Below are 144,179 nucleotides of genomic sequence, written 5' to 3'. Positions count from 1 at the left end.
AGTGCAGTGGCGTGATCTCTGCTCACTGCAACCTCTGCCTCCCAGGTTCAAGCAATTCTCCTGCCTTAGCCTCCCAAGTAGCTGGGACTACAGGCACCCGCCACCACCCTCAGCTAATTTTTGTATTTTTAGTAGAGACGAGGTTTCACCATGTTGGCCAGGATTGTCTCGATCTCTTGACCTCGTGATCTACCCGCCTCAGCCTCCCAAAGTGCTGGGATTACAGGCGTGAGCCACCGCGCCCAGCCAGGTTTTTCTATAAGACTTCATTTTCCTCTCTCACTCCTTTTTCTTTTTCTGTCCAAGAAGCAGATGCACATACTGTTTTTTCAAGAGCTAAGCTACATTGAGGCTTCCCTTCGAGAACCCACTTTTTACCCACACATCACGGAAAAATCAGGACCAGCTTTCAGGTGAGACCTGTAAAACCAAGATTTTGCCACAGTGCGCACAGATCAGATTCTCAAGCCACAGGGTCAGCACTGAAGTGGTAATGTGGGGAGAAGACAGTTTTGTTCTCCTCACTCTCTTGAGAATACAGTGGAGTGAGGAGGCTGAGGGAAGTCTCAAGGCAGGTCACTTCATTTCTGAAATCCGCAAGGCCCTCATGATGACCCTGGTAGCCTTCCAGAGCACAGCCGTTTCTAACATGCAGCCTGGTGTCTCACACACCCTCCAGGAGGGAACCTGTGGAGTGGAACAACTATAAAATAAACAGTACCAGAGAGACTCAATATGCTTGGTTCATTTATTTATTACAAAACAGAGTAGGACAGAGAGAGTAGCGTTTATACTCTTTTCTCCTCTGGTTATCATTTTCTTTGTTGTCATTTGCAAGCAAACCGACAGTGCTCAACAAAAAGCATCTTCTAACAAATGTTCTTTCCCTGAAATCAGTTTTGGGTGCATGCTGCTAACACTGTTCAATTTAGTGGCCTGAATGAGTCCAGTAGTTCAGGCTTGACATTTGCTTAGATCGAGGTTAGATTTGCATGACACCTACCTCATCTAGTTTTAAAACATTCATTCCCATAGAACTGGATACTCGGGGAGAAAGTAAGAGAGTTGCTGAGGAAATAACTATTGTCTTTTTTTGGCCACTATTGCTAGTGAACTCAGATTTAACATGCTAGCCTGCAGAGACAGTAGAACTGCGATGCTTCATGGATAGGCCCTCAACCACAGTGAGAGGCTGCCAGACACAGAGAAGTAAGGTATGGATGGATCAGTGCATACGCACCTCCCTGCTCTCCATCCCCCACCCAATTCATGCACATCGCCAGTACAGTAAAGACACTTACATGGCTTGTCCTAGTCAAAGCTGGGATGTGAAAGCAGATTCCACAATCCTCTCTCACATTTCTTACAGACATAACATAACGGACAAACTATTCACCCCTTCTAGTCAGAAGAGGATGTGGGTGAGGAGAGCTGTCTTCCTATATGAAAGTCAGTGCTTCCTCATGACTCCAGCAGACCACGACGGAGTCAGAGGGATGAGGGATGACTTTATGCTGCAGGCCAGATCCTGACCAAAAGCACATTCCTCTCTGAGAGCCCTCATGCCTCTTTCCTTATCCTTGCAGCTTGAAAGCAAACCCAAACCCCAACAGCCCCTTAAGGACTAACTTGCTAGTGGGATATGGACAACTTCTTACCCCCCACATTTCAGCTATATGTAGTCATTAAAATAACCATTATTTGCTTGATTTTCCCATAATAGAATTAATCTGTGTTCAATTTAGTCAGGCTAGTCCTGAAATTCATTTCTCACATCTACAATTCTGAGCATGTCAGGGAAGTGAGCTGTGATATAGTCATTCTAAAATAGCATAACAAAAAGGGAACATCTCCAAGCTGCTGCTCTTTTATATATTAGGATGACGGAGTCCAGAAGAAGCTCTCTTAACCGATCTCCACTTAATGGCTTCGGTAAATAAACTACACTCCCCTTCTGCTCTGTTCAACATCACACTAACTGAGGTGGAGGCACCTAAAGGCACAACATGTGACTCTCTGAGTTCCCATGGACTTTTGCTCCCACAAGCTGAAAAGTGAGCATGCCAAAATTCAGTTGCATTTGCTTCCAAACCTGATTATAATAGTTGTTCTTCTTACTATCATTAGGTAATTTAATGTAATATTAAGTATAATTAAGAAATTTTAGTATAAAAAGGAAGGAGTAGTCATCTCTGTGAAAGTGACAGTGGGTGTTTTGTGAAGAGTCAATAACCATAACTCTCTAAAGCAGTGCTATCCAAGAGAAGTGAAATCCAAACCACTTAGGTAAATTTACATTCTCTAGTAGTCACATTTAGAAAGTAAAAAGAGGAGCCAGACATGTGGCATGTGCCTGTAGTCCCAGCTACTTAGGAGGCTGAGGGGGGAGGATCACTCGAGCCCAGGAATTCAAGGTTACTAAGCTATGACTGTGCCACTGCACTCCAGCTTGGGCAACAGAGCAAGACCCTATCTCAAAAAAAAAGTACAATGGACCAGATAAAAATAATTTTAATAATTTATTGTATTTTACTCAGCATATTCAAGCGTATAATCATATAAATTGAGATCTTTTATGTTCTTTGTCTGTACTAAATCTTGGAAATCCAGTGGGTGTTTTACATTTCTGCCATCCCTTGCTTTTGACTAGCCACATTTCAAATGCACAGTAAACGCATGTGGCACATGTCTACTATATTGGAGAGGGCAACTCTATAGAACTGCCATTTAATTAATAGAGACAACTATTAGGAACGAAGGGAATTTTTTTTGTTTTCTGAGACAAGGTCTCTCTCTATCCCCAAGGCTGGAATGTAATGAAATAATCATGGTTCACTGCAGCCTTAACCTCCTAGGCTCAAGGGATGTTCCCACCTTAGCCTCCTGAGTAGCTGGGACCACAGGTGAATGACACCATGCTCAACTAATATATATATATATATTTTTTGTAGATACAGTGTTTTCCTATGTTGCCTAACCTGGTAGAACTTTCTACCAGGTAGAACCTGGTAGAAAATGATTCTCCACGTTAACATAACATTTTTGGTTAAACAAAAAACACTGTAACAATAACATTGGATAAAAGATCATCTATTGTAATTGGAGTGCTTTTAAGCTAATTAATTTTAATTGAATTCAACAAATGTTTACTGAGCGTCTTCTATTTGTGAACTTTTTTCCTGACCCTAAGGATTACACAGATTACTAAAGGACGTAAGACAATAAAAGCAATTGCAACACAACACGTAAGAAACAAGTCAAATGATAGGGCAATTGTGTTTGATTGGAGAATCAGGAAATATCCCATGTTAAAAAAAAATACCTTTTGATATACAAGTCTTGAAGAATGAGTAGATTTTCATCATAGAGATGAATGAAAGAGGAATATTTTTAAATAGAGATTACAAGACTTTCCTGATGGACAACTTTCCTATCGTACTATCAGCACCTACTATCACATGACCAAAAGATGTATAAGCTCTCGTGAGAAAGATGTGGGTATTTTAATTGCTCTCAACCTCAACATAGGCTAGAAAAGTTTGATGTTCAGTGTGGGAAGAACCAGTAGCCAATGGTTGTTTAGCATACACCTGAGTGCTCAGGGGAACCTCAGGAAAGAGGCAAAGGGAGTTGAGCTGGATCTGTTAGGAAAAGGATTCTCACAGAAAGTAGTTTATGAGATGAATGTTCCAGCAACTGTGTATATATTTTATCAGAACAAGGGGAAAGTAAGAGCACAAAGAGAGGCTGGGACAGTCTGAGTAGGGGCTAGTGCACTTAATTCGGAGTCAAAAGGTAAAGGTTCATCCACACATGCTACCTCTGTAAGCCTGGGCACATCACTCAGCCACTCTGAGCTTCAGTTTCCAGTATCCCAGGAGTGCTATTGGGATTAAATGGACAAGCTAGGTGGACATCCTCAGCCAAATGTGAACACTACCCAGATTTTAGGTACTAGTTACTGTGATTATTATTATTACCATTAGAAAGGTTTTGCATTTATCCCTATGGAGGTAATAAAATCCTGGAATGCAGTGGAGGCAAAAAAGCATTGATAGGAGGAAACAGAGGAAAAATACGCTGAAGAGAAAAAGTCAAAGTTGGTCATTGATTGGATTGGTGGTGGCTGGGATCACAGAGCTAAGAATAAAATTTTTTTTTTTTCATTAATGACATAACAAAGGAAATAAACTTCAGCATATGGGTTGTAGCCATCAAATGGCAGCCTTTTTCACTGAAGCCACCACTTGGCTTGCATTTTATATCCAAGTTAACTTTCCAATACCCTGCCCACCACTGCCATTTAGCAATTCAAAATTTTATTTCTCTCCCTCCACACTGAAACTAAACTGCAGAACAGGAAAAAGCATGTGTGCTAAAAGTTATTGTCATTTATTAACTACTACTTTCAAGGCCAGAAACGACAAATAGAATGCTGAGCCACTGCTACTGGCAGAGAAAAAATATGCTCTTAAAATTGATAGGATGCACACCCACCATTCTCCTCATTGTCAGCCACCAATATATCAACTGTTGCCAAGTGAATACAGCCTACAACTACCAGTGGCCAGATATCGATTTCTCTTATAGTCAGCAGCAGTTGAAGTTATGCACATGCGTGCACACACACACACTGCACGTGCACACACACGCACACACACGGTACACTTTAAACCTTATAATCAAATTAATTATGTTTCTGTCAGAAAAAGTATTTTTATTTCTAGGACAACAGGACGAGAGTTTTAAAAAAATCTTTTAAATAGAACTAACTCTAAAATGATATTTCATTAAATGATTTAAAAGGAAGTATAACCACCCCAATGCTGCACTCATTTGTACAACGAAGTCTAGATTGGTACTAATCTTGTGACACTTGTCAATTCCCTGCAATATGCATCGTCATGAGTAGATTCTTTAAGCTCAGAGTTAGAATAAGTAAATCATTCACAGGATGCTACAGATACCATGAAACATTATCTTCTCTGCAAATCCAATTGTATATATCTTTCAAGGTTGTTCATTGTTTTGAATCGTGTTGTCCAATTTTCCTCCATTAGAGTAGATAATGGAGCATGAACTACATTTGGTAAGATCTACGATCTAGGAGTAGGGCATACCCTAAGCAACATTATGACATAGAAAAAATGTCTTTAATATCCTTGGATCTCTCTTTTGACCATTTTCCTTACATATCTACCCACCCTCCTTCTCTGTGGCTTCTTTTGGGACTTCTTTCTCCAATGGTATCCCATAATCGAGATATTTCTTGTCTTACCCTGGAATAACATCATTTATATATCTTGTATTTTATTATTTAAAAGGCATGGTCTTCATTCATGAATGCTATACCAAAGAGAATTACCTCAGTGGTAATGTAAGGCTTTGTGGCTAGCCAAAGAGATTTTCCATATTCTTCAAATCATATCCTCTAACATCACACTCAGGGTGATGTGCAGGTAAAGGAAAATATGTCAAAACACCTGGTTAACTTCAAACAGCTCCATAAATGAAAGAAATCATTATTATTATTCTGCCTGCACAAAGGGTTAGTGGGGTGCTGGAGCTGGCTAATGCTGGTTTGCCAGAGCCACCTGTGTACATCTCTTCCTTTAGCTCCATTCAGTGACATCAAGTTGGAGGTTTGAAATCAGCCCCAGTGAAAATATTTACACCATGATAATTGGTAAATGCTACATATCAAGGCTTTTCCCTGTACCTCCTAGAGAGCCAGTTTACCAGCACACCACTGCATAAGATCATCTTTATGTAGAAAGAGATGGCATCTTGAATTTTTTTTTTTATTTTTTGGCCCATCGAGTTGCCCTATTTTCCTGATTAGTCCTCCTCCCTTGCCAACACAACGTGAAAGGATTTGCCTATGCACATACATATCTCAAGTCACTGTAATAATTAGCTTAATCATGGCTTTTCTGTTCACTGGCATATGCTCAGAACCTACACTGCCTAACACATAGAAGGTGAAAATATTAATTGATTAAATGAGCACACAGACATCCCACATCTACAATTGTGTGTGAACAGACACACAGACACATACACCCACTGAGTGTGAGTTAACATGAGACAGCTATTTATAAAAAACACTTCGGTAGTAAAGGGCCATTTTATTTTCTATGTTAGAATATTTACTTGGTTTATTGCCTATGGCCTAAAATTCCTGGAGAAGCAACTGTTAACAACAGACAGGATCAAAAGCTATTTAAATATTGCAGAAAAACATGTTATGGTACTTTTAAGTTTTACTATCCTCTTAGGAAAAAGACTAATTTTTGAAGTGCAAATCATCCAAAACAAATCTTTTTAAGTCCCCAAGATGCACCAATATGCTTAATGGGCAAAACTGCCTCATATCATCACTGCTTCCAACCTCAGAGTCACCAGCTCTCTCCTTCCTTTTGCTCAAACAACCTTCTCACCGTCTGTTCACTCTTCAGTCAGATCCCACAGAAACCACCCTGTCAAAGGTCACCAATGACTTTCCAAATGGCAATCTCCAGGCCATTTCTCAGTTTTTTAAATCCCTCTGCTGCATTTGACACTGTTGTCTTCTGCTGAGTCTCATTCTGACCACGTTCAATTTCCCCCGGCCTGCCAATATGTGTCAGCGCCCCTCCCTGGAGTTCCTCCAGTCCCGCCCCACAGCTCCTGCTCTCACTTTCCCTTGCTCTTTGACTCCTGACCTCTTGGTGTCCTGCACACTTTGGCTACTATTCCCCTACCTCACTCACAGGATTGTCACATCCCTGTCACAAAGAAGGCTCTTACCTATGTAGCACATAATGAACACAAATTTCATGCCCACACATACACCCAGGTGCACACATGCATGCACAGGTACGTGCGTGTGCATACAAATATATATTGACACATCCATTATCTCACTTCTTAGCCCTCATCTGTGTGTGTGGACTTCCCCTTCTGCCTTTCAGCATGTCTGGCTCTTCACCGCAATTCCCCTCCTTGCCTCTAGGGGACAGACTATGCCTCAGTCTCAGACTGATGTTGAAAAAGTCCTCAGTTAAATTCTCCCCTCCCTTTAATTTAGGTGAGATTCCACTCACCTAAATTAGTTACAGGTCCCGCCCCATCTTCTCTTCCCTTAAAGGCAGAGGTGCCTCAGGCGCTGTCTTTGACTTTCTCTGGTCGCTATCCCAAGGTTATCACTTATCTCATAGAAACCCATGGCTTCAACTATCCCCTACACATATTCCTGTTCCCCAAAAGCAAACCTGGAGAAGACCTGAATTAAACCTCTAGTTGTAGCTTCCACTGACACTGAAATCTCAATATGCCCCAATTCAACCTTTTTATCTTCTCCCTCAAACATATTTTACTTTGCATAAATGATCCTAGACCCTGATTACTCCTGTGAGAACTACTAAATGTACTTGTGATTCTCCCCCCTCTCTCTCACCAACTTCCATTCATTTGCTGAATTCTGAAGATTCTCCCTCTGCAAGAGTTCTCACCTCTGTCTCTGCATTACCACTGCCTACTGCCACAGTTCAGGCATTGGGCATTTCTCACGTGAACCATCACAATGAAATGATAACTGACCACACGACGATGAGCCTTTCTCCCTCAACGCAGCTGCCATACTCACCTGCTAGACTTGTCCTTCTAAGCCCAGTATGAGGCTGTATGTCAATCTTTGTATTTTCCACTGCCGACAACAATGTCTGCACAAGATTACCAGCAGACTGCCTACATCCGAATCATCCAGGAGGCTGGCTTACAATGCAGATTTCTAAGCTCCACTTCAAGCCAGCTGAATCAAATCAGTAGGTCCCAGAAATCTACATGTTCAGCCAAGTCCCTTTATAAGTCTTCAGCCCATTACAACCGGAGAGCCACTGGCATAGAGCTTCCTCTGTAGGGCATTTAAAGTCTTTCACTATCTGGCCCCTGCTTACCTTTTAATCTGATTTTCGCCTATCCCCTCACCCATGCCCTCATTCTCCATATTTGCCCTGTGCCTTTGGGTGTTTCTCTCCCTGAAATGCCCTCTGCCTTTTGTTGCCAAATCTTACTAAAGCTTAGCCCTAAATTCACATACTCTGTGGCATCGTCTCTGATGCCTCTGGTTATATCCAGTTCCTAGCTCTTCAGGACCTCTGTTACCCGCAATAAAACAGGATTTGTTCAGCTGGTGAGTAACTCCATGAGAACACAGGTTTTGATCAATAAGAGTTTTATTACTTGGTGCAAGTAAGGAGGACACTGGGAGTGTTCTCCAAAGCAGCGTCTCCCGGAGGGAAGGGAACAGGAGGGTTTTATGGGGCAATGGAGAAGGGAGAGGGTGCATCATGACAGGTAGAGGAGGGGTCCCAGTTGCACAGACATGGTGAGTCATCATGCCAGCGCATGGGTCACATGTCATGGTAAGGCAGGTATAGTTCCTCCCAGGGTGGAGACTTTGGCATGGTAATGAGGAAAGTTCACTCAGGTTCATCTAGAAGTTGCCAGAATCCGTCAGGACCTGGTTTAAACCAACAAGGTGACTGTACTCCACACAGGCTGCAGGGCAGGAGGCTGTAAAACAGACTGACTGCTCACGTTGATTAGATTCCTATCATCCCTGGAGACCTTCCCTGTCTGTTTATACTCTTATATACTTTCTAACGGTGTATCTCCATGCATTATAGTAACTGTTTTAGTACCCCTTTCCTTTTTGGCCAAATACCTCTTAAGGGCAAGAACCAAGTTTTACTCATACTTTTACCCCAGTAAATGACACATAGTAAGCGCTCAATAAAATGATGTTTGAATGAATGACTGCATAAATATTGTCTTCCACCACTGGAATTCAAACATCAGACTCCATAGATAGCAGCATTTAGAAAAACACTTATATCTAACCATAATGGTTCTGACAGGTTCCTGATAACTCTGGAAGTGTTATACATTCCGTCAGACTGAAAGGACCCAAATTTCATTTCTGAAATTCAGAGGACATCACAAGGAGGCAGTTCCACTTAAATTTCTCTTTCTAATTAAGGGCATAGACACAGATTCAGTTAGTTTGTACTGAAAGAGCCATTCATAGAATAGCCAACAGCTAAAGCCTAATTCTCAGACTAATGAGTAACTAAAGATATTTTTGAAAAAGCTGAATGTCGAGAATATGACAGGGACACCAGAAAAACAAGGCTGTGGATGGCACTTGCCACCTGTCATCTGTCCAACAGGTGACGGCATTATTTGAATAATCCCTGAGTTTGTAGATTAGTCTTGTGGACCAGAGATAGGAGTGGAGGGGTTAGGAAGAAGGAATTCACAGGGTCCCTTCTTTTCAAGAGTTTACAGTTCTGTTAGAACTACCTAAATGCTGCATATGGCAAAAACCCAGGAATAAAAACAAAGAAGTATGGTGGAGACTGCACACTGACCTAATGTGGAAACAAAGCCCACAGCTGCCGGGGAAAGAAAGAGATTTGAGATTCGTTTGTAATCAAAATTTTGGCACTGGAAGGGCCTAGGGAGAACATGTAATGCAGCGGTCTAATTTCACAGATGAAAACTAAGTGCAGAGTGAAATGACTTTTCCAAAGCCATTCAAACTGTTTATTTAACCCAGAAAGCTTTCAGATAGAAATAAGATACACCTGGAAAAAGAGAAGGTAAGTTTTTCAGAGAACTGTGTCGGAGGAGGGAAAAACGCAGGTGAGGACAAAAAGAGAAAGAGGTTTCTGCAGAAGGAGAAGAGGCAAATGAGCAAGTTTGGGAGCTGAAAGCAAGAATTTCTAGTGCAGTTCAAAGAAAAGTGATGAGGAGTGAGACTGGGCTGTCACACGGAAGATGGGGACCAGCCTTTATGAATGGAAAGTCTTAGTTAGAAGAAAGAGGAGGGTTGCTATGAACCCAATTGAGTTCCAGCACTATAGAATGAATTCCTGTGCTGTCAGAATCCAACCTCACTCAATCACAAATTTTTGAAGCTGGAAAGACTTTGAAGGAAAACTAAGGAACTCATCTTAGAGAGGAATAAGCCCAGGTTCAGAAGGAGGCAGAGCAAGTGTGTGGTCTTTGGAAACATGCTGATTCTAGTTTCAACACCCATCAGCCACGTGTCTTTGAGTCACTTATTGAAGCCCTTTGAGCCTCCATTGCCTTTACTGTAAGAAGGAGATATATTCAACTCGTAGTGCTGTTATAGGGTTTAGACTATCATGCATCATTAGCACCTGCCCTAGTGTGAGCCCATAAATGGAATTCAGTGAATGCTCCTTCTGCCTCCCTTTGCGCTAAGAGATGAGTTGCCTTGCCCAGGTCATCAGCTTATGCATAGCAAAGACAAGGCAGAAACTTTCATGTTTAAACCTGAAACTCCAAGCTACAGCCCTAAAACAGGCTGCCCCTCTTGCAAATTCCACCAGAGTACTTAGGATCCTTTAGAAAAGGGGCAGTTCTGGAATTGCCATAAGAGACTGGGAATTCACAATCAGAACTTCATTTGCTTTCCTTCCTGAAGTTTGTCTTTAGTGAGCTTACAGCCTTGATGAATGAAGAAACAAACTCATCTCAAACATACAAAAGATAAAGAGGGAAGATCAAAGAGAAGTCCTCCATGAAAGTATGCCAGCTGGGGATAGAGGATAAAAGCTTTTTTGTTGCTGAATGAAAACACTTTCTGGCTCCATGATTTCCTAGGGGTTATAATAATAATGGTCTGGATTACCAATACAATTCACATCTGAATGTGCTTCATATTTCTCAAAACCTGAAGATTGGAAACTAAACTGTTGAAAGTCAATCAGTCCTGGCCAGGTAGGTGCAAGGTAGACACAGAGACTCTTGAGCTGTAGGAAGTTTTATCCATACGAGAGAAAAAGCTGGCTTTCACTGGATACCCTTTGAGGGATGAGCTATTGGCATGTGGGCATTTAAGTCCTGGACAGAATGTAAATATTAAGACTTTAAAATAATAAATACAATATGCCCCAAACGAATCTTTCTATCTTCTACCTCAAACACAACTGTGCTCTTATCAATGACCTGGGATAGTGCTTTTTTTTTTTTTTTTTTTGCTTGTTTTCAGTAATGTACTGCAATTCTGCTCAAATTTGTTAAGCATTTCTCAGGTTCCAAAGAATTTTCTGACACTAGCATTACAAAAGTGACTAAGACATGGTCCCTATTTTCCAAAATCTGTTTAAATCCCAGCTCAAATCATGTCATTCCTCTGACCTAAACCCTGCATTGTTGCTCCATCTCACTCAGACGAAAGCCAGCATCCTGGCAGTGGCCACCAGCTCCTACCTGATCTCCTCGGCCCTTCCTCACTGACCTCACCACATACTACTGTCTCTGTTGCTGATACTGAATATGCCAGCATCCTCCTGCCTCTGTTAATGAATGCATTTTTCTTTCAGGAAAAGAGATGAGTTCTATGAGGAAATGCAAAAAGCAATTATAATTTCAATTGTGGAAAAAGAAAACTCAGAAGTCAACTTAAGAACTTGCCAGTCAGACTGCTTTTTGGGGGAGCTGTCTGATGAGCTGGTGTTGCTATGTGAGGTGAACCACCCAGCTAGCTGGGTGGCTTGACTACCTAGAGGGAAAACTTGACCATTCATATGCAGAGAAAGACGTGACTAAACAACACTATCCCCACTACACACTTCCACCCTGCATGACGTCAGTGAATCTTTGACTTCCCTTAGGTTAGCAAAGCATGGAAACTAATTTCAGGCCAAATGATGATACATTCATGATCATTGGACAGTTTTACTATCTGGATCCTGGGGCAGTGCATGCAATGTTTGTCCTGGAACAACCTTTTTTAAGGGGCCACCTCTGCTTGAGCAACACACTGGAAGCTTCATGGATAGGTAACATTCTCTGGCTTGCTACCTAGCCCCCTTGGTGTCCTGTTTTCTCTTCTCCCCCATCCTCCTGTGTAGTGCATATGCTCTGTGCACAGACTCTCCCCAAGGCTCTGTCCCTGTCCCACCTTCCCTCCTCTAAGAACTTCCCAACTCCACTCCTTTCCTTTGGGTGAGGACTTTATTTTCCTCTCTGACTCAACACATATGCAGACAACCTGCAGGTCAGACCCTTCTTTGTTGTATTCAGTCTCTAAGATCCTGGGCCTATTTGTTACTCATATTGTCTAGATCTTGGGAGCACAGCCATGTTGGAAGGTCATGGAATTCTTTGCACACGCAGTGGACACCTGACCTGCCATCAGGGTGTAGGCTTTCCTGATGCCCCTCCCACCCCAGCCAGGTGTGAGTGGAAGGGATGAATCTCAGAGGATTGAATAAGTTATGAACCTTAGTTCATGACATATTGTCATCTTTGATTTGGGTTAATCTTTGATTTAATTAGCTATCACTTTTATTCCCATTCTTCATTCCCATCCCCCATCCGTAGACAATCGTATCTACGTGTTTAATGTTTACCTTTTTATCTGTAAATGCCCTTATAAAATATGCATTATTATTTGGGGTACATATATTTTTCACTTACATAGGTAGTATTGACTTATGTATCTTTTTCTCCCCATTCAGCAGTAGGCTTTTAAGGTGCATGCATGTCATTCTGTGAGCTTCTATCTGCAGCATCGTCAGCCACAGTGTGCATCTGTGTATCACGCTCTCTGCCCTCCCAGCCCCCAATAAACACAATGCTGTGGAAAACATCACAGTATATATTCATGTCTTCATATGAGGGGCATATTCCCAAGGGTGAAATTAAGCCCTAAAAGATGAATGAGCTCTAGATACAGGAATGGAGGTATAGGTAGATGTAGATGGCAAACATAGATATTTAAATTCATATGCTTACCTTGACTAAGAATGTATTCTGCCAGATGCCAGACAGAACCAACCCTTTCTTCCCCCATACCTCTATTCTGTCCCATACTAATTTCCAGCATAGCACCTGCTAGAGCACCCAGAAGGAAACGGGCCCCTTCCTAGCCACTACCTGCACACATATCTCACTCACAAATCACAACCAGCTTTCCAAGTCAAATAATAACTTCCCTACAAAGTCTTCCTTGATCCCCACAGCTGGAAACAATTGCTCTGTAGTCTGAAATTCTTGGTATCTTAGTATCTTTTGTCTGATAACTTAATATTTTTCTAAGGACACCAATCTTAGTTACATAGAGGTTTAATCTCTCCTCTAAGCTCTAAACCTGTGAACAAAGGATTACCACATGAGTTCATCTCGGTGACTTGGTGGTTATAACATGGGCTTTGAAGTCTAACAGAACTGAGTTTGTCTCTGCTGTGTCATGTATAAGCTGTGTGACTGTTAAACAAGTTAATTCAATTCTCTCAGCCTTAGTTTCCCCATGTTGATATAGCCTATCTTAATGATTTATGAAGAACCAAATGAAAAGCTGCACATAAAACAGTCCAGTGCCTAACATATATGACAAGTTCAGTAAGTGGTAGCTTATTGGAAACATGCTGATTCTAGTGTCAACACTCATCAGCCATGTGTTTTTGAGCCACTTATTGAAGCTCTTTGAGCCTCCGTTGCCTTTCCTGTAAGAAGGAGATATAGTCAACTCATCGTGTTGTTATAAGGGTTAGACTACCTCAGAAACAAAACAAACTAACAAGTCTCAGAAACAAAAACTGGCTTGCCCAAGGTCACCTGGATGGAAACTGTCAGGGCTGGTACTTAAACACAAGCCTTCTTTGTGGTCTGTCTTCTCTAAAACTACGCTTACTATTTTTTAGAAAAAAAAATAGCTATTTATAAGACTGGAACAGTGAGACGAGGAACTGAATTTCTGTATCACTTCAATCAGAGAAATTGAAATTGCACGTATGGGGGTCAGGGATTGTGCCAAGTCTCCATCTGGTGACACTCCCCCTCGTCCTGGTTGGTGGTGGTGTCAGGAGGGCTCTATGAGATGACATACATGTAACACACTAGACCAGTGTCAGCAGGTAGCAGATACAGGAATCTGCCCTAATTATTACCGGCCCTTTGACCCAGAGACACAGAGGATTTCTCCTGCTTCTTCCCATGTAAAGCAACCATCTCCCTCCTCAGCCTGAGGAAAACCTCAGTTCAAACAACCTTCCAACCTTTCTCAAAGAAGGCTGGCGGTTCAGATTCAACAAAACACAATCTATGTGATTTTAAAAAAAAAAAAAAAAAAAAAAAAAAAAACTTTTAGCAGCTCATTAAAATGTTCTGTAGGTTTGTAGGTTTCAAGAGCATCAAATGGCTTTTTGCAATCAATATTTTCAGGCTCTGGAGTGAAAGAATTAGAATCATAAAGATTAAACACTTTCCTCCTTAAAAAAATAAAAGAAAGAAGTCTGTCTATAACTGAGTAGAAAGAACTGATGAGACAAGGAACACAGGTGGGAGTAGCCAGGTTCTACTTCCCAAGAAAGGTCCAGCACACTGGCCTGGCCTGTCTGCCACCCACAGGACCCTGTGCTGAGGGAGGCGGCCCAGGGACCAGGCAGGTCCAAGCAGGTTATTCACCCAGAGTTGCCCTGTTATAGATTCCAGTAAAGGAACGACGAGAACTATGATATCAAGAGAAAGTTTTAAATTATACTGTGAATAAAAGCCTGCCTCTAACATCAAAAGATACCCAGGGGCATGTCACCACGGAAGGCTCAGTACAGGTTAGGCCAGCCATTTGGGAGTAAATGTCCTGAATAGAGCCCTAGAGCCCAGGGCTACTCTTAATTGAAGCAGTTCTGCAAAGAAGAAGCTGGAAATGTTTGTTCTACTTAAATCCCTGGAGATACAGGAAGTGTCTTCTTGGGGTGGCCAAGGCCCCAAAAACTATCTCCCCAGACTGCCAAAGGCCGGAATCATAAAGTAAGTTAGAGTGAAGGGGACACTTAGTGTGACACAAATGGAAGCAAGGTCGGAACTGTGTTTGACCGGGGAGCATGGAGCCTCTTGGGGCCCCAGCATCCTGCAGGGTAGGAGCAACAGTGTCATGAATTAGCTACACAGCAAGGGTCCATAGGATGCTCCAGCAGAGGTAGGTGGGCTGAGGATGAGTCAGAGTGTTGCAAGGCCAGCAGTCGGCAAGGACCTTTGCTAGAACACCAGGCTGGTGGATGCCAATCATTACAAAACAGAAGAGGTCAGGAGCTGTTTCTTCCCTGCACTGTTTTGTTGTAATTGCTCCAGGAGGTCCACCAGGACTCATAGGCACAGGCCACTGACGTGAAGAACATTTTAGTTTCTCCACTGAAGTCTGTTCCCAATCACAGCAGAGATGGACCTGCTAGGACTGACAGAGACCCAAATTGCAACAGAGATGAAGTTTAAGAAGGCCAGGTCTGGGACAAACAGCTCTAAAGATCTCCAGGCCCTCCATGAAACCATGTTCATGCTCAGCAAATGCACACCCTGTGAGGGGGAGTCCTGCATGAGTGCCCGCAGCCCCTCTGTGTAATCTGTCACCACCAGCTGCAGACCAAGTGGCTCCCCATGCAGCAGGGGAGATGAACAAAGAATCATGTTTCTCTGCTTCTTTGCCCTGTATGCTGAGTTTATTTTCATCCCTAAGGCTCCATTCAGGCAGAACTCTCTAGCCTGACCTCCCCCAGGGGTGGCATTACCAGCCCATCCATCTTAATGAAATAACTGAAGTAGAGGTACAGAAAGACTTAAAGACTTAGATTGCAGTTGAGCACCAAGTAATTGATCTGATCATTGGTGATAAATCCAATTCAGGCATCTTAACGACTGAAGGCAGTTATTAAGACAACCAGTGACATTGCCTAGTCATGGCTATTTTAGTCTCAAAGGTCTGCATCTGTATGTGAGGCTGTGCCCAACAGCTGACCTGTAAGCAGGAAAAAAAAAAATTTAAACAGTCCAACAGTGAGGTTTTTGCTCAATTATTTAGGTTAACGTTCATCATAGCTTCTTTCTGCAGCCAGACTCTTTGCTTGCACTGGGAGATTATTCTAAGATGTACACAATGCACTTGCTGCCAAGCCGGATCAGGAGGTGGGGGTGCAGCCTGCAGTGCAATACACAGGTGACACTTCCATAAAAGCCTCCATGCCATGTTATTCTCAGCCCGTATGAAGACTGCATAGTGGGATTTATGGCAGAAACCCAATCTTGTCCCATTTTACCCTCCCTCCCAATACTTGCTTTATTCATCTGAAGGACCTAATGATACCCAGCAAATGCTAAACAGAAGATTAGGGGAAGGAGAGAGCTGCTCCTGCTGTATTTCAGGTGCCTTCGGTGACAGTGCTGGCTCTAAGTCAATGATGACATTGCCACCACCCAGGGAGCAAAGGAGAGCACAGCTACCTCCTCCACCTCAGGACATGACAAAGCCCCATTGTCCTCTGGTTCTGGTTATTGTTCCCTTGAAAAAAGGCAGGGCTGTGGCTTGTAGTGACCCACAGCCGGTTAGAGTCACTATCCATCCCTTTCCTTCCACTCTCCCAAACCCACACCTCCAAGCCGAAGGTGTGCAGTCCAGAGAGGAACTCACGCATGGGGCTTCCTACAAAGCCACGCTTCACTGCATGAAGTGGGACGTATGAGAGTGCACTCCAGGCACCCTGTGTTCAATGTGCTACTCTCTATAGGCAACTCCCAAATTCTATCACTTTATACCAAAGACACCATTCTACTGATCTCCCTCCTCAAATCCAAGTCTCGATCCCAGGTATCTCCTGACGGTCTCTGATCTCCACTCCTCCCTGCTTCCAGCCCCACCACCGTGCAATTACACAGGAAGCACTGGACCAAGAAGTCAGGGCAGAGAAAGCAGATGAGATGAGGAAGGTCAGCGTGGCACCGGGCAGGGGGCTTTAAAGCCCAAAGGATTAGAGTCTTGCTTCTAATTAGAACATGGATGCAACATGGATCATAAAGTCAAGGATGGAAGAAAATTCTAGTGGCTTCAGAAAGACAGAGTTAAGAAGAAATTATTGTAATAATGCAGTGACTCTCAAATAACTTTTTAGAAATTGAGCTTTGCTTTCACAAGTATTCTTCCTGGGAACCCCAATATATAGATGAGATAAAGTGAAAGTCTGGTTGGAGAGGAACCTGCCATCTCATTTTCCCTTGGCTACCTCACTCCCTCCTTCGAGGCGACTCTACAACACCCCCCAGGGACCCAGAAGGCTCTGGGGTTGACTGAAAATTCCTGTCATGGTGAAGACAAGAAATGAATGAATTAGGTAGCTGTGGCAACAAACACCAACAAAAGGCAATTGCTTAACACAACAAAAGCTTTTTGCTCATCCACACGAAGCCAACTGTGGGTCCGGGTAGCTCTTCAGGCAGCCGTCACATGAGGTGGCTCAGTGCTCCTGGCGTTCTTGTGGCACCTCTGTTCCAACACCTGCCTCCACAATGGGCACAGCGGGAGACTTGTGTCCGTGCTTTTAAGTGCTTCCACTCAGAAATGACACATGTCACCTCCCATTCCAGCTCATGCAGGGGAGCTGGGAAATGTAGACACCCATGTGCCAGGAAAGGGAGGAAAGCCAGAAATACTGATGTCCTGATGAGCTTCAGTAATGTTTATCACAACAAATAAGACTTATTAGATGAATGAGCCTTGCATTACATTGACTGAGTGCATTACAACCTATAGACTGGCACTATACATAGTTTATATCTTCTAGGTAAAGAGTCACAGGAGTCACAGGATTAAAAAAAAAAAAAAAAAGAAAAAAATAAGTTCCGAGACTGGCTTGGGGTGTCACAGCTAAGATTTAGCTGACCCTGGAAATTCCAATCCCAGATCCACAGCCCTTGTCTCTACTACAGAGATTCAGGGAAAGGGAAGGAAGAGCTACTGACGGAAAATCAAGATGAATTGGTCAGATAAATGCATATGTAAAAAGAAATAGTAAAAATCGCTCCCCAAGTTTTCTCACTTATGAAGGAGAAATAAGAGACAAAATGTAGCCATAGGGGAGGGCTTGGGAGGGACATAAACTCAATGCACCCCCCTCCGCCCCCCTGCCCAGTCTACCATATTTCAAACAAGTGAATCATCCCACTTGAGGTATCAGGTTGATGGATTTCAAGACAGGTTGGACCAGAGAGGAAAGTTCACTGTAAATAAGTAAATATGTGCAATCTGTAAGGACAATTTGCATGCACAGAGCACTATGCTGTTTACAAAGCACTTTCATATGCAGGCTCTCATCTGTATTCAGAGGCTCACTGGTGCCCTGGGCAGGGATGATATTATCCTGGAGTAATGGCATAACTTAGTCTGTGAATGACACAGGACACATTCTTGGCAACTCTGTAGGACAGGGCATTCGGTCCCGACAGGACACTCACCGGGCTGCAGGGTCTAGCCCCTGCTCCGGGAGGTGGGGATCCAGTGAATATGGCCAACCTCTTGTTGATTCCCATCCTCAGAGCCTGAGGCTTAGCCCCAGACACCTCTAGCCAGCCTGTTTCAAATCTTTGCTCTCTAGGCCTCAGCGAACAGAGAGCTCAGATAATTTTACCACCCAGGACATTCAAAGTGGTTGTGTTGGCCTGAGAGAGGGCAGGGAGGTGTGGCCATCAAAGTTCAGGGTGATCTTACATTGTCAATGGGACTGCTCCCCTGCCAGGGTCTGGAGAACGGGGCAGTGCACCACTCCCACCAACAGAGAAGGGACAAGAATAAGCTGGGCAGAGTGTCAGAGCCAACATCAGAGGAGGACTCTAGACCAAGCAGGGAACAGGTAGGCAAAAAAGACATCAGAGTAGACACGAGGGTCTACAAAGTGGGCTGACAGGGAGCAGGAGGAGATGGGCCAGGTGACCTGCCTTTGTGGCCGGTCTGACCTCACCAAAGTCCTCCTCTTTCCTCCCTGCCCTGGTCTGGGTAATCTAGAACAGAGCTGGGGGGCCCTGCTAGAAGGGCAACAGTGCCTCTTGCTGCAGGGTGCTGCAGGGAATCACTCAGGACACGCCTTCTGTCTCTGCCTGCTGAGGCTCTTGGACTCCCCACATCTCAGTGACAGACAGAGCTGCTGGCCAGAGCTGCAGACTCCTCGATTGTCCCGGTGCTGGTCTGAGAGCCTCCATCGCTTTATCTGGAACATGACTCCAACCACTTCGCCTCTCCAGGACATCATTTCCCTCGCTACTGAGGATGAATTTTGCTCACTTTCCTTTGTTGGCAACTCAGCTCCTGTAAGAACTGCTTTGAAGCTCTCCATCTGCCTTGGATTCATGGCAACTAATAGGCTGGTTCCTCAGGCATCCCATCACCTTCCAGTCTCAAGGAATTTCCTTTTAATTCAAATGTGCAATGGAAATTCTCACCTCTCCCAGAGACACAGAGCCCTAAGGCTGAGGGCAGAGATCTAAGGCCAGGTAACAAGGGAACAGATGAGCTCTTGGTTAAATCTGACCTCAGTACTTGGGAGCAAAAACTTCCTCCCCCTTCAGGTGGGCAAATCTTTAAGCAAAGGGTTCTCAACCCCAGATACTCATTAGAATCACATGGTGTGTTTTTAAAAATCACTATCTAGACCCTTCTCCCACCACCACCAATTAAATTAGAATGTTAGGGGTTTAAGTCCATGTATTCTTATTTTTTAAAAACTCTCCAGGTAATTATAATGGATAGGTAATTTCCTGCTGACACATCAACTCTTCAATTCATTCTGCTAATCTCAGCCTATGCATTACTTTGTTCCAATCTTTTTATTAATTATTGTACCTTACAATTACACAGTGCAAAACAAAGCATTTTCATATGAATATTTTACTAACTCTGTGAGGCCAGTGCTCTTCCATCTTACCTGGAAAGAAAGGGTCTAGGTCCTATTCACAGTTATATCCCTGCCATGTTGCATAACATCTACATGAAGTGAGTACTTGGTGTCTATTGAATTATAAGATTGCTATAGCATGATTTTATTATTATTATCATCACAGTTTTAAAGTTGATAAAACTGAGGCCAGGTAAGGTAAAATGGCATTGTCTAAGATTATACAGCCAATTAAGAGGAAAGGCCAAGACTAGAACCCAGATCTTCTAAGTCTGGTGTGATTTCCAGACTTCTCCCCTCTCATTCCTCTCACCAGTCTTTTCGCAGGTCTGCCCATACCCTCATATTAGTCTTGATCCTGTTTTTCAGGAATATGAAGGTTTCTAAACCCTGGGACACAGGTGTGAGAAACACCAACAGACCTGACCACAGCCAAGGAACACACCCTCTTGTCTGGTCCTATAGCTTAGCTTAGACAAGAAACAAATTACAGGGGAGCAAATCTGAATTGTGTACTTAACAAATGACTGTGGATAATGATGGCTGTAGCAGTGATGGGAAGAATGGGCCACTGAAATGCTACCCCTCCATCAATAGATCAAGTACTGTGTCCCGTGGTGACAGGCACAATTGCCAGCTGGCAGGCGTATGAACAACATTGAAGGAATTTCCACAGAAGATAGGTTCTAAACCCATGGATACCTTGATGTCCTCAGTTTCCCCTTTGGGAAGTGAACAGCTGCTCTTTGATATGGCCTTGCCTTGAAAGAAATATAAAGGATTCTGGAAAACAGCTTGGGAAAGTGCAGTGACTCTCAGTGTATGGTCCCTGAGCCAACAGTGTCATCATCACCTGGAAATTTGTTAGAAACACAAATCTCCATGCTGCCCCAGACCTACTGCATCTGAAACTCTAGGGACAAAGCTCAACAATCTGTGTTTTATCAAGTGTCTGATGAGAACTGAAGTTTTAAAACCACCAGTGTGGTGGGTAGGGCACCAACTTACTGGTTAGATACATCTGCCCTGAAGCCCAACTCCAGTATTTACTTGGTGAGTAGCCTGGCAGTAAGAAGAAATGGAATAACGTCATCCCTCGGTATCGCCAGAGGATTGGTTTCAGGACACCCATGGATCCCCAAATCCACAGATGCTCAAGTCTCTGCTATAAAATGGTGTAGCATTTACATATAAGCTGCACACACCCTCTCATATACTTTAACTCATCTCTAAATTACTTATAATGATATCTAATATATAATGATATCTAATTATAATGATTATAATGATTATAATGATATGTAATTATAATGATATCTAATATATATGAAATATATCTAATACATAATGAAATATATCTAATAATAATATCTAATATATAATGAAAATGCTGTGTAAATAGTTGTTATATTGTAGTAGTTGTTTTACTTGTATTAGTTTTAGTATTGTATTGTTATTGTTAATGTTTTCTCTCAAAATATTTTTGATCTGAGGTTAGTTGAATCCACAGATGTGGAACCCACAGATATAGACAGCCAACTGTGTATGTGTGTGTATGTGTGTGTGGTGTGAAATATATATATATATATAGAGAGAGAGAGAGAGAGAGAGACAGAGACAGAGACAGAGAGAGCAAGTTCTGAACATGTAGGGGAGCCCACTGACCTCCACATTTGTCCTGGCCAGGCTTTGCACAAGTGCCTTTTCACCCTAACAACCACAGCTGTCTAAGAAATCATCAGGCTTACTCCAGTCTTGCCCAATATTCATGCTTCTCTCAGTAACCATGCAAAGCCCAAAACCACAGGTTATTTCTAACTCCTGGCCTCTATTCCCCTATATTCTATATGTCACCAAATCTCACCCCATTATTCTTTTCTCTTCAACTGTTAAACTTTCCATCTGAAACTCATGATCAATCATTAGCAAGATCTCCCACAGACCCAACATCTACTCCTGCACCAATTAAAATACAACTCTATCCACTGAAGACACTAATTCTCCCACAACCCTCTAAAGTAGTGGCTATTTTCTTTCCTACAAGCCACCCCCACCCCGCTTTTTTTGTGAGATGGACTCTCCCTCTTTCTCCAGGGTGGAGTGCAGTGGTGCAATCTCAGCTCACTGCAACCTCCACCTCCTAGGTTCAAACGATTATTGTGCCTCAGCCTCCCAAGTAGCTGGGATTACAGGCATGCGCCACCACATCAGCTAATTTTTGTATTTTTAGTAGAGGCGGGGTTTCACCATGTTGGCCAGAATGATCACAATCTCCCGACCTCGTGATCTGCCCCCCTCAGCCTCCCAATGTGCTGGGATTACAGGTGTAGGCACCATGCCTGGCCCCCACACCCCTTTTAATTCTGCTTCTGGATGTGGGGCAGGTATCCTTGTTCCTTATTGTTGCTTTTAGACAATAGTCTCAGTCTCCTTCCCAACATTGTCAGCTGCTCTGAAGCTGAGGCTATCAGACCTGCTGCTACCTCTCATTGTCGGACTCATCTACAGAAGTGCCTTTCAAATTTAAAAATGTGCATATGAATCACCTGGGGAGCTTGTTAAACTGCAGATTCTGCTTTAGTAGATGTTGGGGGAGGACTGAGAGTCTGCATTTTAACCAGCTCCCTGTGGTGCAGGTGCTGCTGGTCCAGGGACCTCCCATTGTATCAGTCACAAAGATCTACAGGTTTCTGAATCACTCTTCCTTATTTCTTGATAGTTTTATTACCTGGATCACTGTCTTTAACAGTGACCAGTGTCTTTCAACACTGCTCCTGTCATCATCCTTTGTTATTTTAACAAAAATAAATATAAACAATCCATCCAAAACCCTGGCCTCTCAATTCTTTGGTTTTACCTTGAATTATCTTCTTTTTTTTTTTTTTCTTTTTTTTGAGATGGAGTCTCTTTTGCCCAGGTGGGAGTGCAGTGGCGCAATCTTGGCTCACTGCAACCTCTGCCTCCTGGGTTCAAGCAATTCTCCTGCCTCAGTCTCCTGAGCAGCTGGGATTACAGGCATGTGGCTAACTTTTTTTCTCATGCCTGGCTAATTTTTTTTTTTTTTTTTGTATTTTTGTAGAGACTGGGTTTCACCACGTTGGCAAGGCTGATCTTGAACTCCTGACCTCAGGTGATCTGCCCACCTCCGCCTCCCAAAGTATTGGGATTACAGGTGTGAGCCACCATGCCCAGCCAATTATCTTATTTTCTACCTAACCTCGTTTACCAGCTTTCTTGGGTATACCATAAACCTTGTCATTAGCAGCAACTATAGCCCTACCATGATCGTAATTTCACATGCCCCATACTCACTATACCTGCTCCCTCTCATGAATTCCATGCTCCAACAGTGCTGTGACTCACTGAGAGTTCTAATCCACTACACCTGTTAACATTTTTCTTATTCCCACCAGCACCCCACATCTACATCATGTGTTTGCTTCCCTCCTTAACTTGTAATTATAATCATTTTGTTCAATTTCTATGGTTTGAATGTGTCCCCTAAAGTTCCTGTGCTGAAAATTTAATTACCATGCAACAGTGTTGAGAAGTAGGGCCTTCAAAAAATGATAGATTAATATCCTTATTCTCATTACTAAGGAAGTGGATTTATTATCACGAGAGTGAGTATATTTCAAAAGCAAGCTTGACCCCTTAGAGCTCTCTCTCTCTCTCAGAAGCACACTCTTGCCCTTCAGTCTTCCTCCATGAGATGCTGCAGCAAGAAGGTCCTCACCAGATGCTGCCACCATGCTCTTGGACTTCCCAGCCTCTAGAACTATGAGCCAAAAAAACTTCTGTTGTTTATAAATTACCCAGTCTGTGGTATTCTATTATGGCAACACAAAATAAAGTCATGCATACACTGTCAAATCTCTGGCCTCTCTCTAAAATGGCAAAATCTCAAATTTGGTTAAATTAAACTCTTTATTTTGTGTTCCTTCAGTCAGAACACAGCTAGAGAAAAATACATAGGCATACTGAATGGTCTTGCTTTAACATCAGTTGGGCTCATATGTAGTCCTAGTCCATTTGTTTTTCTACTCTCCTAAATTACTCTTCCTTACCTTCTACTCTCCTGTAACTCCTGCCTTCCCTCTGCTCTACATAGACAGATGATAATCTTGCTTCTTATTTCACTGTGACAACTGAAGCAATCAGAATATCATTTCAGGAAGTGTCCCCTATACTATCTACTCACCTACCTGCATCTATGCCCGTAAACTGCCCCTTTCCCTTTGTTGCTATGGATTGACTTTCCTAAGCTTTTTTGACACAGGCCAGTTTCTTCATTTGTGCCCTTTGGACCCAGTCCTTCTCACCTATCCAAGGACATAGGTCCAGCAATTTTCCTCTCTTGCTTCTGCATCAACAGTTATTCCTTATGTGTTTAGTAATTCCCAACAACACCCAAACACACTTCCCATCTTAAAAAAAAAAAAAAAAGGAAAACAACAACAAAAAACTTCTTGACAACCACAAGCCCTTCCAATTAACCATGCAAGTTTCTGCTTTGCATTATAGCAGAACTCTTAAAACCATTGTCTATAGTCATCTCCAGTTTGCTCCAAAGTTTTGCTTGTCTTATTAGAACTATATTTTACATAAGGAAGACTGAATATGTTGTATAAGTACAGTTTAAAAAATAAATAGGAAGTAAACACTACTCAACATCTCCATTTGGGAGTTTAACATGTATCTTGGACCTATCATGCCCAAAGCAGAACTGTTTAGTTTTGGCCCCTAAATCTGTTCTTCCTACGGTTTTCCTCTTATCTCAGGCATAGAAATTCCAACCTTCAAGTTGTTCAGGTTAAACATCTTGGATTCATAATTGATTCCTGTTTCTCTCATCTTTTTTTTTTTTTTTAAGATGGAGGCCTACTCTGTCACCCAGGCTGGAGTACAGTGGCATGATCTCAGCTCACTGCAAGCTCCGCCTCCCAGGTTCACGCCATTCTCCTGCCTTAGCCTCCTGAGTAGCTGGGACTACAGGCAACTGCCACCACGCCCGGCTAATTTTTTTTTTTTTTTTTTTTTTTTTTGTATTTTTAGTAGAGACAGGGTTTCACTGTGTTAACCAGGATGGTCTCAATCTCCTGACCTCGTGATCTGCCCGCCTTGGCCTCCCAAATTCCTGGGATTACAGGCATGAGCCACCGCGCCCGGCCTCTCTCATCTTTAACACCCAATCCATCAACATAATATACTGGTTCTAACATCAAAATATATCCAAAACCTAACCACTGCTCACCACCCCAACCTCTACCATCCTGCTCCAAACCTCCGCACAGCAACAAAGTTGTTTTTGAAAAATGCAAACAGATATTACTCCTCTCAAAAACACTCAGTGGCTTCCCATCTCAATTTAAAATCCTGAGTCCCTACAATGGTCTTCAAGCCCCTCATTACATCCCAAATCTCAGCATGTGCCACTCTCGCCCTTCTGCCTCTTCCCTCCATTCTACCACTGGCCTCCTTGCTGCCCTCATATTCACCAAGCAAACTCCTGTCTCAGAGCTATTGCATTTGCTTTTCCTTCTGCCTGGACACCCTTCCCTCAACCGCCCACAAGGCTCAAACTCTTCTTTCCAGCAGATCTCTGTTCAAATGACTTGTTCAAACGCCCTTTCCTGGTCAGTCTTAAAATAGCACTGCCTGACTATCCCTTTATCTTGCTTTATTCTTTTTTATCACATTCATCACCACCTGATTATGAAATTACAGAGATGATAGGTGATAGATTGATAGAGAGAGAGAGAGAGAGAGAGAGAGAGAGAGAGAATATATCATATTTGTCTATTTGCTTTTAGGCTCTTTGTCTGTTGCTGCTTTATCCCCAGCAACTAGAACTGTGCACGGAATATATGTGCTCAGTAAATATTTATTTGATGAATGATGTGCTAGAAACTCTCCTTCTGAGTGTGCTCTCAATCAGTAACCTATAGTGTCTGCCAGAAATTTTATTTCTCCAAATCTGTACAATACGCCTAACCATACCTATCTCATAACCTAAACTATGCTAAATAGCACAACATCTAACATGTAGTAGGGTTTTAAATATGTTAATTTTCTCCCCGTCTTAGTTCCTTTCCCTTTTTATTTTATTTTGTTTGTATGAGACAGGGTGTTGCTCTGTCACCCGGGCTGGAGTGCAGTGCTGCAATCACGACTCACTGCAGTCTTGAATCCCTAGGCTCAAGCCATCTTCCCCACCTCAGCCTCCTGAGTAGCTAGGACTACAGGTGCTTGTCACCACACCCGGCTAATTTTACTTTTTGTACAGAGGGGGTCTCGCCATTTTGCTCTTGCTGGTCTCAAACTCCGGGCCTCAAGCAATCCTCCTGCCTTGGCCTTCCAAAATGCTGGGATAACAGGTGTGAGCCACCTTGTCCAGCCCTTCCTTTCCCTTTTCTAATGGTGAGACTGAGTGTACATCCCAATTTTCCTGGAACAGCACTAGTTTATACCTGTCATCCTAGAGTAATTATTAGTAGTGCCCCTTTTTCTATCAAGCATTCTGTTCAGTGACAAATGATACAGTTATCCTAATATTGGTGCAATTGCAAACTGAGGTGTCCACTTAAACTCATTTAGAGTTAATGGCCATGTATGGGGAAGTAATGGGAATTTTCACCAGACATCATTCTTAGATAGAGTGACATATAATATGCGTTCTCCCTGCCTGCCTCACAGAGCATTTGTGAATAAAAGATGTAGAGATTTTAAATTGCCAATTTATTTTGTTTTGTTTTTGTTTTTAAAGCTGCTTATTTTATGTGTATAAATTTATGGGGCACAAGGATAATTTTGTTACAACTCAGGACTTTTAGGGAGATTTCAAATTTCTAGACACATGGAAAAGGATATTAATATTTTACAGACTAGTATGATGTGGTGGCCTTTGAGTCAAAAGACAGAGGTTGAAATCTCAGTTGTGAACTTTTCTACACTGCTGTCTAGAAAACTCTCATGACCTTCTTCGTCTGTCAGCTGGGTCCACATCATTTCTTCTACTGCTCACTCCAGGTCATGGGACACAACACATTGGGTAATGTGAATGCTTTGGAAACTCACTGTAGCTTTTTAGTTCCCCAAGGAAACTTTGTTTGATGCTACCGACAAAGAAGTCTTCCAAGACATTTTGGGAATGTCATCCCATCCACCCCCGAACTCTGAAAGGACCCAGGTGGTGGGAGAGATAGAGAGAGGACTTGGCTTTCACATCTGGCTGAGTAAACACACAGCAGACGGAGCCCAGGGAAAGAAATGCACAGAAGGCATTTCCTTTTCGAAAATCTCTATTCTCCAAAGTTGTCAGGCCAACTTTCAGGAGGGTACAGGAAAAAATGACAGGGGAAAAGTGTAAACAATGTGAAACCAAGAATTCCTTGAAGAAGCATTAGCAGAAGCAGTAGCACTATACAACACTGTTCAGTCCTCCTGGAAATTTCTGTTTCTTCAGCCTCTGAATTTACGGAAAGGGGAGTTGGAAAGCTGTGGTGGAGAGAGGAGGAGACAGATCTTCTGGGGAGATGTGTGTAGATATAATAACTCCACTGTCTATCCCTCTGTTGGTGACATACAGCAGCCGTGGGGCAGCTCAGAATTGTCTGTTCCCAGAAGGAACCTCCTTCATCAATGACAGTAGAGAAGGGGGCACCATGATGGGGTAACTTTCATTGTAGGAAAAGGGGATGTCTGCCTGGTTGCTCTGGGGGTTGTGGGAGGAATATTCTTGTGGGCTGACAGCTCCTGCCCCAATTGCAGTCTTCCATTACTCCTGCACCTCATGCCCCCACCCCACCACACACACTAACATACAGAGAATATCCAGGATATCCAGGGCTAAGGATCACCCTCTTCAAAAGTTTCCTGACTCTGAAAAAACTCTTTGGCTGAATACAGGAAAGTTTCCCTTTTCTAATGGTGAGAATAACTCTATGTCCCAGTTTTCCTGGAATGGCCCTAGTTTACATTTGTTGTACTACTATAATTATTAGTAGTACCCCTTTTACTATCAAAATGTCCTGTTTAGTGAGAAATGATATGTTTATCCTAATATTAATGCAATTGCAACCTGAGGTGTCCTTATTTAAGCTTATGCAGTGCTTTCAAAGATAAAACATCTGTCTCTGGAGGGACTCGGCTTCCTCTCACTGGAAGTGTTTAAGCTGAAGATGGTCAGCCTCTTGATGTCTCTTTATGAGGAAATCTAAGGCACAGGAAGAGTAGTAGGAATGGGTGATGTCAAAGACCTTTCTCCCCTCCCTTGGAGTAAATGAGCTTGTTGGAGGTTATCGGTGATTCTGAGAGCCTCCATGAACATGACATGTATTGGATACTGTGACCTCCCAAAGAAGAGGCTAGGATCTCTGACCTCAAAGTCAGAATCTAATAGAAAAACCCAGGACAACAACACATTTAGTAGGTCTGGAACATCAGGCGTGAAGCAACAGCGACAGAAATATTAGCCCAAATTTACAGAAATAAAGAAATAAAGGCTCAGAAAGGGCAAGTAATTTGCCTAAGGCCATGAATAAAGGCAGAGGGAGGGCATCTTCTAAGAATATTTGGTAAATAAAAGGAAATTTAGTTGGACAAGATGGTATGAGACCCATCGTCCCTTCCTAGCAGCCCCTCCTTCTTTAAGTGGTGGGTTGTGAGGGTGGGGGTGACTTATGGCAAAATTCAAGTCGCTCCTGGGACTGGATACTTCAGGCACTGTCTTCCTCTAAACCCCACCACTGCTGGCCCAGTGCAAGTAGGATTCCACCTTAGTTTCCCTCTTTCACCAGTTCCCTGTCCCATACATTAGCCTGTTTCATGGGGGCTCTCACAGCTTTCAACAAATGCCCCCAGACGACTAGACTCTACCCTTCTATCTATACGACATACCTCTGACTAGAATCATGCTCAGCTGTGGACTGATTAGTAGGAATTCCAAGAACTTCCCGTAACCCCACAGGGTTAGTACCTCCCTCCACCTCTCAAGGGTGTTCCTTCTCTTATGACATTGAAATCTGCCTCTTTACAATCCCGCCCACATGTATTGGTTCTCTCTCTGCTATAAGTTTTCTAAATCCTCTTCCATGTGCCAACATTTAAGGAAAGCTCATGTGTCCCTTAATCTTTCTCTTACCAGCCACTGTAACCATCTCCAGTTTTTTTCACCTTTGTCATGTGATATTCTACCAAGACCCTCTCCCCCAGACAAACTTGAGCTTAACAGCATTCCTCTTCAACTAGGGGCCTTGGAGAAAGGAGAATTCCCCAAGTCTGTTGTGCCTGGTAAATGGTCAAGGAGATCCACCTTTTCCCTCAGCTTGTACATTCTGTGTCTAAAAGTACAGTTCAGATAGGTTTGCTTTGTTAAAAAAAAAAAGAAAAAGAAAAAGAAAAAGAAAAGCTTCGCCGAGATATATTCTCATACCATATAATTCATCCATTTAAAAGTAACAAATAGTAGAAGTATACCCATTTAATTTGTACTAAACTCACATTGTTTGGTATATTACTTTTTTTCTTTCCAGTTGTGGTAAAATATACACAACACACAATTTGCCATTTTAACCATTTTTAAGAATATTATTCAGTGGCATTAATTATATTCGCAATGTCATGTAAGCTTTATCAACATCTATTCCTCAAACTTTTTTGTTACCCCAAAGATAAATTCTATAACTATTAAGTAATAACTTCCCATTCCTCCCTCCTTCTGCCCCCTGGTAAATTCTACTCTACTTTCTGTTTCTATAAATTTAACTCTTCTAGGTGTCTCATATAAGTGGATCATATAATATTTATCTTTTTGTGTCTAGATTATTTCATTTGGTTAATGTTTTTAAACTTCATCCATGTTATAGCATTCATCAGAACTTCATTTTTACTTCTGAATACTGTTACATTGTATGTATAAACCACATTTTGTTTGTTCATTTATCTTTTGATGGACACTTTGGTCGTTCCCACCTTTTGGCTATTATGAATAATGCTGCAGTGAACACTGGTGCACAAGTAACTGTTTGAGTCTCTGATTTCATTTCTTTGGGCATATATGTAGGAGTGGAATTACTAGGTCATACGGTAATTCTATGTTTAACTTCTTGAGGAACCGCCAAACTATTTCCATAAGGCTGATTATTTTACATTCCCATCAACAATGTCTGAGGGTTCCAGTTTTTCCATATCTCACCAACGCTTGTTATTTAGCATTTTTTCAACTACAGCCATCCTTGTGAGTTTAAACTGATTTCTCATTTTCTCTTTTAAACCTTGTAAAATCAATAGCTAAAACTAATAAACTTTTAGAATAAAACAAAGGAAAAAGATCTTTGACATTGGTTAACTAGGACAAATACATAAACTATGAAAAAAATGATAAAATGAACTCCATCAAGCTTAAAATCTTTTGCTCTTCAAATCATAGTTTAAAAAATGAAAAGGCAATCTACAAACCAGGAGAAAACTTTTACAGGACATAATTTTAAATACTTGTATTCAGAATACACAAAGAACTTTTACAACTCTGTAATAGGAAAACAACCCATTAAAATGTACATATGATTTGCACACTTTACAAAAGATACATGAATAGCCAATAAGCGCACGAAAAAAGCTCAAGATCACTAATCAGAAAGACAAAAGTTAATACCTCTAAATTACCATTCCACAACCCACTAGAGAGGCTAAAGTTAAAAACACTAATAATACCAAATATTGGCAAGGATACGAACAACTGAAGTTTTCATACATTGCTGGTGGAAATGCAAAATGCTACTGCCACTTGGAAAACAAAATGTCAGTATCTTAATACACTTAACACCCACTTACCATATGACCTAGGAATTCACAGAAGAAAAATAAAAACATGTGTTCAAAGATGTATGTGCTAATGTTCACAGCAGTATAGTTTGTAGTTGCCCTAAATTGGAACCAACCTAAATGTTTCTCCACTGGAGAATAGACTATTTGAAATTGTGGTATATTTATACTATAGAATACTATTCAACAATAAAAAGGAACAAAATATTAATACACACAACAACACAGAAGAATCTCTAAAACATTGTGCTAAGTGATGTAAAGCAAACACATAAACTATGTAAGCTATGATTCCTTTTATATGAATTTCTAGAAAAGGCAAAACTCAAGTAACAGAAAGCAAGTCAGTGGTTTCTTGGGGCCAGGCATGGGGAGAGGGATTCATTCCCAAGAGACTCAAAAGAACTGCTCAGAGTGAGAGAGATAGTCTGTATCTTGACTTTGGTGCTGGTTACAAAAAGGCACACAATTCCAAAATTTATCAAATATACACTTAACATAGGTGAATTTTACTGTGGGCAAGTAATACTGCTATGGACTGAATGTCTGCGACTCTCAAAATTCATATGTCGAAATCTTAACCGCTCAAGGTAAGGGTATTAGGAGCTGAGGACTTTGGGGGATGATTAGATCATGGGACCCTACCCTCATGGCCTCATGCTTGTGATTAGTGCCCTTATAAAAGAGACCACAGAGGGCGTGGGGGCAGGTGGCTATAGTCCCAGCTACTGGGGAGGCTGAAGCAGGAGAATGGCATGAACCCGGGAGGCAGAGCTTGCAGTGAGCCAAAATCACGCCACTGCACTCCAGCCTAGGGGACACAGCAAGACTTCGTCTAAAAAAAAAAAACAAAAAAGACCACAGAAAGCTAGCTGCCGTATGTGGTTACAGTGAGAAGACGTCCATCTACAAAGGAAACAGGCCCCCGTTGGACACCAAATCTGCCAGCACCTTGATCTTGAACTTCCCAGACTCAAAGCTGTAGGAAATAAATTTCATTTGCTTTATAAGCTATCCAATCTATGATACTTTGTTCCTATATGTTATGCTTAATGTAACTGCCTTAGTCTTAAAATGTCTGCCTTAGTCTGTTTAGACTAAGACAGACACATTAAGCATAATATATAGTAACATTAAACAATACAGTAAACATAGTAACATAAAAAGCATAACAACAACAATAACAGCAACAAAAAAAGTTGGCCAAATCAATGCCAGAGAGTTGCCTTGATATTGAAGAAACTGGAGAGGAAAGGCCAGACTGGCCAGGGCAACCTCTATCCAGGAGTCAAATACCTAAGCCTGGGCCACCTGTTCTGCTTCTTCCACCCTAGTTTTGGAAGTTAATTTCAACCTCATCAACAACAACATTAATAGATTCTAAATCCTAAAGGATGCCAAAACAATAAATCTTTTGTGGTTTCATCTAGGTTAGTTCTTGCTTTGTGATTTTTTAAAAAATTCTGGCTATTCATCCTTTCTAAATGATCTGATTACAAGTCTGTAGGTGGGATGGTTTTCATTCATAATATTTAATGTGCTGTTAAGCTATATGTTCGAAGGAGTTATCAATGGAAATACTAGTTATGTATCAACCAAAGACACTACAGAAAGGAATAAAGCACCTGCAGATATTTGTTAGTGCTGAGTAAACATTTGCTGGGATGGATATTTTGAGATCTGGACCCTAGGCCCAGTTTCACCACAGGCAGTAGTAAGCAGAGAAAAAGAGAGTCTCGCACTCAAGTTGAGCCCTACAGTCAATAATTCCAAAGTACATGAAGAAAATGAACATTAAGAAAAATAATTCACTCACCAACTGGAAAACAAAATCATGCTTAATTAAATAAAAAATAAAGCAATATCAAAATAATTTTAAAATAAACATTTGAAGAGGAAGACATGAATCAAGAACAAATAGGTACAAAATAGAACCAATTTTTAAATCCTGAAATTGGAAAAATATAGTAATTAGAATTAAAGTTCAAGAGATGACATAAACTCTAGGCTGGATACAGTCAGAAAGAGATGTAGTGAATTTAAAGATACAACTAAAGAATTTGTCCTGTATATCAAACACAGAGATAAAAGTATAAAAATGTGAAGGAAAAGGGGAAGTTAATAAGCCTTGATACTAGAATAAGAGTCTTCAAAATACAAATGATGTGAATTCCAGATGGAGAGAAAATATGAGGAGTGATGAGAAGCAATATTCAAAAAGACACAGACTAAGAATTTTCTGTAACTGAAGAAAGGCAGGGGCTGGCTGATGGAAAGAATATAGTAAGCCTTTCAAAGTGCTGAGAAGAAATAACTGTGAACCCTGAATACAACAGCCAACTTCAAGTATTCAAGATTTAAAGGAGGAAAATTAAAGACCTTGGCTTAACATTTACAAAAATATTATCTCTGATATAATTTATTATATACTCACTTGCTAAGTAATAAAAGCATAAAAATTGTGAACTGAATATACCACAAATTCATTACAGTAGTTGATCTGAAAGGGAGAGAAATTGGACTACGGAGAACATAGGCAACTTCAGTATTATAGATAATACTTTATTTTTTGGAAATTAAAGCTTATACTGTATGACCAAATGTTACCAGGGTACATGGATTTTTACATTACTTTGAATTTTTAATTCCTTTTTTTAATAGAAAAATATTTTAAAGGAAAACACTACAGATCTGGAATAGTTTTGAGGAAAGCAGGAGAATTCATAACGAGTTCATCCAGGACAAGGGCCTTGTCTCACCTTTGATTCCTCTGCATTTGGCAAAGTGTTTATCACACAGGAGATGCTCAAAGATTGTTTAGTAAGTGAATAAAAACCTACCTAAACACCTAATTACATGGGAAAGCCAATTAAAACTAACAACGAGCTTATTCTTGAACCTATTTCTAACTCAATCATTTATTCATTCTCTCAACATGCCTCCCCAGTAAATAGACTGGGTGCTGAGGTCACAGAAATGCCTAAGACACGGCCCCTGCTCTTACTGAACCCATGTATAGGTGAGTCCTATTGAGTAACCTAATAGGACATACAAGGAGAGAGTGACCATAATAATTGGGCACTAAAGAGTCCAGCTCACCAGCTACATACTTTAGTTTCCTTCTAGGACGGTCTTTCGAGCATTTTCCTTTTTTCTCTCAAAATTAGAATCCCATAGGATGCCAGTGACTAGTAAAACTGTAAGAAATGCAAGCAGGAAAGGACATGGCAGGAGGAGATATCCAAACCAATCAAGTTTCTCCCTTCTGAAAGTCCCACTGCTTTCCCAAAATACTGAAAGGAAACTAAAGGCAAAGAAAAAATATATTCAATTTCTTGGTCTAAAAAATGTCATTCTGGCATCCACTGCCTTCTGGAGATAAGCTCTGCACTGGCGAGGGACAGGATTGTGCCAGGAAATTGAGGACGTGCGGGTATTTTCCCAAGCTGTATTAACACTTCTTCTCATGCTTTGCAGAGATTAGAACTTTTATCACTGGCTCACACACATTAAAGAAATTGTATTAAGCTGTAATTTTTTTAGGGCAGAATGGACCAAAATTGTTCCCTTTCTAAGGATGCTGTGAGATGACGTGGCTGAATATCGACAAGGAATCCAAACACTACCAAGTCAAAGCTCTCCCACTTTAAAGTGGATGTACTTTTCTCATGATGGCGAGACTCCTGAAGGAATGGAATGGAAGAAAAGGGTCACAATTTCCTTTTGATGACAGGCCTCTGGACAGAAGAGAAGCAGGTGTCACCAAGATTATGCCACCTGAAAAAGGTAGTCCAGGAAGTTAGGACAAGAGCATGCAGCTATGAGAGGTAAGAACAGGGTTAAGAGCTGTGCACAGTGGCATGTACCTGTAGTCCCACCTACTCAGGAGGCTGATGTGAGAGGATCCCTTGAACCCAGAAGTTTGAGTTCAGCATGGGCAACATAGCGAGACTCTATCTCTTAAAAAAAAAAAAAGAGAGAGAGAGAGAGAATAGGTTCAAATATCTGAGCCGGCAAGCCATGGGGAGGGTGGGAGTCAGAGAGAATAACAGACAAAATGTACAAAAGGCCAGACAGATGGGAGTAGGGGCAGGCACAAACCAAGAGGCTATGATGTGAGAACACCATGATTTTGATGTGGCCATTTACTGATGGCTTGCCACTGACCACATTTCTTTCCAGTGCTTTAAATCCATGATCTCATTTATTCCTCATCATTATAGGAAGCAGCTATTATAATTCTATATTCTACAGGTAAGGAACATCCACATCACAGAAGTCAAATAGCTAGTGTGGAAGTCAGTCCCTCTAACTCTATAGCCCATGCCATGATGTGACCCAGGCCTCCATGCTGTCCCACCCCACCCCCATCTGACAGGGAGCATCCACACTCTTGCCCAAGCAGAGGACGGTCCAGGGGCAATCAGTCTGAATCTTTGGTTTGAACCCGACAACACAGCAAAGCCTTTCAGGGCAAGGACAATGTCTTGGTGTTTTCTATTTCCCCAGCACCCAGTCTGGTGGAAGGTCAGTACCCAGCTCTCATTGTAGGTGCACCCACAGCACCATTGCTGGCAGGAAGACAGGTAAGAAAGTCTAGGCCATGGGGCTGCTGTTGGTCCAGGCTGTAGTGGAGAGCCGCCACTGCCAGTTACCCAGTCTACCTGATGGCTGGCTGCCTGACTGAACTCATACAAATCAGAGATGTTATTTAGTGCTAAAACAAATTAAGCAGGCTTTAACTATCCGTGAAGAACAATTAGGCATTCCCAGAAGAGCACCAAGGTTTGGAATCCAACTAGAAAGTGGGGCTGCCATCTGTCTTTATGATTGGCCCTTTTCCACGCAACAGAGAAAAGAATTACAGCAAATTTGGTCGCTTAAAACAACAGAAATGTATTCTCTCAGGGTTCTAGAGACCAGGAGTCTGAAATCAAAGACATGTTTCTATCAGTTTATTTCTAGAAATATACTTTTTATCAATTTCCCTCGTGGTTTTACACAGTGGCTCATGTCTCCCACAAAACCCTTAAGAAAGGGACTGGATTACCTTTGACTAGGGGTATGGTTCTTTCATCCCTGGAGGACCAGGGACTCCAATAGTTCATTGGGAATAGTCATTGCAGGGGTTGGCTCAATCCACAAGGAGGAGCTCCAACTAAATGTGGGACAGTGCAGGAGAGACACAAAGGGCAAGGTATGCCTCTGACCTCTAAAGTTCAGTCTATCTAGAGTGAGAAGGACATTAACAACCCAAGGGACCATATCGATGCCAACCAAGTTTGTATAGTTATGAGCTAGTCCAGAGCAGTAAGAGATCACTGGATCCAAGGGAAGTCAAGATCATCTCCCAAGAGAAAATGAGTTTTGCAATGGGCTGTTTAGGATAAATAGAACTTTGGTAAGTAGACTGGAGGGAATGGGTAGTCTAGATACGAGAAGCAATGGAGCCAAGGCACCCACAGAGGGTTGCTGCAGGAGGGGAGTCTGGAAAGTTGGCCAAGAGTGGCTGCAGCCCAAACCTGGCTACCTTGAATGTCAGTCTGAGAAATTAGGAGAGAGGTGTATGCTAGCTATGGCCAAACTAGGCCCCAAGCAAGTCCAAACACTGTCACCATCTGCATTTCTGCAGATATTTCTGTTCTTCCATTGACAATATGGCAATATTTCCAGGAAAAAGTAGGTGGCTTCAGAGAACTATTGGAGTCCCTGGTCCTCCTAGGATGAAAGAACCATGCCCCTATAGTCAAAGGCAATCCAGGTCCCTTTCTTAAGGGTTTTATGGGAGACATGAGCCACTGTGTAAAACCATGAGGGAAATTGATAATAGGTATATTTCTAGAAATAAACTGATAGAAGCATGTCTTTAGACAAAACGAAACAAGAAAGAAAATCCTAAGAAAAAAACTGGAAGAACGAACTCTGGATCTATAAGAAGGAAAACACTACAAATTCAAATTGCATATAAGAAGATATTGACTGCTCGAAGACAAAAGGAAAAAATGTAGGACCACAATTGTGTAAAGGTTGAAACAGGCCAGGGTAAAGGTACCACTACTGCCATGAGATTCACATTAGAAGGTAGAGGAAAATGTATTAGTTTCCTGTGACTGCCATAACACATTACTGCAAATTTGGTGGCTTAAAACAACAGAAATGTATTGTCTCGGGGTTCTAGAGACCAGGAGTCTGAAATCAAGGTGTCAGCAGGGCCATGCTCCCTCGGAAGCCTCGAGGGGAGACACCTTCCTTGGCTCTTCCAGCTTCTGGTAGCTCCACGTGTTCCTTGGTCGGTGGCTGCATCACTGTAATCTTTGCCTCACTCTTCACCTGGCCTCCTCCACTGTGTCTGTGCCTTCTCCTCTCTGTATCTTATAAGCACATTTGCCATGGGATTTAGGGCCCACCTGCATAATTCAGGACGAGCTCATCTCAAGATCCTTAACTGAATTACATCTGTAAGGAGCCCTTTTCCAAATGAAATCTACTCACAGGTTCCAGGGATTAGGACATAGAGATATCTCTTTGGGAATTACCATTCAACCTACTACAGGAACAATTCACTTCCTCTATTTTGTTATCTTGGTTTAAGTTATATTGGACTTTGCACTGTTTCCGTCAATGAACGAGAAAGACGAATAGCAAATATTTTATTGCTGGCAAGCTCCCTATAGCCAGGGCCTCCCAGGGGCCCTGGTAATATGTTGAAGATGGTTGGCCCTCTGGCTCAGAGAAATTTGTGATACCTTGTTAAGTTCATAATGTCCACTGGCATCATAGGAAGAAGTCGTTAAACCTTAACCTCAGCTCAAAGGTTTACAACTTTGAGCTTCTTGCTCCAGTGCTCTTCTGAGCCACATACCTCTTCTAGTATACCAACCCATGCCCCATAATAAATCATTACAGCCATTATCTAAAAGGGCAGAATGTGGATACATTTATATTCCCTGCAATGGATTTCATTTAAAGCTGATATCCTCAAAAGGCCATTTTTAAACTCTCATCATCTACAGTGATCTTCAAATACCAGTCTACAGAGCAGTGCCGATGTGCCTTCCTAAGAATCACCTGAAGAGCTTGCTAAAAATATGGATTTCCAAGTCCACTGGAGAGTTTTAGTTAGAGATGGAGTGAAGTACATGACTTTTTATTTCAATGAACTTCTCAGCTAACTCTGATGGTTACAATGAGGTCGAAATGTTCTGGCAGTATACAAATGTTTCTATCAATTAAACACAAAAGTTATGTAAATCCTGTGAAACAAACGGCCCTAGGCTTCCTGGACCTCCAGACCCAGGTGATCTGACCCTTTGCTTCCTCAGTCACCACAGTCCTCCCACTCTCCCCCTTGCTTGCCACATGCAGCCACACTGGCCTGCTTGTTCTACTCCAAACACTTCCTCCTCAGGCCTTCACCCTTGCTGCTCCTTCTGCGAAAGACACTCCTCCCCGGTCATCTGCATGTCCCTCACCTATTTCAGATCTCCCGTCCAATGTCACCTATGAGGGACCCTTTCTCTAGTTAATTTATATGCCAACATGCACACACACTAATGCACACTCACCACTCTCTAGCCCATTATCCTGCTCTATTCTTCACAGCAATGATTAGTAATTAATAATTACTAACAATTAATAAGTAATTAATAATAACTTTAGAGGTATATTTATTGATTTTTGTCTGTCTCACAAGAATGTGAGCTCCTGGTGAGCCAAGGTATTGTTTATTTGTTTGCTTGTTTTTCTTGGTTATATTCACATTGTTCTTTTGCTCAGAACAGTGCCTACAAGGTGGTGTGCATTCAATAAACATTTGATGAATTCATGAATAGAAAAAAAAATCTCTGTCTATCACAAAGGATCAATATGGAGCACAGCTTTTTAAAATACCTTCAGAGATTTAAGATAAGGACATAAAATGTCAGAGAAGGTTTCCAGCTTTTAAAAAAAAAAGACAGGGGGTAGAGACAAAATAATCCTCTATTTATTTAAGCTTGAGCTTCCTCAATTCTGGTTGAGTCTTTAAAGCTTTAACAGCAGAGTGAAATGAAAGGAACTCAGCTTTGAGATTTTGGAATCCCTTAGCACATCCCAGGAAAAATTGCTGTTCCTAGAAGGAGAGCCAGGAATGAGAATGAGAGAAGAGAACAAGATAAATGTGTTCATCTCCCTAAACTGTCTTCTCTCCTTTTCTGAATCACCCAGATCCTATGGGGAAGGAGGCAGATGTATTCAGCCTTGGTTCTGGAGGCCAGTGCTGAGCCACTGAGGCTGCAGGAAGATCTGACCTTTCAAAACATAGACAGGAAGACAAAAAGCAGCACCCAGGGATGATGAGCAGAGGAGACTAAAGAGACCCACAGATGGAATAGGCATTACTCAAAGGGCCTGGACAGAGAGCCAAGGCCATGATTTGGGCTACACAAATAAAGGAATGTCAAGAGAGCAAGCAGTTAAACAGTATAGGGATGAGTAAGAGTCAAAAAGCTGCCAGGGGTTTCTGGAAGGTAGAGGCAAAAACTTTTCATAAGGTAGTAGGGAGTTAAAGCACTGAGCCAGTTTTGGCAATGTTGTTGATTACAATGGAGACCTAACATACTGGCAGCCATCAAGAGGCTGCTATGACAATCTCACCTAGACAAAAATATGTTTGGGAAAAAAAGTGGAAATGAAATGGAGAAGTTTGAAAAAGTTTTAATCCTTAAGATTTCAACTATACTTAGATGCACTATGAAGTTTTTGCTTCTGTAACAGCAATCACATCCCTACAGTAAAATATAAACGTGTGTGTGTATGTGTGTGTTTTCTGGACTTCTCTGGCACCTGCAACCTGTTAAATGTCTACTGCCTGACACCTTGAAACTACTTTTTAAAAAGGTAGTTGTAACTAGAAAAAAAATTTTGTTTTGGGGGTTTTTTGGCAACAATTTAATAATTTATTACATTACAGTAGCATCACAGTAGCATTCAATAATGCCACTTTAGGCAAAAGTCTTTCAGTATTTCCATTATAGATTCTGTTTACAAGAATTCATAAATTGGTAAAAGTCATTCTAAGAAAACTTGGCAAATAAAGCTTTGGACTGGAATTGGCATTTCTTTCTCTACTTTTAAAAAGTTTCTTGACACTGATCTTGGCAAAGATTTTCTTAGACATGACCTCAAAAGCATAAGCAACAAAAGTGAAAACAGACAAATGGAATAGCACCAAACAAAAAATCTTCTGCATAGCAAAGAAAACAATCAACAGAGCGAACACATAGCCTATAGAAGAAAATATTTGCAATTTATATGTCTGATAAGGGGCTAATATCCAAAATATATAAGGAGTTCAAATAACTCAATAGCAAGAAAACAAGTAACCCAACTTAAAAATGGGCAAAAGACCTAAAAAGACATTTCTCAAAAAGAGAGATAGCAATGGCCAATAGATATATTTTAAAAATGCCCAATACCACTAATCAACAGGGAAATACAAGTTAAACCATAATAAGATGTGGTTTTGTCCCCTAAGATCTGTTAGAAAAGCTTTCATCAAAAAGGCAAAAGATAACAAGTGCTGGCAAGGATGTGGAGAGAAAGAGAAAACCTCACACATTGTTGGTGGGATTGAAAATTAGCACAGCCTTTACATAAAGCAGTATGAAGGTCTATAGAAAAGTTATAAATAGAACTATCATATGATCTAGCAATTCCCCTTTTTGTGTAGATCCAAAGGAAATGAAATCAGTATGTTAAAGATGTCTGCACTCCTGTATTCATTGCAATATTATTCACAGTACTCAACATATGGAATCAACTTAAGTGTCCATCAACAGTTGAATGGATTAAAAAATATATACAGAATTAAATACTCTTCAGCCTTTAAAAAAGAAAATTCTGTCATTTTCAACAACATGGATGGACAAGTAGAACATGATAGTGAAGGAAATGGGCCAGGCACAGAAAGAAAAATGCTACATGATCTCGCTTATCTGTAAAACTTTAAAAAGTCAAACACATTGAAGTAGAGGGTAGAATGGTGGTTTCCAGGGGTTGGGAGTGGAGACAGGATGGGAGATGTTTGTTGGTCAAAGGATACAAAGTTTTAGTTGGATAGCAGGAACATATTCTGGAGATATATTGTACTGCATGGTGACTATAGCTAATAATAATGTAGTGTGTACTTTAAAATTCCTTAGAGAATACATTTTAATTGTTCTCACCACAAAAAATTGATAAGTATTAAGGTGATGAACATGTTAATTAGCCTTATTTAATTATTCCAAAATGTATTCACATATCAAAACATGTTGATACCATAAATATATACAATTTCTATTTGTTAATTTAAAATGAATAAAGTGTAATATGTAAATAAAAACAAATATAATTTTTAAAAGGTCATTAGTCATTCTTTTCTTTATTCATTCAGTGTTTACTAAATGTCAGACAAATGTGTTTTGCCTAGAGATCACACAGGAAGAAAGGTTAATAAAAACGGAAGTCATCACAAAGTATTATTTAGTCAAGAGCTTAACCATTGAAATTTTACAATTTATTCAACAGCTGAAAAGAATCATTCTGGGCCTCCCCTCACAGATATGACCTGGCAGTGTGTGGAGAACTGATTAGGAAAAGGTGCTATGGCTTGGATATGATTTGTCTGTCTCCACCAAAACTCATGTTGAAATTTGAGCACCATATGGTGGTGATAGTGGGAGATGGGGCCAAGTGGGAGGCATTTGAGTTATGACGGCAGATCCCTCAGGAATGGCCTAGTGCTTTTCTCACAGTAGTGAGTGAGTTCTCGCTCTCCCAAGACTCGATTAGCTCTCACAAGCAAGGATTAGTTCCTGCAACCGTGGGTTGTTACAAAGCTGCCATGGCCCCCAGATTTCCCTCTCTCTTCACATGTCTTTTTGACATTCTCCACTATGCAGTGAGCCAGCACAAAAGCTCTCTCCAGAAGCCAGGGCCATGCCCTTGAACTTCTCAGCCTTCAAAACCAACCATGATCTAAATAAATCTCTTTTTCTTTTTCTTTTTTGGGGGCGGGGGTTTACTTTTAAGTTTGGAGTACATGTGAAGGTTTGTTACACAGGTAAACTTATTTCATGGGGGTTTGTTGAACAGATTATTTTATCACCCAGGTATTAAGCCCAGTTAATACCCGGGCTTAAGAGTCATCTTTTCTGATCTCTCTCCTCCCACCCTCTACCCTCTGATAGGCCCTAGTGTGTGTCATTCCAGATATTCTTTTATAGCAATACAAAATGGACTAAAACAGAAGGATGAACTCTAAGTGGAATATCACTAAGATAATAATGTTTCCTTCACTCTCTTCATGATGCTGGCAGAGAAGTTAGAAGTGTCTATTTCTGGCAGCATGGCAGACAAGATGCCTCAAATGATTCTCTCAATAAAAACAATAAAAATGTACTTTAGAAACACATTGGTAAGCTTATAGTACTAGTAAGAAAAATTGAGCAAACACATAAGGAGGTAAGTGAGCATTAGGGCCATCTTTTGTCCTTACTATCTTTGCTAAAATATAGAGCCTCTGAGCTTCTGCTTGGAGAACTATAGAGAGAAATGGGAATAGAATATAAGCTTAGAGGCTGATGAATAGGGAAGTTTAATGAGAGGGCCAAAAAAGAGGGGGCATAATTTCAAAGGGTTATCCCTGAGTGTAAAAGTTAATGAGCAATAAAGTTGGCATGCTAATAAGAGACACATCTATTTTAAAACTAGCACTGGGTAGAAAAAGAAAAAAAAATCTCACCTAGGAATTTATAAACAAAAAGTTTCTTAATGCCTTTCTATCCAAATGTATGCATTATATGTGATTCAAAAAACCTCTCATGAAATTTAATTCAAAGTGCCCTGGGACAGAAGGGAGTCCACGAATATGTCTAAAGCAGTTGTAATTTTTCTCCTGAAGAATAACCTCTAATCCAGGCCTCTAAAAATAGCCACAGGTGAAATTCCAAAAAAAGATAAATATCATATAGTCAAAACACACAAGGAAATAAGGCACAGGGTTGACATCCAACAGAAAAAATAATCAGCAAAGTCAAACTACCAAAAATTTTTGAATTGGGCATAACTAGACATAAAGTACAAAATAATTGTGTTTAATATTTCTAATTCAACGGTACTTTTAAAATAGGGGCAATAAACAGAGACTGTATAGAACAATGAAGCAAATTTGTAAAGAAACCAAAAGTGTCAAGAAATAAAAATATATTAATCTGTTACTAAAAACCTATTAGATAGACTAGATCTGAGATTTTTCACAGTTAAAGACAGAATTGGTGAACTGGAAAAGAAACTGAAAGATATTCCTCATAATGTAGAACAGAGAGAAAAGAAGATGAAGAATATGAAGAAGATATATAAAGAACTGAGTGACAGACTCTACTAGAGTCTAATTGGAGATTCCAAAGCCATTAATACAGAAGATGAGTAGAAGGCAAACTTCAAAGGGGTAATGACAAAAATTGTTAAAGGATACCAATTCTTAGATTCAGGAAGTCTAACTTACTCAGAGTTCTGTAAATCAACAATAAAAAAACTTCAGAATATTAAAGGAAAATATTTATAAAAGCATCCTGAGAGAAAAGACAGACCACTTAAAAAAGAGTAACAAGTAGACTAATAAGACTTGTCAACTGCAATTTAAAAAATCAATAGCTTCAAAGTACTGAAAGTAACCAAACGCATACGCACAGCAGACTGATTTTTCAAGAAGCACAAAATGAAGTCATTTAGAGAAAAAATTAGAGAATTTATAACCAATAGAACATCAGTAAAATAAACGTTAAGGCCGGGCACAGTGGCTCAGGCCTGTAATCCCAGCACTTTGGGAGGCCAAGACGGGTGGATCACGAGGTCAGGAGTCCGAGACCATTCTGGCTTACACGGTGAAATCCCGTCTCTACTAAAAATACAAAAAATTAGCCAGGCGTGGTGGCGTACGCTAGTCGGGAAGCTGAGGCAAGAGAATGGGGTGAACCCGGGAGGCGGAGTTTGCAGTGAGAGGAGATCGCGCCACTGCATTCCAGCCTGGGCGACAAAGCGAGACGCAGTCTCAAAAAACAACATAACATAACATAACATAACATAACATAACATAACATAACATATTTAAAAAACAAATAAATGAATAAATAAATAAATAAATGTTAAAGGATGTATGTCAGATAGAAGGGAAACTATATGGAAGCTATGTGATGTAAAAATGGATAGAAAGTAAAAATATTGGTAAATAAGTGGTTTATGCTAAAAAATTAACTATATTAAACAAAATAATAAGGTCTAATGTGAAAGGTTAACAAAATAGGAACCAAACTAAAGTATTGCGCTAGAAAAAAAATACATTGATAGGAAGCTATCAGCATGAAAATGTCTTGTGTATCACAAGGTAAGTAAAGATAAGTTCAGATTCTGTTAAGCATATATTTTAAAATGGCTAGAGTAACCATTTAAAAGAAACATAGCATGGCATATGTAACTTCAAAATATGAAGAAGGAAAAACAATAAGAAAAAATATTTAGATTGATTTAAAGACAGATTTCAACTGATCTAAAGAAAGGCAAGAAGGAAGGCTGGTGATGAGAGACCAAAAAAAGTGGGATAAGAAGAAAGCACAAAATAAAATGGTACATATAAATCCATATACATTAGTACTCATATTAATTATAAAGGAACTAAATTCTCAAGTTATGAGAACAATACAGGCATACCTCAGAGATATTGCAGATTATATCCAGACCATCATGATAAAGCAAATATTGCAACAAAGCAAATCACATGAACATTTTGGTTTCCTAGTGCATATAAAAGTTATGCTTATACCGTACTATAGTCTACTAAGTATCTAATAGCATTATGTAAACAAAGTACATATCTTTAATTTTTAAAATACTTTTCTTGATTAAAAAATTGCAAACAACCATCTGAGCCTTCAGTGAGTCATAAACTTTTTGCTGGTGGAGGGTCTTGTCTTGATATCAATGGTTACTGACTGATGAGGATGGTGGCTGATGAATATTGCAGTGACTATAGCAATTTCTTAAAATAAGAAGATGAAGTTTGCTACGTTGGCTCATTCTTCCCTTCACTAAAGATTTCCCTGTAGCATGCAATGCTGATTGACAAGGCTGATTGAAAGCATTTTATCAACAGTAGAAACTCTTTCAAACTGGAGTCAATCCTCTCAAACCCTGCTGCTGCTTTATCAGCTAAGTTTATGTAATATTCTAAATCTTTTGTTGTCATTTCAACAATATTCACAGCATCTTCACCAGGAGTAGGTTGCATCTCAAGAAACCACTTTCTTTACTCATCCATAAGAAGTAACTTCTCATTCAAGTTTTACCACGAGATTGCAGCAATTGAGTCACATCTTCAGACTCCACTTCTAATTCTAGTTCTCTTGCTATTTCCACCACGTCTGTAGTTACTTCCTTCACTGAAGTTTTTAGTTCCTCAAATTTGTGCATGAGGGTTGGAATCAGCTTCTTCCAAACTCCTGTTAATGTTGATATTTTGACCTCCTCCCATGAATCGCAGACATTCTTAATGGCATTTAGAATGGTAAATCCTTTCCGGAAGGTTTTTAATTGACTTGCCAGATCCATCAGAGGAATCATTACCTATGGCAGTGATAGCCTTGCAAAATGTATTTCTTAAATAATAAGACTTGAAAATCAAAATTACTCCTTGACCATGGGCTGCAGAATGGATGTTGTGTTAGTGAGCACAAAAACAATATTTATCTCCTTGTACATCTCCATCAGAGCTAATGGGTGATGAGGTGCATTATCGAGCAGTAATATTTTGGAAGAAATTTTTTTCTGAGCACTAGGTCTCAACAGCCATCTTAAAATATTCAGTAAATCATACTGTAAACAGATATGCTGTCACTAGACTTTGTTGTTCCATTTAGAGAACACAGGAAGAGTAGATGTAGCATAATTCTTAAATGTCCTGGGATTTTTGGAACGGTAAATGAGCACTGACTTCATTAGAAGTCATCAGCTGCATTAGCCCTTAACAAGAGAGTCATCCTATCCTTTGAAACTTAGGCCAGGCATTGGCATCTCCTTTCTAGTTATAAAAGTCCTGGATGTCATCTTCTCCCAATATAAGGCTATTTCATCCACATTGAAAAAAAGTCTTTTGTTTAGTGTAGCCACCTTCATCAATTATCTTAGCTAGACCTTCTGGATCACACTTGCTACACCTTCTCCATCAGCACTTGCTGCTTTACCTTGCACTTTTGTTATCAAGATGGTTTCTTTCCTTAAACTCCATAAACCATCCTCTGATAGCTTCAAATTTTTCTTCTGCAACTTCTTCTCTCTCAGCCTTCATAAAATTTAAGCAAGTTAGAGCCTTGCTCTGGAGTAGGGTTCAGCTTAAGGGAATATTGTGGCTGATTTGATCTTCTATAGACCACTAAAACTTTCTCCATATCGGCAGTAACACTGTTTCACTCTCTTATCATCTGTGTATTTACTGGAGTAGTACTTTAATTTCCTTCAAGAACCTTTTCCAATTTTGTTGATCTTTTCAAAAAAACCAGCTCCTGGATTCATTGATTTTTTGAAGATTTTTTGTGTCTTTGTCTCCTTCAGTTCTGCTCTGATCTTAGTTATTTCTTGCCTTCTGCTAGCCTTTGAATGTGTTTGCTCTTGCTTCCCTAGTTCTTTTAATTGTGATGTTAGGGTGTCAATTTTAGATCTTTCCTGCTTTCTCTTGTGGGCATTTAGTGCTATGAATTTCCCTCTACACACTGCTTTAAATGTGTCCCAGAAATTCTGGTATGTTGTGTCTTTGTTCTCATTGGTGTCAAAGAACATCTTTATTTCTGCCTTCATTTCATTATGTACCCAGTAATCATTCAGGAGCAGGTTGTTCAGTTTCCACGTAGTTGAGCGGTTTGGAGTGAGTTTCTTAATCCTGAGTTACAATCTACCCATATGACAAAGGGCTAATATCCAGAATCTACAAAGAAACAAATTTACAAGAAAAAATCAAACAACCCCATCAAAAAGTGGACAAAGGATATGAACAGACACTTCTCAAAAGAAGACATTTATGCAGCCGACAGATATATGAAAAAATGCTTATCATCACTGGCCATCAGAGAAATGCAAATCAAAACCACAGTGAGATACCATATCACACCAGTTCAATGGCGGTCATTAAAAAGTCAGGAAACAACAGGTGTTGGAGCAGAAGTGGAGAAATAGGAACACTTTTACACAGTTGATGGGACTGTAAATTAGTTCAACCATTGTGGAAGACAGTGTGGTGATTCCTCCAGGATCTAGAACTAGAAATACCATTTGACCCAGCAATCCCATTACTGGATATATGCCCAAAGGATTATAAATCATGCTGCTATAAACACACACGCACACATATGTTTATTGCGGCACTATTGACAACAGCAAAGACTTGGAACCAACCCAAATGTCCATCAGTGATAGACTAGATTAGGAAAATGTGACACATATACACCACAGAATACTATGCAGCCGTAAAAAAGGATGAGTTCATGTCCTTTGTAGGGACGTGGATGCAGCTGGAAACCATCATTCTGAGCAAACTATTGCAAGAACAGAAAACCAAACACCACATGTTCTCACTCATAGGTGGGAATTGAACAATGAGAACACATGGACACGGGGGGGAACATCACACATGGGGGCTTGTCGTGGGGTCGGGGGAGCAGGGAGGGATAGCATTAGGAGATATACCTAATGTAAATGACTAGTTAACGCGTGCAGCACACCAACATGGCACATGTATACATAGGTAACAAACCTGCACATTGTGCACATGTACCCTAGAACTTAAAGTATGAAAAAAAGGGAACCCCTTCCTTTGCTTTTACAACTAGGCTAACTGTTTGGCACAAGAGGCCTAGCTTTTGGCCTATCTCAACTCTGAATATGCCTTCCTCACTAAGTTTAATCATTTCTAACCTCTGATTTAAAGTTACTGAGGTGCAACTCTTCCTTTCATTTGAATACTTAGAGGCCACTGTAGGGTTATTAATTGGCCTAACTTCAATATGTTGTATCTCAGGAAATAGGCCCAAGAAGAAGGAGAGAGATGGGAGAACAGCCAGTTGTGGAACAGTCAGAATTCACACAACATTTATTAAGTTCACCATCTTATATGGGCAAGGTTCATGATGCTATAAAACAATTACAATAGTAACATCTAAGATCAGTGATCACAGACACCCATAACAGATATAATAATAATGAAAAAGTTTGGAATATTGCAAGAGTTACCAACATGTGGCAAGAGACAAGTGAGCACATGCTGTTGAGGAAAAGGAACCAAGAGACTTGTTCAGTGCATAATTGCCACAAACCTTCAATTTATAAAACATGCAATATTTGAGAAATGTAATCTATCAACATAAAATAAAATGAGGCATGCCTGTATTGTTAGACTGTATTTAAAAAAAAAAAAACAAAAAAACAAAAAAAAAAAAAACGAGAGACCAACCAAAAACAGAAGGACAGAGAAAATTGGAAAGGATAGAAAAAGATATATTAGAATTATTGTGACCTAAAGAAAGTTGGGGAGCTAATGTCTTTAAGACACAAAGCACCATTGTTACAAACCAGGTTACTTCAAAGTGAATTAAAACTTCTAGTCATAAAAAGGATTTGACATTACTCCTCCCCTTCTCCAAAGCAGGCCACTCCCAAACAAGTTTTTCAGGCTAAACACTATTAAATTTTGCCTCAGTTAACTGAATCAATTATTTGGGTTTATGTTGGCACAGACTACACTAACTGTCTTTTTAAATAAATTGCTTTTTAAATAAACTACTTTTAATGGTTAGTTTTATGTAAACTTAATACAAATGGAAAATGCTCTACTAGTGGAGAAAATAAGCATAGCCTGTTTCTTCTACTAACATGTTTCTTTCTTGAGACGGTAAAAACTGCTTTCAGATAAAAAATATTCTAGTTGCTGAATTGCTGTGATACAACGAAATTAGCATTTCAAGCTGATAATGTCTTCAGTCAGACAAAAAGAAGCATTATTTACATATAAAATGTTATTTAAAATTCCATGGATTTTTACAAGTATATATGAGGAAAAGAAAAAGTCAAATTCACCAGCACTCAAGAGAACAATTAGATCCAGAGAAATCAATACAGTATAATCTTCTTTTGTACGGTTTTTTCATATGCATGCCATCACAGAGGATTTTACCAAATTAAAATTTCCAAAATAGATGACAGCATGTGGTACAAATTACCAAAAGCTACTGGTTTAGTGGGAAGACATTTCACTATAACTATATTAAACCACTAGATCATGAGACTGATAAGAAAGACAGAGAAGTAGCGCTTCAAGGCAGATGGTCAAAAGAGAGTTCAATGAGATCTGAAATGAGAAGTGCTGCCTGGCAGCTCCAGCTAGAAAAGGCTTCGGAGGGACACTCACTCACCAGTCAACATGGAGCTTTCAGAGAGCTCCCACATCTACACCCAGAAGAATTTCCAAACAACCTGGATTTATGAATTACGTGTGTTTTAAAAAAATGAGATTCCTTGAACATGTAACTAAGCCTGATATCATTTTTATAGTTTGGTGAGACCTCTTCTTTAAAAATTCACAAATCAGAAAAAATCAAATCAAATCAAACTTTGGCCAACCACAGCATCTATATTTTATTTTAAAATATGGTCACTTTAAATCATAGTAAACAGCTATGGTGACACATCTGAACATTTGGATTATTGGCAATGTTACTGTAGACGACGAGGCAGAGCAAGATGGCTGAATAGAAGCCTCCACTGATTGTCCTCCCCACAGGAACATCAAATTTAACAACTATCCACACAAGAAAAGCACCTTCATAAGAACAAAAAATCAGGTGAGCAATCACAGGACCTAGTTTTAACTTCATATCACTGAAAGAGGCTCTGAAGAGAGTAAACAAAAGAAAGTCTTGAATTGCTGATGCCACCTTTCCCCTACCCTCTAGCAGCAGCTGGGTGAAGAGGAGAGAGAATCTGTGCACTTGTGGGAAGGAGAATGCAGTGATGGGGGACTTTGCATTGGACTTTGCGTTGATGCTCTGTCACAGTGCGAAGCAATACCAGGCAAAACTAAATCAGCACCCACAGAGGCAGCATTTAGACCAGCCCTAGCCGGAGAGGAATCACCTATCCCAGTGGCTGGAACCTGACTTCTGGCATGCCTTACCACCATAGGCTAAAGTGCTCTGGGATTCTAAATAAACTCAAAAGACTAAGCCAAAAGGACTGCAATTCCTGGTCAAGTCCTGATGCTTTTCTGGGCTCAGAGCCAGTAGACTTGGTTGGGGGAGGCATGTGACCTAGTGAGATAAAAGGTACTACTTGCACCACACCTCCCCCAACCCCAGGAAGTATGGCTTGCAGCTCCATGAGAGATTTCTTCCCTCCATCTGAAGAAAGGAGAGGAAAGAGTAAAAAGAACTTTGTCCCACAACGTGGACACCAGCACAACCACAGTAGGATAGGGCAACAGACAGAGTCTCCATACCAGGCCCCAGCTCATGGATGCCATTTTGAGACATGCCCTGGGCTACAAAGGAACCCACTGCCTTGAAGGGAAGAACCTAATCCTAGCAGGATTCATCACCTACTGACTAAAGAGCCTTGGACTCCGAATAAGGAGCAGCAGCAGTAGCCAGGAAGGTCTTGCCACGGGACTTGGGTAAGACTCAGACACACCAGCTTCAGGTGTGACCCAACGAATTCCCAGCTGTGGTGGTTACAGGGAGAAACTCCTTCTGCTTGAGAAAAGGGGAAGAAAGAATAAAGGGGGCTTGGGTCTTAGAGCTTAGGTAAGAGCTTGGCCACAGTGGAAGAGAGCAACAAACAGGCTCTTAGGGTCCCCAAGTCCAGGCCTTGATGCTTAGACAGCATTAATGGCCCTGCCCTTGGCTGAGGGGAATTCACTCTCCCTTAAGGGAGAGTCTCAAGCTTGGCAAATTCGCCACAAGTTGATTGAAGAGCACTTGGTCCCGGACACTGGCTAAACATTGCTGTTAGCCAAGTCATACTCACTGCAGGCCTGGGGTGATGGTGGTCACAGAGAGAGACTCCTCTGCTTGTGGAAAGGGGAGGGAAGAGTGGGAAAGACTTTGTCTTGTTGTTTGGGCTCCAGTTAAGATACAGTAGAATAGAGAATGAGGTAGACACCTAAGCTTTCTGAACTCAAGGTCCTGGTTGCCATACAGCATCTCTGGACACATCTAGGGCTAGGGGAAACTTTCCATCCTGAAGGAAAGGACAGAGGTCTGGCTGGATTTGACACCCGCTGATTGTAGAGCCCTAGAGTCTGACCCAGCACAGTCCTAGTGGTGGTGGCCACAGGGGTCCTTGTGTCACTCCTCCCTCAGCTCCAGGAAGTTCAATACAGGGAAAGACTCTGTTTGTTTTGGAGAAATTAAAGGAAGAGAACAAGAGTCTCTGCCTAGTAAACCAGAGAATCCTTCCAGATCTTATAGAAGACCACTAAGGTGATACTTCTACAAGTCTGCAAGAGCCACAGCATTACTGGGCTTGGGGTGCCCCCTAATGCAGATACAGCTGCAGTGACCAAAAGTTAGATCCAACATCCAGGTCCTTTCTAGCCCTGGAAAGCCTTCCAAGAACTATGGGTCCAAACAAGCCCAGACAGTGAAGACTGTCATCAGTACCCAACTCTTCAATGCCCACACACTGATGAACATCTATAAGCATCAAGACCATCCAGGAAAACATGACCTCACCAAGAACACTAAATAAATCACCAGGGACCAATCATAGAGAAACAGAAATATGTGACCTTTCAGACAGAGAATTCGAAATCGCTGTTTTGAGAGAACTCAAAGAAATTCAGGATAACACAGATGTAGTTGTCTGCTTTCACACTGCTGATAAAGACATACTTGAGACTGAGCAATTTACAAAAGAAAGAGGTTTGTTGAACTTACAGTTCCACATGGCTTGGGAGGCCTCACAATCATGGCAGAAGGCAAGAAGGAGCAAGTTACATCTTACATGGATGGCAGGAGTCAAAGAGAGAGCTTGTGCAGAGAAATTCCATTTTTAAAACCATTAGATCTCATGAGGCTCATTCACTACCACAGGAAGAGAGCAGAAAGACCCACCCCCATAATTCAGTCACCTCCCATTGGGTTCCTCCCACAACATGTGGTAATTGTGAGAGTTACAATTCTAGATGAGATTTGGGTGGGGACACAGCCAAACCATATCCACAGAGAAGGAATTCAGAATTCCATCAGATAAATCTAACAAAGAGATTAAAATAATTAAAAAGAATCAAGCAGTAATTCTAGAGTTGAAAAATGCAATTGACATACTGAAGTCTCTTAATAGCAGAATGGATCAAGCAGAAGAAAGAATTAGTGAGCTTAAAGACTGGCTATTTAAAAATATACAGTCAGAGGAGGCAAAAGAAAGAGAATTTAAAAAATGAAGCGTGTCTACAAGATCTAGAAAATGACTTCAATGGAGCAAATATAAGAGTTATTGATCTTGAAGAGAAGGTAGAGAGAGAGAGAAGGGTAGAAAGTTTATTCAAAGGCATAAAAACAGAGAACATTCCAAACCTAGAGAAAGATATCAATATACAAGTACAAAAACGTTATAGAACACCACACAGATATAAACCAAACAAGACTACATCAAGGCATTTAATAATTAAATTCCCAAAGATCAAGGATAAAGAAAAGATCCTAAAAGCAGCAAGAGAAAAGAAACAAATAACAAATAATGGAGCTCCAATATATCTGGCAGTGGACTTTTCAATGGAAATCTTATAGTCCAGGAGAGAGTTGCATGACATATTTAAAAGGCTAAAGGAAAAAAAAATTACCCTAGAACATCTGGTAAATATATATATATATTTATTTACTTATATATATATACATTTTTTCAAACATGAAGGAGAAATAAGACTTTCCTAGACAAATGAAAGCTGAGGAATTTCATCAACCCAGCAGAATATTATAACATTGTGATTGTAGTGTGTAAATCATTCATATCCTGAGTAGAAAGACTAAAAGATGAACATACCAAAAATAATAACTACAACAACTTTTCAAGACAGACAGTATAAGATATAAACAAAAACAACACAAAGTTAAAAAATAGTGGGATAAAGTTAAAGTGTAGTTTTTATTCATTTTCTCATTGCTTGTTTGTCAGATTGTTTTTGCAGTCAATATTAAATTGTCATCAGTTTAAAATAATGGGTTATAAGATGTTATTGGAAAGCCTCGTGGTAACCTCAAATCATCAAACATAAAACAGATATACAAAAAATAAAAAGCAGCAAATTAAAACATACAAGCAGGGAAAATTATCTTCATTAATAGGAAGACAGGAAGGAAGGAAAGAAGGAGGAGAAGGCCACAAAACAACCAGAAAACAAACAACAGAATGGCAGGAGTAAGTTCTTACTTATCAGTAATAACTCAGTCAGTATAAATTGACTAAATTCTCTCATCAAAAGACATGAAGGAAATGAATGGATTAAAAAACAAGACACAACAATTTGTTGCTTGTTTTTTCACTTGTTCCTTACAAGTGAAAAAAATTCACTTGTGAGGAAACACACACATAAAGACTGAAAATAAAAGCGTAGAAAAAGACATTCCACACAAATGGAAACCAAAAATGAGCAAGAGTAGCATACTTACATCAGAAAAAAATATATTTCAAGACAAAAACTATAAAAACAGACAACAATGATAAAGGGGTAAATTCAGCAAAGGGATATAACAGTTGTAAGTATATGTGCACCCAACACTGGAACACCCAGAAACATAAAGCAAATATTATTTAAAATGAAGAGAAAGACAGACTCTAATACAATAATACCTGGAGACTTCAACAGCCCACTTTCAGTGTTGGACAGATCATCCAGACACAGAATCAACAAAGAAACATCAGACTTAATCTGCACTACAGACCAAATGGACCTGATAGATACTTACAGAATATTTCATTCAACAGCTGCAGAATACATATTCTTCTCCTCAGCACATGCATTATTCCAAGGATAGATGATGTCTTAGGTCACAAAAGAAGTAATAAAACATTCAAAAAACTGAAATAATATGAAGTATGTTCTCTGATCATAATGGAATAAAACTACTAAACAATAAAAAGAGGAAATTTGGAAACTATTCGAACACATGGAAATTAAACAATATGCTCCTGAGTGGCCAATGGGTCAATGAAGAAATTAAGAAAGAAATTGAAAAATATATTGAAACAAATAATAATAGAAACATAACACACTAAAATCTATGGGATACAGTGAAAGCAGTACTAAGAGGGAAGTTTATAACCATAAGCACTTACATCAAAAAAGTAGAAAAATGTCAAATAAGAAAACTAATGATATACCCTAAAGAACTAGAAAAACAAGAGCACACCAAACCCAAAATTAGTTGAAGAAAAGAAATAACAAAAATCAACGAACAAGATTGAAATGAAGAAATCAATATAAATGATCAACAAAACAAAAAGTTGTTTTTTAAAAAGAGAAACATAATTGACAAACCTTTAGCCCAATTAAGAAAAAAGAAATGATAGTCAAATAAGTAAAATCAAAGATGAAAAAGGAGACAGTACAACCAATGCTGCAGAAATTCAAAGGATCATTAGAGGATACTATGAAAAACTATATGCCAAGAAATTGGAAAACCTAGAAGAAATGGGTAAAAGCTTAGATATATACAACCTACCTAATTCAACTATAAAGAAATCCAAAATCTGAACAAATCAATAACAAATAACAATATTGAAGCTGTAACAAAAAGTCTGCCAGCAAAGAAATGCCTGGGACTTGATGGCTTCACTACTGAATTTTACCAAAAATTTAATGAAGAACTAATACCAACCCTACTCAATCCATTCTGAAAACTAGAGAAGGAAAGAATACTTCCAAACTCATTTTAAGAGGCCAGTATTACCCTGACACCAAAACCAAACAAAGACAAATCTGAAAAAGAAACTACAGGCCAATATCCCTGATAAACATTGATGCAAACATCCTCAACAAAATACTATCAAACTGAATTCAACAACACATTAAAAAGATCATTCATCATAACCAAGTGGGATATATCCTAGGGATGCAAGGATGATTCAACATATGAAAATCAATCAATATGACACATCACACCACCAGAATGAAGGACAAAAACAATATGATCATTTCCATTGATGCTGAAAAAGCATTCAATAATTCAACATCCCTTCATGATTAAAAGCCCTCCAAAAACTATGTATACAAGAAACATGCCTCAACACTATATAGCCATGTATGACAGATTCTCAGCAGTATCATAGTGAATGGGGAAAAACTGAAAACCTTTTCTCTAAGATCTGGAACATGACAAGGATGCCCACTTTCACTACTGTTGCTCAACACAGAGAAGTCCTAGCTAGAGCAATCAGTCAAGAGAAAGAAATAAAGGGCATCCAAATTGGAAAGGAAGAAGTCAAGTTATCCTTGTTTGAAGATGATATGAACTTATATTTGGAAAAACCTAAAGATTTCACCAAAAAAATATTAGAACTAATAAACAAATTCAGTAAAATTTCAGGATACAAAATCAACACACAAATATCTGTAGCATTTCTATATGCCAAGAGTGAACAATCTGAAAAAAAAAAATTTAAGTAATTCCATTTACAATAGCTATAAATAAAATTAAATACCTATGAATTAACCAAAGAACCGAAACATCTCTACAACAAAAACTATAAAACTTTGGCAAAAGAAATTGAAGACACAAAAATATGAAAAGATATTTCATATTCATGGATTGGAACAATTGATATTGTTAAAATGTTCATACTACCCAAAGCAATCTACATATTCAACACAATCCGTATCAAAACACCAATGACATTCTTCAAAGAAATAGAAAAGACAATCAAAAAATGTATATGGAACCATAAAAGACCCAGAATAGCCAAAGTTATCCTGAGCAAAAATAAAACAAAACTGGAGGAATCACAATACCTGACTTCAAATTATACTACAGAGCTGTAGTAACCAAAACAGCATGGTAACTGGCATAAGAATAGACACACAGACCAAAGGAACAAATTAAAGAACCCAGAAATAAATCTATATATCTGCAGTAAACTCATTTTCAACAAAGGTGACAAGAACACATATTGGGAAAAGGATAGTCTTTTCAATATATAGTGCTGAGAAAATTGGAGGTACACATGCAGAATAAAACTAGATCCCTATCTCTCACCACATTCAAAAATCAAATCAAAACGGAGTAAAAACTTAACTATGTAACTTCAAAGTATAAAACTACTAAAAGGAAACATTACAGAAACTTTCCAGGACATTGGACTGGCCAAAGATTTATTGAATAATATCCCACAAGCACAAACAGCCAAAGCAAAAATGGACAAACAACATCACATCAAGTTAAAAAGCTTCTGCACCTCAAAGGAAACAATCAACAAAGTGAAATGAAAACCCACAGAATGAGAAAAAATATTTACAAACAATTTATCTGACAAGAGGTTAATAACTAGAATATACAAGGAATTCAAACAGCTCTATAGGAAAAAACGTAATAATCCAATTTAAAAATGGGGAAAACAGCTGCATAGACATTTCTCAAAAGAAGACATGCAAATGGAAAATAGGTATATACTGATCATCAGAGAAATGCAAATGAAAACTGCAACAAGATATCTCACCCCAGTTAAAATGGCTTTTATCCAAAAGACAGGCAAAAACAAATGTTGACGGGGATGTGGAGAAAAGGGAAACTCATACACTGCTGGTAGTAATATAAATTAGTACAACTGCTATGGAGAATAGTTTGACAGTTCCTCAAAAAACAGAGCTACCATAAGATCCAGCAATCCCACTACTAGGGAAATTTCTACTCCAAAGAAAAGTAATCAATATATCAATGAGATATCTGCACTTCCATGCTTATTGCAGCACTATTCACAATAACCAAGATTTGGAAGCAACCTATGTGGCCATCAACAGACAAACGGACAAGGAAAATGTCATACATAAATAGTACACAATAGAGTACTATACGACCACAAAAAAAGAATGAGATTCTGTCATTTGCAACCACATGGATGGAACTGGAGATCGTATGTCAAGTGAAATAAGCCAGGCACAGAAAGACAAACTTTGCATGTTCTCATTTATTTCTGGGAGCTAAAAACTAAAACAATTGAACTCATGGAGACAGAGAGTAGAAGGATGGTTTACCACAGGCTGGGAAGAGTAGTAGGGGAGAGGGGAAGTGGGGATGTTTAATGGCTACAAAAAATAATTATACAGAATGAATAAGACCTAGTATTGGATAGCACAACAGGGTGACTATAGTCAGCAATAATTTGTTGTACATTTAAAAATAACTAAGAGTATAATTGGATTGTCTGTAACACAAAGGATAAATGCTTGAGGGGATGGCTACCTCATTTACCCAAATGTGATTACTATGCACTGTATCCCTGTATCAAAATAAATCCATAAATCTATATATCTACTATGTATCCACAAAAATAAAAAATAATAAATTTTATAAAGAATTAAAAAATTACTGTAGAGGTGCAGCCACTAATTGCTACAGAATCACCACAGGTGAAAGTTGCAAAATCCTTTTATGTCTACCCTGATCCTCATCTAGATTACCCAAGGCAACTAAGAGCCAATCTCTTTTTAAGTATGCTTTCTCTGTCAACAAATATTACCATGAATATTTAGCAGTGTGTTAGAATTTTGAAACTCTCACTGTTGAAGAGTCTTCCTTGGGTCTCACAATAAAATGTCTACACTCTCTATACAATGTTTGAAAGCACTGGGTTTTGGAGTCAACACATCTGGGCTTGCTGATGATGTCTTGGAAAACTTTCCTAAGCCTTAGTTTCCTCAGCCGTAAAAAAGGGTAATAATATTATCCCAACTCAATGGTTGCTGCAGGAGCTGAAAGAAATCATTTATTTAAAATACCCAACACAGTTCCTAGAGCACTGTAAGTTCTTGATACATGTCACCACCACTTCCAGCCATGACTGTCATCATTACTAGAGCACTATAGTAAGGAGCCCAGCTGGTAGCCTTTCTCTGCATCAAGCTCTCACTGACCTGAATCTCACAAAGGTTTTCTCAGTCTTTTCTTCTGCAAACTGAATCACAACAGCTTCTCTCAAATATCTCAGCTTCCTCAGTTATTGAGTGATGTTTGTTTGTTGCGTATATTTTTTAAGACATAAAAATAACAATACTAGCTTCTTATTCTTATCATCTAGGCAATGCCAAGTTTGTATTTTCCCTTACTTTTATCTTTCAGGGCCATCCTTGATCCATAATTCCAATTGAATTGTAAGTAAAATATGTATCTTATATAGTTACACTGCAAATCTGTGTATAAATTACTTTCTAAATAGTAGTCACACTTTAAATACACCAAGAAAAGTGCTATTTGTGTATCCTATGGTGAATTGTTTTGTAAAGCAAAGCATTCATCTTTAATATAATTATTCATTCCTAATTTGTCTGTTTTATTACATTAAATTTTTATCACATTTGCTTAAAACATGACTTATCTGTAGATTTTATCAGCTATTTAAATATTATACCTAGATGATAAAGCATATTCACCTTTAAGTCTTTAGCTTAGTGCTTTCTTCTCACCTTCCTTATGTTGCGTTACACATCTGTGTCTCTCTTTGATCTGAAAAGTTACTAGAAAGGTGACTGAAACTGTCACTTGCCTTTCAAATACTAGGCCTACATAGAAATCAGTAGAACAGATGATTGGAAAGGTTTAAGCTACGTCTCTGTTGATAAAAGCCAAGCTTTAAGAGAATTATAATTTAGTCTTCAAACCACATTTCTTAGGTGAGAGTCAGTATTATAATTGTAATTAAGACAATGATAATTATGCCACTTTAATCCATTTTACATAAATCTGCATAATGCCTGGGCAATAATTCCCAGGCAAGATGGCCGAATAGAAACAGCTCTGGTCTGCAGCTCCCAGTGAGAGCAACGCAGAAGGCAGGTGATTTCTGCATTTCCAACTGAGGTACCCAGTTCATGTCACTGGGACTGGTTAGACAGTGAGTGCAGCCCATGGAGGGTGAGCAGAAGCAGGGTGGGGTGTCGCCTTACCTGGGGAGCTCAAAGTATTGGGGAACCCCCTCCCCTAGCCAAGGGAAGCCATGAGGCACTGTGCCATAAAGGATGGTGCTATCTGGCCCAGATACTATGCTTTTCCCATGGTCTTCACAACCCACAGACCAGGAGATTCCCTCAGGTGTCTATACCACCACAAAACTGCGTGGCCATTTGGGCAGACACCAAGCTGGCTGCAGGAGTTTCTTTTCTCATATCCCAGTGGCGCCTGGAAGACCAGCAAAACAGAACCATTCACTCCCCTGGAAAGGGGGCAGAAGCCATGGAACCAAGTGGTCTTGCTCAGTGGATCTCACCCCCACGGAGCCCAACAAACTAAGATCCACTGGCTTGAAATTCTTGTTGCCAGCACAGCAGTCTGAAGTCAACCTGGGACACTCGAACTTGGTGGAGGGAGGAGCATCCACCATTACTGAGGCTTGAGTGGGTGATTTTCCCCTCACAGTGTAAACAAAGCTGTGGGGAAGTTTGAACTGGGGAGAGCCCAGGGCAGCACTGCATAGCCACTGTAGCCAGACTACCTCCCTAGATTCCTCCTCTCTAGGCAGGGCATTTCTGAAAGAAAGGCAGTAGCCCCAGTCAGGGGCTTATAGATAAAATTCCCATCTCCCTGGGACAGAGCACACTGGGGAAGGGGCGGCTGTGGGTGCAGCTTCAGCAGACTTAAACATTCCTGCCTGCCAGCTCTGAAGAGAGCTGTGGATCTCCCAGCACAACACTTGAGCCCTGCTAAGGTACAGACTACCTTCTCAAGTGGGCCCCTGACCCCCATGCTTGCTGATAGGAAGACACCTCCCAGCAGGGATCAACAGAAACCTCATACTAGAGAACTCTGGCTGGCATCTGGTAGGTGTCCCCCTGGGATGAAGCTTCCAGAGGAAGGAGCAGGCAGCAATCTTTGCTGTTCTCCAGCCTCCACTGGTGATACCCAGGAAACAGGGTCGGGAGTGGGCATCCAGCAAACTCCAGCAGACCTGCAGAAGAGGGGCCTGACTGTTAGAAAGAAAACTAACAAACAGAAAGCAATAGCATCATCATCCAAAAGGATGACCAAGCAAAAACCCCATCCAAAGGTCGCCAACATGAAAGACCAAAGGTAGATAAAGTGACAAACATAAGAAAAACCAGTGCAAAAAGACTGAAAATTCCAAAAAAAACAGAATGCCTCTTCTCCACCAAAGGATCACAGCTTCTCACAAGCAAGGGAACAAAACTGGATGGAGAATGAGTTTGATGAACTGACAGAAGCAGGCTTCAGAAGGTGGGTAATAACAAACGGTTCTGAGCTAAAGGGCATGTTCTAACCCAATGCAAGGAAGCTAAGACCCTTGATAAAAGGTTACAGGAACTGCTAAATAGAATAACCATTTTAGAGAAGAATATAAATGACCTGATAGAGCTGAAAAACATAGCAGAAGAATTTCGTGAGGCACACACAAGTACCAATAGCTAAATTCATTGAGCAGAAGAAAGGATATCAGAGATTGAAGATCAACTTATGAAATAAAGCATGAAGACAATATTAGCAAAAAAAAGAATGGAAAAGAATGAACAAACCCTCTAAGACATATAGGACTATGTGAAAAGACCAAACCCACGTTTGATTGGTGTACCTGAAAGTGATGGGGAGAATGGAACCAAGTTGGAAAACACACTTCAGGATATTATCCAGGAGAACTACCTCAACCTAGCAAGACAGTTCAACATTCAAATTCACGAAATGCAGAGAACACCACAAAGATACTCCTCGAGAAGAGCAACCCCAAGACAAATAATCATCAGATTCACCAAGGTCGAAATGAAGGGGAAAATGTTAAGGGCAGCCAGAGGGAAAGGTTGGGTTACCCACAAAGGGAAGCTCATCAGACTAACAGCAGATCTCTCTGCAGAAGCCCTACAAGCCAGAAGAGGGTGGAGGCCATTATTCAACATTCTTAAAGAATAAAATTTTCAACCCAGAATTTCATATCCAGCCAAAGTAAGCTTCATAAGCAAAAGAGAAATAAAATCCTTTACAGACAAGCAAATGTTGAGAGATTTTTGTCACCACCAGGCCTGCCTTACAAGAGTTCCTGAAGGAAGCACTAAATATGGAAAGAAAAAAATGGTACCAGCCACTGCAAAAACGTACCAAAATGTAAAGACCATTGGCACTATGAAGAAACTGCATCAACTAATGGGAAAAATAACCAGCTAGCATCATAATCACAGGATCAAATTCACACATAACAATATTAACCTTAAATGTAAATGGGCCAAATGCCTCAATTAAATGACACAGACTGAAAAATTGGATAAAGAGTCAAGACCCATCAGTGTGCTGTATTCAGGAGACCTATCTCACATGCAAAGACACACATAGGCGCAAAATAAAGAGATGAAGAAATATTTACCAAACAAATGGAAAGCAAAAAAAAAAGCGGAAGTTACAATCCTAGTCTCTGATAAAACAGACTTTAAAACAACAAAGATCCACAAAGACAAAGAAGGGCATTCCATAATGGTAAAGGGATCAATGCAACAAGAAGCGTTAACTATCCTAAATATGTATGCACCCAGTACAAGAGCACCCAGATTCATAAAGCAAATCCATAGAGACCTTCAAAGAGACAGGCTCCCACACAATAATAATGGGAGGCTTTAATTCCCCACTGTCAATATTAAACAGATCAATGAGACAGATGGTTAACAAGGATATCCAGGACTTGAACTCAGCTCTGGACAAGTGGACCTAATATACATCTACAGAACTCTCCACCCCAAATCAACAGAATATATATTTGTGTCAGCACCACATCACACTTAATCTAAAACTGGTCATACAATTGGAAGTAAAACACTCCTCAGCAAATGTAAAGGAATGGAAATCATAACAGTCTCTCAGACCACAGTGCAATCAAATTAGAACTCAGGACTAAAAAACTCATTCAAAACTGCACTACTACATGGAAACTGAACAACCTGCTCCCAAATTACTACTAGGTAAATAATGAAATTAAGGCAGAAATAAATAAGTTCTTTGAAATCAGTGAGAACAAAGACACAACATACTAGAATCTCAGGGACACAGCTAAAGTTGTGGTTAGAGGGCAATTTATATCACTAAATGCCCACAGGAGGAAGCAGGAAAGATCTAAAATTGACACCCTAAAATCACAATTAAAAGAGCTAGAAAAGTGAGAGCAAACAAATTCAAAAGCTAGCAGAAGACAAGAAATAACTAAGATCAGAGCTGAAATGTAGGAGATAGAGACACGAAAAACCCTTCAAAAAAATCAATGAATCCAGGAGCTGGTTTTTTGAAAAGATTAACAAAATATATAGACCACTAGCCAGACTAATAAAGAAGAAAAGAGAGAAGAATCAAATAGACACAATAAAAAATGATAAAGGGAATACTACCACTGAACCCACAGAAATACAAACTGCCATCAAAGCATACTGTAAACGCCTCTATGCACATCAACTAGAAAATCTAGAAGAAACAGATCAATTCCTGGACACATACACCCTCCCAAGACTAAACCAGGAAGAAGACAAATCCCTGAATAGACCAATAACAAGTTCTGAAATTGAGGCAATAGCAAATAGCCCACCAACCAAAAAAAGACCAGGACCAGATGGATTCACAGCCTAATTCTACCAGAGGTACAAAGACGAGCTGATACCATTCCTTTTAAAACTATTCCAAACAATAGAAAAAGAGGGACTTCTCCCTAACTCATTTTATGAGGCCAGCATCATCCTGATACCAAAATCTGGCAGAGACACAACAAAAAAGGAAGAATTCAGGCCAATATCCCCAATGAACATCAATGCGAAAATCCTCAATAAAATACTGACAAACTGAATTCACAGCACATTAAAAAGCTTATCTACCACATTCAAGTTGGCTTCATCTCTGGGATGCACAGTTGGTTAAACATACACAAACCAATAAACGTAATCCATCACATAAACAGAATCAATGACAAAAACCACATGACTATCTCAATAGATACAGAAAAGACCTTCGATAAAATTCAACACCTCTTCCTGCTAAAAATACTCAATAAACTAGGTATTGATGGAATATATCTCAAAATAATAAGAGCTATTTATGACCAACCCACAGCCAATATCATACTGAATGGGCAAAAGCTGGAAGCAATCCCTTTGAAAACTGGCACAAGACTAGGATGCCCTCTCTCACCACTCCTATTCAACATAGCATTGGAAGTTCTGGCCAGGGCAATCACGCAAGAGAAAGAAATAAAAGGTATTCAAATAGGAAGAGAGGAAGTCAAATTATCTCTGTTAGCAGATGGCATTATTGTATATTTAGAAAACCCCATTGTCTCAACCCCAAAACTCCTTAAGCTGATAAGCAACTTCAGCAAAGCCTCAGGATATAAAATTAATGTGCAAAAACCACAAGCATTCCTACACACCAATAATAGACAAACAGAGATCCAAATCATGAGTGAACTCCTATCCACAATTGCTACAAAGAGAATAAAATACCTAGGAATCCAACTTACAAGGGATGTGAAGGAACTCTTCAAGGAGCACTACAAACCACTGCTTAATGAAATAAAACAGGACACAAACAAATGGAAAAACATTCCATGCTTAAGAATAGGAAGAATCAGTATGGTGAAAATGCCCACACTGTCTAAGGTAATTTATAGATTCAATGCCATCCCCATTAAGCTACCAATGACTTTCTTCACAGAATTGGGGGAAAAAAAAAACTACTTTAAAGTTCATGTGGAACCAAAAAAGAGCCCACATTGCCAAGGCAATCCTAAGCAAAAAGAACCAAGCTGGAGGCATCACGCTACCTGACTTCAAACTATACTACAAGGTTATAGTAACCAAAACAGCATGGTACTTATATTAAAACAGATATATAGACCAATGGAACAGAATAGAGGCCTCAGAAATAACACCACACATCTACAGTCATCTGATCTTTGAAAAACCTGACAAAAACAAGCAATGGGGAAAGGATTCCCTATTTAACCACCGGTGTTGAGAAAACTGGCTAGCCATATGCAGAAAACTGAAACTGGACCCCTTCCTTACACCTTATACAAAAATTAACTCAAAATGGTTTAAAGATTTAAACACAAGACCTAAAACAATAAAAACCCTAGAAGAAAACTGAGGCAATACCATTCAGGACATAGGCATGGGCAAAGACTTCATGACTAAAACACCAAAAGCAATGGCAACAAAAGCCAAAATAGACAAATGGAATCTAATTAAACTAAAGAGCTTCTGCACAGCAAAAGAGACTGTGATCAGAGTGAACAGGCAACCTACAGAATGGGAGAAAATCTTTGCAATCTATCCATCTGACAAAGGGCTAATATCCAGAATATACAAGGAACTTAAATTTACAAGAAAAAAAACAATCCCATCAAAAAGTGGGTGAAGGATATGAACAGATACTTTTCAAAAGAAGACATTTAGGTGACCAACAAACATATAAAAAAAGCTCATCATCAGTGGTCATTAGAGAAATACAAATCAAAACCACAATGAGATACCATCTCACACCAGTTAGAATGGCAATCATTAAAAAGTCAGGAAACAACAGATGCTGGGGAGGATGTGGGGAAATAGGAATGCTTTTACACTGTTGGTGGGAGTGTAAATTACTTCAACCATTGTGGAAGATAGTGTGGTGATTCCTCAAGGATCTAGAACTGGAAATACCGTTTGACCCAGCAATCCCATTACTGGGTATATACCCAAAGGTTTATAAATCATTCTACTATAAAGACACATGCACAGGTATGTTTATTGCAGCACTGTTCACAATAGCAAAGACTTGAAACCAACCCAAATGCCCATCAATGATAGACTGGATTAAGAGAATGTGGCACATATACACCATAGAATACTATGCAGCTGAAAAAAAGGATGAATTTATGTCCTTTGCAGGAACATGGATGAAGCTGGAAACCATTATTCTCAGCAAACGAACACAAGAACAGAAAACCAAGCACTGCATGTTCTCACTCATAAGTGGGAGTTGAACAATGAGAACACATGGACACAGGGAGGGGAACATCACACACCAGGGCCTGTTGAGGAGTGGGGGGCTAGGGGAGGGAGAGCATTAGGAGAAAAACCTAATGTAGATGATGGGTTGATGGGTGCAGCAAACCACCATGGCACTTTTATAACAAACCTGCATGTTCTGCACATGTATTCCAAAACTTAAAGTATAAAATATATATATAATTGTAATTAACACTATGATAATTATGCCATTTTAATCTATTTTACATCAATCTAAATAATACATTCAAGTGGCCCTAACCTTGCATATGTAATAATCAGTGCAATTAATTAGTATAAATGTATTCTGATTCTATATTTTTGACATGACAGACATGAAATGTACAAAAGTGCTTGCAATGAATCAGCTGAATTACCTTCCAGAAGACATTCCACGAAGACATTTTGTATGGCTGTCTTCTATTCCTGGACACTGAAGTGTCAAATTAAATAATCTGGACCTCAAGAGAAGACTACTCTGATTAGGAGTTTAGGACTTTGAGGACATGTTGAATGCAGCATTAGATTGGGGGTGCATGTGTTTGGGGTTGCTATGGTTTGAAAGTGTGCCCAAAGTTCATTCATGGGAAACTTAATACCCAGTGCCACAGTGTTAAGAGGTAGGACCTTTAAAAGGCGACTCTGTCATGAAGACAGAGACCTCATGAATGGGTTAATGTCACTACTATCATGGGAAAGGGTTTGTTATAAAAGTTAGGTTGGCCCTCTCTTGCTCTCTCTTGCCCTCTCTTGCCCTCTCACCTTCCACCATGGAGTGATACTGCAAGAAGGCCCTCCTATCAGATGTGATCCTTCAATCTTGGACTTCCCAGTCTCCAGAACTGTAAGAAATAAGTCTCTGTTCTTTATTAATTATCTAGTTTCAGGTATTCTTTTACAGCAGCAAAAACCAGACTAAGACAGGGGTAAAAGGAGAGCAGATGGCTGGCTTAACTAATAGAAAGGGATAGTTCAGTAGGGGTACAGAACCTGGGATTCCCACAGGCTCAAGAATATGCAACATCAGACTAGTCTAATAAAGCCCTCTAACACGCATTATGTTCTAACTCTGTGTCAGACATATTGCTAAGCATTGAGCAAGCATTTTTACCTCTGTCGATCCTCACAACTCTTCCTCAGAGATAAGCACTATAGTCTCCATTGCACACAGGAGGAAACTGAGGCTCAGAAATGTTAGTTTGCCCAATCTCATGCAACTCCACTTCAGCACTCTGCCTTTCCAGGGCCTACACCAGCTGCAGGATGTTCTGCTAATGAGTTTGGATCATTCCATAAAGTATCTTCTTTTCCATGTCTTCATCTATTCTTTTCCTAAGAAGCAGACTATGCAAGGTCACAGATGTTGGAATGCCACACTTGTCACTGTAACTCCATTAGATCATTGTGTCCTGCACATCAGCAGCCCTCCACACATAGGCTTAAAGAATGAAGGATGTGGCTGAGCACAGTGGCTCAAGCACATCATCCCAGCACTCTGGGATGTGTTGGGATGTGCTAAGGCAGGAGGATTGCTTGAGCCCAGGAGTTCGAGATCAGTTTGGGAATATGGCAAGATCTTGTCTCCACAAAATATTTTAAAATTAGCCAGGTGTGGTGGTGCACACCTGTAGTCTCAGCGACTAAAGAAGCTGAGGCAGAAGGATCGCTTGAGTCCAGGAGTTTGAGGCTGCAGTAAGCTATGATTGTGCCACTGCACTCCAGTCTCAGTGACAGAGTGAGACTCTACTTAAAGACAGAGAGACAGAGAGAGAGAGAGATGCTGCAAATCCTCTGTGATGATCCATGCTGGATATAAGGGGATTGACTAAGTGTTGGTTTGAGATTTCAATTCTTTCAAATGTCTGAGAAAGAGGCACAGACCTGGGCTGGATGTATTTATTGAGGAACAGCCTAACACCACCAACTCCCAAGAAGCTAGAGTTCAAGCAAGTGACAAGGGCAGGAGCTGGTCATGGTAATGCTGATGTCACACTGATTTGACAATATGACATCACAATGCTGTGACCCAAGGAAACTTTAAGTAAACTAGTTACCTATCACATTGTTCCTTGTATTTCCCTCAAACAGGTCTCTCTCTGACCCTGAGGTACTTTTAAAATACACATTCTTTGTTTTTCGTCTTCTAAGAACTTACAGTGTAAGATAACTGGTGTGCTAGACAAAAAGGATATAAGGATATACAATTTCAATAGTTTTTCTTCTTTTTGTCTCTCTTTTGGGAGCAGGTAATAAAAGTAAAAATAATAATAACAATAATAAGACTTGTGGGAAATCTGCTAGTCATGGATCTCAGTGTGAAAAACGAAGTTCCCTGGCTCACGTCTGGTTGTTGGTGTAGCCATGCCTTTATGTGGTTTCATTTTTCTAGAACGTCTTTACCACCTTTTTTCACCTGGTATCTCACTAGTTAGTCAACACAGAGTCTGCTCCTCCATGGCACTCCCTGTCAGGCCTGGCGCCACCCCGTGCTCCTGCATTGTCCTCAGCCTTCCTCTGCCAGAGCCTGCACCACACACAGCATCGCATCCTCTATTCACTGCTTTGTTGCCTCTCCTCCTCAGTGAGATCCTCGAGAGTGGTGCAGTGTCTTACTCTTTGTCTCCACAGATATTGGCAGAGTACCTGGCATATGATTACACTCAATTATGATGAACTGAACTACTCAAGGAAAGAGTTGGTGGAGCAACTTTAAGTCTAAGAATGCACGGATATATTATGCACTGTGAAGGATATCAAATAAGTACTGTCTGTGCCTTCTTTTCCCCAAAGCAAACCACTCCCATATCAAGAATTCTGGGGTAAGGATTTGCCCACTTTTTAAGCTGACAAATCCCAGCATATGTCTCTAATATACAAGTGAGATATGACTAAGAGCTCTAAGAGATCAAAGTTGTTAAAAATTGAATTTAGTGGCCAGGGATAGTGGCTCATGCCTGTAATCCCAGCACTTTGGGGAGCTGAGGCGAGTGGCTCACTTGAGGTCAGGAGTTCGAGAGCAGTCTGGCCAACATACTGAATCCCCCATCTGTACTAAAAATACAAAAATTAGCTGGGTGATGTGGTGGCACGTGCTTGTTGTCCCAGCTACTCGGGGGACCGAAGCAGAATTGCTTGAACCTTGGAGGCAGAGGCTGCAGTGAGCTGAGATCATACCATTGCACTCCAGCTTGGACAACAGAACAAGACTCAGTCTCAAAAAAAAAAAAAAAAAAAAAAGAGAGAGAGAGAGAAAAGAAAGAAAATTGATGTTAGAAATGGAAAGAAACATACAAAGTCATGTTTACAAACATACATACTCTGATCCACCGAGGAAGAAGTCTGAAAGGAGACCTGGAAATAGGCAGGAATCCAGAGAGTGTTGTTTTGGTATTAGAAGTTCTCAAGAAGAGAAGCCATGGGCCATGAACTCTTTTAAAAGTGGGAAATTAGAAAACTAAGGCCTTGATGATAGGGTTACCAAATTCAGCAAGTAAAAATACGGGATGGCTAGATAAACTTGAATGTCAGATAAATTTTTTTTTAAATTTTTGTTTTGTCAGTATGCTCCACAGGGTATCTTGTATTTTATCCAGCAACCCTACCTAGGGGAGAACTTCTGGGACATGTATCCAGAATAACTTAACACTCGGAGGTGACTATCAATTCCAGGTTTCTCATGGAAGAAAATATTAAGCACTGCTCCCTATCCAAAGTGGTGGAATGAACAAGAAGAAATGGGGTCAAATCAAAGACTGAGAGTCCATTTGGATATTCACTAAACCCCTCTTATGTTCTGGCACCTCAATAAAAATTATTGCGAATACCTCCAAAAATTCTGAAATGTATAAATTGTATCACTTAATGTCAAGGTAATTGATGCTCAAAAAGCTAATAAGTGAGGGAGGCAAGAATTTCCAGCCGCTCCGTCTGGCTCCAAAGTCATCCCTGGGTTACAGCTGACTTTCCACCATCCCCTCTCCTTTCACATCTCTGTACCTTTCCTGAAACTCTGAGATCTGCCTTCTTGTTTGGAAAATAAAAACACCATATTCTTGTTTAGGAAAAGTTTATTTCAGAAAAAAAAAGTCCTGGGTGCATTTTATAGAGTGGGTCAAATAGGGTCTGGTGCCAGGAGAGCACTATGGCACATCCCTAGACCCCCATGGTTCTTACTGCAATCCTAACACTTCGTGCCTGTACCTATTTGAAAGAAAGAAACTACTTGGGAATATTTTTTACTTTCCTTCAAGTTTCAAAATTCCTTGAGAAAAATAAAATTTATGCTCCCATAAATAATTCAACACATCCCAAAAGGTATAGACAGGGCCTTCCTGTGTACCTAAGAAGGTAGTAGCACACATGGAGTGAATTCATGTTACCCAAGGGTCTTTTACCAAACCTCCTCCTCCTGGCTCCAGGGGGAGAGAAAACCTGTCTACTGTTTTTGAATTCCTAAAACCTGGCACAGTGCCTGGGACACTTCTGATGCTCCACATATATTTGTGGGAATGAAATGTCTCAATGCTCAGGTGCCCCAAATTGCATTCATTCTTTTAATTTTGGAGTTTAGCCTGTTCATGAGAAGAACAAAAAGTATCCACATGCTGACCTGAAAGAGCTCTGAGCTAGAAGGCAGGAAGTTGGGAGAACTTCTAGAAGGCAGGAAGTTGGGAGAACAGTCTCTTAAGAGTGAGGAGAATGTCTTAGAGACACATCCAACAGATGGGCTGAAAAGGGTGGGTGCCGAACCTGACAGGTTGAAAGCCCCAGCCTGCTACTTTTTGGCTGGTGGCCTTAGGCAAGTAACTTAGCCACATTATTTTGCCTCATTTTCTTCACTCATAAATGGTGTCAGTAACAGTACCTCCTTTACTAGTTTGTCTTAAGGATTAAAGAAGAATCTTAGAAAAGTACCTGGCTCATAAGTGCTCAAATGAATGCTAACTGTAGTTTTTCCCAAAAAGAAGACCAAACTGAAGTAGCCTTCAGAAAATATTCTCAACTTTGAATGAAAGCAAAATTTTGATGTTTGAAATGTGTCTCTTTAACGGTCAACACAAATGACTAAAATTTGGAACTTTAGGAGAAAGACGGAAAAGGAGAGAGTAAAATGTAGAATATTAGTGCCCGCCAGGCTGGTGGCTGCTCCCCGCTCTATGGCGTCCCCAGGATGGAACTCTTATATCTGTCTCTCTGCACACTTACCTGGTTGGACAGCACTGTTGGTGTCCTGGGTGTGTGCCTGGCACTCATTTGTGAGTTCCTGAAGGTCAGGGCTTACAATATTCTTCATTGCATTTCTAAAACCCTACATGGAGTTAGGCATGTTAGAACAGGCTTACAATTTGTTGTTTTATTCATTCAGCCAAGAAATGTTTTTTATTTTTTTCAACTTAGCTAATTTGTGTCAGGCCCTGAGCTAGGTGTGGGGAATAAAATAATGAACACCTGGACACACAGCTTTTAAGGCATCTTGGGAGACTGGGAGTGATACAAGATGGCTCTCACCCTCTCCTGCCCCTCTCCTCTCTCAGAGCTTGACTACCATCCCCCACCCCACCCACCCACCCCCACCCCGACACACACCCACCCCGACACACACCCACTACACTACCACCATCAGGAAGCCTTCCTGGCTTGATACCAGTTGAAATTACAAATACGTGTTCATTTATGTGTGCTTGGCTCTCAAATTCTACAAATCAGAACAGGATTAAGATGAGTCTTGAGAGGAGCAACTCAAGGTGTGTCTTTACAGCACCTTCCCACTAAAGCCATGAGTCTCCCTAAAGTTTGTCTCCTCAATTCACCCACAAATGCAGATCACCCACTAACAGGGACTCCGTCCTTGATCAAACTTTAGTCAAGCTCATCTGAGCTCCTTGGCTAGGCCTCATCCTTGGACTGCTGGGCCCAGCTGTAGCAAAGAATCCTGCTAAGCCAGTGTATGGAGAATCTCCTTCACCCTTGATACCTTGACATCCAATCAAGCTCTTCTTCCTCCATCCTTAATGTCTAATCATGTTCCTTTCCTCCCACATATCCCCAACCTTTAATTCCTAGCCAAGTTCCTCTTAGCAATTTTCCATCCACTTCCTCATGCTACCATTTTGCTATAAATTTCCACTTGCCTCTACTGTATTCAGAGTTGAGTTTAATCTCTCTCCCCATTGCAATAGCCTTGCATAAAGTCTTCCTCACCATTTTTATAAAGCATGTGAATAATTGCTCTTTAATGCTGCCTTCCCTTTGCCTGCCAGGCCCTCAGCTCAGTCTTGAGGACACAGAAGAAAAGGAGGTGGCTCCCACCTGAGTCAGGAGGGCACCCCTTCTACAGAGTGCACCACCTCTGCATAACTACTTGTGGGGCAAAGTCAAGAGCTGTGAGTTTACACTCCCTGCTCCATCCTGTGCCATTCTACTGTGGTTGAGGATGTTCAGGAATCCCCAGCCCAGTGTACTGTTCCATTCCCAAATCAACCCAGTTTCAGGAGGAAACAGAACAATTCAGTAGAAGAACCCAGAATAAAGTTAGAAATTGTTTCTTCCCCTTCACACCTTTACATCATAATGTTGAATGTTACTACCTCAACCCAAAAGTCAGAAGTTTGACTACAGAACTTACTTGCTGTAGCAGCTATTAACATCAGAAGTAACTCAGTGGCAGTGCTTTATACACTATGAAGCAAAAGATTCTTGTTATTTTTATAATTGGTCACCCTCACAACCATACACTGTAGACATCCAGCTCTCCCATGTCCTAAAAGCCTTTTGTTTTTTCCGGAGGAAAAATCCAAATATCCAAAAATTCACTACTCCAGTAACTCTCTTCCTTCTTCAAAAAGTACCCCATTTTTTATTCTCCCAAGGGACCAAGGGAAGGGGCACAGAAGGTGGAGCTAGGGGTGGAATATGGATGGTAAAAGATGTGGCATCTGTGGGGTTATTGTCACTGCCCCTGGCACTGCCCCCTTCTCCAGGGTAGAGCCATCACATGCTACAGGATGAATTCCATTATCTTATAGGGCAAGAAGTTTTACCAAACGGATTCCTCAGCAGGTTCCCTTGAAAGCCCTACAGAGTATGGAGCCTCTGTTATATCCAGAAACCTGGGAATAGGAGGCAAAATGGACAGTTCAGGGGAGTATGCACTGGACCATGGCCTGAGCACCAAGGCTACAAAGACTTCTTCCCCTGAAACTGTGGGGCCTCTGGCTCAATGGGCAAGAGGAGAAGGGTTTGATTCTTGCCTTGGCTTTGGTGTCCAAAACAAGGGCAGTGAAAGCCAGACAGTGAAAGGACCAGGGGAAAAGAGGAGGCTCAGGCCAGAGTTCCAGACCAAGCCTATTCTCCACTGTATATCAGATACCTACCTGCCAAGAAATGCTATGGGACCTTTGGCTTGCACACCCCTTCAGATGAAAAGCCTCAGAGCACCCTACAGTGAGTGCCCCCTGGCCGGTCACTGTGACCAGCCAGGGGGCACTCAAGGGGGCACTCGCTGTAGGACACATCAGCAAGGAAAACTGGGCTCTGCCTCAATAGGCCCTTGGGTCCCATCTGCAGCATCCCCCTTTGCTGGTACAAGTGTTGGGTCACCCCCAAGTCACTGTTGAGCACTTTACCCAGGAGCTTAGGATCCTTCTCCTGTACCAGAAACTCCTTCTTTCTTACTGGCTTTTCCTTCTGAAAACTGCAATTTCATCCCTTCTGAATATTTGGACTGTGTCTAGAGTTCAGTTTGCAGGAACTTACTTTTGTATCATCACTAAAAGGGAGACACCTTCTTGTGTATCTATTTCTACCCTTATACTTTGGGAATTCTCATAGCAAGCAGAATTCTCTCTCTACTTGTTACTAGTTATTTAACTTTTCTGAGCCTTAGCTTCCTCAGCTGTAAGATGAGAATAATATTGTTTTACAGGACTGTTTTTAGAATATATATGAAAGAACTTAACATTGTTGAGGTCCCCACAGATATCCAGAAAATGGTAATTGACTCAGCTCCTTCTTTCTGGTGGTGACCACCTTCTGAAGTGTGTGATTGGAGGCCTTCCAGAGATGACCCTAGAGCATATCACATAGACACTGGCAGGCTCTCTGGCACCATCAATTTACATATATCAGTCTGTGGGCAAGTTCATAGATTTCCCAGGGATTTTATGTCCCAGTTATTCTGCATTGTTCTCATTTATTTTATATAATATTATACATATAAGAGAAAAGTGGCGAGTGAAAAATTTTATTGAATTTATTTTATTGTGACCCAGATAAGTAGGAAAGGGTTGTTTTATTTGAGCCTTCATGACTTTAGTTTCCAACACTAATAATATTATTGTTACATATTCTTATGGAACCTTATATTTACACAGAAAGATATCCCCAATGGCAACAGAAGTTTTCTTTGATGTCCCATTTGTCTAACATATGCATATAACCACACACATATATTTTCATATCTATTTTCATAGCTTTATTATATAATAACCAAAGTTATGTATTTCAAATGGTTAGAAAACCAAGGTGCTGCCCTTTATGGATACCCTCACCACATGCATGGGGAGAGAAGAAGGTTGAGAGGCTCCACCCTAGCTGGCTCTGCTCCTGGCTCCCCTGGAAGACTGAACCCTGGAGCCTGCAATCCACATCTCAAGGCAGACTTAGGCCATGGCATGTTAATCCTCCAGTCATCTGCACCCTCCACCTTGGAGACTTAGTATCTGCCTTTTTGCTTCATGGCTGAATTCAAAATCAATAAAATGTGATGGAAATGCTTGGACCACTGGACCGAGGAAGTTTTCCAAGACCCCCACATGAATTTGCCCACATTGGGCAAGATCAAAACAAGGTGGCCCTATGAAAGACCATTTGAGGCCAGCTCCTGAGTTTCCTGTTTCCCATTATAGAGCAATTTTGGGAAAGCCTTTTCATAGGAGATGGAAGTTGAGGCAGGACTTAAAATGCATGTAGAATTTGGATAATCAACAGGAAGGAAAAGAGCATTCCAGGCTGAGGTTTGAAAAACATAATATAGTAATTCAATGTGTAAACCTAAAATAAAATCCTAAGCCCCCAACTGACTGAACAGACTCCTTCTGGGCCATGGGAAACCTGAAAAATTGAATTCCCACCCATGACAAGAAGTGAAGTCAGACACACCTTGATATGCTCTCCTGCCTTTTGGAGCTTAGGCAAAATTGACCAGAACTAATATTAAAATAGAGATCCTAAGACTGATAAAGACTTTTTGTGATAATAAGATACAAAATTTCAATATGATTCTGGTATAGCATCACATGATAGATAGTAGGCTCTGAAGGAAATCAAAATTATTTACCCCAAAATACATTTCTTTGACATTTAGAAATGGACCTGCAAAGCCACCTCTTGTGGGGAAAATTTGCATCTGTAGAGAATCTCTTCCCATTTCTAGGTCTTTCTGGATCCAGGAGAGATAAAACTAACAGTCTGACACCTTTTAAGATACCAAAAGAGACACTTATTATCTATCTGTCTGAAACCTGCTACTTAGAGGCTTCATCTATGTAACAAGAACCTCAGCTTCCACAATCCCCCTTATCTTAGCTCAAGCATTTCTTTCTACTGTCTTCAACTCTTTAGGCAAAGCTTAACTATTTCAATCAATTGCCAATCAGAAAATCTTTGAATCTATCTATGATCTGTAAGCTCTCACTTGAAGATGTCCCACCTTTGTGGGCTGAACAAATGTATATCTTACATGTATTGATTTATTAATATGTCTTTGCCTGTAATTTCCATCTTCCTAAAATGTATAAAACCAAGTTGTAATCTGATCACGTTGGGCACACTTTCCAGGACCTCTTGAGACCACATTCCAGGGCATGGTTACTTATATTGGCTCAGAATAAATCTCTTTAAATATTTTAGACAATTTGATGTTTTTCATCAACAAATGCTTGATAACTAGTTTAGACTCTCACCTTATCTGCCCAGCTCATACCATGACAAAAACCTTAGGAAAGAAGACAGAGTTTATCCTAAACATTTATTCTCCATTCCCCTAAAGCATCTACTCAGGGTTGGACACACAGTGAGTTCCTAATAAACATTATAAATTATTGCTCTCAACATCACCGTGTGAGACATATATAGGCACAGAAGGCTGGATTTTGTGATTATCCATAAGGAGTGCTTAGTTGTTATGTAAAATGAATAATGTGAACATGCTGAAACATAAGAGGATCAAATTATGCCCTAACCACTGCTTGTTCACAAGTGAAAACCAGCAAAAATGGGGATGACTCATCTTAAATCCACCATCAAATGAACAGTGTTTCTCCATTTTCAAAGCTCCACTTGGGAATTAGAGTCAGGATAGATGAACATAATCAGACTCTATATGAACATAATTGGAGGACAGGGGCTACCAAAATTGAAACTAGTAAACTGTATCTGGAATACTCTTGCTGTTTCTGGTGGTGTAGATAACATGTGCTATTAGCATAGGGGTCAGTTTCCACTGTAATCAGAACCTTCCTAGAAAACTTAATATTATCAGAGTTCATGAATAGTCTAAGACGCACTGTCCTAACATGCAGTGCCCCTGTCTCCTTACAAGGACAATCTTTGAAAATGCTCCACAAATTAATAATAATAACTTCTATTCTCCATTGAGTACCTCACTAGGTGACTGTCTACGCTTCTAAGCATTTAGGTACATTTCCTCATATAAGCTTGTCAGCAGCCCTCTGATATGGACATCATGAGACCCAGTTTGTAGATTGAGAAACTGAAGCTTAGAGAAGACAAGCAGTTTACCCAGTTTGCTCCTTAGCATCCTGCTTCCAAATCTATGCAGCCGACCATTAATCTTCCTCTTCTCTCTGCCCACTTGGACACCAGGGTCCAGGCAGCCAGTGTAGAAAGGGCCTAAACTTTATCTCTGCCGTTCCTTCATCTTTATCTTTCCTGAGGATCCATACAGGAAACAGCAAGCTAGAGAGTTAAGCCTGGGTTTAGATTCCCCACCAGGGAGCAGTTAGAGTGAGCAGTTATTTTTTATCTTTTATGTGTTCTTTGCAGGTAAAGGTCTGGGAGCTCATGGTTTAGTATGGTGGTTCTCAAAGTATGGTCCTGGCACAAGCAACATCACCATCACCTGGGAGCTTGTTAAAAATGCAGAATCGGGTGGAGCAAGATGGCCGAATAGGAACAGCTCCAGTCTCCAGCTCCTAGCACAAGCGACACACAGGACGGGTGATTTCTGCATTTTCAACTGAGGTACCGGGTTCATCTCACTAGGGAGTGCTGGACAATCGGTGCTGGTCAGCTGCTGCAGCCCGACCAGCAAGAGCTGAAGCAGGGCGAGGCATCGCCTCACCTGGGAAGCGCAAGGGGGAAGGGAATCCCTTTTCCTAGCCAGGGCAACTGAGACACACAACACCTGAAAAATCGGGTAACTCCCACCCCAATACTGCACTTTACCAAGGGTCTTAGCAAACAGCATACCAGGAGATTATATCCCATACCTGGCTGGGAGGGTCCCATGCCCGCGGAGCCTCCCTCATTGCTAGCACAGTAGTCTGCGATCTAACTGCAACGTGACAGCGAGGCTGGGAGGGGCACCCGCCATTACTGAGGCTTAAGTAGTTAAACAAAGCCTCTGGGAAGCTCGAACTGGGTGGAGCCTACAGCAGCTCAAGGAGGCCTGCCTGACTCTGTAGACTCCACCTCTGGGGACAGGGCAGAGCTAAACAAAAAAAAAAGCAGCAAAAACCTCTGCAGACACAAATGACCCTGTCTGACAACTTTGAAGAGAGCAGTGGATCTCCCAACACGGGGGTTGAGATCTCAGAACGGACAGACTACCTGCTCAAGTGGGTCCCTGACCCCTGAGTAGCCTAACTGGGAGACATTCCCCACTAGGGGCAGACCGACACCCCACACCTCACACGGCGGGGTACACCCCGAGATGAAGCTTCCAAAGCAAGCATCAGACAGGTACACTTGCTGTTCAGCAATATTCTATCTTCTGCAGCCTCTGCTGCTGATACCCAGGCAAACAGGGTCTGGAGTGGACCTCAAGCAATCTCCAACAGACCTATAGCTGAGGGTCCTGTTAGAAGGAAAACTAACAAACAGGAAGGACACCCACACCAAAACCCCATCAGTACGTCACCATCATCATCAAAGACCAGAGGCAGATAAAACCACAAAGATGGGGAAAAAGCAGGGCAGAAAAGCTGGAAATTCAAAAAATAAGAGCGCATCTCCCCCTCCAAAGGAACACAGCTGATCGACAGCAACGGATCAAAGCTTGATGGAGAATGACTTTGACGAGTTGAGAGAAGAAGGCTTCAGTCCATCAAACTTCTCAGAGGTAAAGGAGGAATTGCATACCCAGCGCAAAGAAACTAAAAATCTTGAAAAAAAAATGGAAGAATGGATAACTAGAATAATCAATGAAGAGAAGGCATAAACGAACTGACAGAGATGAAAACCATGACACGAGAAATACGTGACAAATGCACAAGCTTCAGTAACCAACTCTATCACTGGAAGAAAGAGTATCAGCGATTGAGGATCAAATGAATGAAATGAAGCGAGAAGAGAAGTCTAAAGAAAAAAGAGGAAAAAGAAATGAACAAAGCCTTCAAGAAGTATGGGATTATGTGAAAAGACCATATCTACATCTGATTGGGGTGCCTGAAGGTGAGGGGGAAAATGTAACCAAGTTGGAAAACACTCTGCAGGATATCATCCAGGAGAACTTCCCCAACCTAGTAAGGCAGGCCAACATTCAAATTCAGGAAATACAGAGAACGCCACAAAGATACTCCTCGAGAAGAGCAACTCCAAGACACGTAATTGTCAGATTCACCAAAGTTGAAATGAAGGAAAAACTGTTAAGGGCAGCCAGAGAGAAAGGTCGGGTTACCCACAAAGGGAAGCCCATCAGACTAACAGCAGATCTCTCGGCAGAAACTCTGCAAGCCAGAAGAGAGTGGGGGCCAATATTCAACATTCTTAAAGAAAAGAATTTTAAACCCAGAATTTCATATCCAGCCAAACTAAGTTTCATAAGTGAAGGAGAAATAAAATCCTTTACAGATAAGCAAATGCTTAGAGATTTTGTCACCACTAGGCCTGCCTTACAAGAGACCCTGAAGGAAGCACTAAACATGGAAAGGAACAACTGGTACCAGCCATTACAAAAACATGCCAAAATGTAAAGACCATCGATGCTGGGAAGAAACTGCATCAACTAACAAGCAAAATGACCAGTTAATATCATAATGACAGAATCAAGTTCACACATAACAATATTAACCTTAAATGTAAATGGACTAAATGGTCCAATTAAAAGACACAGACTGGCAAACCGGATAAGGAGTCAAGAACCATCAGTCTGCTGTATTCAGGAGACCCATCTCACATGCAGAGACACACGTAGGCTCAAAATAAAGGGATGGAGGAAGATCTACCAAGCAAATGGAGAACCAAAAAAAGAAGGGGTTGCAATACTACTCTCTGATAAAACAGACTTTAAACCATCAAAGATCAAAAGAGACAAAGAAGGCCATTACATAATGGTAAAGGGATCAATTCAACAGAAAGAGCTAACTATCCTAAATATATATGCACCCAATACAGGAGCACCCAGATTCATAAAGCAAGTCCTTAGAGACTTACAAAGAGACTTAGACTCCCATACAATAATAATGGGAGACTTCAACACCCCACTGTCAACATTAGACAGATCAACAAGACAGAAAGTTAACAAGGATATCCAGGAATTGAACTCAACTCTGCACCAAGCAGACCTAATAGACATCTACAGAAATCTCCACCCCAAATCAACAGAATATACATTCTTCTCAGCACCACATTGCAATTATTCCAAAATTGACCACATAATTGGAAGTAAAGCACTCCTCAGCAAATGTACAAGAACAGAAATTATAACAAACTGTCTCTCAGACCACAGTGCAATCAAACTAGAACTCAGGACTAAGAAACTCCATCAAAACTGCCCAACTACATGGAAACTGAACAATCTGCTCCTGAATGATTACTGGGTACATAACAAAATGAAGGCAAAAATAAAGATGTTCTTTGAAACCAATGAGAACAAAGATACAACATACCAGAATCTCTTGGACACATTTAAAGCAGTGTGTAGAGGGAAATTTATAACACTAAATGCCCATAAGAGAAAGCAGGAAAGATCTAAAATTGGCAGCCTATCATCACAATTAAAAGAATTAGAGAAGCAAGAGCAAACACATTCAAAAGCTAGCAGAAGGCAAGAAATAACTAAGATCAGAGCAGAAATGAAGGAGATAGAGACAGCAAAAACCCTCCAAAAAATCAATGAATCCAGGAGTTGGTTTTTTGAAAAGATCAACAAAATTGATAGACCACTAGCAAGACTAATAAAGAAGAAAAGAGAGAAGAATCAAATAGATGCAATAAAAAATGATAAAGGGGATATCACCACCGACCCCACAGAAATACAAACTACCATCAGAGAATACTATAAACACCTCTACGCAAATAAACTAGAAAATCTAGAAGAAATGGATAATTTCCTGGACACTTATACTCTCCCAAGACTAAACCAGGAAGAAGTTGAATCCCTGAATAGAACAATAGCAGGCTCTGAAATTGAGGCAATAACTAATAGCCTACCAACCAAAAAAACTCCAGGACTAGATGGATTCACAGCTGAATTCTACCAGAGGTACAAGGAAGAGCTGATAGAATTCCTTCTGAAACTATTCCAATCAATAGAAAAAGAGGGAATCCTCTCTAACTGATTTTATGAAGCCAACATCATCCTGATACCAAAGCCTGGCACAGACACAACCAAAAAAAGAGAATTTTAGACCAATATCCCCGATGAGCATCGATGCAAAACTCCTCAATAAAATACTGGCAAACCGAATCCAGCAGCACATCAAAAAGCGTATCCACCATGATCAAGTGGGCTTCATCCCTGGGATGCAAGGCTGGTTCAACATATGCAAATCAATAAACGTAATCCAGCATATAAACAGAACCAAAGACAAAAACCACATGATTATCTCAATAGATGCAGAAAAGGCCTTTGACAAAATTCAACAGCCGTTCATGCTAAAAACTCTCAATAAATTCAGTATTGATGGAACATATCTCAAAATAATAAGAGCTCTTTATGACAAACCCACAGCCAATATCATACTGAATGGGCAAAAACTGGAAGCGTTCCCTTTGAAAACTGGCACAAAACAGGGATGACCTCTCTCACCACTCCTATTCAACATAGTGTTGGAAGTTCTGGCTAGGGCAATCAGGAAAGAGAAAGAAATAAAGGGTATTCAGTCAGGAAAAGAAGAAGTCAAATTGTCCCTGTTTGCAGATGACATGATTGTATATTTAGAAAACTCCATCATCTCAGCCCAAAATCTCCTTAAGCTGATAAGCAACTTCAGCAAAGTCTCAGGATACAAAATCAATGTGCAAAAATCACAAGCATTCTTATACACCAGTAACAGACAAACAGAGAGCCAAATCATGAATGAACTTCCATTCACAATTGCTTCAAAGAGAATAAAATACCTAGGAATCCAACTTGCAAGGGATGTAAAGGACCTCTTCAAGGAGAACTACAAACCACTGCTGAGTGAAATAAAAGAGGACACAAACAAATGGAAGAACATACCATGTTCATGGATAGGAAGAATCAATATTGTGAAAATGGCCATACTGCCCAAGGTAATTTATAGATTCAAAGCCATCCCCATCAAGCTACCAATGACTTTCTTCACAGAATTGGAAAAAACTGCTTTAAAGTTCACATGGAACCAAAAAAGAGCCTGCATTGCCAAGACAATCCTAAGTCAAAAGAACAAAGCTGGAGGCATCACGCTACCTGACTTCAAACTATACTACAAGTTTACAGTAACCAAAACAGCATGGTACTGGTACCAAAACAGAGATCTAGACCAATGGAACAGAACAGAGTCCTCAGAAATAATACCACACATCTACAGCCATCTGATCTTTGACAAACCTGAGAAAAACAAGAAATGGGGAAAGGATTCCCTATTTAATAAATGGTGCTAGGAAAATGGGCTAGCCATAAGTAGAAAGCTGAAACTGGATCCTTTCCTTACTCCTTATATGAAAATTAATTCAAGATGGATTAGAGACTTAAATGTTAGACCTAATACCATAAAAACCCTAGAAGAAAATCTAGGGAATACCATTCAGGACATAGGCATGGGCAAGGACTTCATGTCTAAAACACCAAAAGCAACAGCAACAGAAGTTGACAAATTGACAAATGGGATCTAATTAAACTAAAGAGCTTCTGCATAGCAAAAGAAACTACCATCAGAGTGAACAGGCAACCTACAGAATGGGAGAAAATTTTTGCAATCTACTCATCAGACAAAGGGCTAATATTCAGAACCTACAAAGAACTCAAACAAATTTACAAGAAAAAAACAAACAACCCCATCAAAAAGTGGGCAAAGGACATGAACAGACATTTCTCAAAAGAAGACATGCATACAGCCAACAGACATGAAAAAATGCTTGTCATCACTGGCCATCAGAGAAATGCAAAGCAAAACCACAATGAGATACTATCTCACACCAGTTAGAATGGCAATCATTAAAAAGTCACGAAACAACAGGTGCTGGAGAGGATGTGGAGAAATGGGAACACTTTTACACTGTTGGTGGGATTGTAAACTAGTTCAACCATTATGGAAAACAGTATGGCAATTCCTCAAGGATCTAGAACTAGAAGTACCATATGACCCAGCCATCCCATTACTGGGTATATACCCAAAGGATTATAAATCATGCTGCTATAAAGACACATGCACACGTATGTTTATTGCAGCACTATTCACAATAGCAAAGACTTGGAATCAACTCAAATGTCCATCAGTGACAGACTGGATTAAGAAAATGTGGCACATATACACCATGGAATACTATGCAGCCATAAAAAAGGATGAGTTTGTGTCCTTTGTAGGGACATGGATGCAGCTGGAAACCATCATTCTCAGCAAACTATCACAAGAACAGAAAACCAAACACCGCAGGTTCTCACTCATAGGTGGGAACTGAACAATGAGATCACTTGGACTCAGGAAGGGGAACATCACACACCGGGGCCTATCATGGGGAGGGGGAACGGGGGAGGGATTGCATTGGGAGTTATACCTGATGTAAATGACGAGTTGATGGGTGCTGATGATTTGATAGGTGCAGCACACCAACATGGCACAAGTATACATATGTAACAAACCTGCACGTTATGCACATGTACCCTAGAACTTAAAATATAATAATAAAAAAAAGAAATGCGGAATCTTGGGCCATAACCCAGATATACTGAATCTGAAATTGTGCAGATAGAGCCCATTAATCTGCATTTTTAAAGCCCTCCACATGATTCTGTTGCACACTAAAGTTGGAGAAACCCTGGTTTAAACAAACAAACAAAAATCAGAAAGAAATTAGCACTGAAGCCAGTAGAATGCAGAAGTTTGGGATTTTCAAAATGAGTCTTATGGGTGTCATATTTAGAATCACAATATTCTGTCTAGGCACAGTGGCTCACATATAATCTCAGCATATTAGAAGGCTGAGGCAGGAGGATTGCTTGAGTCCAGGAGTTCAAGACCAGCCTGGGCAACATAGTGAGACCCAGTCTCTAAAAATAAAAATAAATATAATTAGCTGGGCGTGGTGGCATGTGCCTGTAGTACCAACTATACAGGAGGCTGAGGTGGCAGGATAGCTTAAACCCAGGAGTCTCAAGCTAGACAGTGAACTATGATCATGCCAGTGTATTCCAGCCTGGGCAACAGAGCAAGACCCTGTCTCTAAAATGAATAAATAAATAAAATCACAATATTCTAACACTTAAAATGTAAAAAATAAATTAGAGGCTTTCTAACACAAAGTGTTCGTTTTCCATTAGAGAAAACTGAGGCCCAGAGAAGCAAAACATGTTGCCCCTTGTCACACAGCAAAGTTGTGGCAGAGCTTTACAGCAGAACCCAGGCCTCCCCTCTCCAGTTCTAAGTCACCTTCTGCAATCCAACTTCCCTTCCAATGTCCAAATACACCCTCAACAATTCTGCCTCTCCCACATCTGTGCTTAGAGCTGTCTAATAGTCTATGCATGAGGGGGGAAAAAAAATTTCTCCTTTTCTGAACATAAATATAAGTAGCAATTTCCTTTCTTACATTTCTACTGTGCTTCAATATTATACAGTCACAATTTTTAAAGCAACCTATCAAACATTTTATTCAAATTAGTACACAAATTTTGGTTCTTCTTTCAACTCCTGGTGGGGTTAGGATTTAAATTGTTACATGGTTTTTTTAATGCATTTACATAATTTTTCCTGACGAATTCAGAATTTTGTTTCTTTATCTCTCTGGAAGATAATCATCTCAGATTACTGTAATCATGATGTGCCCAGTAACACTGTTTGATTCTCTTTGCTGAGATGTGGGAAGTCACCTCTCTAAAACTTTTCTTCCTCAGAGCAAAATCCACTCTTTCCTACTCTCACATAGCAAACCAGATGCCCAAAAATCCAGACAAAGTGAGTTATTTGTGTTCCAGTTAAAATGGCTTATATCCAAAAGACTGGCAATAACAAATGTTGGCAAGGATGTGGAGAAAAAGGAACCCTTGTACCCTGCTGGTAAGAATGTAAATTAGTACAACTACCATGGAGAACAGTTTGGAGGGTCCTCAAAAAACTAAAACTGGCTGGGCACAGTAGCTCATACCTGTAATCTCAGCACTTTGGGAGGCCAAGGCAGGTGGATCACCAGAGGTCAGGAGTTCGAGGCCAGCCTGGCCAACATGATGAAATCCCATCTCTACTAAAAATACAAAAAAAAAATTAGCCAGGCATGGTGGCAGGTGGCTGTAATCCCAGCTACTCGGGAGGCTGAGGCCAGATAATCACTTGAACCCGGGAGGCAGAGGTTGCAGTGAGCTGAGGTCATGCCACTTCACTCCAGCCTGAGCAACAACAGCGAAACTCCGTCTCAAAAAAGAAAAACAAGACAAAACTAAAACTAAAAATACAGCTACCATATGATCCGGGTATACCATATATACCACTGCTGGGCATATATCCAAAAGAAAGGAAATCAGTATATCGAGAAGATTATCTGCACCTCTGTGTTTGCTGCAGTGCTGTTTACAATATCCAAGATTTAGAAGTAACTTGAGTGTCCATCAACATTCAAATGGATAAAGAAAATGTGATACATATACACAATGGAGTACTAATTCAGCCATAAAAAAGAATGAGATCCTGTCATTTGCAACCACATAGACAGAATTGGATATCATGTTAAGTGAAATAAGCTAGGCACAGAAAAACAAACATTCCATGTTCTCACTTATTTGTAGGATATAAAAATCAAAACAATTGAACTCATGGATATAGAGAGTAGAAGGATGGTTATCAGAGTCTGGGAAGGGTAGTGGGGGGCTTGCAGGAAGAGGGGGATGGTTAATGGGTACAGGAAAATAGGATCAAATTGACCTAGTATTTGATAGCACAACAGGGTAACTACAGTCAATAATAACTTAATTGTGTACTTTAAAATAACTAAAAGGGTAGAATTGGATTGTTTATAACACAAAGGATAAACGCCTGAGGGGATGGATACCCCATGTTCCATGATGTGATTAATATGCATTACATGTTTGTATCAAAATATCTCATATGCACCATAAGTATATATATAGCCACTTAGGTACCCACAAAAATTAAAAATATTTTTTAAGTGAGTGATTTGTGAAAAGATCTTGGTAATCGGCACTCAAGGTGGTGGGTAGTTTTCAGAATTGTAATATTTCCATCCAAATATTTGGAATCTTATAGGTGGGTTATTGGCTGAGTTGTTCTTGTTGTACTTAATATCTTTAGTTCTTCCTTTCTTGACAAGTATTTGAGAAAGCCATCTGTTCAGAAACATTCCCGTTCACATTTAACTCTACAGATGCTCTGGAACTCTCAGAGCCGGGCACCTTTCCTCCAGGGTGGGAGTGGCTCTCCAACAGAATCACTCAAGCTCTACCTTCACAAGGGCCACTTAGTTTTCAACTTATTTTAAGCTTTAAAAAAAGCAATTTAAGCACTTGATATGCTACTTTTTTAGGAGGGGATATTGGGAAGTCTCAGAGAAATAATGTTGTAAATCCAGGCTCTGAGAGCTTGCCATCTAAAACCAATAGCAAGAATACAGACACCAATAGGAACAGAGAGAATAAGTGGATGTCGAAAACAAGAATGCATTCTGCTGTTTGGCACTCTAGAGAATATCCTGGCTCACACGAGGTCAGGAGATCGAGACCATCCTGGCTAACACGGTGAAACCCCGTCTCTATTAAGAAATACAAAAAACTAGCCGGGCGAGGTGGCGGGCGCCTGTAGTCCCAGCTACTCGGGAGGCTGAGGCCGGAGAATGGCGTGAACCTGGGAGGCGGAGCTTGCAGTGAGCTGAGATCCGGCCACTGCACTCCAGCCTGGGTAACAGAGCAAGACTCCGTCTCAAAAAAAAAAAAAAAGAAAAAAAGAAAGAAAAAAGAGAATATCCTGGCTCATAGCAGTGCAAATTGCTCTTGCTTTAGAAAAATAACCCAGCTGAACATCTGCTTTGTGTGAAAGGTAAGTCTTCCTTCAGGCCATGAACTGGAAGAAGTCCTGAAGAAGGAGAAAGCAAGAGGGCTAAATTTTCTCTGTTTGAGGAAATTTGGAATTTCAGAGCTGTTCAGGAACAACCGGAGACAAGAAGAGGGGGCAAGACAGAAGAAGGATGTGAGGAACTGACAAAAAATTAGAGAGGTCCAAGTAGGAACTGAGGCACCAGCCAACAAGAAATGCCCTAGTCCTGTGTTACTGAGAGTTAAAGAGATAAAACCTAGTGCGGGGCAAAATGGGATGTTAGAAAGGATGGCACAGAAAGCTTTCATGCTAAAGTCAGGTGGGTCATTCATGTTCTCAGGTCCAGGGTTAATTCATATGAAGTCTTTAGGGCATGTAAGAAGAAAAGTGATTCCTCGATTCCTCGGACCAGGTCAATTGACACTGTAATTAAAAACCAATTGTCCTCTTTCAAAACCCTAAAATGATATGCCAGAGTAAAGCTGGTGACTCCAAAATCTAAAGAATATTTAAAACTACAGGCCAGGCACAGTGGCTCACGCCTGTAATCCCTGCACTTTGGGAGGCCGAGGCAGGCGGATCACCTGAGGTCAGGAGCTCGAGACCAGCCTGGCCAACATGGTAAAACCCCATCTCTACTAAAAACATAAAAAAATTAGCCAGGCATGGTGGCATGCACCTGTAATCCCAGCTACCCAGGAGGCTGAAGCAGGAGAATCACTGGAACCCAGGAGGCAGAGGCTGCAGTAAGCTGAGATTGCACCACTGCACTCCAGCCTAGGTGACCAAGCAAGATTCTATCAAAAGAAAGAAAAAAAAAAAAAAAACACCTACAAAGTACTTTTTAGGCCCAACATAGACCCTCTTAGGCCAGGGGTGATTACAAGAGTATGTTTTTTGGAGATTTCGATACATATCCAGTGGTCTGCGCCTAAGCAACTTGAAAAATATGTTGAAATTTCAGAAATAATTGTTGAGGCTCTTTGTCAAAAACAGTGGCACATGTTGTGTAAGGTAAATGCACACAGTGTTATTTGCCAAATTAAAAACAAAAAACAGGACCAAATTCTGAATCCTCCTCCTGAGGTTTACCACCATTGTTCTAATGTCAGGCTTCTCCAGCTACTTTCATCTACCGATTAATTCAGAAGGAGAAAGTATGTATGAAGCAATCTCCATGTCAACTACAAATAGCTGCTGAAAGAAATAAAATAAAAAATATATTACCAGAATGGAACAGAAAAGTGAAGGATAAACCAAGGATCAGGGTGAGTTATTAACAATCTACATGAAAAACGAGGCCTTGGCTCACAGGACACGCTAGCTGTAGGCCATCCATGGTACTCTGATTCCCTCCTGGGAACAATGTCCTGGGAGACCAAATCATGAATCTAAGATAACAATATATCTTACAAAATAGGCAGGGAATGTCAAGGCAAATGTGCCATTCGTACCCAGTGCCCAAAAAGGGGCCTGTTTTCCCTGTTAGCATGAGTCTGACTCATATCCCACATACTAAGTGGGTTGAGTATTGGGGTTTTGAGAGGTGAGTCAAGAGGCTCCAGATGCCCACATGTTATTTTCACTGTGAGGTGGGACACTCATCATTAGAACACCCTCCAAAAGAGCTATGTTGGTCACTTGTTCATTTCGGTGTGCATGATCTAAATCGTAATAGTTTTTAGAAAGTGTATAAGCTGCCTATTAAAAAGTCGACCTCCAAAGTCACAATAGTTTTAAGACTTCCATTGTGAAACAGGTGCTTAGAAAAATCAATCTATAGCAAGAGTAAATTAACTGATTTTTAAAAAATTTTAATCACCCTAGACTACTTTTATTCAATGAATGTGACACCAAAGACAGTGAGATTTGCTTTTTCTTTCTTTAAGGAAAACAACAAATGCCAGAAAAAAAGGCAAAAGGATGAAATGATCTTTCCAGGTTACTAAATTATTGGTCAAATTAATTATTCATTATTGTCAATGAATATTGATTAAACAGTCACAGTTTGATTAGCACAATATGAAGAGCTATTTTCTTTTATTTCTTAGACCTCTGTCTAAGCCTGAGGTCTTTAATCATTTATGTCCCATTTCTACCAGAAAAATGCTTGTGAAGGACAGTCTGGTCACCTCTTTCTTACTCAAAACCCCCCATAGTTTCTCCGTTGCCGACCAAGTCTGAAAGCTTTCCAACATTTTCTGACTCACTTTTACTCTTCTCCTCATGCACTCTACACTGTACCTTCCTGGAACTACTCACTGTCACCTGTACAAATTCCTGCATTTACTCTAACCCTTTGCTCATTCTGTTTCCTGAGCCTGGAGTGCCTCTTGCCCCAATCTTCATAATCTTCACCCAATTTACATGTCTTTTTCTCCCCATCTTCATTCTCTCCTCACAATGTAAAAATTAAATATCCACATGGTTATTTATCTTTGCCTTATATATAACAAATCCCTTTTCCAGTATGTCATTGTTATCTTGTTTTGCTTACTAGATAATGGTATTATCTAGCAGAAGACTAGCTATGTTGGTTTTAATTTTGTAACCTGGTGTCTTCCCTGGTTTCTGGACCATAGTAGGTGTCCAATATGCATTTGTGACTAGAAATACAGGGGCAGCAAGAAAAGGAAAAGGGAAGGAGGAGGAGGAGGCAAGGAGGAAGAACAGGACGAGAGGGAGAGACAGAGAGAGAGAGAAAAGAAGGAGAAGGAGGAGGAGGAAGAGGAGGAGGAGGAGAGAAAAACTGGGAGGAAGAAGGAAGTGAATGAAGGGAAGAGGGAGAAAGAAATTCAGTTTGTTCTAGTCTAATTGGCATTTAGGAAAGTTTCAGATGTGGGCTCTACCTTCCCTTGTCTGCTCTTTCACCTCCTATTCACTTCTTATTCACCCAAACTTTGTTCCCATCCCTCCACTGAAATGGTCTTACTAAGGTCAACAAAAGCCCCTTGATATGGTTTGGATGTTTTCTTCTTTCAAAATCTCATGTTGAAATGTGACCTCCAATGTTGGCAGTGTGGACTGGTAAGAGGTGTTTGGATCATGGGGGTGGATCCTTCATGAATGGCTTGATGCTGCCCTCACAGTTATGAGTGAGTTCCCACTCAATGAACTCATTGAGTGAAAGGTTGTTTAAAAGAGCCTTGTACTTCCCCGCTCTCTCTCTCGCTGCCTCTCTCACCATGTGACATAGTGTCTCCCTTTGCCTTCCACGATGATTGTAATCTTCCTGAGGCCCTCACCAGAAGGAGATGATGGCACTAGGCTTCACGTACAGACTGCAGAACCATGAAGCAAATAAATCTCTTTTCTTTATAAATTACCCAGTCCAAGGCATGTGTATGTATTAGTCTGTTTACATAGGTGGGTATTAGTTTGTCTATAGTGACACAGACAGACTAACACATACCTACTTGCCAAATCTGGAGGTAATCACCTCCATCACTCTTTTCTTGGAAATCTCTCCACAACTGAATTTTGTGACATCCTCTTTCTTGCTTTTCCTTATATCTCTTTTATTCTTGCATCTCTGACCCCTGTGCTGCATCCATTTCCTCTAACCATCCTTTAAATTTGGTGATTTTCAGTATTCTTCATCTTCCCTTTCCTGTTTGCATGCTGCATACTCTCTGGTTAAACTTATTCGTTCCCATGGTTTCAAATTAGTTGCTATAGTTAATAATTCCCAATCTACATTCCTGACCTTCTCATCTCCTGAACTCCATTCATATCTATGTTGCCAAGCATCTATGATACATCTCTTCCCAGCCACCAACTTAAGTTTACAATGTCAAAACTGTCAGTTTTTTTTCCCAAGATGGCAGATTAGAGACTTTCAGTGTGCCTCACTCATGTGGAATTAGTGAGATAGTACATAAATATCAACTCTGTGAGCTTTAATTCAAGAAGAAAAATAGGAATCCACCATCATTGTGAAGGACACCCCAGATCCCAGAGACGAGAACATCAGAAAACAGTCCCTGTGACAGTATCCATCTGATAAAAATGAGTCAAGCCCCAGTTCATGAGAGGGGCAGAGATCCTCCCCTATAACTCTCCCTTCCAATGGGAAGGAATTTGAGCAACCCAGGCTTAGGGAGAGTTATTTTGTTTCTCCCAAGCCCTGGAGCTAACTTGAGGAGAGGCTTAGAGATGCTGTGACAGAAAGATACCATGAAGAACTACAGACATTTTCTCAGACCCAAAACTGAGAGCAGGAAGTCATTTTTAATCTGGACATATAAAAAGTTCTTTGGTAATCCGGCAGAATGACCATGGAGGCACTTTAGTCACAGGCCAGAGATTGGAGCATTTGCTCTGAAACAGGGCAGGGGCCTTCACAGCCAGAACTATGGAAAGCATCTCAGCAGTAGGTGTTGGAAGTGTGCTGTCTCCCGTCATAAGCCTGGGGTGGGAGGAAAGCTGCTATACCTGCAATTTCTCCTGGGTGGCAAGACTTGCAGCCAGAGCCAGCTTGACGACTTGGAACAGGTCTGCACGTGCCATGGCTGGATGACCCATCTTGTTCCTCTGAGATTGTGGTGCAGCAAGGCCCTCTCTGCTCCACACTCAGGCAGAAATCCAGGTATCTGGAGCACTTACTTGCCTGGAACAGCAGACTGAGCTTCCCCACCCTTCATGGGCATAGATGGTGGTACAGTGGGACTCTCTCTGCTCCATACTCACACAGATCTCCGGAAATTCAGAGCAACCACTCACCTGGATCAGCAGCCTGACCTGTACCACACTTCCTGTACAGAGATTCTGATGCAGAGAGGCCCTGTCTGCTTCACATCCAGACAGATTTCCAGGAATTTGTAGCATCAGCTAGCCTGCATTAGGAAGCCTCATCAGCCCCACCCTTCCTGGACATACACTGCGGTGCAGGGGTGCCCTCTCTGCTACACATCCAGGCAGATCAGGCATTTAGAGCACTGCTCTCCTGAATGAGAAGCCTGAGCCACCCTACCCATCCTGTGCAGATATCTTGGTGCAGGGGGACCCTCTCTGCTCCACACCCAGGCAGATCTCCAGGCATCTGGAGTTTCCACTCTCCCAGATTAGGAGTTTAGGCCACCCCACCCCCCGTGCAAAGAACTGGGGACCAAGGATGTTTCCCAGCTCCACACCTAGGCACAACTCTGAGTACTTGGTGGCTGCCACTGGATTCTACCTCAGCAGCAGTGATGGTGCCTACTATCAGGGGACATATAAGTAAACCTGCCTAATCCAACCCTACTCTCCATGGCCCCTGTCACACTAGAACTGAACAGTGAGCTGAGACCACTGTGTATTCCACATGTCAGCCCATTACCTGAGGCAACAGAGAGCTTCTGCCAATAAACAAGGATCAAGTACATAAGCCGCTGTGTTGGCTGCAGCTAGGTCTTACCTATAAGCACCATCTACTGGCTTGCAGGTTGAACTGCACAACCCAATATAAAATCTATCTAAAGATCTGAATAGGGCTATAGAAGTAAAGCCAAAAGACCCTACCCAACATACTCTAGAGTCACACTCCTAGGGAAGGGGAGAAAGAGAAAGGGAAAGAAAAAGTAATATTATTATAGAGAAAGAAAAAGAAAGAAAAAATCTATCTACACAATAATAATTATAAAAATTAGAAATGCTAGCATCTCCAGATGAGAAGGAAGCAGCACAAGAATTCTGGAACTATGAAAAATATAAATGTAGTGACACCACCGAAGGACAGCACTAGCTCTCCAACAATGGTCCATAACCAAAATGGAAGCTCAGAAACGACATATAGAAAAATGAAAGCATGGATTGCCAAGAGGCTTAATGAGATCCAAGACAAGGTTGAAAAGCAACCCAAAGAGAAGTCTATAGTGATCCAGGAAATTAAGAGATAAATATCTTAAAAGGAAGTCAACTGGAATTCTGGAACTGAAAAACTCACTTAGGGAATTTAAAAATACAATTGAAACCTTTATCAATAGACTAGACAAGCAGAAGAAAGATTTTCAGAGTTTGAACACTGGTCTTTCAAACTAACCCAAGTCAGATAAAAATAAAGAAAAAAGAATTTAAAAAATGAACAAAGGCTTTGAGAAATTGTGTGATTATGTAAAGCAACCAGTTCTACAAATTACTGGCATTCCTGAGAGAGAAAAAGCAAGCATCCTGAGAAATATATTTGAGGATAATTCAAGAACACGTCCCTTATCTTGCTAGAGAGGTAGACATCTATATACAAGAAATCCAGAGAACACCTGCAAGAAACTGTATAAAATGAAAATCAGCAAGACCCAAAGCATACATTCACCAGACTGTATGAAGTCAATGCTAAAGAAAAAAAGTTTAAAGGCATGCAGAGAAAAAGGACAGATAATTTAGAAAGGGAATCTTATCAGGTTAACAGCAGACTTGCCAGCAGAAACGTTACAAGCCAGGAGAGATTGTGGACCTATTTTACATATTCTTAAATAACAGGAATTCCAACCATGAATTTCATATTGCACCAAACTAAGCTTTATAAATGAAAAAGAAATAAAATATTTTTCAGACAAGCAAGCACTATAGGAATTTGTTACCAGTAGACTAGCCTTACAAGAGAGCTTTAAGAGAGTTCTAAAGATGAAAATAAAAGAACAATACCTACTGCCACAAAAATGCACTTAAGCACATAGCCTACAAATCCTATAAAACAACCGCACAATAGAAACTACAAAGTAACCAGCAAACAACTTCACGATAGGATCAAAACCTCTTATATTAGTATTAACGTTGAATGTAAACAGTCTAAAAGTTCCATATAAAAGTCACAGAGTGGCAAAATGGATTAAAAAACAAGACCCATTCATCTGCTGTCTTCAACAGACCCATCTCACACATAATGACCTCCATAGGTTCAAAGTAAAAGGTTGGAGAAAGATCTACCATGCAAATGGAAAAGCAAAAAAGAGCAGGGGTTGCTTTTCTTATATCAAATGAAAAAGACTTTAAACCAACAATAGTAAACAAAAAAAGGAGACAGATGGGCATCATGTAATTATAAAGGTTTCAATTCAACATTTAACTATGCTAAATATGTATGTACCTAACATTGGAGCACCAGAATTTATAAGACAAGTACTTCTAGATCTATGAAAAGACTTACTCTGCCATGCAATAACAGCAGAAGATTTGAACACCCCACTGAGAGCATTAGATAGATCACCAAGGCAGAAAACTATCAACAAAATTCTGGACTTAAATTTGACACTTGACTAATTGGACCTAATAGACATCTACCACATGCTCCACCCATCAGCACAAAATATCCATTTTTCTTATCTGCATATGGATTGACCATATGTTCAACAATAAAGTGTGACTCAAAAAATTTAAAAAATCAAAATCATACCATACTCTTGGACAACAATGAAATAAAAATAGAAATCAATACGAAGAAGACAAGAAGATCAGTAAAAATCACACACTAACATGAAAATTAAATAATTTGATCCTAAATGACTTTTGAGTAAACAACAAAATCAAGACAAAAATTTTAAAAAATCATTTAAATAAATGAAAACAGAGACATAATGCATAGGCTGTCCTTGTACTGCTGTAAAGAAATACTTGAGACTGGGTAATTTACAAAGAAAAGAGGTTTAATTGGCTCATGGTTCTGCAGGCTATACAGGAAGCATAGTGGTTTCTGCTTCTGGGAAAGCCTCAGTAAACTTACAAACTTACAGTGGTAGAAAGTGAAGGGGAAGTAGGTACATCTTGCATGGCAGAAGCAGGAGCGAGAGAGAGAGCGGGTAGGTGCTACTCACTTTTAAACAACCAGATCTTGTGAAAACTCTATCAGAGGCATAGCACTAGGGGGTGGTGCTAAACCATTCATGAGAAACCACCCCTATGGTTCAATCATCTACCACCAGCCTCCACCTCCAACATTGGAGATCATAATTCAACACGAGATTTGAGCAGGGATGCAGATCCAAACCGTATCATTCCACCCCTGTTCCCTCCCAAATCTCTTTTCTTCTCACATTTCAAAATATAATCATGCCTTCCCAACAGTCCCCCAAAGTCTTAACTCATTTCAGCATTAACTCAAAAGTCCAAAGTCTCATCTGAGAAAAGACCAGTCCCTTCTGCCTACGAGCCTGTGAAATTAAAAAAAAAAAAAAAAAAAAGTTAGTTACTTCCATGATACAACAGGAGTATAAGCATTTGGTAAATGCTCCCATTCCCAAAGGGAGAAATCAGTCAAAAGAAAGTGACTTCAGGCCCCATGCAAGTCCAAAACCCAGCAGAACAGTCACTAAATCTTAAAGCTCCAAAATAATCTTCTTTAATTCCATGTCTCACATCCAGGGCAAACTGGTGTGAGGGGTGAGCTCCCAAGACCTTGAGAAGCTCTGTCTCTGCGGCTTTGCAGCATTCAGCCACCCTTCCAGCTGCTCTCATTGACTGCTGTTGAGTGCCTGCAGTTTTTCCAGGCACAGAGTACAAGCTGTTGGTAGATATATTATTCTGAGGTCTGGAAGGTGGTGGCCTTCTCATAGCTCCACTAGGCAGTGCCCAAGTGGGGACTCTGAGGGGAATCCAACCCCACATTTCCTCTCTGCACTGCCGTGGTAGACGTTCTCCATGAGGGTTCTGTTCCTGTAGCAGGCTTCTGCCTGGATATCCTGGCTTTTCCATATATCGTCTGAAATTTAGATGGAGGCTCCCAGCCTCAGCTCTTGCATTTTGTGCACCCACAGGCTTAACACCACATAGAAGCCACCAGGACTTACGGCTTGCACCATCTGAAGCAGTGGCCTGATCTGTACCTGGACCTCCTTGAGTCAAGGGCCCCTGAAGCCAGAGTAGCCAGGATGCAGGGGGCAGAGTCCCAAGGCTATACAGGGCAACGGGGCCCTGAGCTTGGCCCATGAAACCATTTTTCCCTCTTCTTTACATCAGTTCCCAATAAGTTCCCCATCTCCATCTGAGACCTTCTCAGCCTGGCCTTCTATGTCCATAGCACTATCAGCATTTTGGTCACAACCATTCAGCAAGTCTCTAGAAAGTTCCAAACCTTCCTTCATCTTTCTGTCTTCTGCTGAGCCTTCTACACTCTTCCAACCTTTGCCCATTATCCAGTTCCAAAGTCACTTCTATATATTCAGGTATCTTTACAGCAATGCCCCATACCTAAGTACCAATTTTCTGTATTAGGCTGTTCTTGCACTGCTATAATGAAATAACTGAGATTAGGTAATTTATAAAGAAAAGAGATTTAGTTGGCTCAGACTTCTGTAGGCTGTACAGGAAGGATAGTGGCTTCTGCTTCTGGGGAGGCCTCAGAAAAATTACAATCCTGGCATAAGGTGAAGGGAAAGCAGGCATATCTTACATGGCAGGAGCAGAAGCAGGAGAGAATGAAGAGATGCTGCATACTTTTAAACAACCAGATCACATGAGAAGTCTATCACAGAACAGCACTGTGGGGATGGTGCTAAACCATTTATGAGGAACCATCCAATGGTCCAATCACCTACCACCAGGCCTCACCTCCAACACTGGGGATTAAAATTTGACATGAGATTTGGGTGGGGACACAGATTCAAACCATATCACAAAACATAGCAAAATCTCTAGGAGGCAGCAAATGTAATGTTAGTAGAAAAGTTTATAAACCTAAAAACATACCCCCAAAAAGTTAGAAAGTTCTCACGTGAATAACCTAACATTACACCTAGAGGAACTAGAAAAACAAAAACAAACTGACCACAAAGCTACCAGAAGAGAAGAAATAACTAAAATCAGAGTGCAACTGAATGTATTTGAGATCCAAAAGTCCATAGAAAGAATCAACAAAACCAAAAATGTCGGTTTTTTTAAAGATTGACAAGATCAATAAACTGCTAGCTAGACTTACAAGGAAAAAGGAGAGAAGATCCAAATAAGCACAATTAGAAACAACAAAGGAGACATTACAACCAATCCCACAGAAATTGAAAAGATCCTCAGAGACTATCATGAACACCTCTATGCACGTAAACTAGAAAATCTAGAGGAAATTGATAGATTCCTAAAAATATACAGTATACCAAGATTGAATCAGGAAGAAATCGAAACACTGAACAGACCAATATAGAGTTCTGAAATTGAATCAGTACAAACAAAAAAAACCCAGATCAGATGAATTCACATCTACAAAGAAGAGCTGATAACAATTCTATTGAAACTCTTGCAAAAAATCAAGGAGTAGTTACTCCTCCCTAAATCATTCTATGAAGCCAGCATCATCCTGGCAAAGACACAACAAAAAAAGAAAACTACTGTCCAATATCCCTGATAGATGCAAAAATCCTCAATAAAATACTAGTAAACAGAATCCAATAGCACATCAAAATGTTAATTCACCATGATCAAGTAGGCTTTATTCCTGGGATGCAAGGTTGGTTTAACATATACAAATCAATAAATGTGATTCACCACATAAAAATAATTAAAAACAAAAACCCTGTGATCATCTCAATAGATGTGGGAAAAGTTTTCAATAAAATCCAACATCCTTTCATGATAAAAAAAAAAAAAATCTCAAGAAAGTAGGCATCAAAGAAACATACCTCTTTTGCTGTGCAGAAGTTCTTTAGTTTAATTAGATCCCATTTGTTGATTTCAGCTTTTGTTGCAATTGTTTTTGGCATTTTCATCATGAATTCTTTGCCCATGCCTATGTCCAGAATGGTATTGCCTAGGTTTTCTTCCAGAGTTTTTATGGTTTTGGGTTTTACATTTAAGTCTTTAATGCATCTTGAGTTAATTTTTGTATAAGGTGTAAGGAAGGGGTCCAGTTTCAGTTTTCTGCATATGGCTAGCCAGTTTGCCCAGCACCATTTATTAAGTAGGGAATCCTTTCCCCATTACTTGTTTGTGTCAGGTTTGTTGAAAATCAGATGGTTGTAAATGTCTGGTGTTATTTCTGAAGTTTATATTCTGATCAGTCGGTCTGTATGTCTGTTTTGGTACCAGTACCATGCTGTTTTCGATACTATAGCTTTGTAGTATAGTTTGAAGTCAGGTAGCAGGACGCCTCCAGGTAGCAGTTTTGTTCTTTTTGCTTAGAATTGTCTTGCCTATATGGGCTCTTTTTTGGTTCCATATGAAATTTAAAGTTGTTTTTTCTAATTCTGTGAAGAATGTCAATGGTACTTGAGTGGGAAAAGCATTGAATCTATAAATTACAGCAAAAGAAACTATCATCAGAGTGAATGGGCAACCTACAGAATGTGAGAAAAGTTTTGCAATCTACCATCTGACAAAGGTCTAAAATCCAGAATCTACAAGGAACTTAAACAAATTTACAAGAAAAAAACAAACAACCTCATAAAAGCAGATGATATGAACAGGCACTTCTCAAAAGAAGAGATTTATGCAGCCAAAAAACATATGAAAAAAAGCTCAATATCATTGATCATTTTAGAAAAATGCAAATCAAAACCACAATGAGATACCATCCCATGCCAGTCAGAATGATGATTATTAAAAAGTCAAGAAATAATAGATACTGGCGAGGCTGTGGAGAAATAGGAATGTTTTTACACTGTTAGTAGGAATGTAAATTATTTCAACCATTGTGGGAGACAGTGTGGCAATTCTTCAGGGATCTAGAACCAGAAATACCATTTGACCCAGCAATCCCATTACTGGGCATATACCTAAAGGAATATAAATCATTCCATTACAAAGACACATGCATACATATGCTTATTATAGCACTATTTACAATAGCAAAGACATGGAACCAACCGAAATGTCCATTAATGATAGACTGGATAATGAAAAGTGGTACATATACACCATGGAATATTATGCAGCCATAAAAAGGAATGAGATCATGTACTTTGCAAGGACATAGATGAAGCTGGAAGCCATCACCCTCAGCAAACTAACACAGGAACAGAAAACCAAACACCACATATCTCACTCATAAGTGGGAGTTGAACAATCAGAACACATGGACACAAGGAGGGAAACAACACAAATTGGGGCCAGTCAGGGGCTGGGGGGAAAGGGGAAGGAGAGCATTAGGACAAATGGCTAATGCATGTGGGGCTTAAAACCTAGATGATGGGTTGATAGGTGCAGCAAACTACCATGGCACACATATACCTATGTAACAAACCTACACATTCTGCACTTGTATCCCAGAACTTAAAGTAAAGAAGGAAGGAAGGAAGGAAGGAAGGAAGGAAGGAAGGAAGGAAGGAAGGAAGGAAGGAAGGAATCAAGGAAGGAAGGAAGGAAGGAAGGAATCAAGGAAGGAAGGAAGGAATCAAGGAAGGAAGGAAGGAAGGAAGGAAGGAAGGAAGGAAGGAAGGAAGGAAGGAAGGAAGGAAGGAAGAAAGAAAGAAAGAAAGAAAGAAAGAAAGAAAGAGAAAGAAACCTCAAAATAATAAGAGCCATCTATAACAAACCCACAGCCAGTATTATACTGAATGGGCAGAAACTGGAAGCATTTCCATCAAGAACTGGAATAAGACATGAATGCCCACTCTCACAACTCCAGTTCAACATGGTACTTGGAAGTGTTAGCCATAGCAATCAAGCAAGAGAAAGAAACAAAAGGAATCCAAATAGGAAACGAAGTCAGACTTTCTCTCTTCACTGATGATACGATTCTATATTTAGAAAACCCTAAAGACTCTGCCAAAAGGCTCCTGGAACTTACAAACAACTTCAGTAAAGTTTCAGATACAAAACCAGTGTGCAAAAATTAGTAGCATTATTAGTACACCAATAATGTTCAAGTTGTGAGCCAAATCAAGAACGTATTTTCATTTACAATAGCCATTTAAGGCCGGGTGTGGTGGCTCACGCCTGTAATCCCAGCACTTTGGGAGGCCAAGGCGGGCGGGTCACCTAAGATCAGGAGTTCGAGACTAGCCTGGCAACATGGTGAAACCCCATCTCTACTAAAAATAGAAAAATTAGCCAGGCATGGTGGCACAGTTCTAGCTACTTGGGAGGCTGAGGCAGGAAAATTGCTTGAATCCAGGAGGCAGAGATTGCAGTGAGCCAAGATTGCACCATTGCACTCCAGCCTGGGCAATAAGAGAGAAACTCCATATCAAAAAAAAAAAAAATGCCATTTAAAACATAAAATAACTAGGAATACACCTAACCAAGGAGGTGAAAGAGCTCTCTATAAGGAGAACTAAAAAACACTGCTGAAAGAAAGCATAGATGACCCAAACAAATGCAAAAACATTCTATGCTTATGGATTGGAAGAATCAATATTGTTAAAATGGCCATACTGCCCAAAGTGATCCACAGATTCAATATCTTCCAACAAACTATGAATGTCATTTTTCACAGAATTAGAAAAAAAACTATTCTGAAATTTATATAGAGCAAAAAAGAACCAAAACAGTCAAGGCAATTCTAGCAAAAGAACAAAGCTGGAGGCATCATATCACTGACTTCAAAACATACTAAAAGACAACAGTAAGCAAAACAACATGGTGCTGGCACAAAAATAGACCCATAGACCAAAGGAGCAAAATAAGAACCCACAAATAAAGCCATACACCTACATCCATTTGACCTTCAACAAAGTCGACAAAAATAAGGACTAGAGGAAGGACTCCCTGTTCAACAAATAGTGCTGGGATAGCTGGTGAGCCATATGCAGAAGAATGAAACTGGACCCCTACCTCTCCTCATGTATAAAAATTACCTCAAGAAAGATTAAATATTTAAATGTAAGACCTCATACTATACCAATCCTGGAGAAAAATCTGGGGAATCCCATTCTGGACATCAACCCTGGGGAAGAATTTATGACTAAGTCCTCAAAAGCAATTACAACGAAAACAAAAATTGACAAGTAGAACCTAATTGAACTAAAGAGCTTCTACACAACAAAAGAAACTATCAACAGTCTACAAAATGGGAGAATATATTGGCAAACTATGCACCTGACAAATGTCTAATATTCACAATCTATAAGGAAATTAAACAATTGAATGAGGAATAACAAACGGCCCCATTTTCAAATGGGCAAAAGACATGAGCATACACTTCTCAAAAGAAGACATTCAAGAAGCCAAAAAAAAGTGAAAAAATGCTCAACACCACAAATTATCAGAGAAATGCAAATCAAAACCACAATGAGATACCATCTCACACCAGTCAGATTGGCTATGATTTAAAAAGTCAAAAAACAACAGATGTTGGCAAGGCTGCAGAGAAAGGAGAACACTTATACACTGTTGGTGGAAATGTAAATTAGTTCAGCCACTGTGGAGAGCAGTTTGGAGCTTTCTCAAAGAACTTAAAATAGAACTACCATTCCACCCAGCATTCCCATTACTTCATACATACCCCCCAAAACCCACATTGTTCTACCAAAAAAAGACATGTTGACTTGCATGTTCACTGCAGCACTATTCACAATAGCAAAGACATGGAATTAACCTAGGTGCCCATCAATGGCGGATTAGATAAAGAAAATGTAGCACATACATACCATGGAATACTAAGCAACCATAAAAAGAATATTTGCAGAAATATGGATACACGTGGGGGCCATTATCTTAAGCAAATTAATGGAGAAACAGAAAACCAAATACCATATGTTCCCACTTATAAGTGGGAGCTAAACATTCGACAGTCATGGACATAAAGATGACAACAATAGACACTGGGGACTACTAGAAGGGAACAGGAAAAAAGGGGAAAGGGCTGAAAAACTAACTGTTGGGTACTATGCTCAGTAAGTACCTGGCTTACAGGATCAGTTATACCCCAAACCTTGGCATCACTCAATATACCCAGGTAACAAACCTACACAGGTACCCTCTGATTCTAAAATAAAAGTTGCAATTATGTTTTTAAATGAGCCAAAAACCTTAACAGACACCTCACCAAAGAATATATACAGATGGCAGCTGAGCATCTGAAAAGATGTTCCACATCATATGTTATCAGGGAAATGCAAATGAAAACAATGAGATACCACTATGAACCTACTGGAATAGCCAAAACCCAGAACATTGACACCAGCAAATGCTGGTAAGAATGTGGGGCAATAGGAACACTCATTCACTGCTGGTAGGAATGCAAAATGGTACCACCACTTTGCTAAACAGTCTGGCAGTTTCTTAAAAAAACAGACAAACTCTTACCACACATTTCAGCAATTGGACTCTTTGGTATTTACCCAGAGGAGTTTTAAACATACAGCCCCACAAAAACTTGCATAGAGATGTTTATAGCAGCTTTATTCATAATTACTAGAACCTGAAAGCAACCAAGATGTCCATCAGAAGGCAAATGGATAAACAAACACTCATACATCAGGCAATAGAATACAATTCTGTGCTAAAAGGAAATGAGCTATCAAGCCATAAAAGATATAGGGGAAACTTAAGTGCATATGATGAAGTGAAAGAAGTTCATCTGGAAAGAGTACATACTGTATGACTATATGACATTCTGGAAAAGGCAAGACTATGGAAACAGTAAAAAGATCAATGGTTGCCATGGGTTAGCAGCAGGAAGAGGGAAAAGATGAATAGGCAAAATGCAGAAGTCAGTGAAAGCAGTCTGTGATACTATAATACTGGATACATCTTATTATACATTTGTCCAAACCCATAGAATGTATAAGGCCAAGAGTGAGCCTTCATGTAAGCCATGAACTTTGGGAAATAATGATGAGTCAATGTGAGTTTATCAGTTGTAACAAAAAAATGTAGCACTCTGATGACGGTGTTATTACTGGGGGAGGAGACCCATGTGCAGGGTAAGGGGATAGCTGAGTAATCTCTGTACCTTCTCAATTTTGCTATGAACCTGAAACTATTCTAAAAAAACTAAGGCTTTTTAAAAAATGCACCTTTAATGAAAAATGTGAAGATGTTCTTATGGAAACTCTATGAATTTAGGATATGAACATATAGCTATATATATCTACACATATATAATGGATTAAAAATTAAATAGCACAGAAACTATCATTTATAGAGTGAATTTCTAAAATGTATCTGATGGAATGAGGTAAATGAAAATTTAAAACTACAATGAAATACCTCTATATACCTAAGTGAATTATTAAAATTCAAAAGACTAATAATGCCACAGGTTGACAAGGCTATGGAGCAACCAGGACTCTTATTCATTGCTGGCGGAAATGCAAAATGATACAACCACTTTGGAAAACGGTGTGGCAGTGCCTTATAATGTTAGCAGTAATACCACTCCTAAAAATAAAAACATATGTCCACAGGAAAAAAAAACAGAATGTCCCATGAACCCCCATAAGTTTATTCCTATTACATATATATTCCACTGCCTAGCCAGCTCACAAGGCCAGAAAAAAAAAGAAGCTCTTTCTAAGCACTCCCTCCTGCAACTTATCACATCCAATCAGTTACTAAAGTTCCTTAATATTTTTCCATTCTCCACATTACTGTCTTCCTTGATGCAGAACATCATTACTTCAGGTCTAGGTGATATGGTTTGGCTGTGTCCCCACCCAGATCTTACCTTAAATTGCAGTTTCCATAATCCCTATGTGTCATGGGAGGGACCTGGTGGGAGGTAACGGAATCAATGGGGTGGTCACCCCATGCTCTTCTCGTGATAGTGAGTGAGTTCTAGTGAGATCTGATGGTTTTATAAGAGACTTTTCTCCTTTGCTCAGCATTTCTCCCTTTCTCAGCATTTCTCCTTTGCTCAGCATTTCTCCTTCCTGCCACCTTGCGAAGAAGGACATGTTTGCTTCCCCTTCTGCCATGATTGTAAGTTTCTTGAGGCATCCCCAGCCCTGCAGAACTGTGAGTCAATCAAACCTCTTTCCTTTATAGATTACCCAGTCTCTGGCAGTTCTTTAGAGCAGTGTGAGAATGAACTAACACACTAGGTTACCACAAGAGCTTATAAAAGGTTTCCTAGTCTTTGGTCTTTCTTTCATTTGAGTCATCTTCTGAACTTTAGCCAATTCATTTTACTTTTCTAAAATGTAAATATGTTCATTTCACATCCTACATATAATCCTTCAAAAGTATAACATTATCTTTAGGAAAAAACCTGAACTTCTTAGTTCTATATGTAGTTTCAAATTTCAAGCCAATCTTACTCTCTTTCACTGTTGGTTCATACAGTGACCAATAATCATGGCCATTCACATCTAACTCAAAATCAGGGAGTGCAGTGAGGGGCCAATGATCCTTTTAGCCTGGTTTCCATCAGAACTCCCACACAAAACCTAATTAGCTCTTAGTTATCTCTTTCCTGAGCACTTCCTATTAATATTGTGTTGGCCTTTCACAGACTGCATACATGCAGAAACATGACAGACAAAAAAAAAATCATTTTTATTAACGGGCCATGGAGTTCTCCTGAGAGTAATATAGAATATGAAAAACAGATTATAATGTCATTTTATTAGACTACCCACTTGTGTAACACAAAAGTATAAGGCCAACAAGGCCTTATAGACTCAATCCCTCAAAAACTCTTTCTCTCTGCCAACATCTCTCTCTCCCACAATCCCACCCCCTTTCCCTGGTAACTCTTTTTTTTTTTTTTTTTTTGAGACAGAGTCTTGCTGTATCACCAGGCTGGAGTGCAGTAGCACAATCTCAGCTCACTGCAACCTCTGCCTCCCAGGTTCAAGCAATTCTCCTGCCTCAGCCTCCCAAGTAGCTGGGACTAGAGGTGCATGCCACCACACCCAGCTAATTTTTGTATTTTTAGTGGAGACGGGGTTTCACCATGTTGGCCAGGATGGTATCGATCACTTGGCCTCATGATCTGCCCACCTCGGCCTCCCAAAGTGCTGGGATTACAGGCGCGAGCCACCATGCCCAGCCGGTGACTACTTTTTGATGTTATGAAACCTGGTGTAACATCCCATCCTCCGGAAGACTGATTCTTCCGGAGGTACAGACATTTCAATCCTTAAACTCTCTTTATGTTTGTGTATTTGCCAAGTCAAGGAATGAGACCTCTTGCAGTTGTAAACAGAGGTTCACTTCTATGCAGACACTGCAGTTCCAGGGAACACAAGATGGTCTCTGGTCACATTATATGGACAATGGTGAGTCCTCAGTCTCTGGCATCTCCACCAGTGAAAGCTATCATGGAGTTCCTCACAATTTACCTAGGAAGCAAGCTCACCTTGCTAAGGGTAACATAAGCTACCCCATCTCATATGAAGAAAGGATATCCTTCCTATTAGTAAGACTCTGAGCCTGCCTGCCTCGTTTTATCTGTCATTTCTTAGACTTTGGGTGCAAATATTTGAGTTAATTTTAAGCTTCCCAACCCTTACCCATTTTGTCCTATGAAACAATAAACCTTGATTTATTATTCTGAGAGCCTGCAACTCTCCGGAGCCTGACCTAAGTTACAAAAGTCAACTTACTGGCTATAAATAGCACGAGGGTTAAATTCTCCCAAAATTGATAACTAGAAATTCCACTTTTGGCTTTGCCTTCAGCAGAAGGAAGGGAGGGAAGATTTTCATTCATCCCACTCCAACTGTAAGAATTTCACAACCCACACCATTCAGTTCCCCAATCTCACCTTCCACCACTCTGCTCCATAAGGGCCATGTGTCAGAATTACTTGCAGTTCCCATGCCATGCTCTCTAATGCTTCTGTACCTTTGCACATGTTATAATTTACAGCTTGGAGAATCTTCTCCACATTTATCTTTGCCCCCTCCACTATTATTCCATCACTCTCCACTCCCTAGGTATCTTGTACTCATTAATTAAAACCTTGGAAGCTTTTTCATGCTCTGTTTTTCTCTTTGAACTGGCTGACCATCCTGTGTTCCCATACTAACTAAATACATCTCTGTCTTAACAAGGAAACACTGTATTGCCACTGTAGAATGATTGTCCGTATCAGCCATGAGTAAACTCCTTGAGTTTATCCTAGAGATTGAGAATAATTTTGTATGCTTCTTTGCAACCCCAGAGTTTAGCAGTGCACCTGGTTCTAAGCCATTGTTCATCAATCATCTTTTGAAAGACAGATAGATAGATGATAGATAGATACATAGATACATAGAAAAATAGATGATCGATAGAGAGATAAAATGATGTTAATAGTAAGCCTTTCACCAGAAAGAACAGAATTCATTAAAGGAGTCTGATTTTGTCTCCCATCCAAGTGGAGAAGGATGTTGCATTAGGAAACAGCTTACTTCATTATATGAGGGCAGATTCTCTGAGGTCTTTTCCTGGCACATTTGTAAATGTGACTCTGGGAAAAATCAAAACCCAATATGCGGAGCAAATAAATATTTGTGTGCACACATGTGTGCATGTGTGTGCATGTACATGCACATGTGTGTCATGATGTAAGAATGGAAGTAGACACAGACTCCTGGGGAAGTGAATGTTAAAAGCAGAGTATATTTGTGGGGCATCTTTGTTACTGTGCCTCTCTTCCTAACTGGAAGTTGTCTGTGTTTTAGCACTTTCCAGAAGGCAACACCAATATTCCACCTTCAGCAGACCCCCTCAGTTTGATATTCTCCCAGAAACATAGGTTTCTCTGAAGAGAAGAGAAAAAGATCAAAAATAAGAAGCAGAGACTTTTGAATTATATTTAGATTCTCTGCCTCATTTTCTTTGGACCCAGTATCTAACTTCCTTAGGGATTCTGGCTCAAATGCTAATTAATGCCCATACTCACAGATGACATAAATAAGACACTAGATAAATCATATCAGATCCACATGCTGGAGCTAATAGAAATGTCCAATATACTAAAACAGTGGTTTCCAAATATGTTTTTCTCAACATACACTCACACATTCCCAAACCGAAATAAATCTCACAAAGCAATGCAGTGTCCCCAATGTCCTAGTGCAGTTTTAAGCCCTAATAGCTTCAGAAGGATAAATGCTATAAAATTAAAACAGCATCATTTGGAAATTTATTTAAATGTAATATATACTTACTTGGTTTTATGAACTTTGAAAGATTACTTTTTTCAGTCAGTGTTTTCCATATACAATCAGAGGGACTAAAACTAAAAATTACAAATGAGAAATGTATTTTTGAGAACAATTTAAAACTGAACTAAGTCTCTGGGGACACTATGTATATATTTTTAATACTTAGTATTCTCTGATATTATTCTCTATTTGACTTAATCGATACTACTGTATTCAATTTGTTTTTTCTCAATGCTAGTCTCACTTCAATAAATTGGTTTCATGACCCATTAAGGAAAACCACAACTCTAGAAGGCAGGAGTGTATGACTAGGTAAGAAAAACGTAGTCCTTTGTTGATTCAAGAGCTCAGTCATCCTGGGCTCAGTGATTTCCACATGCATTCATTTTACAGATATGCTAGTGAGGGAAAGCCATTAAAGCTATGGTAGGATGAAATTGGGGCCCCATGGCTATGAGTGTTGCTTCAGGAAGTCATCACTTTAACAAGGTCTAAAAGCAATGGATCCTTGGGATGCAATGATTCTGGGACACAATGGAATATTTTCTGGACTCAAGAAACATCGGAAAATATTTTACTTGTTAACAGCAAATCTTGTCTTCTGCCAGCACCCTCTGCTCCCCACTTCCCACCCTTGGTAACAGGATGTTTTAATGGAAAACATCCAAAATAGAAATGACTGTCTTTTAAACACCAATCATCAAGTTTGGATATCTGGAATAGGGGAGAAATAAAATCACATCCTCTGTCACATAATCTCTGGCTAACGATGTCTGTTTCTGATCACTGACATTAAAGCTATTACTCCCCAGCATATGATCCTACAAGGCTCCTATTTTTCCACGCATGCTCCACTATTTCTAACTTTTATTTTCTTAACTCTGGTCACATGTGCTTTGCCTTTCACCTACACTACACTTCACCTAAACTACAACTACCTCAAAGAGTTCTGTGAACTATCTCTTGTACATTTCATTCTGTTTCAGAGTGTTTTCAGCTGCAAGTAAACAGACAAGTAATAAACGTTGGCACATTAAGGACATTGTTACGATCTGATATGGTCTAGCTGTGTCCTCATCCAAATTTTTCCTTGAATTGTAGCCCCCACATTTCCCACGTGTTGTGGGAGGGACCTGGTGGGAGGTAATTGAATCATGGGGGTGGGTCTTTCCCAAGCCGTTCTCATGATGGTGAATAAGTCTCACGAGATCTGATGGTTTTAGAAAGGGGAGTTTCCTTGCACAAGCTCTCTCTTTTATCTTTTCTGCCATCATGTGAGATGTGCCTTTCACCTTCCACCATGATTGTGAGGCCTCCCAAGCCATGTGAAACTGTGAGTCCATTAATCCTCTTTTTCCTTGTAAATTACCCAGTCTCAGGTATGTCTTTATCAGCAGGGTGAAAACGGACTAATACATGATCTCCACAGAGATGAGGTTCCTAGGGTCAGTGACACATGATGTCAACAAGGATCCAGGTGTTTCCATTTCTCTCTTTGCCATTTTCAGCATAGAGAGCTGCATCATCCTCGGTCTTATTGCTTCATGCATGCAAGACGGCTGCCATGACTGGTGCTTCATGCACCACATCCTCATATCACTGAGCCAAAAGGCAGGGAGAAGATCTTCTCCCACACTTCTTGACCTCAGAAGTTCTCCAGCAGATGTTCCCTCAGGACCCTTTGGCCAGGATTAGGTTCCATGCTTATGCATCAATAGCGAGAGAAGCTGGGGAAAATGAGTCTCTGGCATTTTCAATTTCTGCAGCAGAAGGCTGTCTCTCCCATCAAGGAAAACACACCCACCCTGTGTTCTGCACTCAGTAGTGTTCACTGTGTTTTTGAACTGAGCACCTTTTGGTTGCTCTTTAAGTAAGAGGATGAGGACATAGATTTGGTTTAAATAGCAAGTGAATCAGCTAATTTAGCTTTGTTGAAGGGTAATCGACTTTTCTCCTCTGCCTGGGGAGAAGTCATTTCACATACTGCCAATTACTATTCACAAGGATACTGGATGGGAGGGTGTGCAGAAGGATCAATACAAAGCCATTCCCCAAGCTGTAAAACCAATTATAACAATAGCTGCCTGATGCTGGGTCAGGAGGACAATTGTTTTTCTACTAATAATGCACATTTCCCCATTCCTGTTACTGTCTTTCGTTTACATGGGAGGATACTGGCAGTAGAGGGATGTCGCTAGACTTCTGATACCATATCTCCAAACCATCCTGCATTTGATCATCAAAATAACTTTTCATAAAGAGCATTTTCATCATGAGATTCAATCAGTAAAGATATATAGGAAACTTACTATGAAAAAAGTTCAGGGCAGGAATGAGGAGATAGGGTGAAGAGAAGCAGAAAGCATCCTTAAATGTGTATGTCCATGCGTGTGCACACATGCACATGCATGCACGCTAAATTTCTACCTCACTTTTAACTCATATCTATGAATTTAGATTCAGAATAGTTTGGCTAAATTGTCCATTGATATATTACTCACTGTTGGTCCATGTGTATTGGCTTTCTATCTTAGGATAGGAACCTTCCATCTTTATGCTCCACTTCAACCATCCAGTATCTGGCAGACAGTAGGTGCTTAAAGAATAAAATGAATATAAACACAAAACTCTGAGTTCCCTGAAGACACACATGTGGTGATTTTTTTTGTAAAAAAAAAAAGAAGAGTACAAATAGCAAGCATTTGTTAGGACAGACACTGTGCTAAGCACTTAGCCCTCATTGTCTCATTTAATTCTCATACTGAATCTTAGAAGGAATCCCTTTTTCCCATAGAGAGAGGATATTAATAAACTTGTCCAAGATCAGATAGCTATCAAATTCCTGAACTGGGTATCATACTCATCTTCTGTCCTGTAATCCCAGCACTTCTGAAGGTCGAGGCAAGCAGATCACCTCAGGTCAGGAGTTTGAGATCAGCCTGGCCAACATGATGAAACCCCATCTCTACCAAAAAACACAAACATTAGCTGGATGTGGTGGCACATACCTGTAGTCCCAGTTACTAGGGGGCTGAAGCGGGAAAATTGCTTGAACCTGGGAGGCAGAGGTTGCAGTGAGCCAAGATCATGCCATTGCACTGCAGCTAGACAACAGAGTGAGACCCTGTCAAAAAAAAAAAAAAGAAAGAAAGAAAGAAAGAAAGAAAGAAAGAAGGGAAGAGAAGGGAAGGAAGGGAAGGGAAGAGAAAAGAGAAAGGAGAAAGGAAAAAGAAAGGAAAGAAAACTTACAATATATTCCTAACTCTTACCTCTCAATTTTTATGTTATTGCTATGGCACATTTTATTTTCACATATATTATAATTCCCACAATACAGTGTCACTACTTTTGCTTTAGAAGGTTAGTTATATTTATAAATAGTGAAAATAAGAAATGAAATGTCTTTTACGTTTACCTTCATTTTTATGATTTCACATTTCTTTGCATATACCCAAACTTTTCTCTGGTATTACATAACATCTTTCTGAAGAGTTTCCTTTAACAATAGTTCTTTTAGCATAAGACTTCTAACAATTAATTTTCTCAGCTCTCATTTATTTTAATGATATTTATTTCATCTTCATTTTTGAAAAAATTTTCACTGAGAATAGAATTCTGGATTTATAGTTTCGCCTTGGTTGGTTGGTTGGTTGGTTTTAGTACTTTAAAAATGTCCCTCCATTTTCTTTTTAGCTTGGAAATTTCCTAACAAGAAGTCTGCTTTAATTCTTCATGATTCCTCTCAACAAAATATGTCTTTCTTTGGCTGCCTTCAATATAGTTTATTTATCTTGGTTTTTAGCAATGTGATTACAATATGAGTAGGTTTTTTGTTTGTTTATTGCTTTAATTTATTCTGCCCAGGATTCTCTGGGCTTCTTAGATTTGGGGTTTGATGAATCTCACTACTTGGGAGAAATCTTCACTCATTATTTCTTTACCCATATTTCTTCTTTTTTCTTCTGGGATTCTAAGTACATGTCTTGATCATTTGATATTGTTACATGGCTCTTGAATGCTCTGGAGATTTTTTAATTTCCTCCACTCTATTCTCTTTGTTTATAAGTTTGAATAATGTCTATTGACCTAACTTCAAGTTCACTGATTCTTCCCTCTGCTGTGTGAACTCCATTGATGAGCCAGTCAAAGAAATTTATCATCTTTGATATCATCTTTGTATTTCTAGCATGTCCATTTGATAATTTGTTTCCTTCTGTCTGCTGAAATCTCCATCTGTTTAAAATGTTGTCAATCTAGATGTTGTAAAACCATTTTAATTGTAGTTATTTTAAGGTCTCTTTTATAGACTAAATGTTTGTGTCCCCTCCAAATTTCATATGTTGAAGCCCTAACCCCCACTGTATTTGAAAATAGGGTCTGTGAGATGATTAAAGTTAAATGAATCTTAAGAATGGGGTTCTAATCTGATAGGGCTGACGCTCTTATAGGAAGAGGAAGAGCTATGAGAATGCTCTCTCTTTTCACCATATGAGACACAACAAGAAGGCAGGTGATTGCAATCCAGGAAGACAGCTCTTGCCAGGAACGGAATCTGCTGGTACCTTGATCTTGGACTTCCCAGTCTCCAGAACTGTGAGAAATAAGTTTCTTTGTTTACACCATCCAGTCTGCATGTTTGTTTGTTTGTTTTTTAGATGAAGTCTCACTCTGTCGCCAGGTTGGAGGGCAGTGGCACGATCTCGGCTCACTGCAACCTCCGCCTCAGGTTCAAGCAATTCTCCTGCCTCAGCCTGCTGAGTAGCTGGGATTACAGGCACACACCACAATGCCCAGCTAAGTTTTGTATTTTTAGTAGAGACAAGGTTTCATCATGTTGGCCAGGATGGTCTTGATCTCTTGACCTTGTGATCCACCCACCTCAGCCTCCCAAAGTGCTGGGATTACAGGCATGAGCCACTGTGCCCAGCCTGCAGTATTTTGTAATGGCAGTCTCAGCTAATCAACACAGTTTCTGTTTGACATCTGTGTCATCTCTGAGTCTAGTTCATCAGTTGCTGCGTCTCTTGACAATGGGTTGCCTCTTTTGGTATTTTATGTGTTTTATAATTTTTAATTAATATCAGGCACTGCATATAAAAAAGTAAAACTGAAACAAATAGTATTTTTTTCCAAGAATGGCCAAGTATCATCTTATATAAGGCAATTAGTATTTGGGGTTGAGTTAACCTAGTCAGGAGTTGAACTGAGTATGGATTTTGTTGTTGGTAAAGTTATCTTAAGTAGATAAAGTCTTCAAGCTCCTCTAGAGGTGAGCTACATTTAAGGTGTTGTTAATGTGTTTGGATTTAAATCTAGCTTCCTGATGTTTTCTCTTTGATCGATTCGTTCTTGGTGGGAGTAGGGTGCACAGATTTTTTTCTCAGTGTCAGTGCTTCACCCTCCACTTCCAGCAGTCCCTAAACACCTGCATCACAGAGAGGGTCTCTCTCCATGCCAATGTTCTTGTTTCTGTCTCAGCAATGCATCACTGTTGCTTGGCACTCTGTGTCATGCCCATGGTGGGAGCACAGGAGATTTCTGTTTTGCTGATCTAGCTTTACTCTTAGAGAAACACTATGCTCTAGAGCCTAGGAGTGAGGTATTTTCAGCATTTCAGCGTTTTTGTTCCTCCTTCCGTTGTTGACCAAACTCTGCATTTTATCTACAGTCTGTCTTAGTAACAGTTTCTTGCCCCATCCTAGACCTCTCCTTGATCTCTGTCACTATAATTACCACTTGTCTGTTTCAGTCTGAATCCCACCAATGTTCTTTCTCACATGAGCACCTCACATCATGCACGCTGTTCTTAAACACTCTGATTTCGATATCGATACTGATCGCCTGCCCTTCTCTTCACCTGCTCCACAATCAGACTTGCTTTGTGCCCCTTTGAGGTTGCCATTCTATAGGAAACTTTTCCTTATCACCACATTTTCTATACAACCAGTCTCCCAGGTACAAAACAAGTCCCCCTAGACCACAAAATATCTTATACATTTCATATTTTTGAATTAAAATTAATGTCTTTTATAGTGTTAAATTCATGATTCTTAAAGATAATGGTGCAAGGAATTAGTTCATAGACTAAAACCTCTTAAACAGCTCTCAACGTACATTTTCTCAGATTGTTCTCCATTTTGGAACCCTTTCTACTGTCATATTGACCCACTGTGTGAAAGAAAGTTAACTAGGTTATATACTACATTAGAATTTGCAAAATGTTGTGCCATTTGCAAAAGTAATCACTGTTGTTTCTCTCCTTATAATCTTCCCCTAATATTCACTTCCACACACATTTCCTTCCTCACAAATTAATATGACACTGCAGACACTCATAAATAAATCTTTGATTTTTTATTAACTGCAAAAGGTCAAATAATATTCTCTCTTCCTAACAATGATTTACACCAAAGTCATAAATATCTGCTTTAGAATGATGGAAACTAATGTTTAAAATCAATTATTTTGTTATTCAGATACTGAAACAAGTAAATTTAATTAACAGTATTAAGCATCATTACATTTATTTCTGAAGTAGATAAATTATTTTGCTAATGCTTGTCATTTCAATTAACATAATTACGTAATTATAAGTGGAACCTACACAGAAAGCAGGCTTCCAACCACCAGGTCTGTGGCCTTCTCCACCCCTAGCCTTAGCATACAATGGCCCATCTTCAACCACCCCCTGGAAGCTCCTATGCAAGAAGGCTTTTCTTGAGATTCTCCCGAGAACCTGATGGTTGATTCAGACCATGTCGAGTCCTAAACAGAACAGCCATAAGCACAAGTATTCTTCCCAAAATGCAATTCATTTTGGCTGAAGCTGACTTTAGAACCCCAAATTCTCTATTCCTACAATTACCACCATGCTGCACCTCTCATGATCAACTTGTGGCCAATTTAATGCACCATTGTCACTTCTTTGTGATCTGTTATTATCTTTGGTGCACACACAGGATTTAACTGGGTTTTCTACTCTCATCCTAATTTTACTCTGTGTTTTTCCCTGGCCCAACTCCTGCAGCTCTTGTCCATCCTCAAAAACCTTCCATAGTAAGCAAACTTTCTTCTGTTTTTCAAGGCTCTTTTAATAGTTCCTGTGCTTCCTGGCATGACTAAAGCCTGGTTATCCCCTAAGGACACGACTGGCTCTAAAACACTGTTACATGCAAGTTGCCCATTCTCCCATGGTCCACAGACCTCAAACCCCAAAGATGGAGCCTACAACTTTCCCATTATCCAGTTCTACTTCCACACCCTTTTTCTGCTCCTCTGAGGCTCATACTACTCAGCTATGCCAGTATCAGTGCTCCCTTATTTTCCTTACCCACTGGTCATGCCCTTTCATTCACTGAATCATTTTCCCCCTTTTACCCACTCCACATGTAGTCATAATAATGGACTTCTCCTCTAGCCCTTTAATTCCATATGGGGCTTGTTATTTCTAATGACTCGCACCTTCACTCCATATCAGTTACTAACCAAAAAGGTCATACTCCAGACATCATCATTGCCCAGAACTCTTTCATGTATGAAACTATACTCCAACATTTATGATCACATTTCCTATTCCAAGAGTCATTCAAACACTCCTGCTTCACCTGCTCTATACCATGATGGAACCCTCCCCCACCAGGGTCCTATCCCTTTTCTTCCTATCTATCAATCCCCAATCCCCCTTTTAGTCACTGTTTTTCCTATCCAATAGAGGAAAATAGAATATGGACCTATGGGTTCCTATAGCTAGGAACCCATAATGGATAGATTCCATGTTTCATCACCTCAATTCCCTCTTGCCCCAAGGCTCAAATGCACATTAATTCAACTGTCAGAGCCATCACTATAACTACACCAGTGTTGCTGATCACAACTGTGCAGATTATTCTTTTTCTAACATCATGCATACCACTGTCACATGGGCCTTGGTAGCTGTCTAGCAACTCTTCCATGTTTTCACGATCAGATTTCACTCTCTTTCTTCAGTCACTTCAGACGTAATAGAATCCCCAAGACTTTCTGCCTTCACAGTTGTGCTTATAGCCACAACCTTTATTGCTCACTTCTCCTACTACCAAGCATGAAGTATTTCCCCTCCTGTCTAAGGGTCATTCTTCTACTTATTCTCAGAATTCCTTCATTTCTGTTTCCCCAGGGACATTCTATTTATTAGTAACTCTCTCCTACGATTTCAAATTCTGCCTCATTTATTATCATTTTTGTCAGCAATTATAAATGCCAAAGAATTTCCCATCTTTAAAAAAAATTGTCCCCAACCTCATTGTGTAGCAACATCTCTTGAAGGAATTAGTCACATCCTCAGCTTCCATTTTACCACCTCCCTATTGGCTATGATCTGGTTTCTGGTTCCACTATTTCACCAATGTCTAACTCCAGATTTATATTGCCAAATATTTACTAGATATTTCATTTGTACATGATACCAAAGTCACAGAGATAGCAGAATTTAATATGTTCCCAAATAGTGTCATGGCCTTACTCTCCCACCCCAACAGTTTCCCTGCAAACAAATTTTCGTTGTCTACCAACCACTCTGGCCACCATTTTTCATTCTCCTTTGCTAAAGCATCCTCCTCCACCTGACTTTTAAATTTTTGTTTCCTTTTGTTTTGCATAGCAGACCTAGGCAATCACATAATTTTCCATGATTTCAACAACTAATGGCTCCCAAACCTTTTACTAATCTCTAAATTCATTGCTTTCTGGGCACAACTTCCTGGAATCACACAGCCCACACTCAGCAGGCCTGAAATGCAACTCTACTCCCACAAAAATCTATTCAACTCGTATAACTCTTTGAATAAAACCATTCATCCAAAACTTTCACATTGAATCATCCTCAGCTCCCTTCCCACGCCTCACACTCTATATCCAATCAATCCCCAAGCCCCATGGATTTTCCTTCAAAACACCTGCCTAAATAAGGATCATCATAATCGCTGGCTGAATTATTCCAATGGTTTTGGGACCGATCTACCTGCCATCAGTTTCCTCCACACAGCGTATCTTCCACTTTGACTTCCAGAGTCAGCCAATATGCAAATTTGATTTTATAACTCTAAATGGCTTCTGCTCAAGCTTGTTATACTAAGGACTACCATATGTAAATCATCCTCAGTCCACTTGCATGACTCCATTATATGGAATGTTCAATAAACACCAGGTGCTAACAAAACTTGGAGAGACTATTTAATTGGGTACTGTGGACCAAAAAAGGAAAATCAAAAAGTAGTATGAATCCCATCTCTCTATTTTTCTTCCCTCACCCTAAGGTAAGAAACTTTCCCAATTCATTCTAAGGATGGAGATGCTTGGTGAATTACAGATGCCAGTGACTTATGCTGTACGATGTCATGGTGTGTTGGCTCCAATTTTATGTTATTTGGATGGTCATTGCAGGCGTAATTATCAAGGATGAGTTGGAACACAAAGTATCATCTGAATAAGAAAGATGAGCCCCACAGCAACTCCGTCCTCTGAGAGAAGTTCAACCTTATATTGTTACCCCACCACAGTCTACATCATCAACATCTAATGCAAGCTGGTACCTCTATATGGATTGCTGTATACTCATTTCTTAATCAAACACTGTTCTGCTTCCTTTAAGTCTCAAGTCAAAAGTTATGTCTTTGTGATTTCCCCAACTAAAGTGAATTTCTTTATCTCTGCATTCGCATACCTTGTAATTTATTGCCAATTTTTCTATCTTCCTTCCACAGTAGTGATTCATCTTATTTACATTCAGAACTTAACACAACACTTGACTTTTAAAAATGTATGTTGAATGAACAATGAATGGATGGATGTGTCATTTTGGTGTCCCTGGAATAGATGTTAAGAGCAGACTTTCAGTTTCCCTCATGCTCAGTCTTCTGAAAGTATTTGTAACTTTTGTACATATTTTCCAATCTCAACAAGCTCACTAGTAAAATTTCAAATTACCCTTTGGGCTAGTAAGATCTAGAATAGTGTTAGAAATAGTTAATATCATATAACCATTCATTTATGCTCATTCATGAGGATCTAACTTGTGTCAAGTAAGAGAATCAGTCAAGGTCCAATGAGAAAACAAGTGAGAAAAAGCTTCTGTCTTTCAGAAACTAAAAGTGGAGGACCACAGCCAGGCCTGCCCTGAGCAGCATGTATCTGAAGGAGGAAGACAATGGTAGTAGATAGACATTGGCATGCTGATAGGGCACCTCCCAAAGCCTTCTGATGCAACAAGTATCCAGCCCATAGCTCCAGGCTCATCTAATGTGCCAGATTCATCATGCTATATAGGGTGCATTGATAGCCTCACTTCAAGCAAGCTTCTAGAAGAAACTGAGACACTGAAATAGTCCATCTACTTACTGATATCATTATATGGCACAAACATCATTTGAACCATTTATTTGTTGATGTGGCAGTAAAGTAAAATGAAAGCCACTCTGAACTAAGTCTGAGTCCTCTTTCATGCAAGCTTCAAATGCAGCCTGACTCTTATATCTGGGGTTGCTCAGAGAAAGATGTGTGCGTACACACATACATACACAAAGTCCACAGATCTTTTTATTTTTCGAAGACTTGTTACATCAAGGCCCTAAAGACTAGTTGTGGGAGTATCTCTCCCCTAATCAATACTCCCTACAGAGCTGAACTGCCTCCTACTGTTACCCCTGAGAAGTGAGAACTACCTCTGAATTCAGTAAGTGTTTGATGAATTAATGCGTCAGCCCTCACCAAAAACCTCAGTGAGCAAAAATGAACTCTAATGTGTCTTGACTTCTTCCATTATTACTGACTTTCTTAACAGGCCAGTTGTCTTTGTAAGAAAATCAGAGATGTATAAATTAAGAATGAAAAGAAGCACACTCATTAGTCACTTTGCTGAGAGTATAAAAATAACCTCTTTCAAGACATTTCTACTGTCACAAATCTTTGAAACAGAAATAGAGACTAGGTTTTCATCCTTTAGTCAAACACAACTCTCACCCTATATGTGTGTGTGTGTGTGTGTCTCATACAGCCATATATGTGCAAATAAATAGATGATATAGGTGGACAGACGATTGATGATAGATAGATAGATAAATAGATACATACATAATAGGTTCCTCCATAATTCTCTTAAAGATGTTATTATTTTCCTAAACTAATTTTCCCGCACCCAGCTCAAAACTTAAATTCTCCTTAGAGACCCTCCTGAAAGCTATAATTCTCTGTAATCTTGTAACTACAGCATATAACCAACCCTAAACTTCCATGGTATTTCTAATCCTTGCCATTCATCCTCCCTTTGGGATTCTGAGCTCTGATAGTGGTGTCTATGTTTTGAGATCAGTGATAAGACAATTGATTTCAAACAGTGCTGTTCAACTGAGATAAAAAAGAATTTATTTTTAACAGCTATGAGCCCTGCACAGTGCTAGTTCTTGTATTGGAAAGAGATGGAAACGAAGAAGGGTTGGGTGAGTACTTTCTAAAAGTATAAGATACGGCTCTTCCAGTTTGAGCTTGCAGATACTAGGAAGAACCCAGGACTTTGTGAGAAGAGCCACTATCAATGAGTGAAAGATCTCTATTTCTTGTTCTATCCAGAGGACCCAGGACTGGCAACAGCCATACCCCCAGGATGTATTAACTCCTTCATCAGTGTTTGTCAAAGTGTAGTCTCCAGACGCCTGCATTATAATTACTTAGGGAGCATAATAAATGCTGATTCTCAGGCCCTGTCTCAGATCTTGATTAGAATCTCTGGAGTATAAGGTCTGATAATATCAATTTTACCATGCTTTCTAGAAGAGTTATTGATGCACATAATAGTTTGTGAATCACAGCACAAAGAGTTCAAGAGAAAGACTCATTACTATCCACGCACCCCTCATCTTCCTCAAAAAGAGAATACTGAAGCTATTGCAATTGGTATCAAGTCTAGTTTAGTTTGCTCTGCTTCTGCCATTGGGGTCTCTCCACTTGCAGATTCATTCTTCCCCAGGTCCAGAGCCCATTCTAAGTCAACTCATAAAGACCATCTTGGAATTTAGTCTCACTACCCAGACCTGGAAATTGGTGGCCCCAACAATGACTGCTGAGTTGCTGTGTTTCCTGTCCAAAGTCACACAATCTGGTGTTAGGAACACTGAAAGGTGAGTCCTTGGCCTCTGTGAACTCCCATGGATGAACCATCACTATGCGCTGTATTGGCTCAGTCTGTGAAAGTGACTTTCTCCTCAGCCTTCCTCTACTCTTGCTATCTGGTATCTAACATGAACTCTAGCACTGGGACTTTGCTCTGAATTCAAGCCATTTGTTCTACAAAGATTTATCGAATACTACTGAAGGACTAAAGTACAAAGTTGAATACAATTGCTTCTCTCATACCTGGCAGTTCATGTAAACAAGTAATCACAATATGTGATAATCAACAGAAAAATGGAAGGTGAAGAGTTGATAAGAAGAAGAAAACGTTCAACTCGGCTTGAAGTGGTGAATAAAACCTTCTAAGTTACTTGAACTAGACACTTCAGAATGGGTATAAGTTGGAAAAATGAACGAAGCAAAAAGTGCTCCAGAGATAAGGTCCTATGAAAGCCATGAAACAGTATGACACATTCAGGGGTCTGCAAGTCTGGCTTGTGGGATGGCTGGACTTTGAGATGGGAAAGAAGACTCTCTATGCTCTCTTCCTTTAAGCTGAATCCTGCTGATCCTACCACCTTTGTGCTAAGTACGGGCAGATCTTCTTTCATTGACCATCTTCCTCTCCAGTTCTAAACTCCACCTACTACATATATCCCTTCTCTTCAACTAAACCAGACTTCTAGAAGTACCCTCTAGAGACTCTAATGGACCACCTCAATCCTTTCAGAAGCATCACTTTTTAACCTTTTCTTTTAAGTTCAGGGATATACGTGCAGGTTTGTTAGAGGTAAACTTATGTCATGGGGGTTTCTTGTACAGATTATTTCATCACCCAGCTGTTAAGGCTAATATGCATTAGTTATTTTTCCTGATCCTTTCCCTCCTCCGACTCTCCATGCTCTGATATACCCCCAATGTCTGTTGTTCCCCTCTATGTCAGACCAACTTTTGAAGCCTGAGCCACACCTAGTAAAGAAGTTTGTACTTTGTCCTAACCTTTTTCCTGTCCTGCCCTCACATTTTGCTTAGATTCTGACAAGTGCTACTCCAGTCTTAATGTACGACAATCAGGGTTTACCTCAGCCTTGTCATCTCAAGCACAATGAAGTAGAGGCTGCTCTGTGTAAAGTTCCTTCTCCTTCTCAGTATTCACAGCCTTTTCTTCTACTTGACTTACAAGGCATCATCATTGCTTGTCTGATCCAGCTGGTATTTCTCAGCAGCTCACTGATCTCTGTAGTCCACAACTGAGTTTTAGTGCCTTCTTAGAAAATACTTCTTGGTTTTGGCATCTTCTGCTTCTGCTCACTCTACACTACCTGCCCAAGTACTCCACATTGCAGCAATCCTGTAAGCTCAATAGCAGAAAATACTTATTTCAGAATAGTACTATTGTTGATTCCAAGATCCTAGTTATGTATTATTTCTGCTCTTGTACAAGAAGCTTCCTCATAGCAGTGCCACCCTCTTCCCCTGATCATTTGTACTCATGGCCCCACAGCTCAAGCTTCTGTTAACTTTCAGCAGAAAGACATAGTTATGGGGCTAAATCTACTTACTAAGGCAACTTAGTACATCAACTCTTCTCTGCTTTCCTACCAAAGGCAACTTGTCAGTCAATAGAGCTTTATTCTGAATGTTTCATCATTATCAATCATGATAATACCTTAATGATGTATCTATCAAAGAAATTCTTTTTAAATTATAAGTTCTTTGATGGAAGAAAGTAAGAAAATATATTCTTGGGCTAAAATTATGAATTATGAATTTTAGCCCAAGAATATAGCTCTATGTCTGGCACATATAGATGTATACATACAATTGTGGAATTTAGTTAATTTGCCTCTAACTTTAAACTTTTCTAATAATTTTTAACTCAAATCACAGGGGTAAGAAGTTCCACTCTGACAATAGCAGATTGGGTAAAAACAACTAGAGACAAAATTTGAAAAATAATTTTTTGAAAGCCCACGAGAGCTATAAGCACAATATGAAATTGTAGAGCCAATATCTGGGAAAAACAAGAAGACAAAAGACATAAGCCCAGCATTTGGAGCCACTTTTCCTCTTAGGTGTTTACCAATTATGAAAGTGTGATTGAGAAACCTAGAAAATCTCACCAAAGACCCTATGATGACAAATGGTAGAGTTCATGGTCTGCCAATGAAGAAGAACCCTAGCAAACCTCGAAAGATTAGGGTTGGACTCAAAGGCTCACACCCAAGGAAAAAAAAATGATGGACCAAAAACAGTAAAAGGGGCCAGGCACGGTGGCCTATGCCTGTAATCCCAGCACTTTCGGAGGCCAAGGCATGCGAATCACAAGGTCAGGAGTTCGAGACCAGCCTGTCCAACATGATGAAACCCCACCTCTACTAAAAATACAAAAATTAGCCAGGCGTGGTGATGGGTGCCTGTAATCCCAGCTACTCAGGAGATTGAGGCAAGAGAATAGTTTGAACCCGGGGGTGGAGTTTGCAGTGAGCTGAGATTGTGCCACTGCACTCTAGCCTGGGCGACAGAGAGACTCTGTCTCAAAAAAAAAAAAAAAAAAAAAAAAAAAAAAGTAAAAGGCTTAGTGGTAGATATTATCATTCAGGAAATTTAATCAGAAGTTTCCTTGGATCATCACCTATGAGGGAAGGGAAAGAAGCAAATGTGGGCATAGGAAGAAGTTGAGCTATGATACAGTCTCAAGAAAAGACTCAGCCAATCCCTCAGGAAGCTTTGAAGCTGAAGCAGCCCTTCAGCATTCTCCCTAGTTGGGAGAAGGGAGCCAAGACTTTATACCCCTACATTAACCAGTCATTGCATGCAGACTGCCTTTGGGAAGAGAGTATGACCTAGGCCAAAATGCTTCTCTTTAGCTATGGACAGTATCTGTAGAGGACTGACAGCTTAGGGCTGAGTGCAAGCCTCATTTCTGGCAACCTGGGAAATAAACTTGGGCTCATCCTTTGTCAAGAAGGGAGAGAGATAGGCAGTGTAACACAGGAACCGCTACAGGCACAGAAGCCCAGCTTTAAATCATCTCAATTCCTGATTGGATTAATGTGACCTGAATGCTCCTAGACTAGCTGCCTGCCAGAAGCAAATGTAAATCCCCTCTGCAGGAATATAATAGCATCAAAAGACTAAAATTATCTCTAATTTTCTGTACATAATGACTGTCTGAATCAAAAATAACCAGGAACATTGGAAGACAGACCCATATGACTAAAAACCAAGAGAAACAGAAAAAAAAAAGTAGAGTCACAGAGATACAGATTAATGTAATAGCAAACACAGACTTTCAAACAGTATGATTAAAGACTCAAAAGACAAGAAAAAATGGATAGAATATAAAACTAAAAAATAAGTCAGATGATAATTCTAGAACCAAAAATATAATAACTGAAATTATGGGCTTAAATAGCAGTTTAGACACAATTGAAGAATTAGAGGACTACAATATAAAAATACCAAAACTAATGCATGTAGAGAGAGAAAAAGAGAGAAAATATAGATAAAAGAGAAACAGCTATATGGGATACTGAAGGAAAATCTAATATATGCATAATTATAACGTCAGAGAAGAAAGAATGCAGTAAAGTAATATTTGGAGGTTAAGAGTTAAGAATTTTCCAAAACTTAAAAAAGACCTCGAACCATATATTCAATAATCACAATGAACACCAAGCATGATAAAAACAAAGGAAACCACATCCAAGCCCATTATAGTAAAATTATTGGGAAAAAAATGACAGTAAAAATGTACAAGAAGCCAGGGAGCAGACACATTGCTTTCATAAGAGCACCAAGATTTATTGCTGACTTCTTCATGGAAAATTTGGAAACCAGAAAATAATATAGGGACATCTTCAAAGTGTGGGAAAAGAGTAAATGCCAAACTGAAATTTTGTATTTATCAAAAATACCCCCCCCCCAAAAGGCTAAAGACATTCTGAAATAAAGACTGAGAGAATTAATTACCAGTGGACCTGTACTAAAGGCAATATAAAAAGAGTTCTTCTGGAAAAAGGAAAATATTCCTAGATAGAAGCATGGAGATGTAGGAAAGAATAAATGTCAAGAAAAGGGAAATTATATGTGTTTATCCAAATCAATGCTGATTGTACAGGCAGTTATAATAAAGTCTGTGGGGCTTTAAAGATAGTGAAAATTTAAAATACACGAAAACAAATCACTTATACATTTGGAGGAAGACAAATGGAACTAAAATGTTCTCAGGGCTTTGAATTGTTCAGGAAGAAGTAAAAGCACTAATTTATTTTGAACTTTAATAAGTAAAGAATTTGCGTTGTAACAAATCAACAATTTTATTTTTTAAGTAATTTATTTCCCTGGACAGTGAACATTTAGGGCATTAAATCCAGAGGCCCACTCCACTGCTGGGATGCTACTTGAGGCAATTATCTTCCCCAAGGCTCCACATTTTAGCCTTGTACAGAGTGGTGATATTGTAGACCCTGGGATGGTTCCACCTGTGGCCATGGCACTCTCAGTTAACCCTTTGAAATTCCAGAGGCATCACTGATCTGGAGGCATATGCAATCTGTTCTCTGCAAAGCCTAGGAGGGTCCAAGCAGAGCAGGCCTGGCTAGGCCAGCCACACTTGTCCTTCCTGTCATGTTAAGCCTGTCTGTCACAAGATGTCCTGGAGGTTCAAAGGTGCAACATTTCCACATGCACGCTTTGCACCCATGAGCCAAGTCTTTACTCTCTCCCCTTTGGACTCAGTCCTTCCTCGTGAAAGTAAGAAGTGGAGGCCTCTGATGAAAGCTTCTTTCTCCCAGTCTCCTCTCTCCAAGGCTAACCCCCATCTCTGAAGAGAAGCTATTGTGAATGATTAGCCTATTCACTCCTCTCCTTACCAATAAGGAGACACATGCCCTAGACTGGAGTTGTGTGAACAGATGAGAAGGTGAGGCTGCAATGGCTCTGAGTCCATCCAGTTTCCTGATTTTCAGTCTATGTCTCTGGGTATTTCTTCCTTGGTAGAAATGGCAAATGAGCAGCATGGCAAATGAGATTCAGAAACATGGCATCTGCAGATTCCTCCAGGTTATATCATGCTAAGATAGGGGCTTCCTAATGATCATGTAAACCCTGTGAAGGGGATTCACATGATACTGTATGTAGACCTTCTGGGTTTATAGTCCTTTGAGAACAGTTGCCACAAGATTTGGTTCTGATGGACCTCATCTGTGATCACGTTCTCCCTTGGGTGTCCTGCCATGGTCTTAGTGCTGCTTAGTCCATTCTGGTGGTCTCTCAGCCCCCTGTCTCTAATGTCCTGGTCCCCAGCCTTCTGCTGTCTTCAGGCAACAGAGTCACATACTGTCTCCAAGCAACAGTGCCCCTGTAGTACTGCCCTGCCCTCACTTCTCAGGACCCAGCCTGGTTACTAGAACCACCTCTGGATACCACCAGGAAAGGGCTCATCGTCAAGGGGCAGACTCAGGAGGTAATGAACCTATGACTGGACCTCACTTTAGCCACTCATTTCCCTCCTCAAGAATAGGTTAGATGCTTTTCACTCCTTATTCTCCTCTACTTTCTATGTCACTGGTCCTGGAGATTGCCCTGTGGTTACAGACCAAGTTCCATGGAGAAACCATTTACAAATGTAGAGTCTCATACAGGCTGGCTGATCAGGCAGGAGGGGAAAGGAATAGATGAGGCTGAATACTAGCATGCCATCGTCTTGCGTTCCCTACCAGGTCAGGCTGCTGGGAATCCGCAGTCCTGGTAATTCTGAACTACCCAAGAACTGTCCCAATAGGAAGGAAACCAACTCTCCAGGATGAGATTTGGGAATCATAAAGTCTGGTTGTAAGTGGCTGGATTAGGAGTGGAGACTAGAGTACAAGGATCTAGAAACAAGGGCTAGGAGGAGCAGCAGGGGGAGAGGTATAACGGAAATTGGAACACTGATAAACATGGCAGTGGCAAATGCATGACTTAAAACTAACAGAAGAGCTGGGTAGAGGGATCCTTAAGGTAGTGTAGTGGGCAGGGATGATGTCAGTCAGACAGGGAACAGAGCAGAAAACAAAAAAGTTGGATGAAATAAGAGAGTAAGATACAGGTCTGAAAATTGAGGAATAACAGGAGAAAAGAGGGCTGGAGGACAAGAGCACAAAGAAGCAGAAAAAGGTGAAGGCTGGGGTTGAGAGGGAGAAATTCAAGGTAGCTTTCTTGTCATTTTTTCAAATGACAGCTCCACTTACTCACTTGTTCAAATGAGTCAAAATGAGTAACTGGAAGATGCTCAGACCAGCTCCAACTTGTATTTCACACCCAGTCCTCGGAATATTCCCTGACTGAATGCCCACTGCACAACATATATTCCTCTCCCTTTTGGTCTAGTGAGGAGGCCCTACCAACCAGGGAAATGGTCCCGGTTTCTAGGTTTAAGGGTGATCACGGAAAATAGAAGAGAGAAGGAATGGGGCTGTAATATTAGTCCCTGTTCTTGGAACACCGTGTAGTTTTGCCCCACTGTAAGCAAAGATGGATCAAAGGGCTAAGATAGAGTTAGGGAGTTGGGGCATAGGAGAGTGGTTCTGATGCAGGAATTGGGAAAATGGGAAAAAATCAGTGCCCCAGCTTCCTTTCCCTACTACCGTGTTCATAGCCCTTTCATATTATTTCCATCACTGTACACATTCCATACAATGAATATGTGTGATTAGAGATATGTCCATTTGACCATGGAGAACAGTGAAGACCAGAGAAGGAAGTACCATAGGCAGGCAGTGGGTGACAAAGCAGGTTGGACTAGGACTTGGGCAGGTAGGAGAGAGCATAAAATGACAAAAAGCACTGAGCAGCAGCATTATCTCCTTCTGTGTCTCTGGACAGGATCCTGTAGGGGATGCTTCAGTGTAGAAGTGGACTTTTTATAGCTTACCTCTTGGTCCCTGTGGTCCCATGGTTTGATGCCTCTTTTTTATTTTTATTTTATTTTTAAAAATTTTTAATTTTCTACATATTTTTAACAGGGTAAAGAGGTGTTTTTTTTTAATTGTGTATACGTAACATTAGACAAAATTATTTCAAGTCAATAAATTGGTATTCAAGGAATTCCATGTTGTGATTTTTTTCCCCTGTCCATCAAGGCCACTTTAGATCCTCTAAAGAGCTGAAGTCAAAAGATTTGTCTTCAAGTTAGCCCTTTTCAATGAAACTGATGCTAATTTTAATCCAGTTGTCCTGTCAACCCATAGTTCTTTTATTTTGGCTCTGTCATCTCCCTTTAATATGGATTTATTTTTTAAAATTTATTTTATTTTATCTTAGACTCTGGGGTACATGTGCATGTTTGTTACATGAGTATACTGTGTAATGATCAGGATTGGTATTCTAGTTTACCCACCACCCAAATAGTGAACACTGTACCTAGTAGGTCATTTTGTGGAGCCCTCTACCACCTTTTGAAGTCTCCAGTGTCTATTATTTTCATCTTTATGGCCACGTGTACCTATTGTTTAGCTCCCACTTATACGCAAGAACATGCAGTATTTGGTTTTCTGTTTCTGTGTTATTTCACTTAGTATAATGGCCTCCAGTTCCATCCATGTTGCTGCAAAAAATATTCTTTCTTGTGGCTGCATAGTATTTTCTTTATCCAGTCAACCACTGATGGACACTTAGGTTGGTTCCATGAATTTGCTCTTGTGAATTGTGCTGCAATAAACATGCAAGTGCAAATGTCTTGTTTATATAATGATTTATTTTTCTTTGGGTATACACCTAGTAGTGGAATTGCTGGATTGAATGTTAGTTCTACTTTCAGCTCTTTGAGAAATCTCTATACTGTTTTCTACAGAAGTTGAACTAATTTACATTGCCACCAACAGTGTTCCCTTTCCTCCACATCCATTTCAACACTTGTTGTGTTTTGACTTTTTGTATTTCTTTTTTTTTTTTTTGAAACGGAGTCTCTCTCTGTCACCCAGGCTGGAGTGCAGTGGCGCGATCTCGGCTCACTGCAAGCTCCACCTCCCGGGTGCATGCCATTCTCCCGCCTCAGCCTCCAGAGTAGCTGGGACTACAGGCGCCCACCACCACGCCCAGCTAATTTTTTGTATTTTTAGTAGAGAGAGGGTTTCACCGTGTTAGCCAGGATGGTCTTGATCTCCTGACCTGGTGATCCACCCGCCTCGGCCTCCCAAAGTGCTGGGATTACAGGTGTGAGCCACCATGCCCAGTCTTTTGACTTTTTAATAATAACCATTCTAACTAATATAAAATGATACCTCTTTATGGTTTTAATTTGCATTTCTTTGATGATTAGTGATGTTGAGAATTTTTCATAAGTTTGTTGGCTTCTTGTATTTCTTCTGAGAAATGTCTGTTCATGTCATTTGCCTGGTTTATAATAGGGCTTTTTGTTGTTTTTTGTTGAGTTGTTTGAGTTTCTTGTAGATGGTGATTATTAATCCTTTGTTGAAAGCATAATTTGCAAATATTTTCTCCCATTCTTTAGGTTGTCTGTTTACTCTGTTGATTATTTATTTTGCTGTGCAGAGCTTTTTTGTCTATTTTTTGTTTTGTTTTGGGGGTCTTTGTCATAAATTCTTTGCATACGCCAATGTCCAGAAAAGCTTTTCCTAGGATTTTTATAGTTTCAGGTCTTATCTTTAAGTCCTTAATCTATCTTGAGTTAATTTTTGTATATGATGGGAGGCAGGGGGTCCAGTTTAACTCTTCTGCATATGGTCTGCCAATTTTTCCAGCACCATTTATTAAATACAGTGTCCTTTTCTAGTTGTTTATTTTTGTCAATTTAGTTGCAGATTAGTTGATTGTAGTCATGTGGCTTACTTTGGGGTTCTGTATTCTGTTTCATTAATCTATATGTCTACTTTGGTACCAGTGCCATGCTGTTTTAGTTATCATAGACTTGTGGTATAATTTGAACCTAGGTAATGTGATTCCTACAGAATTGTTTTGATTATTTGAGCTTCATTTTTTTTGTTCCATATAAACTTTAGGGCTTTTTTTCCTAATTCTGTTGAAAATGATGTTGTTAATTTGATAGGAACTGGGTTGAATCTGTAGATTGCTTTGGGCAACAGGGTCATTTTAATGACATTGATTCTTTCAATTCATAATCATGGGATGTTTTTTCATTTGTTTGTATCATCTATACTTTCTTTCATAAGTGTTTTGTAGTTCTCCTTGTAGAGATCTTCCAACTCCTTGATTAAATTTATTTCTAAGTATTTTATTTTCTTGTGTGGCTATTGTAAAAAAAAAGAAAAAAGAAAAAGGCAAAACTACAGTTACTTCCTTCAAAACGAAGACTCTTTCCTTGTGTTTTAATTAGAAACCTTAGATTTTTAGAAATTGATGGACTAGCTCACACAAACCTACAAATAATGCAAGCCTACATCTGTGACACATTAAAAAAAAGTAATGTTTCATTTTAGTTTAGTGCAAAAATTAAGTTTATAATTCTTACCAAGTGATTATTACAAAATGTTTATTTAATTAAATCCAATGCATTCACAAGGTGTTAATACTTTATGTATTTATCATTTCTACCAACTGTGTTATCTAAGTAAACCAAGCAAGCACTTTTATCATAAATGTAGTCAATGATTACTAATACTTTTTTTAAAAGGACCTAAATTTTCCCCACGTTTCAGCACAGGTAGTTTTATTGTATGTTACATATAGTAGACAATTTTAAAAAACAGTTCATAGGAATGAATAGTTTCAAATAGAGTAAATATATTCTACCATGTTGCAAAACCCAGCAAATCAAAAGCAATTGCCAAGTTGAATAATAAGTCACAAAGAAATAATTCTGGCTTGTACAGGAATGTGTAGTATATTCAAAGCTCTTAACAGTTACTCACTAATACATATTTCTAAAGCTTAACTTGGAGTTGGAAGATGAGTTTCACAGTAATATAATTTTAACTTTCATTTACATTAATTTTTATATATTACTAAGATGCTTACTCTGTGTCACAATGGTGCTTTCCAGTGTTCACAATTTTTAGTTTCAAGATGCACATATGTAATTCACTAACATATGGGACGGTTCTTACTATTATTATACCAACTATCCTAAAAAGAAAAATAAAACCCTACCTTACATAGAACTCTGAACATGGTGTAACTTAAAACAGATTAGTAAAACATGCCTCTTTTTTTTTTTTTTTTTTTTTGAGACAGAGTCTCGCTCAGTCACCCAGGCTGGAGTGCAGTGGCTCGATCTCTGCTCACCGCAAGCTCTGCCACCTGGGTTCACGCCATTCTCCTGCCTCAGCCTCCCGAGTAGCTGGGACTACAGGCACCTGCCACCATGCCCGGTGAATTTTTTTGTATTTTTTTAGTAGACACGGGGTTTCATCGTGTTAGCCAGGATGGTCACGATCCCCTGACCTCGTGATCCACCCGCCTCGGCCTCTCAAAGCGCTGGGATTACAGGCGTGAGCCACCGCGCCCGGCCAGTAAAACATGCTTTTTAAATATTTTAGCCATTTTCTACATATCAGTGTGTAAACTTACCTACTTAATATATGAGAGCTACAACTTTATTCACTGAGAAATTATGCATTAATTTTATCCAACCATCTTTCTTACCTTAACTCAAAAATCTCAAGACTTTCTGGCTCTGTTTCAGTGAATTTCAAACTGCATTTTCTTTTTTTTTTTTTTTTTTTTTGGAGAAGGAGAGGGAAGGAAGGTGCTAAATACACTGTAAACAGAAATAAGCCTCCCTCAAATTAAGCCCTTTTTGTGTGAGTTCTTTTTTACTTCTATAATATTTCTTTAATACTTTAAGAGTCAGTTACACAGGCCCAGCATGGTGGCTCATGCCTGTAATCCAAGCACTTTGGGAGGCCATGGCGGGTGCATCATTTGAGGTCAGGAGTTCAAGACCAGCCTGACCAACGTGGTGAAACCCCGTCTCTACTAAAAATACAAATATTAGCTAGATGTGATGGCAGATGCCTGTAGTCCAAGCTACTTGGGAGGCTGAGGCAGGAGAATCTCTTGAACCCAGCAGGCAGAGGTTGCAGTGAGCCAAGATTGCTCCACTGCACCCTAGCCTGGATGTCAGAGTAATACTCCATCTCAAAAAAAAAAAAAAAAAACAAAAACAAAAAAAAAGGGTCAGTTACAACGTTTCATGTTTAACACTAACACAAATAAATTACTATAGGGTAAGTCTTCCCTACCATTTTGGGACGTAAAATTCTAAATATGTGAACAGAAAAGTCAATACTTCAATGTTCAATTCTGAAACTTTGAACAGTTCTGTGATTTGACTAACTGGGTCAAAGCAGTTACAAACAAACAATTCAATAGGAGGTTGGTTATTCTGCTTTTGGAGGTGGGCAAAGAACAGAGAGTACAAATTGAATGACAAATAAAAATTGTTTCCCATTTTGAGGGGGTGGTATGATCACAGGGCAGTTTAAGCCTCTGTAAGTCCGTCTGACCTAACCACCCATCTAAGACGAAATTTTTAATTTTTGAAGTAACCCTCATTCTTTCCTTGAGACTTTCATTAAACTGATCTGTAGTCACATCTCCAAGTGTGATCAGAGCTTAGCAATTTGTTGAATAAAATATTATGAAGGTAAAAAAGACAGACTAAAGTATAAACTAGAAAAATACCTACTCAAGTATCACATTCAGTTTTCAAGTCATTCACTGACACAGCCACAGATTTGGCTTCAATCACTCCTGAACATACTCACACCCACAACAGGCACCCCAGCCACTGATCTGCCTTACAACACAAGGCTATATAGTGAGAGATGAACTCTCCAAGCCCGACTTTAATAGAATTTTAAAAGTAATTTCTAATTTTATGAAAACGCTTCTTCAGAAAATATTTTTCTATAACTCCTTCATCTCCTAAACTGAGGGATGTATTTTTTTTTATTCTAAGCTTAATCTGAACTTGCAAATTTGATTCCAGGCAGAAACTCTCTACAAATTAAATCAAAAACAAAAATAGATTATACTTTGGATATATGCATGTTTATGTGTGTGTGCGTGTACGTGTGTGTGGCTGTGTGGGTGTGCATGTGTGTGTACTGATTGGAATCCTCCAGTATTTTTAAACCAAATTAGAGATGAAGTTTGGGATTCTACCATTCACAGCTCAAAATTCATAATGAGATTATTTCATATTGCATGCCTGTATCAAAACATCTCATGTATCCCATGAATATATACACCTACTATGTACCCACAAAACTTAAAAACTAAAAAAAATCCATAGTGATTTAAGTATGTATTTTCTCCTGTTTCCTTCTTGGCTACCCCTCTTCCTGCCAAAATATTTCAGTATAGCCATGGCTCAAGTTTAATGAGAGGAGAGAGAAGTTTTTGAATAGTTTTTTGATTTTTGTTCTTTTTACTTTGGTGATCAGGGTGGCACATAATGGTTCTTGGCCATTACATGGAGTCACTCCCTGAGGTACAGCCCTGCAGCTAAACTAGCGTCTCTGTGATTTTCCCAGCTGCTTCCCTGGGAGTGGTCTTGTCACACCAGCCAGAACCACTCTTCCTAGCCTTTGCTTCCAGATTCTCATGGGGCTCCTCAAGGGACATCTCAGGAGCTCCATTCTCTTCATTTTTGGTGGGACATACTGCATTGGAGCGAAGTTCTTACAGTGACTGCATAAGAACTAAAGATGGCCCTTCAGGGGCTTCTGTCACACTTCAGCATAATTATTCATATTGTTTGCCCATTTTTCAATGGGATTATTTGGGTTTTTTATTTTTTGCTGATTTGTTTGAATTCCTTGTAGGTTCTTAATATTAGTCCTTTGTCAGATGTGAAGATTGTGAGTATTTGTTCCCATTCTGTAAATTGTCTGTACACTCTGCTGGTTATTTCTTTTGCTATGCTTTTGGGGTCTTAGTCATAATTTATTTTGCCCATACAAAACTCAGCCACTAAAAAATAATGAAATAATATCTTTTACAGCAACTTAGATGAAACTGGAGGCTATTATCCTAAGTTAAGTAACTCAGGAAGGGAAAACCAGATACTGTGTGTTCTCACTTGTAAAAGGAAGCTAATCTATGGCTATACAGGGGCATACAGGATTGCATAATAAACACTGGAGGCTCAGAAGGGAGAAAAGGGGATGAGGGATGAAAAACTACCTATTGGGTATAATATATACTATTCGGGTGACAGATTACATTAAAAGCCACGACTCCACCACTATGCAATTCATCCATGTAACCAAAAACCACTTGTACCCTTAGAGCTATTGAAATTCAATTTAAAAAATGAAATAAAATAGCTTTGCTATGGGTCACTGTAAACTGTTACCCTTTATGTGGAGCTAAAGACCAAATATCAAGACATTGCCCCATCATTAGGGCAGGGCTCTGTACTACCTAAGCATTCATAAGCAAATAGAGAGACTACCTCTTCTAGGGTTTGTAATAATTCTCAGAGTTCAAACCACAAGATGGACAGTCAGACCAGTTAGTTAATACCAAGCTCACAGGCAGTGATACATACACAGTCTTAATAGAGGAGCCAATAGGAGAAGAATCCACTTTCAACTGCATGCATGTGATAGAGTGATACGGTGCTCTGTGGTGTAATCTTAGTAAATTTTTCTTTTGACTTCAGGTTGTGGCGGGTGTTGCTTTCTGTATCTATGATTATATAGTAGAGAATGTAATTGACTTGGAGCTTTTTGTATTTTATTATAAATTGACAAAATATCATTGTATATATTTATGGGGTACAAAGTGATGTTATGATGTATGTACGGATTGATTAAATTAACTAACATATCCCTCACCTCAAATAGTTATTTTTTGTCTTGAGTATTGTATTAGTCCACTCTCACACTGCTATAAGGAAGTACCCAAGACTGGGTAATTTATAAAGGAAAGAGGTTTAATTGACTCACAATTCCACATGGCTGGAGAAACCTCAGGAAACTTACAATATTGGCAGAAGCGGGAGGGGAAGCAGGTGTCTTCTTTCACAAGGAGTCAGGAGAGCTAGGTGAGTGAAGGAAGAACTTGCCAAATGCTTACGAAACCATCAGATCTCATGAGAACTCACTCACTATCACCACAACAGCATAGAGGAAACTGCCCCCGTGATCCAATCATCTCCCACCAGGTTCTTCCTTCAACACCTGGGGATTACAATTCAAGGTAAGATTTGGGTGGGGACACGAAGTCAAATCATACCAAGTATAAATTGATATTTTAATTCTTATTTGTGATAAAGCTGCTTGGAACTTTACCCTAAGCCAATCAACTCATGTCTACCCCAAATACAAAATACCATATATGCAAGAGGTCAGTGTGCACTGCATGGAATGCAAATTCAGGCTCAGTGCCTAATTGATACAGATCATTCTTGCTGTTTGAAATTGGCTCAGCAATTTTTCCCTCAAATTTTTCTTCCACTTTTCTTAAAACATGGTATTAAGAAATGCTCAAAATCAACCTGTAAAAAAAGAAAAACCTAAAGAGATTTCCTAACATCCCAGTTAATGAGAGATTTGACCCCAGAGTCCTCTGTCTCCAAACTAATTACAATTATTTATAATCAAGGGACTGTAAAGAATAAGCAGCCTCGTTGTTGGATTTTACATACCAGACATGTTTAAGTTCTCAAATTCAAGAATTTTTACTTGATGGCATCAACTGAGAATAATTTTTAAGACCAAAAATTAATAAGTAAACTTGAATTGTGTGCCATTTGAATCAAAAGTGAAAGAATTAAAGATACTATAAGAGAAATGGTGAGAGAATTTATGGATGCTGCTTTGACTGTAAAGTGGGGCTTAAGGACTTTGTGAGAACAGTGTCCACACCCTCCCAATAAGTGCACCTTAGTGTTGACAATTATGCTGAGCTTCCACTGTGGTCTGATTTATGCTGGTGAACACATCTAACACACACACACACCACCCCATGAATCAGATTCTGATTTGTATCACCCATAACGAGAGAAAGGAATCCCCAAGATCACTTAACATGATTTTTGCACCTTTCTGTGTCTTATTAAGAAGACAATTTTACCTAAAAGAACCTCTTCCCCAAAAGAAAATTCTTATGGAAAAGAAAAAGAAGCCTTTTGTAATGCTTGTTCTGATGTGTCTACAATCAATATTAACCAATATAATTGGGAGACCTCTGGAGATGAGGGGGCTTGTCCTGAGATTTCCTTAGGGGATAGAAATACTTAAGACAAAAAAAGTTTCAAATTAAAAAAAAAAAAAAAAAAAAAAGACTTCTACTTTAATGAAAAACTTCTACCCACATGAAAACAACCTCCAGGGGCTTTGTTGAAAACTGTTAAGATAAAATATATCCCACATTTTATTCTTCGTAAAAAGGCTTATTATGTTCTCTCCCATTAACTTTCTCTTTGGGGTATTTCTGATGTCTGCAAAACATATTATAGCCATTTCCTGCTGAAAGGTTTTGCAATGCTGTCATTGAATTAAATTCAAGAAATGATGGAAACTGTGAACAAGCATTTGAGGACTTAAATGAGGCACCTATTAAATAAGAGATAAGGAGGTAAATATAAATACCTACCTAATCCAGTTATACAGCGGACCCAGGAGAGGCTGAACATGGGGCCAGGGTCTTCTTCAGAAGAACTTTCTGAAGAAGTTCTTCAGAAACAGCGGTTTCTTCTTCAGAGAACTCCTCTTCAGAAGAAACTGCTCACCTTGCCGACCAAATCCTAAATTAGCCTTTCCCTTGCCAAATGTCACTGTGCCCTGTATCCTTTCTCAATCAAATGACTTCCTTTCTGAAAATGTTGAAAATTCTGCTCTCTACAACGCAAGTTCTCCAGGCCAAGGCAGCACAGTCCATTAGGTGGTGAACCCTGAGGGCTTCACACATTCATACATGTCCTTCACTTTCTTTTTTTTTTTTTTTTTTTTTTTGAGACTGAGTCTCTCTGTCACTCAGGCTGGAGTGCAGTGGCGCGATCTCAGCTCACTGCAAGCTCCGCCTCCCAGGTTCACGCCATTCTCCTGCCTCAGCTTCCCAAGTAGCTGGGACTACAGGTGCCCGCCACCACGCCCAGCTAATTTTTTGTATTTTTTTAGTAGAGATGGGGTTTCACCACGCCAGCCAAGATGGTCTCCATCTCCCGACCTCATGATCTGCCTACCAAGGCCTCCCAAAGTGCTGGGATTACAGGCGTGATGTCCTTCACTTTCTGATTTGACTGCAGGGACAGTGGGTCTCTCTCCAAGAAAGTATGGAAAAGAAGGGATGGAGGTGGTGTGGAGGAGAAGACCAGAGTGTGACAGTGGGGCCTGTCTCCATTACCCACCTATAATGATTGTCCTGCCCAGCGTGGCCTCATCTACATGTTTTAAGAGTCAGTCCTATGCTGCTTGACTACTCGTACTCAAACACAGTATTAGAGCCCCCCTTTAATTAGGGTGAAAACCAGCTTCTTCCACAGACCATAGTTTAAAAAACATCTTCTTATGATTTATAAAAAGCATTACAATCATATCTAGCAACATATAAAAAATGGCAAGAAAAAATATCATCCATAATGTCACCTCCCTAAATGGGGTGCATTTTAGAAGAAAAAACTGGAAAGCAGGAGGGACTCTAGCCTGGCTTCCCGTCAGGACTCCGAATGATGCTTCACTGGTCACAAGGTCACAACCCAGGATTGCTGGGGCATCAGGGAGAGAGACAGTCTAGGTTAGCACTTCCATGTGTACAGTAAAGGGCAGATGTTCCTGCATGCCCAGCTGAGGAAAGGTTGTGACTGAGTAGTCAGCTCCTAGAAGCTGACTCTCAGACAAAACTGAGTGACCCTGAAGCTAAGGGCTATAGCACAAGCTACCCACACTAAGGATGAATGAGGGGTGGGGGTCACCACCACACCTCAGACTCAGGTGCTCCAACCTGCACTGAGGCGGGACTGGGACTGAGTCAGTCACCAGGCCCTGGTTGTGCCCAGAGAGCCCCCATGGATTCGTCACCCCTAAACTTCAGCATCAGATGAATGTCCAGGGAAAAGGGTCATTACCACAGAGGCCAGGAAGGCAGAGGATAGAGCAAAGACCTGTTCATGTGCTTCTGAGGTCATCTGGTGGCCATGAGGGGACATTCACACCCTGCGCTACACACCCAGATACCATTTGGTGAGGACAACGGGGAGGGGCAAGAAAATGAAAAACTGAGTATTATCCCAAAGAGACTGAGCTAACTTAACCAGATGAGAACACACTTAGATTTCTCCTTTCCCCACAAGGCAGAGAGAGGGTGGCGGAATGGCAGGATGAGCACTCAAGGGGAAGATTAGGTAAGTTACAGGAAAAAAGAAAAGGGAAGTTACATTTCCTTTGCACATCTCAACACAGAGTAAGTACACTTTCTACCTCTCTTTATAACATTGCAAAGATCATCCTCAGGCGTAAAGCTTTTTCTATAACTTTGGTCCTTTCTTCAGAGTAGATTCCCAGAAGGGCTATAATTAGGTTTAAAGTTTTAACGTATCTAGTTATGCACTGCCAGACTGCTTTCCAAAAGAAATGCAGCAATTTTGACGCTTTAAAGCAACGCATGTGAGAGTAACTGCTTCTCTATGTCCTACTTTCTAAGAACTCCCTTACATTTCCAGAGAAGCAATGGAATATGGAATATGCAATAAGAGCAGGAAAAACACACCATGACCCTCATGCATTCTGAGTGCAGATCTGAACTCTGATTTGTTTCAGATTGCATAGACTGTAGTCCCAAAGATTCCACCCTACAGGGTATGTGAACTCAGCAAGTTATTCATACTTTTTGCGCTTTCCTTTCTCATATATAAATAGGGTTAAAAACATCTACTTCCAGGAGTCATTGTGAGGATTAAATAAAATACATTTAGAAAGTGCACATTACCTAGTAAACACTCAATACCTGCTAGATATTTTATTTTGGATTAGCAACTCCTTCATGCCTCGTCCATCTCTGTTCCCTTGGGACTGGTAAAATGCCAGGCCTATGGTGATATTTAATAAACATTTGTTTAATAAATGCTGAATGTATATATTTTCATGCATATATTTTCATGTTCACACTTGCCTACAGGGCAGGAAACATTTCAAGAGGCAAATCGTGTGAATCCCCAGATGCAAAGCCTCAGGGTAGCAAGTGTCAGGAGCTCCTCCACACTCAAAACCAAAGACAGAAAGCAGCCCCCACAGGACGCTGATAGACCAGTGAACTATTTTGGAGAGGAAATGGGGAGAACATGGGACATTAGGATAAAAATTTAAAGATGCATTGTATGGGGATATGAAATCAAGAATACAGAAAAGAATTAGAAAGATAGGGGACAGGAGAAGATACAGTTTTTCACAGCTGACATGGACATAAAACAGAGTTTTTGTGCAGCCAGCTGACCCAAATATTAAAACATTCTTGGTAGTCAGAAAACTGGCTGGGTGCAGTGTCTCACATATGAAATTCTAGCACTTTGGGAGGCCAAGGCAGGCGGATCACTTGAGGTCAGGTGTTCAAAACCAGCCCGGTCAACATGGTGAAACCCCATCTCTACTAAAAATATTAAAATATTAGCCAGGTGTGGTGGTGCTCGCCTGTAAGCATAGCTACTCAGGAGGCTGAGGCAGGAGAATCGCTTGAACCCGGGAGGCAGAGGTTGTAGTGAGCCGAGATCGTGCCACTGTACTCCAGCCCGGACAACAAGAATGAAACTCCATTTAAAAAAAAAAAAGAAGAAGAAAAGAAAACTTCTTTGTGTGAAAAACAGCAGAAACTAGCATGCCAGAGGCTGAGGATGGAGGTGAGATATCCCTGGAGGGAACAAGTAGGTGGTTCTGAGAAGCACTCACTCCCTGAAGGAAACCAGTATGTGTGTGTATATATATATATACACACACAGCTTGAGGAAAATAAGGATGCTGTCCTGGGGTAGACAGGAACCCATACTATAACCAGATTATTACTGGGCCCTGTCCTTTTCCCTTCTCAAAAGTGTGAACATGTCCAGATGGGGCATTCAGGGAGACAGGTATGATCACTGTCACTCTCAAGGTCTTCTCTGGCCCTCAGGCAGTGAGTCTCTCTGCCTTGTCATTAGCCACAGGGGCACTCATCCATGTTCATGTACCCATAGCTCCCTTTCCCAACAGAGTCCAGAAGGTCAGCATGACTGTGGTGGGCCAAATAATGGCCCCAAAGATTTCCAGGTCCTAATCTCTAAAACTTGTGAGTGTTACCTTACATGGTGAAACTGTAGATATTTGTCCTCTCCAAATCTCATGTTAAAATGTGATCCCCAGTGTTGGAGGTGTGCTTGGTGTGAAGTTTTTTGGTCATGCGGGCAGATCCTTCCTGAAAGTTTTGGTGCTGTCCTCAAAGTAATGAGTATTTGTTCTACTAGTCCACATGAGAACTGATAGTTAAATAGAACCAGCCACCTCCCTCCTCTATCTCTTACTTTCTTCTTTCTTGTGCTGTGATACCTGCTCTCCTTCCTTTTCCACCATGAGTGGAAGCTTCCTGAAGCCCTCTTCAGATGCAGATGCTTGTGCCATGCTTCTTGTACAGCCTGTGAGATAGTGAGCCAGATAAACCTCTTTTCTATACAAATTACTCAGCCTCATGTATTTATTTATAGCAATACAAATGAACTAAGACACCTGCTTGCTTATTCCACTCATTACCTAAAAAAAAAAAAAAAAAAAAAAAGATGTATAGGAAGTAAAACTTCTGAGATCTTCCCTACCTCGGTTGCTGTATTCCAGCCTCACATTTGATTTCTATTTTGTCTGTGTACAGAATTACATTTTGGGCATCACAGAATGTTAGACATTTTTCCTTTGTCTTCCAGCTTTTATTTTTGTCACTGAGAAGTTGAAAGCCATTCTAATTCCAGATCTTATGCATATGACCTCTTTTCTCCCCAGAAAAGGTTTTGGGATCCTCTCTGCCCCTGGCGTTCTGAAATTTCACATTAACGTACATTTTAATAGGCTTTGTTTGACCAACTTCATTGGCACTCAGGGGCCCTTTCAATCTGGAAAGTTCGTATTCCTCAGTTTTAGAAAATCTTCTTGAATTACTTATTGGATAATTTTCTTCAATTTTCTCTGTCCTAAAGTATATACTTTTAAAAGCTGGACTTTCAAAGTTAACCCTTTGCTTTTTAAAATGTTTCTATTCTATTCTTCATCTCTGCATTTTTTTCTTGTTATTCTACTTTCTGAAACATTTTCTCACTTTATCTTCCAAACCTTTTATTGAGACTTTTTTAGATCTTCTATAATAAGTTTGGTAAGCTTAAAAGCTCTTTCTGGTAACATTAATGTCTTTCTTTTGTTGATTTGTCGATCCTTGTTTTTTAGATGAATTTTCATTTATTTCTCTAAAAACATACTTCTTCAAAGAAAGTGTTCTACTTTTATATACTTTCTCTTTCTTCTGAAAGTTTTTTCTTTCTTTTTCTGCCTGTTTTGTACTCTGGCTCTCCTTAAATCTATCTGCTGATAGTTGTTATGTCTTCATTTTTAAGAAGGAGGAATTAAAAATCTAATTGCAAGGTTCTTTGTAGGTATGGGGTTTATTGCATAGTAGGCCTCACTGTAGTGTTAGATCCCTAAAAATTATTATTGATAGTGCTTTTCTCTTGTGTAGATACTTCTCAGAAAGAAATCTATGAATTTTCTGCTAGGAGATTGGGACCATGGGGGTAAACCCAACTATTATGATTTTGGGAGGCAAGTGGAGGAAAGAGTTTGAGGATATGGATCTTACTGTTTATATCACCTTTATTTAATTCTCCTATTTGTATTGAAACCCCAAACCTCAGTAAAGAGTCACATTCATTTAACTTCTTCAGAGAGCTAATCACTGGTCTTACGCAGGAGTGTCCTAGTGAGGTTTCTTTAAAGATATTATCATGACTTTGGGCCGGGCGCGGTGGCTCAAGCCTGTAATCCCAGCACTTTGGGAGGCCGAGACGGGCAGATCACGAGGTCAGGAGATCGAGACCATCCTGGCTAGCACAGTGAAACCCCGTCCCTACTAAAAAAAATAACAAAAAACTAGCCAGGCGAGGTGGCGGGCGCCTGTAGTCCCAGCTACTTGGGAGGCTGAGGCAGGAGAATGGCGTAAACCCGGGAGGCGGAGCTTGCAGTAAGCTGAGATCCGGCCACTGCACTCCCGCCTGGGCGACAGAGCGAGACTCCGTCTCAAAAAAAAAAAAAAAGATATTATCATGACTTTGTATTGCTCATTCCTCTTCAATGGCTCTTTAATGCTATTTGGGTAAAATTCAACTTACTAAGCATAACCTTGACCTGATTACTGATCATCCTTCCACCTTCTCTCTCAACACACTCTCTCCCTCCTCATCTCGCTATTGTCATTTTCTCCATCTCTGCTGTATGTTCCAGGTACACTGGGCTTGTTTCAATTGCCTGCCTGACCGTTGCTCTTTCAAACCTATGAAACTTCTCAAATGTTATATCCTCTGCCAATGATCAATATTTTGACCGCTGTTTTATATAACTCCTACCTATTCATTAGGTATCAGCCTATATGTCACTTCCCATGAGAAAATGTTCTTGAATTTGATTAATTGAGTTTGATACCACATCATGTGCTTCCTTTAGCACCATGTTCTTTTGTCTTTACCACACCATATTATAATTTGCTCATATGTTTGATCCCCCACCAGAGCAAACAAAAGTTCTTTGAATGCAGGGATATTATCTATCTGGTACAACACTCTTTTCCACAGTGTTGATGGCAATACCTGGTCCAGAGAAGTGTTTTAATAAATATTAGTTAGATAAAGTAACTAAGGAAGTGAAGGAGGTAAGATGGGAGGGAGGAAGGGAAAAATGAGGAAGCCACTGGGGTCCCACTCTTCAACCTTCCCAGGTCCTGACTTGGTGTTAAGATAAATCTGAAATGTAATAAGGCATGTGTGGTTACTTTTCCCTTAAACTAATTAAACTAGTGTACCTATAAAAATGTTAAGCTGATGCAAGATATGATTAGAATGGATATACCCCTTTTAGTCTACAAAAAATGGACATTAACTCAGTTTACCTCCCTATCTCAAAAACACACCAAGAGACACCAGAAAGACTGAACCCTTGTCCAACATACTTTTATAAGTATATTGGGACAGCTCATATTTAGTCTTCCACTATTTATAAGAGTTAAAGAAAGAAAAAAGAAACATGAAACACATCCTGGCAGTCAAAGACAGGTTTTCTTTAGATACAACCTGAGAGGGGCTTCTGGTCGATTTCAGTAAGGAGCGTTTTCTCTTAGAGACTAACAGTATATATTGCTTTTAGGGTGAGGGGCTTACTACAAGCTTGGAATATTCCTGTGTGAGGGAGAAGTTTTATGGTGGGCTTGGAATGTCTTTGAGGGGAGGGGAGGTTATGTTGGGGCAGACATCTTTCTGGCCAGAGTAGGGTTATCTAAAGGCTGGCAACTTCCTGGCTGGAGGTGAGTTATCTCGGGGCTAGCATGTCTCTGGTTGGGGAGGGGTTTGTAATGTTTCTGGTTGGAGATGTTGTTTGTGGTTTATGGTTGTGCTGACCTTAGCCATTAGGCCAATGCCCTTTGGATTTAGGTGGTTTTTTATTAAGGTGAACTTTAGAATGAGGGGCTTGTCAAAGATGGAGATGCTCCTGCTCTGTCACTATTTGGAGGAGAAAAAAACAACATGTGGCTTACTGATAGTATACAAGCAGCATTAGAAATGAAACATGATCTATAATTGGATTTTATGATACACCAATTTGGAGGATAGAAGGAAAAAGAATTTCCCATGTTGTTCTTCAATTTACTCATTTTGATTTCCCAGGTAAACGTATCTGACAATAAGCTAAGTAGGTTACAAACTGTTCCTTCACCTTCCTCTGTAACTCCCTGGTCCTTAGCACTCAGCAGAACAGGGCTGCACTCCATGCTGCTGCCTCACCCACTCCCTCTGCACCCACCACATCTCCCTTCTGAGGGCCCTTCATCATTCCTTTCCCCAGAGGTCCTTGCCCCAGCAATTTTCCTCCCAATTACCATTAAAGTATACCCTTTTTCATCAGTTACATGTAGTAGCTCCTAGACGGATGACACCATTACCTTCCAGATGAAATTTCTAACCTTATTAGATGGTAGCAGAGCCTTCTGAGGGATATATCAGAACACTGAGTCTGGCCCTGTTTGAACCCTGGCAACTGTGCTGAGAGTAACCCAGCTGCAAACTAAATGACCTAATAAGGTCTTTTTCAACTGTAGTATCTCTGATTATAGGCCTGTCATTTTTATTCCCATTCCAGAATAGATTTATTACTTTCTGAAGACTTAAAAAAAAATCTCATTTGGTTGTTTATGAGGCCAGAAGTGTTGCATTTAAATAAGTTCAGGTTTAATGACACACTTGACCTACCACATTCGGAGTCTCCCTAGAAACTTAGTCACAATGTCTGAATGAGTAACCTTAACAACTAACCCTCTGTGAAGAAAAACCCCTATATGGACACTTGCAGTGCAACTTTGAAATGCCTACATGTTCTGAGAGTCTAGTAGGAACTCTACCTTTGGAATAGCTGCTTTCACCCTAACAGGCCAAATAATTTGTAAATGTACCCCAGAAGAGAATATTTCATATAATTTTAAAATATGAGTTCATGTTTGTGTGCCTTGCCCAGTCATGCTCAAAGCAAAGATAAGAGGGAAAGAGAAGAGTGGGAAGGTAATAATATATCTGCCATTCCCATGACAGTCAGATACTATTGTCAGAGTTTCATCATGTCACATCCAAGCTCACTTTGACTTCAAGTCTGTCCCTTCTTGGGAAACTCAAGGTGAACTTTAGAAATTCTACTGCTTGATTGTTTCTACTAAGCTTATTTTTACATCATTGTTTCCCAGTCTGTCATGATACTTGCCATTTGTACGGAACAGTTAACACAGCAGGCTATCTTTATAAAGGCCTTTTTGCAAGGTGAAGGTCAGCTTTTGGCAACTAGGCATTTGTGCAAAAGGATTTCCACCACCGTAATTGACAAGAGTGGCCCACTATGTCTAAACCATTATACAAACAACATGATGTCTGCTAAACATCTGCTTTCTTTGTGGAAGTCTAGAATCTTGTTATATGTTTGGCAAAAGGTACCTACATGATCAACCTACAATGAAAACCCTGGGCACTGAGTCTCTAATGAGTTTCCCTGGCTGGCAATATTTTACATGTGTTGTCACAACTTGTTCCTAGGGAATGAAGCATGGCCTGTGTGACTCCACCAGGAGCAACCCCTTGGAAGCTTGTATTTGGTATCCTCTGGACTTCACTCATGTACCTTTTCCCTTTCCTGATTTTGCTTTTGATTCTTTTGCTATAATAAATCAAAGCCATGATTTGATGAGGTCTGGGAGACTTCCTAGTAAATTATTGAACCCTAGAGTGGTTTGGAAGACCCCTGATTTGCAGCCGTAGTCACAAAATTGTGCGAGCAGAAGGCACTATTATCAATTACATTATTTTTAACATTGAAGTTGTCTGTTCTTTAAGTTTCTAAAGAGTGGTTCCCTCTAATGCATAAACTCATTTTTCTTGGTTGCTCCCAAAAGAAACATATTGTGATCCTCTTCATTTTCTGATCTTGATTCTGTGTATTACTCTCTCCTATGGAGCCTTGTTTCAAGAGTTACTTGTATAACTATAAGCTGAATACATAACAGGCTTGGTTCACTCACCAATACTCTGGCAATACTTTATATTCTTTGTTAGTACCACTTTTTTTCTGGAATACTCTGCATTCTATTCCCACATAGATTTTGAAAATGTTGTCTTGTTTTTGGTTTTAATATTGAAGGATCCAAGTTCTACTTCCTCCTTTATTCTCACACCCCACACTTGTTTGTAGTTACCTGTGCCTGTGATCTTATTGACCCCAATCACTTCAAAGGCACTTGGATCTCAGAACAAGAGGCTTTGAAAAAAATACGCTTTGTTTCTTTGGCAGGAAACTTACAAGTCAAAAGTTTTACTTCTATACTAATCTTATTTAATTGGATTTATTTTATTAAGTGGAGAAAAAGATATTGGTACTACAAATTCCAGGTCAAGATCACCCTCTCAGCACTGTCTACAAAACCCAGATCACACTTTAGGAAATGTGATCACAGACCTCTGTAATACTCCACTGGGTTAGAGCCAATCCTTACTAATGTAACGTAAGAACCAAGAACCTGTTAGGCAGACATAAGAACTCAAATTATTCCTTTAAATCTTATCAGACAAGCTTAGAGATGGCAACCTAAAAAAGAGAGACAGTAAACCCCACATAAACATAAGCTTTCTGCCTAAATCTCTAAAATCTATGTCAACTGCATATGGGCAGTTTAGCTCTCTAAGAGCACCCCACTCCCAGTGATACACCCAGCTCTGACCCATCATGCATGGTTGTTATTCATCATCTAGTCACTGAGTTTAAGGTACAGCTCCACCACTTATTAACTGTGTGACATTGACCAAGTTAATTACATACATTGGCCTGAATTTCCTTATCTGTAATATGCAGATGATAACAGTATCTAACTCATAGTGATGTTGTTAGAATTAAAGAGTTTATACATATTCAGCATTTAAATGACTTCCTGTCACCTGGTAAGCACGATAAGCTAATTACTCATTATCATTAGCATTATTGTAGCCACTTGAGGTCACAGTTTTCTTTTCAAACAAAAAGAAATCCTGGCTTCTTAGGTTGGCATAGTTCCATACAGCCCAATGACTCTCTACTATGGTTTGGGTCATTAGAAGAAAATATATTTGACATTGAACCTTCAAGAAGTGAAAAACAGGAACTAAAAGTGAAAGGGCAGGAATTATAGTTGGCCGATGACATGGATCACTCCTTTATTCAGAGCTAAAAATGGCAGCATTTTAAAAGTCTTTACATAACTCTTAAAAAGCAAAACGCTCTATGATTTTTTTTTTCCTGAGCTCAAGACTAGCCAAGCATGAAGTTTCCTAGAAACCTCTTCTTAATTATCTTTTGTCCACTCCACCCCACCTCAACTCCTGGAAATAAGTCAGCATTCAGGCACTGTGGCCACCTTGATGCTATACCTTAATTCATAAAATTGAATGATTAAGACGCATCAATTCCTGCAGATGTTTTTTGAGTCCCAACATTTTCAATAACAACTCAATACTGGGTGTTAGGGAAACCCAATAATGCTGCCTCTAAGCCATACGTCAAATGCGACTCAAGTTCCCAAAGGGTTGTGAGAAATGATAAATGCATTTAACAAGTTTTTGAAATATTTTCTTCTAAATGAAGTGCAAAATATTTTGATTATTAGGAAATTAGTCATAGTCTTATTTAAATGCATATGTGGATACAGTTTATACTATTTTATCTAGAAGAACTGCCTTAGGCTTAGAACACAAATCTCTGAAACTAAACAGAGCCAATAATATGGATTTTATTTTTTAAACTGGCAAAAGGCCCACACGTCATGATTTTGTTCCTGTTTGTTTCTTAAAGAACAATTTTCCTTAGTGTCACTTCTAACTGTT

The sequence above is a fragment of the Theropithecus gelada genome, chromosome 1, assembly GCF_003255815.1.
Source record: "Theropithecus gelada isolate Dixy chromosome 1, Tgel_1.0, whole genome shotgun sequence".
Lineage (NCBI taxonomy): Eukaryota > Metazoa > Chordata > Mammalia > Primates > Cercopithecidae > Theropithecus > Theropithecus gelada.
Note: the sequence above shows the minus strand (reverse complement) of the source record.